Genomic DNA, 142,965 nt, shown 5'->3' on the forward strand with positions numbered 1-142,965 from the left:
TGCCCTGCATTGGGCGCTATTTTCTGAGCGCGGCTGCCAACAAAGGCAAAGGCTTTTATTTAGAGATAAAGTGAGAGGATAGAGCTCCTGGCTCATGCCAGGAAGGGACAAGAGAGCCTACCACCATAACTTATTTAATCAGTTCCCTATTGACCAACATTCAGATTATGTCTCGTCTTTCATCATTACAAACTTTGCTGCAAGGAATATCTATAGGCTCATGTATTTTTGCACTAATATGAGTGTATCTGTTTGATGATGTCCTGGTGTTGCATGGATTGGCAAAGGGTATGTACATTTGAAATATTGGTATTTTCTAATTTCTTTACAAAGCATGTCCATTAATTTTATTCCTGTCAAATTTTCAATGTTTATGAAAACTACTGCTTCCTTCCCTACCCCAACACAGGGTAGTATCAAACTTAAATCTCTGCTACTCTGCTAGGTGAAAAGTAGTATAATATACTATCGATTTTACTTGAAGTTGACCAGTTTCTTGTATTCTTCATTTTTGTTTCTTCTGTGAACTGCCCATTTCTATTTTTTTGTTAATTGGCAAATGACAGCCCTTCATCTATTATATTTTTCCTAGTTGGTCATTTGTGTTTTGACTTTGGGCCACAGTAAGCTTTAGTTCTTACCTAGTCAGATTTATTGATCTTTTCCTGTATCATTTTTTCCCTCACATTTAAAAATTGGGATAAAGTTGATATACAATGTTGTTATTGGTTTCAGATGTACAACATAGTGACCCAATAATTATATACATTACTAGATGCTTGTCACTGTAAGTGTAATCCCTCCTCTTACCACACCAAGATATTACAGTATTATTGGTTATATTTTATATGTTGTACTTCCATTCCAATGACTAACTTATTTTACAATTTGCAGTTTGTACCTCTATGTCCCCTTCACCTATTCGCCCATTCTCACCCCTACCCTACGGTAACCAACAGTCTGTTGTCCATATTTATGGGCCTATTTCTTTCTTTGTTAGTTTTGGATTTTAGATTCCACATATAAGTGAAATTATATGGCTTTTGTCTTTCTCTGCATGGCTTATTTCACTTAGCATCACACCCTCTATGTTCATCCATGTTGTCCCAAATGGCAAGATTCACTTCTTTTTTTTGTGACTAATATTCCATTGTGTGTATGTACCACCTTTTCTTTACACATTCATCTGTCGATGGGCATTTGGGTTGCTTCCATATCTTGTTGTAAATAATGCTGCAATTAACATAGGTGTGCACATCTCTCTCTGAAGTAGTGATTTTATTTTCTTCATGTAAATTCCCAGAAGTGGAATTGCTGGGTGCTATGGTATTTTTATTTTTAGTTTTTTTGAGGAGCCTCCTATTGTTTTCCACAGTGGCTGCACCAATTTACATCCTGTATATCTTCCAAGTGTTTTGCTATTGTTTAGAAAGGGCTTAGAAATTAAAAAAAAAAAAATTCTCCTGTACTTTCGCCTTTTTTGGGAGAGGGGGCTATCATTTTAAATTCTTAAATCTTTGATCAAACTGGTACATGTACTTGCGTGTTCCTGTGCCGACAGGAGGCAGCTTTCTTCTTTTCCGTGCGACTAGCTAGTTATACCATCTTTATCACACAGTAAATCTCCTACACGTCTTAAACGATAGGCAGAGGAGAAAATAGAGTTAAGGAGAAATGGTAAAAGTTTTTCCGTAAAGATAATTTGGCCCCCGCGGGGAGAAAAGCCCTTCCAGGCCAGCTTCTTGGCCAGGGAACCTGGGGTCGCCAGCGGAACGCAGGTGTGCGAGAGCCGGGAGCGGACCGAGCCCGGCCACCAAGGACTGTACGGCAGCTGGGGAGCGTGTTGGCGGGGACACAGGGCCGCCAGCCGGCCGCCGCGATGCTCCCCTCCTTGCAGGAATCACTGGATGGGGATGAAAAGGAGCTAGAGAGCAGCGAGGAAGGTGGCTCCGCCGAGGAGCGGAGATTCGAGCCGCCGCCCAGCAGCCACTACTGTCTCTACAGCTATCGCGGAAGCAGGTGCAACGCTCGGCAGCCCCTGTGGCCCTGTCCCGCCCCCGCCTCCCATTTCTGGGCCTGAGGCCTGGCCGCTAGCAAACGGCGTCTTCTCTTCTCCCAGCTAAGGTCTCTCTGCCCGAAGGGCCCCCCTCCCCTCACGCTGATCTTCCGGGCCACCATCCTGGACTTCTCTGCCCGGTCCTTCCAAGTCTTTTCGCTCCAGCCGCCCCTGCCATCTTCTCAGCCCCTTACGGTCGCCGCCCCTGCCCTTTGCTTAGCGCAGTGCCTGACTCGCTCCATAATGTCAATTTCCATCCCCCATCCTTCCTGTCATTATCTCCCCTCTCTTCCATTTCCCTCACACATCCCCAGCCCCAGCCCCACCTTCTGGGTATTCTCTGTCCTTGATGCCTCTTTTTCCTCTCCCTGGCTGGGCAGACTTTCCTGGGGCTCTCTTGGCCCTGTAAAGTCTGTTTTTTTAGAGGATATTTCCTTTACTCCTCTGGATTTTTAATCTACTTAGGTGGCCTGGAGAGAGAAGGGGCTCTTGTCAGCCCTGTTTTATGGGTTTTCCCTGCCACAAGGATAGGCAATGGAGGACCCACGCGTCTCTACCTTGCAGTATTTAGTTGACTATTCGCCCCTTCCCGGCTTGCGGTGTGTGTGTTGTGGAGAGCCCATAACTGATAGCTGTATTGCTTTTGTGGCATGCAGACTGGCACAGCAGCGAGGGGACAGTGATGATGGAAGCCCAAGTGGCACAAATGCAGAAACCCCCTCTAGTGATGATTTCAGGTAAAAACAGTTTGACCATGACCCATGCATGTGCTTTTATCTTCCAGGCACCTCTGGCTGCAGGTGTCAGTGGGTGCCTATTTACACTTTGCTTTCTCTGAGTCAAATCACCAAGCCTACCTGTCCCCAAGGAGCCACACCTTGATTTCCTCATTAGTTCATTCCTTCAAGGCTGGGCAGCCCCAGTATTGATAGTGCCCCTGGTGAGAATTATTCTGAGTTTCTTTATTGAAACTCCAGTAAATATTCAGTATCATGTAGGTATCAAGAACTTTTAAATTCTTCCCGTTTCTCCTTTGAATATCCTTTCATAGCATACTCTGTTGCACACTAGAATGTAAACTCCATCATTGATGTCTACCTACCTAGAACCTTGAGTGGAACCTGGCCTAGAGTAGACATTTAACATATATTTAGTAAGTGAATGAATGAATGAACCTTTCAACTTGATGCAAAGTAGTGTATAAAACAGAAGCATTATGTTCACTGTATGGTGGATAATTTAAGGAATTTTTCAGATGTCATAATGTGGTTATACATAAATACATATGTATATGTGTATATATATATATACACACACACATATATATATATATACACATACACATTAAAGTCCTCATCTTTTAGAAATATCTAGTGATAAATTTATGGATGATGTCTGGGACTTGCTTCAAAGTAAATCTGGAAGGTGGGAAGGTATGGACATCATGGGGCCACAGATGAAACAAGATTGGCCATAGCTGATAATTGTTAGAACTGGGTGGTGGGTACATGTGGGTTCATTATACTATCCTTTCTACTTTTTATATGTTTTAAATTTTCCATAATATAAAGTAAAAGACCTTCAGAAATATTGGGTTCATATTCTCTAGTGGGAAGTTTGGTGATAGAAGACCGTTCTTTCTGCATATTCAAGTTATAGTTTCTGTTTATATTCTAACGTAAGTGAACCTGAAATTTTTATTTTGAGCTCATAAAATGATTGCTAATCTATGTTTATTCATGGGTAGTAGGTAGTTGGAGAACTGAGGAAAGGAGAAGAGGCATGAAATGGCAATGTAAGAGAGGAGTGAACCAAGAAACGTAGTAATAGCTGGGCAGCAGTAAGAGCCCACTTGAGGCTCATGATCAGTAATTTAAAATGAGATCCTACACTGGATGTGGGTTTTCGTCTAACCAGAGTCAACTGCAAAGGTGCAGGTATAGAGTAGGTGGAGAGCTGGACAAACCAGCGCTGAAGTTTTGCTAACCAGTACAGTAAGGCAAAAAAAAAAAAACAAAAAAACCAAAGGGGTTGAATGAAGATGTGCACAGGAGAGTAGTTATAATGATTGACTGGAATTTAAGCTGGGTAGGGAGGAGGAGAGTGCAGAGATGAGAATCTTGAGGGAATGGAAAAGAGGTAGGGTCACTGGATGGGGGAGCCCAGTGGAGTCATAATACTAGAGAATGAGCTGGAAAGATAGTATTTTAAACTCTTTGATGAGGTAGCTCACAGTTGGTGACATGCATTACTAAAGCTTCTCCAACAGTCATATAGCAGGCTTTTTCAAGTCCTTGAAAACACTCTAGCTTCAGTAATATTCTGATGGGGTGGGAATACAGTAGTCCACTGTTAAGGAACGTGTGTCTTCTGTTTGTCAAGCCTCTCCTTGGCGGATACTAATCTAGCACCGGAAGTGGAGCCGGAGCTGCGCAGTTTCATTGCTAAGCGTCTTTCTAAGGGAGCAGTCTTTGAAGGACTGGGTAATGTTGCATCTGTGGAGCTGAGGTAAGTGGAAAATATGCTGTGTCCTGAGTTTTTATTTCTAAGCTATATATGAGAAGTGATAAGAAACTCCAAAAAATCAGTTCCTATTGGACCTGCAAAGTTCATCTTTGTTCTCTGGCAGCCTGAGCCCATAAACATTTGTGGAATGGAATCAGTTGAATGGCAGAGACTCTGCCTCCGAAGTGTACTTATTTATATTTAGTCTTGAATTTCGAAGAGTACAAAACTAAAATTGTATACTTTACAGTCTGTAAAGTGCTTTCACGAACTTTTGACGCCATTCTTCCTGCAAAAGGATGATAGAGCAGATACTCTTATTTCCATTTGCAAATGAGGAAATAAACTCAGAGAAGTAAAGGTCACCAAGGCTGGTCACATCAAAAGAGTTTGGGCTGGTGCTGCTTTAGCTAAATCCCATAATGGTATATGTTCATGTTCCTCTGCTGTTAGGAGTAAGCCAAGAAGTCTGGGAGGTTCTGACCTAGTTGGCAATCTACCAGTATTGCCAGATGAAGATGACCAGGGTTCAGACTAGTCCACAAAATTAAATGCATGAGTTATCAAGATAATACATTTTACATTTTTCTTTCTTTTCTAGAATTCCTGGTTACCACATTGGTTGTTATTACTGTCTTTTCCAACAAGAAAAACTGCCTACTGAAACAGCAACAAAGGACCCTGAACATAACCCTTCAGAGTATGTGGTCTGTTTTTTAGGAGGATCTGAAAAAGGACTTGAGCTATATCCTTTCTGTGGTCTTTTTTGAGGCTCTCAGGAAGGAAAATGTGGGAAGGCAAGTGGAGGAGTATTACTACCAACCTTCAAACGCTTTTCTACCCCTTATGTATTTACTTGAATTTCATACCTTCATATGACCAGTTTATCTTGGCTTATTTTTATTTGTAGTTTGCATTATTTGAGAGATTTTTATTTCCTACTGGGAGATAAAAAACACTGTTTTGATTCATCCCTTATTGCTTCCTTAAGAATATACTTTCAGGCTTGAATTGGACAAATACATTCAAGGACTGAAAAATAACATGAACTGTGAGGTATGATGATGAATTTAATAGTTTTTATACTTGTCAAATGAAACAGGTGGACACAAAGATACCTAAATTGAAAAAATGTGCTACTTTTTGGGGTGTAGGAATGTGCTTGTTAAGGGAAGCAGGGAATATAGTCTTATAAGTGCTGTAAGTTCCACAAGACTTTCTGAGCCATGAAAAATTCATTAAATTCAATGGTATATGGTAATATGCCAAGTGAAGAAGAGCATGCTCTTTTCCAGCTTTCTGGGCACATATGATTTACATTCTGATGAGAACTAATGGTCAACGAAGTCTCTGGCACCAGAGACATGCTATGCAATGGTATGACTGTCTTTGAACTCACCATCAAAGATTTTTAGAACATTCATTTTTTGTTAATCTTTTATGAATTAGATATATCCATATTAATTTATCCATATCTTTATTAAAACTACACATTCAGCTTGTGACAATTGTTCAAGTCATAATTCTTATAAATTATTACCCATTAGATGTGGTAATAATTCCTTTTACTTGTCACGCACTTAGAAGGCACTGTAGGGAAGGAAAGGATAACATAGGAGTGAGCCAGGGGTGAATCTAGTAGCTACTTCCCCAGAATGGAGCGATTCCACTAGTCCCCAGACAGCAGCATAATCTAGAAGACCAGATGTGTTCATAGCAGCATGTCTAAAAGAAGTGGAATGGGCTTGAGTGCTTTGGTGAGTTAACTCGTATCCTTTCCTATTCACATTTTGAGTGTGAATGAACTGCCTACATTCCTTCGGTCATTCAGCAGGCACTTTGTAAGCTCATATGTGGACATTCCAGATACTGTACCAGGTGCTGGGGAGATGAGGATAAAGAGAGTATCTCCAGTGGGTCCACAGTGTAGTGGGGGAGATGGGTATGTGTCCACACCTCCCAATCAAGAAACAGCGTGGAACCCTATTAAGTTTCTTTAGTTTGATAATAATGCATGTCTTAGTGTGTTTTTAAGAAATTTAGGACAGAGGTAATCCCCAATCTGTCCCAACAAAGCCCAAGAAAGTTATATTACAACTCTTTTCTTTGAGCTGGTGGTGTCAAGAGTATAGTAAAGAAAATATTAAGTTCACTAGGGTGAAGGCAAATGACTTTCTTTCTTGATCTAGGAAAGGGGCCTGGAAAACCACATCAAGTCCTACCTGAGCAGCTGGTTTGAGGATGTTGTATGTCCAATCCAAAGGGTGGTTCTTCTCTTTCAGGAGAAGCTTACCTTTCTGCTACATGCCGTAAGTACTGCCCAAATAAAAGTATCTGAATCAAGAATCACTTTGGCAGAGTTTGGGCTCTTTAAAGACATTCTCTCTGAACATTAATCCCCCCTTCCCTGAATATTCATTCAAACTAAGTTTGCAGTCAGGATAGACCACAATCTATTTACTCAGATCTAGAGAGTTACATTACTAAGGTAGAATTGCAAATACTGAGTCTTCCTAATAGAATAAAACTATTAAAAATAATTACTTTTTGAGGTGATCTGAGAGAGATGTAATTTCCAAAATCATTTGAGAAGGAAAACAAAAATCCAAAGTGATTTTACCATTATAAAAATGTCCAGATTAAAAAAATGAAAAGTTCACTAAACTATCCAGACAATGGGGAAGGACTGAGTAAATGGCCAGATTTTTCATTTAAATATGTGGTGCGTAGATGCAGCCGAGACTGGATGGTCCCATGATACCAGAGTGGTAAAGCCAGGTTTCAATCTATGAGTGAGCAGCAGCTGAACAAGGCTCTGGAGAGCTCCGGGGCGGTGCCCTTCAAACATCAGCTAGTCGGTGGGGGGGGGGGGTTGTTGGGGAAGTTGATGTTTAGTCATGAGTAGCTGCTCTATAAAGAAAATTAGAATACATGTATCAGTTAGGCTTATTTTTCTCTTACAGGCTCTGAGTTATACTCCTGTTGAGGTTAAAGAATCAGATGAAAAAACAAAGAGAGACATTAACAGGTAAAAAAACAGTTTGGAAAAGAGAGAACCTTTTCTACTGCAAGCCTGACATTTACATTTTTAAAACCCCTTAGTGCAAAATGAATTTGCTTTCTCCCTCCCATCTTGCAATACTGTTTGGGTAAAGGACTTGTTTGTGTGGCAGGTTTCTGAGTGTCGCTAGTCTTCAAGGTCTTATTCAGGAAGGCACCATGACATCTTTGTGCATGGCCATGACGGAGGAGCAGCGTAAAGCTGTGATCATCGACTGCAGTAGCCCCCAGCCTCAGTTCTGCAATGCAGGTGAGCCACGATCTCTGAGGCAGCCTTCCCAGGGTTCTTGTAAGTCTCTGTTTTTGCACTAAGAGTAAATGATACAAACTTGTCCTTCCTGCCTCCTGCAGTTTTAGATGTTTATCTCAAACTCATCACAAACAATAGCAATTTTAAAAACATGGAATCATATCATGTTTTGCCTAGCAATTGCCTAGCAATTTCACTCCTAGGTATATGGAGAAACTCTTGCATGTGTATATAAAGAGACAAATACAAAAGTGTTCATAAAGGCATTGTTTGAAATAGCAAAGAATTAGAAGCAACTTAAATGCCTTATCAATAGGAAAATAGATAAACCGCTCTATTCACACAGTGGAATACTATAGCAGCAAACATGAATGGGCTAGTGCTACATGTCTCAGTATAGCTCACAAACATACCATTTAGTGAAACAGCAATTAAAGAAAAATACATTAAGTTTTAACATATGCAAAATAATACTATATAGGGTTTAGAGATTATAAAAGTATGTGTCAGAAGTTTAAAAAAAATACATGGTAATGATAATCCTTTCTGATGAGAAAGGAGGGGAATGTGATTGCGAAGAAGTATACAGAATCTTCAGCCTTTGTGGCATTTCTTAGCCAGGTGGTAAATATACTCTTTTTTAGACCTGTATAGAAGTCTTAAAAAATTCATTGTAAGCATTTTTATAAAGAATGAATATTACAATGTATAGAAATACCAAATCATTATGTTGTACACTTGAAGCTAGTAGGATATATGTCAGTTACACCACAATATAAAAATAAGTATATAAATAGGAGGAAAGAATAAATGTCTTACGCTTTGTAGGATTTCATTTTTATTTATTCAGTTTTTCTAAAATATAGGAAGTAATCGGTTTTGTGAGGATTGGATGCAGGCTTTTTTGAATGGTGCTGAAGGAGGTAACCCTTTTCTTTTTCGACAAATACTAGAGAACTTTAAACTAAAGGTAAGTAATTGACCGTGTGCCAAGTTCCACATAGAATTTTTGTTTGAACTTTAGTTAATACCAGGGACAGAAAAACAAATCTGCATTACAGTTGTGGTGACTAGAATGTCCTAGAAATCCTAGACTCCTCTGAAGGCATTTACTTTATATTTTTCAGTGGCTTCTGCATACTGCATATGTATCATTGCATTTCCAATTAACTGGGTTGAATACTTGCTTATATCTTAAGAGACATCAGTCTTGTAATTTGTGATGTATCTTAGGTGGAAAGCACAAAAAGGTGGGTTAGTGTCTAAGGGTTCAAAATTCTGGTGGGGAGGAGAGTTGTCACCTAACTGAGGAGGTTTTAAAAATATTTTTATGTAGGAGATTTTCTACTAAGGGCAAAGCATATTAGCAATAAAATGATGGAAATATTTAAATAAAAAGCCAACATTTCAGCAATATATGTTTAGTTCTCTGTTGGAGAGATATGTTTCAGGCTTCATGATTTTCTCACTAAACACATACTTAACTGGGTAATCTTGTTCTAGGCCATACAAGACACAAATAATTTGAAGAGATTTATCCGACAGGCAGAAATGAGTCATTATGCTTTGTTTAAATGTTACATGTTCCTAAAGAACTGTGGTAGTGGAGATATCCTTTTGAAGATTGTTAAAGTGGAACATGAAGAAATGCCTGAAGCCAAAAATGTGGTAGCCGTCCTCGAGGAATTTATGAAAGAAGCTCTTCCTCAAAGTTTTTGATCACATTTGGAAATAATTGTACTGTGAAGTTGTACATTTAAGCTTCTGCATTTGAAATTGCAATTTTTATAATTGTCATAGGATTGCTATTTAAGATTATTTGAAACATTCTAGATTTTTTCATTCTGTACTTTTCAAATTTTAAGTAGATGTAAAAGTCTGAGGAACATCTTCCCTGAATCCTGGATAGATGTGTGTGAGAATTGTGGAACTTTAGTATACTGCTGGTCCCATAAATTTTAGACTTGAGGGAGTTGTTGCTTAACAAACGTCAGAGGTGATCTTGTGGCTTCTCTGAGGAATTTGCTGCACTATTTAGCAACCTTTCCTCCCAGAAAAATCATAATACTTTTTTTTCAATGTAGTATAGCTTCTTTAAAAGAATGTACTCCTAGTCTTAGGACAGATTAACACCATGACACCATTTCAAAGATAAATCTGTGCATCCTGTGGGTGTTTGATAGATTTTTTTTGTCTGATTGATAATAGCATGGATGGTGAAGCAGCTTTTAAGTCAATATGCAAATAAATTGTAAGTTTTAAGAAATTAAATGAGCTTTAAAAATAAATGCATGAGCTTTAAGATAAAACATTATCTCTGATGGAAAATTATTACAGGAGTGGCCCCCATCTCTTTTCTTAATTTATTTGTTCACAGGTATTTGCCAAGGGCATGTATGTCCTTTTTTTCTTTTATATGAGAATGCTGGAGTTTTTAAACAGTGTTAAAAGAGAAACACATTTTTTAAAAAGTACATAAATTTTACAAGCAAACTGTAACATAAAAAAGGCAAACAGATTCTTCATAGTAGAGTTACTCATTGATTTTAGTTTCTTGTACATTTGTTACAAGCCTCATATTGTTTTACTCTGATCAATTGAAAGCACCCTCAGCTAAAGCCATTTATAATTCCCACGGAAGCCAATTGTAGCTGTATACACATGATTGCAGTCTGTTCTGCAGAGCTCTTTAATAAATCCATTTGATAATGATTTTTGTTTAGAAGATCAGAAGTCTTGTGTTCTCACTGCCCGCAGGATGCTCAGAGGAACTGAAGTCCATAAAAATCCTCTCCTAAAGTCATCCAAATCACATTAAGTGCTGAGTTTTAACTTTCAAAATGACTGACAATAGCCCTCTTCTTTCTCTTCTACAGAGGTCTAAGGACATGACTCACCAAGCCATTTCTTTTCTTTAATGAGAAATACAATTCAGGATCTTCATAAAGGCTTTCCTATGGTTTTATTTTATTTTATTTTATTTTTTTTTGCGGGGGAGAGTTGGGTTGGGGAACTCCTATTCATCTGTTGATGGATGTCCTGGGCTGGTCCTTGAAATTTCTTAGTATTTTTCTTTTCTTCTTTTTTTTTTATTAAGGTATTATTGATATACACTTTTATGAAGGTTTCGCATGAAAAAACAATATGGTTACTACATTCACCTCTATTATCGTGTCCCCCCCATACCCCATCAGTGTAGTAAGATGCCACAGAGTCACTATTTGCCTTCTCTGTGCTACACTGTCTTCTCCATGATCCCCCCCACACCATGTGTGCCAATCATAATACCCCTCAATCCCCTTCTCCCTCTCTCCCCTCCCCTTTCGTAACCACTAGTCCCTTCTTGGAGTCTGTGCGTCTGTTGCTATTTTGTTCCTTCAGTTTTGCTTCATTGTTATACTCCACAAATGAGGGAAATCGTTTGGTACTTGTCTTTCTCCGTCTGGCTCATTTCATTGAGCATAATATCCTCCAGCTCCATCCATGTTGTTGCAAATGGTAGGATTTGTTTCTTTCTTATAGCTGAATAGTATTCCATTGTGTATATGTACCACTTCTGTATCCATTCATCTACTGATGGACACTTAGGTTGCTTCCATATCTTGGCTATTGTAAATATTGCTGCAATAAACATAGGGGTGCATATGTCTTTTTGAATCTGAGAACTTGTATTCTTTCAGTAAATTCCTAGGAGTGGAATTCCCAGGTCAAATGCTATTTTTAGTTTTAGTTTTTTGAGGAACCTCCATATTGCTTTCCACAATGGTTGAATTAGGTTACATTCCCACCAGCAGTGTAGGAGAGTTTCCCTTTCCTATGGTTTTAAATTTAATGACCTGGATTATAGGCAGTGTAGAAAAAAAATCCAAGTAGCATTTTTAAAATAGCATTAAATTCAGAACTATGGGAAATAATTTAATGGCAGTACCCTTGAATCTGAGTTTTTCTAATGTACTTGGTTGCCCACTTAGAAATCATTTTTTAAAGTAAACATTAAGAAATTGACATTTTGAGTCTGAAAAATGTATTTTTCATTTTCAAATTCACATGTCATCAAGAGTCCATATTGCAAGTGGCATTTAAAAGGAAATGTATTACCTGCTTCAAGTCACTTAAGGATATAGTTAAGGTATAATTACATGTTCCTTATGTGTACTTTCATACGTATTTTTTGTAGTGTAGGCTCACTCCATTACACAGGTGTATACAATAGTCTTATTTTAATAGTCTGTGACAAACTGTGTATCACTACTGTACACAAGGAAAATGGTGACATGGAATTGAATATCTTGTTGGCCATGAAAAGAAACGCAAAGAGGTCATGACCAAAAACATGTACTGTATTTAAATCATAAGCTAAGATGTTCACTTTTAAAGTTTTAAGAATGGTTTGTTCAGGTGTGGAATACGTCTGTATTATTTGTGTGCTATATACACAGACAGGAAATGTGTGTCGTGTTTCAAAACTGGTCTCAGTTTATCTATAATTATATTTGGATTAATAATAATAAAACAACTTACCTTCTCACCAATGCAGTCATTTTTATTTAATGAGCTTAATTCTTATTAAGCCTGATATATTACAAGTTTATGGGGAAATTATACTTGTTATGCTACAGAATTTGTTGAAGAAAATCACATCACCTGTTGGAACACACCTTTCTGCTGCTTGCAGGAGGCATCAGGTAGGGTGTAAGAGCAATTTCCATCACAATGTTTTATTCATTATCCAGTTAAGTTACACCTGTAGAGCTCAGTGTCCTGTCACTTCCTTTCACTTTCATTCAGTGTTAACTATGACAGAATGCCTGTCCTTTACCAGAGGATCACTTATACCACATGCCAGGAAAGCCTGCAGGCTTCTCTAACCATGTGTTGTCTCAGTAATGGCAATCCCGTTGGCTTCAATGAAGTCTTTCCACCAGAAGGTCTAAGAGGGCAGCTCCAATTCCATAACTCCTAAACTTCTAAATATGCCTTTAGACTTTAAATCACTAAGTTGGCATAGAAGCTAGATTCTAGTGGGGGTGATAAGGAGCAGTAATGAGTTGGTTGCTGTGGATTTTCTTGTAAACTGCTTCTAGGAGGGCTGACAAAGAGGAGATCTGTTAAGTCAACACTGAGTGAATGTTCCAAGGTTCATTGCTGTGCCTGGTGGCACTAGGCCTAATGCAATGAGACTGGAGCTCCAAACACCCTGAGACCTACAAATTTAGTGTCCTTGAAGTCCCATACAAATATCTGAGAGCCAGGAGCACGCATTTTGGAAGCAGGCAGTCTTGGGTGTGAATCCAGCTGTACCACATACTTCCAGCAGTTAACTAAACTTCTCTAAGCCTTCTTCTCATATGTATATATGAGGATATTTATTCCAACCTCATACCAAGTAGCTGTGCAATTAAATAAGAATAATCTATTGAAAATGTCTAACCCAGTGCCTAGCACATAGTAGGTAAATTGTCTTTGTAATTACATTATTGATAAACATCTTATGTTGTTTTGAAAAATGAGAATCTGGTAGAAGGGAGGAACCATAAAAATGATGAGGAGAGTAACAGGGGGCCGAAGGCCAGGCCAAGCTGCTTTTGGCTGGCTGGGGAGCTTGCCTTTCTTTAAATGCCTCAGGCGACGGACCGATGGGTACACTGGTGCTCAGACAGAGCCCTGATTTTCCTTCTGGGGAAGCCAGTTTTCCACACTCCAAACAGAAGTGGGTTCTTTGACCTATAGCCTGAACTGTAAAGTTTGTTCTGGGATGACTTGAGTGCATTTAGAAGCATTTTTAAATGATACACAGGAAAACTGATGTGAAAGAACATTATGGGAAACAACTCCCATGCTGACTTTAAAAGGCTAGTTTAATCCTCAAAAGAAATTTAACAGTTACGAAAGGCAAAACTACACACACTGCTACTGGTTTAGAATAACTGGTGAAAACAATTCCCTCTCTCTCCGGCTTCATCCATTCAAAGCCCACTTGATTGTTAAACTTCCCAAGCACCAGACTTCACCTTCAACATTCAAGCCCGTCTTATTTTCCCCTTCTGCATGTGAGCTAACGATGCCCTTTTACCCTGAGAACATTCCTATCCCTTTCTCAAGATTGGGCTGTTGAAAGTCCCTAGAAAGACCTAAAGACTAGGCTATTGTGATAAAGAAGGAAATACCTAGATATTTTAAAGAAGATTCCCTCAATAATAACAGTCAAATTATTAATCCCTCATGGGGGTAGAGTGTAAGAGTGGGCGGAGGAGTCCGGGCACCCACCAGGACCTGCCACAGAGGTTCTTGACATAAAGCCACGAGTTTCCTTCTTCACAGGCCCCTCCGCCCTGCCACACTGTACACAAAATTGTCTGCCTGTGCATTTTTATGGGAAAAGAAATCATGGCTTTCATCGAGCACTCAAGAGTTCAGTAATTCAAGAAAGGTTAAGAACCACCAAGCCAGACACACTGGCGCCCAGCCCCGATGCCCTAATCTGTACTGTATAAACTGTAGACCCAGCACCACTGCCGTCTACCTGATCCCACCGCCCCAGCCCAGATCCGGAGGGAACAGGCTCCAATGCCAGCCCGTCAGGTCACTTCCTGAATAACCGATGGCTTAAAAAAAAAATCTTTAATGGAATCTGTGCTCAAATAATGTTACAACAAAAATATACAGAATGTACACAATACAAAAATACTTAGAAACAAACAGTGCAGCTTGGGTTTTGTTTTGTTTTCCACTTATTCAAGTCCTTGTGCTGGGGGAGTTCAGTGTCGGGCACTGTTTTTTAAGGCAGAGGAGTGTTGGCGCTTTCCAGTCAGTCCCAGGAGCGACACCAAGGATGCCAGGAAGGGGGTCCACTGCACTCAAGAATCTGCATTCTTTGCAAATGAAATTAGACTCTGGGGGAAGGTCTGGGCTGGGTGAGCAATGACTCCCTTAATCCTCGGGGCAAGAATGGTTCTTGTGGAAATTGAGAGTTCTGTTAGCTGGCAAAAACGCCTCATTAGGGAGCTTTTTCTAATTAAAAAATGAGTGATTAATGATGTCATTAAAGTGAAATTTCTCCTTTGAAGGTTTGTTTTCCTTTGCCCAGTTTCTGAGATTCCTCTTCTGTTTAACAAGCAGGCGAGTCTATGGCTGCTGTTTGGGGAATCTCCAGCTCTTAGTTTCTGTACCCTGAGGAGGAAAGGCTGGCCTCCGCAGCCTGGAGGTTCTGGGGACACTGGGATGAGGAAGGAGGGATTGGGGGGATGTGCTGCTGGCAGGGCGCTGGGTAAAGGGGTACAAAGGGGCCTGCTGAGGAGAAAGCGAGACACCAAAAACTAACCCTTTCTTACCAGACAGCTGTCTCTAGGCCTGGGTTGGAAACCTCACTTGTGTGAAGTGACTGTTGTCACAACTGGACGGCCCTGTTTGGGAGGTGGTCGGGAGAGGGTGGTGGAGGGGGTGCTGAGCAGCCGAAGACCTCTCGGGTTGCTCTTGGACACTCTGCTGACTGGAGCAGCTGCGGTTTGGCTCCCTGAGCATTTCCCAGGCCTCGGAGGACTGACTTAGCAGGTGGACGAAGGGGTTTCTGCCTCAAGTAGTCCTCGGTAACATGCTTCCTTTTGAAGCCCTGAATGAATGGGGTTCTTCTCTGAAGACTTTCTAGAGTCTTCTAGCACACAGTCTTCCTACCCCTGAGAGATCTTTCCTCCTCAGGCCTCCTTAGAAAAGGCAGGGCTGCCTCTCTGCTCCCTCCACCTGCAGTCCAGGACCCCCATGTGCCAGAAGTAATGTGGAGGGGAAGCCCTGCCCCTCACAGGGCACCAGCCTCTGCTCCTCTAGGAAGGGACAGCGCCCCTCAGGGTTAGGGTGGCTGCAGCCCATGGCTGAGGCCCCTCCTCCCTCCTTAGGCCCCAGTTCCAGCTCCGAGTCTCCCCTCCTGAGAAGCTGACTCTTCAGCTGCACCTTTCTCTCAGTAGGGCAGAGATTGGCTGGCAGGGTTGGGACCAGATGCCTCAGGGCGATGCAGCTGAGCCAAAGGTCTGGGCTGTGCCACCTCGGGCTGGTGGTCCTCAGCACAGCATTGGCACAAGTGCAGCATGAACTTAGGAGCCATATGTGGGGACCAGGACAATTTATGCAGCATTGGGCAAAGATGGGGAAGGACTTGGCATAGCCTGGGTCTCAGTGGGGGTGTTCCTGGGTAGGAAGACCCTGACCATTAACATGTGATCACTGGGGACAGGAAGCCACTGTGGCCCATGACCCCCACATGCCTGGCCTGGCCGACTTCAGACCTTGGTGCACATAAGGATTCCGACAGGCACATGGCTGGCAGGAGGCAGTTCCCACACTCCTGCCCTCACTCCTGCTTAGACCCAGTGCCTCTGGCTCCCAGGCTCGGGTTCTTCATCCTTCGGGGCTGTTGGTGGCTGAGAGTTCTGAGAGCAGTATAAAGGGCATGACATAGTTTGTCAGTGGCCATCCTCCCCGCACCATCCTCAGGGCCTGCACCAGCTTCTGCTAGAGGCCATTCCTTCAGCCTCGTTTTCCCACTTGTGACATGGAGGTGGGGATGGACTTGATAAGCTCCAAGTTCCCTTCTAGCTCCGAGCATCTAAGTCTATGCGCTGCCTCATCTCTGACCCCCAACCAAGCACCCAACAATTTTTTTCCACCTCAACTGGAATTCCTTTTACTGCAGCCTCCTGTCCTCCTGACTCAAATGGACACATGGCCTCCTTATTCCTGCCCCAGCCTCTCTGGCACCCCCAAAGCTCCTTCCCTCCTAAGGGAGCAGAACAGAATCTTTGGAGATATAAAGGCTACTCCACAGGGAAATAAGAGCAGAACTTGGCAAAGGTAAGGAGAACTTCACCACCCCAAGGGTCCCTAGAAGGGCCGGAGGTCTCCCTCCACTGCAGACAAGTCTCCTGTGGGGGAGCATTCTCAGGAGATGCCTGGAACGGGGGCAGATGGAGAGAAGGGATAAGGATCCCCAGAAGCCAGACCCTATACTTTTCAGCACCTTCCTCCTCTCAGGCAGGCCCCCCACCACACACCCCATGGCCCCTCGGGCTTCCTCTGCAGTCTCCACCCACCTTACACTGTCTTCCTGTCACAGGAGCATCTCTGCTAATGGAACCACCCTGTCAGAACGCTGCCTCCAGAACAAAAGGAGAGAGGCACAAAGTAGGGGCAGGGTGATGGAAGGGAAGGAAAAGCCTCTGCAAACAAAGCAGCCACGGGATGCTAGGGCCCTGGCATGGGATGCCTGCATTTGGGGACAGAGAAAGGTCCGAAGTTGGGACTGCACCTTTCCCAGGGCGGAGCTTTGGATGAGGTTTATTCCCCCTTGCTTGGATGTCTCTCGCTGGGTACCTCAGGACACGGGTAGGGCCTAGGTCACAGCATCTCCCTCCTCAGCCCACCCCGGGCACTAGAGGCCGCTCCCCAGTGCCCACCAGCAGGCACAGAAGGGCACCCTGGGCTCCCCCAGGCCAAAGCCAACATGCCCACCACCAGGCCTTCTTCCACGCCAGAGCTCCAGACCCAACGGCAGTAGAGGGAACATCTGTGGCTGTAACACTCTTTGGGCTGGATAAGGGCCTTCTTGATTACCACCCTCAGGCATTCCGTAAACTCACAGGGTCTCTCAGGGTGAAGGGTGAGGGAGAAGGCTGCGGCTCAACCTGTGATGAGGGAGGGGACCCCTGAACATCTGGGGCCGGGAGGACCACTCTCACCCCACCCTGGACCTCAGCCCTGGCTGGATGTCTTCAGAACAGTCTAGAAAAGCATCAACTCCTGCAGCAGGTGTCTTTCAGAAAAGAGTCACCACTGTCTGTCCAGACCTGAACACAGTAACACTGCTGCCCAGTACCGTCCTCTCCTCCCTGGCCTCACTGAGCTGGTGATGAAGAAAAGCAGGCACTGCTCCTTTCTGATGCTGCCTCTCCCTCCCCTCCCTGACCGGGCTTTCCAGCTCCTTAGGGGGGCGGCGGCAGCTTTAAGTCCAGCAGGGTGTAGGCAAAGATGTTCCAGAAGACAGCAAACAGCACAAAGACAGTGTACATGGCCACAAAAATCCACCACAGCGATTGGTCCTGCAGCCGCTGCTCGTAGTTCCTCAGGACCACCACGCCCAGGGTGATGCCCACAGCCACGCCGCCCAGGTGCGCCACGAAGCTCGGGTGGGGGCATGGAGGGTAGGCTGACGGGTGGAAGCGGAGCCACACGGCACGCCCAAACTCCATGCTCACTGCAAAGGGAGGAAGCGCAGCAAGTCAAAGGGGCGCCACTGGGCAGGGGCTGCGGGAGAGGCCTCACATCCAGCCACCCACCGGCCACCCACTAATTCATTCCCTACCCGTTAGGCCAAGCCCCTTATGTTCTAGAACCTGGAGACAGGGAGGGAAGATGGACAAACTCTGTTCTCCCAGGGCTGAGCGGCCCTGGCAGCCAACCAGCATATAATTACATACATAAGATAGTTTCAGTAAGAGAATTTCTATGGGGAAAATAGGTCATTTAAAATTAATGCTGGGCATAAGGAGTAGGACTCTTTAGTTTGGGGAATCAGGCAAGAGCTCCTGAAAGAGGTGACCTTGGAGCAGAGATGTGACTATCAATAGAAGACCTCAGAGGAGCCCCAGGCAGAGGGACCAGCTTAAGCAGAAGGTGAAAGGCCCCTGCACTCCTGCCTGTGGCCTGGAGTCCCGGGGACTCCATCTCCTCATCTATACACACCTCAGCCTCTGTGTACCAGGCTCCTGGTACATTAGTACACCTTCAATTTGTGCTAGCACTTTACAGTTTATAAAGTGCTTTCATGTATTATTTAAAAACCCTTAGGAAAACCCTCAGAACCAGTGTTTCTGTGGTTGGAAAGAAGGGTAAAGAAGGAATGGAAATGATTCCAACAAAGTGCCAGAATGTATCTCTTTAAAGGCCGACATCTTGTTCTCCAATCCATCCTTCTTGCATGAACTTCTTGGGTTGGCCAATCCAGTGGGCCACACTCTCCTGAAAGGATAGATGCTGGGAAACTGTGCCATTTCTACCTACCACCAAAGAATGCTGAGAGCAACGATTTTTATCTCCATTTCACAGATGAGGAAACCACAGCAAATTTGACAAACTGAGAGATAAATTTTGTTTTGAGAGAAATTTTGTACTTGTTCAGCTACTGTTCAATTAATCAGAGCACCTGCCTCCACCCTAACCACTCCAGGCCCATCAGCACCTCCAGGAATATTGATTCTCGCGAGGATTGCCTAACTCTGGCCTGGGCCCTGCAACTCCAAGGATGCCCGATAGATGGCGGACAAGGAGCAGCCAGGGACGGACACTGTGTCTGCCCCGACCCCTCCCCAGGCCACGGCGGCGCAACCTTCCTGCCCTTGTTTAGCAAGCCCTGGGTTCCACAAGGGAGGTTCAAAAGACATTGGTCTCCCTCTCCAAAGTAGCATTTTAGTTTTTATGATGCTTAGAGGGGAATTTGTTTTTAAACAGCAAGATTCATGCGTCTCTTCCCTTCTGCGCAGGCAAACAAACTCAGAGGCTGAGCAGACAGGGAAGCTATGCTCACCCCGGTCCTCCTCCCCACTACTAGCCCCCAACTGTTTTGGCTCAAAGAGCCTGTGGGTTTTAGAGCTGGAAGGTCCTCTCTGAGATTAGAGATCCCTCCAACCTCATTCAGAGAGCCCTGAAAGCTGTGGGGTATGGGAAGCAAGGGATGTGGATTCAAGTGAAGTCTACACAGGCCCCCCTTCCATCCGTGTTTGCTCTGGTTCAATCTCACTTCCCCAGAGACGCACAGGGAAGAGAGTCAAGGGGCTCCTGCCCAGCCTGGCTAAAGTATGGGATGTCAGAAGTGACATGAGATAGCTCTGAATTCTGGCTCCGCCATCTCCAGCTGGGTATCCTCGGCAAGGAACTTAATTCTCTGAGCCTCAAGTGCCTACCTGTAGATTAAGCCTACTAAAAAATACCCTCTTCCTAGTCATGTCCTGAAGACTAATGAGAAACTGTGTTCCTCTTCTCCTTTCCCACTTCCATTGCTTCTGTCTAGACTCTTCTCTCTTTCCAACTCAGATTGAGCCTCTTGGCCTCTGGTCTCAACTGCCCCTCACCACCCAACTCCTTCTCAATAGCCCAACTAGTCTCCTAAAACTCGAATCTGTCAGTAACTTACGTGTTTAAAGCCCTCCAGGGGCCTCCCAGTGTGCTCAGGATGAAGTGCAATTTTAATCTGCACATTTAAACCCCTTCATGATGTGACTCCTGTCATCTCTGGTCACAACCACACACAGTCCCAAGCCCCATAGGTCAGGTTTGCTAATGGACTACCTGGCCGTGGCCTTCCCCCACCCGTGTCTATGTTCACGCTGCATCTCTGCCCAAAATGCCCCCTCACACCTTGTCTATGTGGTGAACACAAATAGGTGTTTTGTATTTATCTCTGCATCCAGAACTGACCGCTCTCAACTGGGACCTCCCATTGACCCTGTTCACTGGGGTTCATGGATTGGTTACAGTTTGTGAACCTGCTGAACTGCAAGTCTGAGTGTGTGTGTGTGTGTGTGTGTGTGTGTGTGTGTGTGCATGCAAAAATGTGTGCCTATGTGCATTTTTCTGGGTAAAGGGTCTCCACCTTTCAACAGGAAATCTCAAAGGATTGACTCTATGACCCGAAAGGTTGTTACAGAGTTATTTTTCTTGATCTGGGTGCTGGTCATTGAGCTGGACACTTAGCCTCTGTGTACATTTCTGTTTGTATATTAAATGTCAGTAAAAAAGCTTGAGAAAGGCTATGAGGTAGCATAGCAGGCCAGGCTTCTCTCTTAACATTCCCACTTGGTTGCACAGAATTGACATGTCTCGCTGTATTTTCTTGACCACAAGCCCTGGGAAGGCAGGATTGTACTGTCTTTATATCCCCCTGCCTCATGCAAGGCTCCCTTGCTCCTACCCAGCCTGCCCCCAGTACTTACTGCAGATCAAGGCTACAGCCATCCTCAGCAGCTTGAACTGACATTTCATGCCTGACCAGTTCTAGGGAAAAAGGAGAGCTCCATTAGTTCCAGATGGACCACTCCTCTGCAGCTGTGCATCGCTGAAGAAAACCTGACATAAAAAAAAATAATCTCCATTAAGTCTTGAATGAGGGGGTGGTGGCTTAGTTGCAGCATGGCCGCAATCATACCAGAATGGCTTTGAGATTTTAGGCAACGGTAAGTTTATTACTGTCACAAAAGCCCATGATCTGCACCAACAGAGGAAGAAAATCTAGATCTAAGGAGGTGACAGTCTCTGTCTCTCTATATAGATAGACACAGCCTGAGTGTTGCATTAATTGTGGGTGCCACAGTTACAAAGGATGCAGGACAGCAAACCATGCCAAGTCAAGTGGAATCATGAGAGTGATGAAAAAAAAACCCCCAAAATCCTCACATGAGGAACAAACGAAGCAAATGAGTCAGGGTCAAGTTCATCATCATCAAGGATCAAGTGAGTAAAAACGAGGAAAGGGCACATTTGGTGTAGCCTGTAAGTAGAAGACTCAGTGGATGAAAACTTTGGAGAAAGATTTCTTTAAGGTCAGGGTAAGTTTTCATTCCTAATAAGCAGAGCTGTCCATAAAAGGAATGATCCGTTTGGGGCATCATGAATTTCCCATCATTGAGGGGTTCACACGGGCACTTTGCATCACTTGGAGAAGATGCTCTAGAGAATCTGGACATTGGAAAGGGGGTGGGCCTAATGGCCTTCAAACAAATCCCCCTTTCCCCTGAGAATCTGAACATTCTGAGCCTCCAAAGCAGATAAACAGAGGACAATTATTCACCTTACAAAAGGATTTTTCACTTTACAAAAGACTCCTCCACAGGGTTGCTTTGAGGAGCACTCCTGCAGTGCATTCAAAGCACTATTCCATTTACACAGATGCATGAACACACAGAAGCAAGCCTGGAATCTTCCTGGAACACATCAGCCCTAGGGTAGGAAGCAACTGGCCGCAGCCAGGGGCTTCAATTCCCTCCCACCCACCTACTCTGGATTCAGCTTGTGGGGCCTCATCTTGCACTCCTTTGATATTAGGCACACACGTTACACTTCTCAGAGGCCCTGAACACTGGCACATACAATAATGTCTATGGAAGCTTCAGTAGAGCAAGCAAGATGCAGGGAAACTGCCAAAAAGAGGGAGAAATCCTACGGCATTTGGCTTCTTGCCCATCACCTCTCTTTTCCCCATTATTCTTCACTAGCAAGCCCTTCTTCACAAAGGGTGAGGTAGGCAACACATGACCTCTCTTTAGGTGCGGGAGTATAGTCTCTGCTTGCTGACATGTTCTGTCTAAGAAGCAGATGGCAGGACCATGTTGTCACCTGCTGGTGTCTGCGCACAGAGGAGCCTCACTGGGACTCAGGGAACAAAAGGGGAGTTTCTCCATTGGATCTGGCAATCCAGTCTGAGCTAACCAGCAGTGGGCGGCCCCTCACCTCTTCTCTGGGCTGAAACCCTAGGATAGGCAGGTCCTTGGGAGTTGCCTGACGGACCATCTCTTCCCAAAGGTGACACCCACTGTCAAGCAGCCAAAAAAATGGCCCTCCAACCCCTGTGATAGGGAGTTCACAACCTCCCGGGGCAGCCCTGTGAAGGGACAACCATCACCAAAGGCTCTTCCCGCTCTTGTCCAGCCAGGTTTTGCCTCCCTGTGATGTCCACTCAGCGGTCTTAATTCTCCCTTAAAAGTGACACCCACTTCATAGCAGCATCATTCACAATATCCAAAAAGTAGAAGCAACCCAATGGAGAAACGAAATGTGGTATATCTATACAATGGAATATTATTCAGCCTTAAAAAGGAAGGAAATTCTGACACATACTCTAGGTTGAATGAACCTTGAAGACATTATGCTGTGTGAAATGAGTCAGTCACTAAAGGACAAATACTGCATGATTCTACTTACATGAAGTACCTAGAGTCAAATTCATAGAGATAAAAAGTAGAATGGTGGTTGCCAGGAGTTGGGGGAAGAGGGGAATGAAGAGTTAGTGCTTAATGGGTATGGAGTTTCAGTTTTGCAAGATACAAAGTTCTGTGGATGAGTAAATCCCCTTTGTACTACTGAATTGTATCCTTAAAAGTGATTAAGATGGCAAATTCTATGTTATGTAATTTTATGACAATTAAAAACAAAAGTGACAGTTCTAATATCTTTTTTTTTCATAAAAATCTTTGAATATCTTACCTGAAGACAGTATCTCTTTCACTGTGTTCTGAGTGATGATATTAGGCCAAGTAAGTCTAGAATATACTGGCTAGCTCTTCTTCAGCTGGGGTCCATGCCCCTTGGGGCCCTATGCAGGGTCTATCCTAGCATATTCCATATTTTTGATCTGGCAAGACCATCAGTGGGATGGCTCAGAAGTCTTTTTTCTTTTAGTGTTCTTACTTGTAAATTTGAGATAACAATAGTGTCTATCTCAATGACCTACTCACCCGGCTGTCATAAAGGTGAAATGAATTAATGCAGATGATGCATTAACAACACTGCCTGGCATGTGGTGTCACCGAAGGGTCGGATATTAGTCTCTGGATCCGAGGCAAAGACAGTGAGTTTGTCCTGCGCGGAGGCTTTAAAGCTTCTGAACTCAGTGACCTTGGAGGGAGCTAAGGGGCTCCAGTTCTGCCAAAGCTCTCTCCAACCAGCTTCACCTACAATACCTGCCTGGCCCCTGCAGGCACTGGAGTCTGCCTGGCTGATCCTGTCACACCCTCTGCCCTGCATTTCAGGGAAGAAGAAACTTGAGCTTCCAGGAGGGCTGGTTCAAGGTCACAGTGAGTTAGGGAAAGATGGATAGGGTTCCTGGTCCAGGGCTCTGTCCACCCACACTGTGAGACAGGGTCACATCCTGTCTGTCCCTGCTGGCTGTCCCCGCTGCCCCCAGAGCTGGACAAGCATTGGTAAATAACTAGTCTCCCAGCAACTGAGGGGTTAAACTACAAAGTCACCACTTCCCACCAGCTGCCTCATTTTCCCGATAAAATGAGCACAGGGAAACAACAGGAGAAACGGAAAAAAAAAAACACGGGTCAGCCAGCACGGCTGTGGCTGTAAATGTTGAAAGGCCTTTGGGCCCCTGGGGAATGCAAACCTCTTGCAGGCCCTTTAATTTCACTCTCTCCCAGGGCCTCTGTTGGGTGAGAGGCTAACTCACCCATAGCAAACGAGGCAGTAACCAGTCCCGTGGCTTCTTGCTCCCCCAACCAGTTAAGAGCTCAGATGCTGAAATGCAGGAGGGAGACGCCATTCCAGTATAGCTTTCCATATCCCCGTATCCCTCGGGAGAAACAGCTTCTTGTCAAATGACTTAAACAAAACCCAACTCGGGAAACAGGAAAGGAGGACACAGATAAATTAGGGAGTCATCATTTGTCCTTCCAAAGGGCTTCTACCTAATAAAGTGAACCTTACAACATAGAGATCACACTTGTGTCTTCTACACAATAATCATTCCTTGCACTTGAACGATATGGTTCAATTTGTGAATATTCAGATCTCAGACATTTTCAGGAAATACCTAACCCTGGAGCAAAGTGGAAGTATCTTGTATATTTTAAAAGGGAACTCTGGCCCATGGGCAATGAAGTAAATTATTTAATTGTGTGTGTCTTTATACTGCTAGGGTCTAAAATACACAAAGTTGTGATTGTAGGTCATTTATGCCATCTAGATCTTCTGTTGAAATATTTTCTGAATTTAACCCCTGGATATAAACTGCAAGCTTTTTGAAACTCAAAAGTGTTTCTGTGAAAAGTAAGACATACTTTCACTTAAGGCAGAATTTCTCATTCAAACAGATAGTCCTGGGAACAGAAGTGTTAAACATTTTCTATGTCATATCTCAGGCAAAAAGGACACATTCTCTAATTGTTCTCTGTACAGATAACAGGAAGATAAAAAATTACATGTCTACAAATATACAGAGACACACACACATACACAGCCAGGATCTCTCACAGCTGTATAGTGATTTGTCACGTGGAGAGCATTTTCACATCCATCTCCCTCATGTTGTTCTCACAACTACCTCGTGGAGAAGGGCTCACAGATGAGGGAACTCAGGCCCTGGGAAGTGAGGGATCTCAGGGCTATTAGGATGGCAACACTAGTCCTCAAACCCAGATTTCCTGACTGTAAAATCCATGCTTTTCTCCTTTCTGTTACAAGGTGTTTTATTCTGTACACACATACACAGACCAAGCCTTCATTTTGGAATTAAAAACAATAGTGTGTTTATTAGGTTGAACCACATGAAAATGCCAATGTTCAAATGCTTCTGGCCCAGAGGAATGGCAATTTCATATGGTTTCTCTTAATGCATCTCTGAATTGCTGGGCACTGAGTTGATCTGGGTAAAAAGGGCCTCTTGATGAGAGGAAACCAATCTTTCTAATGAAAAAATGAGTCCTTTTCACTGTCAAGCCCCAAACAGCATAACATACTCTGGGAACTGCAAGCTCCCAGTTGACTGGGGAAAGCCGAGTCCTTCTGGAAGGGCACTGGGCTCTCAGATGGGGCTGATCATCCACCACAGGCCATGGGCTACTTGCCAGAGAGAAGTGGAAACTGGAATACAACTGCTTTCCTACCTCCCTCCTCAACCCCCATGCCCCACCCCATGGCTCTTGTATGTGTGTGTGGGGGCGGGGTCTGCCCTCGCCGTGGGAACTTCTGGGCCATCAGGGCTGTTTCCCATGCCTTGGGGAAGGGGTGGGAACAGGGCATCCTTAGGAAGTTCTGTTTGTTTCTTCCTTCCCAAGTCCTCTTACTGGTGCTTGTTCATCCCCTTATATACATACACATCTGTGGAGGGGGGGGCGGAGAGGGAGGGGAGTGGTGGGCATTTCCTTCCCCTACAGAAAGGAATTGGGGCAGGGGGAGGGGGGAGTGGAGGAGGTAGAATTCGGAGGAAAAGCTGTGTCTGGGGAAAGCCCCGGCACTGATACAGGATGACCCATTTAAAAGGGCCATGTGAGGCAGCCCCGTGCTCCCAGGTTCTCAACAGACTTGGCTGCGCATGTGCACGTGTGTAAACAACCGTGCACAGACACCCTTGCACACTCCCACAGGCTTTTCCACACCTGCTGCACCTCTCCAAGCACTTGCTTGAAGTTGTCAAAATGAAGGCAGGCAGCAGTCAGTGTCTGTCCATCCCTGTCCATCCCCTCTCTCCCTTTGCATCCCTCTCTCCTCCTCAGGTTCTCTCTCTAGGTACCAAAGGGATTTTGGTGAAAAGAAAACAGCAAGGCAGGTGACAGGGGCAGCAAAAAAGAAGAAATGGGAGAATTTAGGAACTCCAAAACTTGTAACAACAGTCACACACCTGCCACGTGAGTGAAGATAGTGATGGAGGAAGGAGGCGAGCAGGAAGACCCCAAAGGCAAGCCGTGCCTTTCTGGATACTGTTCACTCATGCGTTCCTCCCTTCACCACAGCTTTGTGGGCACCATCCACCCATGTCTAGCCCTATGCCAGGCGCTGGGGACAAGTCAGACTGGGCCCTGCCTGGAGGCTCCCAGGCCAGCAGGGCCAGTTGGCAGTTAAGCCAGGCACCGCCTGTGACTCCTTCAGGCTCCGAACGTCAGACTGCCTCTAAAACAAGGGCTTTGGCCTCCTCTGAGACTGTCAGACAGATTCCAGTTTCCTGAAAACTCTGTCTCTATTCTGGGTCTGCCCTGGCCTCGTCTATGAGGAACAGGAATTAAGTTAACATATATACCAAATGGTTCTGTTCACTTTAACCCATCACGTATCATATTTCACAGATGTAAAAACGGAGGCACAAAGCAGCAAACTAATTTGCCCAAGGTCACTCTGTGGGAAATGGGGAGTGGGATTCAGCCTGAGAACAACACCTGGACAGTTGTCAGGAGAGGTGGGTTTGAGTCCTGATTTTGCCACAAACTTGATTGCGACTTTGGACAAATTGCTTTAACCTTGTAGAGGCTCCTTTCCTACTTGAGAATTTTGATGAGATCCCTTTACTTTTAACAATCTGTAACAGTAAACTACAATTATGTTGTGTGCTGGTGGTCAAGGATTTTAACCCTTTTTCAAGTCACCGAGTAGGAAAGAGGTGGGTAGGGAGATGGGCAAATCCCTAGGCGAAGCCCCGACTGAAGAACTAGGGCTCGTACACAGAAGGGCCCTGTCTGAAAACCCACAGAGAGTGAGGAGCGTTTGCGACTCTGTGAGGGGCAGGTCTGCCTGCTGTTCCTCAGCTGGAGAGTGGCCAAGGACCCAAAACCCAGCTCTGGTAGGTTAACACTGGGCCCCAGTGATGGCAGGGGAACCAAAAAAGGCACGTGGGAGAGGAGGCGCTCACCATCACGATGTTGGCCAGGTGCGCGGAGACGAGCGCATACACTCCTCCGGAGGAGCCCACGGCCGGCGCAGTCATGTCGGCCACAGACACGGCCAAGGAGCCTGGCAGAGAGAGCAGGGGGTCAAGAATGCTGCTGTTGGCTCCCATCCCAGCCCCAGGCCTGCGGTGTCACAGCTCCCGGGGTAACACCCCGGAGTGAAAGGCTTCATTTCTTCTTCCCTTGATCCCACTGTTGCCTTGGACCCTCCAGATGATTCCGTTTATGACAGAAAGAACCACTGGGTTCAAACCTCCTTTTACAGATGGGAAGCAAAACCTCAACAGAGGGAAGGACTCGTCTGCCTGCCAATCCAGCTGCTGCCTCAGTTGTGCTATCCCAGCATTCTGAGCAATAACAAAAATAGAAGCAGCAGTTATTGCAGAAACAGCCACCACTTACAGGGCACTGTGTGTCGGCCATTGGCCAAGCATTTTATGTATTCTCCCTTTTAACCCTCAAGACAACCTCTGAGGCAAGGGCCATTGCAGAGATGAGAAGACTGAGCCCAGAGTCAGCTGGTAGGGAGGGCTAGAACCAGGCTTTGAGTCCAGGTCCGCCTGACCCAAAGCCCACGTTCTTGGCCTCAACAGTAGCTACTCCCCCAAACTGGTACAGAGGTCAGCCTCCCCCCTCTACCATCACTCTCTCTGTTCAACAGCATCTAGAAACCTGCTTAACATCACCTCCAACCTTCCTCCAGCTGAGTGCAATCACAAAGGCCAACAGAATCTTCAGAGAGGGGCTTCTTTGGAGGAAAAATGTCCTTGCAAAGTCCCAGGGAAGAGAGAGATGATGTCATACCATCTGGGGGAGAGGATGGGTACAGACTCTTGGTCTGGGGAATGACAAACTTTTGTCCTGGGAGGGAAGCTGGGCAGAGAGGAGATGGCAAATGTATTATTCTGGTCTCACTTATGTGTGATCAATGCTTTGGCTTCCAGGGAAGGACACAGGAGACTAAAAATAACCAGGAGGTAGAGCCCAGGGCTCAGAGGATGAGAGGTGGCTGGCCTGGGTGAGTGTGCAGAAATCACCACTGGAAAATGCCTGCAGGCTCATGAGCCAATTAGCCGCTGCCTGGGTGGAGAGATGAGGGCAGGCAGGAAGCCAAGGTCGCAGGTCCTATAGCAGGGGAAGGTCCACCACGTAGGAGGCTGGTCCAGCCCAGGAATGGGAGCGCCTGACAACCCTGGGTGTGGAAAGCCCCTGGAACATCCTCCTTCTCTTCCTCACCCACCTGCCCCCATCACACCTCAAGGCTCGCTGCCATCCTTCAAGGAAGTGATCCCCACAACAGATTCTTGGGCTCAAGGGGGATGGAATCTCCCAGGAAAAAACAAACTGTCACGAACGGAGAACCCCCACGTCTTTCTCCCCATCCAGGGCAACTATAAATCTTTCTTCTTCCCTTTCATGCTTTCCCTCTGGCTTTAATTAGGTATTGATCTATTGTCAGATAACTTTCTTTTTTTTTTTTTTTTTTTTACTGCCTAGCCAAGGGGTCAGCCATATATAACAGAAAAAAAATCCCAGGGTGTCAAACAGGCAGCCAGTAGGATCTGCATGACAAAGGGTTCCCACGCTCTCCTGGCGGGCTGGCTAAGAAGGCTGCATTGCAGGGCTGCTGAGGGCTGGCTGCCTAACAGCTCCTCATTAATTACCCTTTGGACAGAGGAGCCCCAGCCTTCCCAGGCTGGCCTCTTGCCTCCGCACAGGTCCCTACAAACCAGCCCAGAGCCTGCTCCCCTCGCCTCCCCAGTGCGATCCACCAGGGGCAGAGAGGTGGGCAGGGAAGCCCCCAGGGTCCAGCCTCCGCACACTGACCTTTCCCTCACCCCACCCATGGACTGGAGTCCTGACCCCAGGGCCACAGGTCTGTCTGGGACTGTGGCAGGAGTATGGAATGGGGGCATGGCTGGCTAGTTGTGTGACCTTGGTCACAGGCTGTGAGTTCTTTGGGCTTCAGTTTTCACATCTGTGAAATGAGGATGTTTAAGGCTTTCTGACTTTTGAGCAGTGAAACCCTCTTTTCTAAAGAAAACCTTACCTATACCCCTACATCATGTCACAGAGCACAGAGACAGAGAGCCATTCTGACTGAATGTCACGGGGCTTGGGGAGAGAAGTTTGCCACCCACCGGAGGGGGTCTCAAGGGTTCCTTTCAGATCAGAAATTCAATTATCTGAGTCTTGGCCTAAGATCCAGAGTCTGAGGTTCAGATCTTATTTCTAGAATCTTGAAGGAAACTATCTGGATAGACCTGCCCCCATTTTGTGGCAGGAAGACTTCCCAAAAGTGACCGCAGATTAGACCTAGACTAGAGAGACCAAATACAGGTGCAGGAGAGATCAAATACAACCTTGGGCATGTGCGCATATCAGTACCATAATAAAGGCCATCCTGGGGCAGGAAGCCTGGGCCAGGCAGCTCGCCTAACAGATGACAGTTCAATAAGGCCAGTATGAATTCCATGGAGGTCATGGGAGCAGAGGACAGGGAGAGAGTAGCAAGCTGGAGTCACACAGCACACCTCTGCATAGTGCAGACCACAGGACTAGTTTTAGTCAGGGCTATGAATTTTCCAAAAACAATTCTGGGTTCATGCCAGCAAATGGATAAATTGGTGACTTTGCCATAATGCACAGTGTGATAATTTTAGCCCAGAAAATTTAAAGCAGGTGTTCTCCAACATCTCCCTTGGTCATTATAAAAAAAATCCAAATAAAAACTGGCAGAACACCTACCTTTAGGCAATGTAGCTTCATACATTTATTCTTTAATTTATTCTGCAAATATTTGTTGTTAGACATGTGCCAAGCCCTGCACTCGGCTCTGGGGATGCACACATGGCTTATAATCTGTATAATCTATAATAAAAGCTTGGTGGAGTATTTAAAGTACTGGTTTTTAAAGTACTTAAATTGTTAGCCATATAGTTGTTAGCCAGAAGTGAGAGATACATCAGCCTCGAGCAATGGGTAGAAGCACAGGGTCAAGGAAAGGTTTCCACCCCAGTTCTAGTACTTACTGGCTGAGCAAAATGGGCCAGTCATTTCACCTCTGAACTGCCTATAAAATGGGGGTGACAGTACCCACTTCATAAGACTCTGTGGTGAAAACAGCAGCTAACACTTGTGAACGCTTTCTCACATGTCTGTTCCACAGAGGTTAGCTATCATCATTACAAAATGTGACAGCCTTGAATATGGAATACTTCCATGGGGCAAGAATTAAAGAGCAGGGCCTGATGTCTTTTAAGACCTCCCTTGGTTTCTGACAATAAATTGTTATCTACACAAAGGAAAAGGCCTTTTGGTTCTTGTAACACAGGGTAGTGGTTTAGCACACAGCTTTTGGGGTCAGACAGCCTGGGTGTGAGCCCAGCTCACACCAGCTCCACTACTTACAACGATGTCTTCTTGGGCAAGTCATTTAAGCTGTCTAAGACTCGGTCTGTATCTGTAACAGGTGGAGAGCAATAGTACCTGCCTCATGGGGCTGCTGGGGAGATGAAATACAAATCAGGCACTTGATATTATTGACTTGGTAGTCAAGGTCTGGCTTTCTGTGAATGGACCCCCTCTTTAAGGAGAGATGCACGCTGAGCAGAGAGGAAGGAAGGGGTGCAGGCAGATCAATCAACTCAATCCTAGAGATCAATGATATAACATATGGTGACCAAAGTGATCTCTGGTCTGAATCAATGACTCAGAGAGAACGGTACGTGTCATTTATGTTACCAAAGAGCCCCACACCCTCATGTTTAGCTGGAGAGCCACGCCTTCTGTCTGTGCACTGTCCCACTCTGCACTGGTGTCACTGGGAACTGATGCCTGCACTGTCTCCCCTGCTGGGTGGTGTCTAGTTTTGGTGAGGCCTGAGCTATTCTGAATCTTAGTTCTGTCTTCTCGGTTATTAGCACTCCCATCTAATTGACTACTAACAGCAAGTGTTTTGAGTGTCTTTCCTGTTCCTCGCCATTAACCATCTGGGTCTCTGGGTATCTAGGTATGGAAAATAGGGCTATAAATTCCCAGATGTCAAGACTTAAGGGTGCATGGGTGGCTGAATAAGTCTGGCACACAGAGATGCTCATTAGACCTTTGTTCAAGGATGTGGAAGGTGCTGGACTCTGGGAGAAGCTCTTGTGGGTGCTGTCCAAGGTGGCCAAGTTTTAACTCAGCACTGAGATGCACTGCAGGTGGTGCTGGGACAGCCTCCCAGGCTGAGGGTTCACGAACTAGCAGACCAGCCTTGTATGGGTGGGGTGTGGCCCTTCTATATTCCATTCCTGAGGTCACTTAAGCTACTCCCAGGGTCCCTGCCTGCCTGTTGTTTACAAGGTCAATGCTGCTTGCTGTCCTGATGACAACTTTAATGCCACTCAGAAAGGATTAAGATCTTACTTAAACATACACACAAAGCTCCCTTGGGCACAGCTGTCGAGGTGAAGAGCTGAGGCGGCAAACCTTGTTAAAAAAAAAAAAAGCCAGCAATAAGGTTGGAAACATCAAGAGGGAGATCCTCTGCTCAGAAACCCGGTTGGTGCAGACTTTTCCTGCAGAAATCTGCTTTGCTCTCCCTAGCTCAGCCCAGCCTACCTCCCCTCCCACTGGAGAGAGGGAGGTGGAAGTCATGCTGGCCAGTATCCTCAAGGCCATTATCACCTGCCATGGGAGCTGAGTCATCCAGGGCCCCAGACTCCTCCAGCTGGCATGAACACTCACTACCTCCTAGACCAACTCCTGTCAGCAGTAGGTCAATCAAAAGGACAGTGACCAGCCTGGGCAGAGGCAAGATCTCCCTCTGGGTACAGATGCTGGACTGGCAGAGGAGGTGCCTGGCTTTACCCACACCTTGGATGTCCCTACAGAGATCTCATTGTGCTCTTGCATGGTTTACACAGCACTGTCATTACATTTGTCACTTCACTCCACCCTCTTAACACCTTACAGGCAATCTTATTAGATCCCGCTTAAAGCTAAATGGGGCCAAGAGAGGTTAAGGAATTTCCCCAAGCTCGCACAGCTACAACGCGGCGGTGTAAAAATGGAAACTCTGGTGGTCTGCCTGTTCCAAACGCTGTGCTCTCCTCCTTTTGCCGTTACCCGTCTCCTGTCTAGGTGCAGCCCCCTTTCCAGCCTCCCTGGGGAAGTGGGGCGGTAACCTTCATCAGGAGCCTTGGTGATGAGAGCACTGTGTCCCCCGGAAATGTGGGGCTTGCCCCTCCATGAGGTCTCCCAGCCACCCTGAGGAGATTTACCCCTGCGGACATGGGCCCACCTGCCTACCTGCCACAACGCCAGCCACATAGACAAGCCCAATGCGGGTCGCTCCATGGACCATCTCCAAGGGCACCCCCACCAGGAGCTGCAGCACCACATTGAGTCCCAGGTGTTCTATCCTGTACAGAAAGACCACACTTCACTCATTCATTCAACCAACACTGTATGACAAGATGCTGGGGATCCAGCGGTGAAGAAGCCCCTGCACCTGCCTTTGAGCTCATGGTTTAGGGTAGGATGGGGTGTGGGCCAACAGTTACAGTCAGACATGTCATCTTGGAAAAAGTATTCCTTCCATACCTTCCCTGCCCCTGGAACAGGGGCACAGGTGTAGTGGTGACTGACAGTATCTATACTTGCCACAGTGAGCAGGGCTGACACAGTCAAGATCCAGAAACTCCGCCAATTGACACATATGAGAATCCAAGGCTCAGAGAGGGCCACTGACTGGGTTAAAGTCACACAGCTGGTTAGTGTCCAGGTGGGACGACAGCCCAGGTCTCTAATGAGCAGAATCTGCTCCATTCACCAGCCATTTTTGTATTTGTCAGAGCTACTGATATTTAAAGAGGAAGATGTTGGCAAAACAAGTGTAGGCATTTGGGACATCCCTTAGGACTTAAGAGTTCAAAGTCGAACCTAAAATCTCATCAGGGAGGCTTCTCCTTGCTGATGTGAGGAGGGACCCATTTTACCACTAACCATCTAGAGCTGGACTTTCTTACCCTGTGAATACCTTCCTTTTTACACAATCATATATCTGAGACCAGATCATCTTGCTAAATGGTATCTAGTCAAGTATGTATGTTACTAGAAGAGACCACAATATTACTATCACATCAATGTGTGCTTTTAAGTTCACACAGCACTTTAACATCCATCACCTCATTTAAACTAGCCTACAGAAGCTGGACAGCTCCCTGAGGATGTTTAGGTTACAGGGTGCATGAGCTCATATGGAGGGGTCTGGACCCTGGCCTGGCTCACAGCCCTGCTCCTGTCTGCAGGGCTTTGCCTGGAAGTCAAATGCTGTGCCACATGGAGCCCACATGGGCACCTGTTTCCCCAGGCAGGCACCTGTGAGGCAGCTCAGAAAGATCAGACTCTGTCCCAAATTCCCACCATGCCTGGAATCGTCTAGCCTTCACAGACTGTGCCAGCTTAAGGATTCCGGATTCGAAGTGTTAGACAAATGCACTGTAAAGGAGCTTTGGGCTGCATCAGACTCATCATCAGAGAAACCTCAGAGGTTTTCTGGTCCTGTCTCCTTGGTTTACAGCCTAGATCCTGAACCTAGACGAGGCCCAGGGAGGGGAACACAGGGCTTCTGTCTCCTAACCCGAGCTCTTTGTTTTCTACCACAGTGACTTCTGAATTCGCTGGTCCAATGTGTCCTTGAGTAGCAGATCATCTTGCTGGGCTCACCCCAGATGCTGGCCAGCTGTTCCTATTTCCCATTTATTGCAGCACCAGCCAAGAGCCTCTCCCTCAAAATCACAGACCTGGAGAACCCTCTCAGGACTGTCCCTGGCAGGCATTGCCCCTTCAGAAACAGGCCAGAGAAAGGCCTGAGGCCACCCACCTAGGTGCCCTGTCTTCTGTGGCCTCTTGGCATTAAGCTCCCAGAGGCAGGCAATGGACAAGGAGGTTTTGTCCATTCTCCTTCCTCATGCTGGGGAATCAGCAAAGGCCAGAGGGCAGTCCTGGAATAAGGCAGTAGTTCCAGTCCATGTGCAGCCACAGGCCTGTGTGGCCTGGGCAGGGAAGTCCTCCACTTCCTTTTGGCTCCAGATCTGGCCTCATGAGAACACCACGCAGGACATGCCTACGTCCCTCTGCTCTTTAGTCTCGTGAGATCAAAACCTGGGACATAGTGGGCAAGGCAACAGCTTGTGCTAATGTCCCCTCTGACTCAGAGTGGAGACAGCCATTAGTAACCATCAAGATGTCTCCTCACCCCAAAACCTCCTCCCCGGGAGGTGTGGCCAATTAGGGGTTGGCATTTGCGCCACTTTAAAGGCTCAGCAGGAAAGGAAGGCCACAATGGGGTTCCCTCTTGGCCATAATGGGTCTGTAGAGGAATAAGGATGATGGAGCCACGGGGGCCAGAGTGATCCTCTTCCTATGTCCAGCCCCATGGACAAGCACTCCCAGGGCTTTTTAGTGAGTTCCTTTGCTTCTCTTGCTGGAGAGGCTACAAAAGACACCACAGAAGTCTGGTGTACAGAGATTCTGCTTTCCCAATTCTGTGCTTCTGTTAGCTAAAGACAGTCTCCAGTCAAGATCATGCTATTCAAGGGCTTTAGACCTAGTAGGTACTTATCATGGGGGAGGAGGCACCCATGAGAACTGATTGCACTCTAGCCCCCAAAGAGGCACATGGCCATATAAACAGAAACTTTAAGTATTGACAGACTTCCTTGAAAAGACTCTCAGCATATATGGAGACTACCTTGGGAGGAAGGTGGTTTCAGTAAATCTGTCTTTTATTTCATTTATGGGGGCACTCACCACACACACACATAATCTGTGGACAATGAACCTGGTAACTGACCCGATTTCTCTCTTTGCTTTGGCCACTAGGAAGCTCAAGAGTAAATTTGTAACCTACCTCTACCAAGTACATAGAATCACATGCTGTGTGTGTTTGTGCTGATCTCACTGGGGGCTTTCAGGATTTTCCTTCCTCTATTTTCCCTACCCATAAATTCTCAATAATTAACTTACTGATTTTGGTATTAGATGACTTTCAAGGAGCCACCTCAAATTCTGTGTCTAGGTAGATAAAAATAAACTAACACATATATTTCAGTCCAGGTTATCTGGACTACTTATTTTTCTATAAGGACTCTTGACAGAGTGGAATAAGACAGGCACTCACCCGGCATGCATGAAGATGTAGGTCAGGTAGCGCCAAGCTTGTGCTCGGAGCTGTGGGTGGTAAACCAGTGAGTTCTTCAGGTATCGTGGGTGGGTTACCTGCAGCACAAATTGATCAAGCGACACTCCATTGTAGAGGAAAAAGGCAATCTGGAGGAAAGTACAAAATGGAGAGGGCCTGTTACTAGGTACAAAACTTGCCCAGAATCCCTCTTGTGCTGACCTTTGGAAGATCTTTGCAGTGAATGAGGGACACTCCTATGGCCAGGGCTCAGCCTAGCTTTCAACCATCTCTTACCCCACTTCTGTTTGATTATTTTGTGCTAACTGTTCACAAAATGGTTACATGGTCCCCACCCTCCCTACTAAGCAGGAAGGGCTTGGAGGATTTTACACTTTAATTCCAGTAATAACTCACATCCCCATTTGGGAGGATGATGCAATTCCACATAAGTTGCTTTTTTTTAAAATTGTGGGAAAATACACATAATATGAAAGTTACCATGGTAATCAGTTTTAAGCATACAGCTCAGTGGCATTAAGTACATTCACATTGTTCTGAAACCATCACCACTGTCCAGCCACAGAAGTCTTTGCATCTTTGCAAAGCTAAAACTCTATACCTGTTCAATACTAACTTCCCACTCTCCTTTCCCTCAGTCCCTGGCAACCTCCCCTCTACTTTCTGTCTCTATGAATTTGATTCTTCTAGGTATTTCATACAAGTGGACTCATACAGTGTCTGTCTTTTGGTGACAGGCTTATTTCACTTAGCATAATGTTCTCAAGATCCATGCATGTCAGCATTTCCTTCCTTTTTAAGGCTGAATAATATTCTGCTGTATTTATACCACACATTGCTTATCCATTCATCCATTAATGGAGACACTGGTTGTTTCTACTTTTTAGCTATTGTGAACAATGCTATTCACATGGATGTACAAATATCTTTTTGAGTCCCTGCTTTCAGTTCTTTTGGATATATACCCAGAAGTACAATTGCTGGATCATATGGTAATTTTATGTTTAATTTTCTGAGGGACCACCATACTGCTTCCCATAGTGGCTGCACCACTTTACATTCCTACTAAAGGTGCGCAAGCACTCCAGTTTCTCTGCATCCCCAAGTACACTCCACATAAGTTGTTTTGCAGATGACTGAAGCACACTTGTTTAAGCCCCAGAAGGGTATTTAACCATTTTTTTTTCTGGAGCTCTTTCTAAAAGGCATCATCCATGTCCCTGTGTTCTTAATCAGGGTTTATGCATAGTCTTTTAAGGATGCCTCAGTAATTGATCTGGGTTATAGGAGTGAGGTCTTTTCCAGCAATTGAGAGGTTTACATTCTTATACTAAATGGCCCCAAATTCTTGTGTTTCTTTAAGACTCAGGTCTGCTTTTAAATTTTCTTTTGTCTTCTCCCATACTGCCAGGTTGCCAGCAGGTTGTTAACTAGGTTCTGCACCCAGGTTCTTACTTCTCATTGCTGGCTGGTTGTGGACCCCTTCTAGTAGCTTGCTACCACGGCCCTTCTATTTTCTGTTATGGAATCAGGAAACCAGCTTACTAGAACTGTACATAAAATAAAAGTCTTAGGCTTTGAAACAGTTATATCAGCATTTTCTTCTAGATTGGCGGTTGTGTTCACATAGCTGAGGTTTCTGGAGATCTGAAGCCTATCTGGCTCCTCTGGATGGCCCTGGACAAATTATTTGAATTCTCTGGTCATTGGTTTCCTCATCTGGAAAATGGGGATATCACTGTCTGAACTTCCAGGGTGGTCAGAGGTTTGAAAGTGGGAAAGTACATGAAGAGCCAGTAGGATGTCCAGCCTGCACTCAGCGAACACAGCTGTATTTAGCGTCAGGTTAAGACCCCCAGGGCCAAGCCTGGGAATGGCTCAGGAACATGGCATTTAGAGTCCCCTGGGCTCTCTGGGGAGCTGTTCTGTCCACCTAACACAATGTGGGTGGCCAGAAGCAAACACAGCTTCCAAGGCAGCTCATTATTACTGGTCTTCAAATAGAATTTAATAAATAGACCAACACAGTAAGCATTTGGAGAACAAGTCCTAGAATATCTCAGAAAAATCACTATTACAACATGTACTCAGATGAAGCCTAACAACAAACAAGGAGCTCTCTGGTCTGCAGTCCAGCTGAAAAAGAAGGATGCTGTGAAGCTTTAACGATCCTGCCATTTGATTTGGCAGGAACTTTACAAGAACATATGCAGGGGTGGTAATTAGGCCCATGGCTCTGGAAGAGAAACAGTGGAGATTACAAAATGCCAAAGGGAAGCCAAGCTTCCATCCAGGAGCTGGGCTTGGGGGGCCCACAGGTTCTTAGGCTGAACAGCCCAAAGAATTCAGAGTTCCTCATGCAGGGGCACTGATTCAGCAAGTGGTACCTTTGGGTTCTGTTGCATAAGCAGGAGACTTTGAGAATAATAAGTGCTGATGATTCCCTAAGCGGTGAATGTGCTTTCCAAACAGTTAAGTCCACATTTTTGTGTTCATAAACACTCCCTCCCCTGTGTGTTTGGGTGATGCTCCGGTGTTCAGAAAGTACCACCAGCCACTCTCACTCAAACCACAGTGGTCCTTTGGGAGAAGGGGGGTGGGCCTGGTTATTCCTCCTCTATAGGGGGAGGATGCAGTCCCAGGGGAGCAAATGACTTGTCCATGTTACTCACTCAGGGAGGAACTGAAATAAATTGGTTTTAAAGAGTTAGCCTAGCTTAACTTCCCAACCCAACGAACTTTCTACATTGCTTTCTTGGTATTGTTTTGGTGCAGGTGCTCATATGCAGATTTTGCTGCAGTGAATGTGGCTGGAAATAATTATTTCTGGGATATCCTTGTGGTCCAGGGGTTGTTGCAACATTTGTATACCCTGTGCCAGGGCCTGCCTGGCAATGACTATTGCTATTTGACCCTCAGCCGTTGCCTTACGATCCTCCCCCATGATCTCAGATATCCTCTTGGTCCCCCACTCGCTAAGGCTGAGCAGCCCCTTCCCCACCCATGTCCTTGCCTCCAGCAGTGTCACTGTGATCATGAACCAGGGTGGCGGGCAGCAGGTGTAACTGTCGTAGTACCACTTGCGGTCAATCTCCCGGGGCAGGGTCTCGTAGGCCACATGGCGGATCAGTCGCTGCGACAGGTTCAGCCCTTTCTCCTCCAGCAGGGCCTTGCTGGAGAGCCTGCGGTTCCCCTGCAGGATGGCCTGGCGGAAGCTGTTGGACCGCTTGTTGCTCATCTGAACAGGAAACAGGGTGAGGGAGAGGGTCAGAGCCGGGGTCTCAGGGGAGCCCAACCGATTACCCAGCCAGCACGTTCCTCAGACCAACCAAGCTTAATTCCACCTCCTCTTTTCTTTTATAAATAGTTAATAAGAAGCATTATTCCCTGAGCTCTCATGTGTCAAGAGTTGTATTATTCTAAGCACTTCACGTTTTTTGGCTCATTTGATACAACTGGTCTACCTGTCAGATAAGGACTATGAATATCCCCATTCTGCTAGATAAGGAAACCAAAGCACAGAGTTTTAGAAACCCTTCAAGCTCAAACCCACTTAAGCACCAGAGCCTGTGTTCATATTCACTATCCCTTCTTTTCATCTACCCACCCACCAACCATGCTGTCACAATATACCAAGCAACTACTAAGTATCAGGCATATCGCCAGACACAGGAGTACAGTGGTGCTCAAGACAGATAAGTAATCTGCAATTGTGGTTCAGTGTGAAGGCTGCTGTGGGAGCATTACAGGAGGGAGCCTGACCTGGCTCCAGGTGGTCAGGGAGGGCTTCCTGGAGGACGTGGCATCTAAGTGAAAACTGAAGGATGAGTAAGGAGTTTGTGTCCTCAGACACACTAGCTAGGGAAGAGGGCTGCAGCCCTTGGTTAGACAGGTGAGTAGCAGAGAGGTCCTAGAACCAGAACCCAAAGCTCTGCCTGTGGAAGGCCACCACTCCAGAGGGCCTTCAAAGGACTTCTAATGTTTAGTGAGCCAGGAACTGGTCATAGAGCCCTGCCTGAGGACTGACCTTACTCTCAGCAGCCTGAGGCTGTCCTGACACAAACTCACTAGTTAGCCTGATTCCCAGAAACCAGAGGCAGCCTTGCTGACTTCCAGCCTCCCACTGCCTCCCACCTGCCCTCCACAATGACACTCCATGACCTTCTTATGGGGAGACATCCTAGAGATACAGCTCTCCCAACCCCAGGGGCCACAGCCCTGCCTGGGTGGCTGTTCCATGGGCGCTGGGGTGGGACTAGGTGAACCAGGCCAGAACAAGGCACAGGAGGTGTGAAGCCCCATCAGGGTGAAGATAGCTGGGGGAGGTCTGTGTTCAGACCAGGCCAGGCAGAAGGAGCCTCCATCTGCAGAGCCCCTTCCCCACTCCTGGGTTCTGCCACCTCTCACCTTCAAAATCCAGCTTAAGCTTACCCCCTCCAGCAGGCCTTCCCAGATGAACTCCTTCTAATCATTCTAACTAGGATAACTCAATCTCATCCCCTCCATGCCTACAAAGCTTGGATCTGGTTCTCCTTAGCAGCTCAGGAGTTCTGTAAATACAGGCAGGGCTTGGGGCTCCATGTACACCTCAAGCCCAAGACATGACCATGCTGTCAAGTTATTTTGCAGCCACTCTTACCATCCTTTCTCCCAATCCCCAGGTGTGCGCCGCACACTTACAAACATGCACATAGCCCATGGTTGGGACAGGCCCAGCATGAGCACAGGAGAAGCATGTACACACACACACACTCACCATTCACCTGCACCTTTGCTGTGCCTAGAACTGTGCTGGGCACAGTAGTATCCATGGTCGTAGGCCTCATGGAGCTTACAAGGAGAGACAGGGGTGTAAACAGCAGCACAAGAGTGTGTTGCCTTAAGTATTTGGTGCATAGTGTTATCCCTCGTGTTACAAGGGTGAGGACTAAGGCTCGGAGAGGGTAACTAATTCTCTCAAGGACTCACAGATCATAAGTCACAGGATCAGGATTCAATCCAGATCTGTGTGAGCTGCGAGTCCACGTTAGCCCATGTGGTGTTTCTATGCTAATTAGATAAGGAAGCCTCTTCTTCCAGGTGGATGCACCCATACCCTCACTCTGCCTGAGCCAGAACAGGTCATGCTGCAAACATGTGGCACTGGGGCTGTGTGATGAGGCCATGTAGACTCAAACCCACGGCCTGGTCTTTGGTGGCCCTGCTGGGCTCCAAGTCACGGCTCATCTCCACTGCCCAGCCTATGAATCCCGACTGTCCCCACATGCCCATTTAGCTCAGCTCTGCACCCCGCTTCCTGTGTCCACTCTGAACATCTCTCCTCTAAGCCACAATCTTCCAGTGGTGTGGGCGCAGAGCACTCACCAGGTTGACAAAATCCTGGTAGCAGATCTGTCCATCAGCATGGCTGTCAGCGAGAGCCAGGAGCACCTCCCTTTTGTGTGGGTCCAGCTTGGAGCTGTGGCTCTCCAGCAGGCTCCGGAACTTGCCTGTGCTGATGTAGCCTGTGTTCCCAGGGTCAAACTGAAGGAGAAGCAGACAGCATCGGGGTCAGTAGATCGGCACCCCTCAGCTCTGCCCCATCTCCACCATCATTCACCACCTCTGTCCCCAGCCCTCTGCCGACAGAGGCCTGGGCAGTGCCTGGAATGTTTCCAAGGCTCCCATGGGGCATGGAAAACCACTGAAAACCCTAGAAGGCCCTGGGACCTTTGAGATCACCCAACCTAACCTTCTCATGCATGGTTAAGGACACAGGCTCAGAGAGGTTAACTCCCTCCTCTCTGCTCAAGAGGAAAGCAGGATGGAAAGGCGATGAGAAGAGGAAGATGAGGAACTTCTGCGGCCTGGGCTGGAGGGACTCCAGTGGGGAATGTGTGGGGCCATGGGAGCAGGACGCACAGCCTTGCGAATACCTCAGCATCCACCTCTTCTCATGCCTACACTTATACACGTCCCATTCCATGTACCCAGGGCTGGGCAGGGCTCCCCAAAGATACTGTGCTCGGCTGTGTTTGCCTTTGACCCTGTGCCCTTTTGCCCCCTGCAGCTTTGCACACAGGGGTCCTCCTGCCTAGGATTCCCTTTCCCCCTCATCTCCGTGGGAGGCTCCAACTCACCCTTCCTAGCTTCTTAGATGCCTTGTCTCTGGGAAGGCTCCCTCAGGCACAGTCTGTCCTCACTGCTGCCCCTGCACTTGGGAGAGACCTCCGACCTCCATCCATGCTGGTCTAATTGTCTGCTTCTGCCTCCTCACTGGACTGCTTGCTTCCCGATAGTTGGCATCTCAACTTATCCCCCATGCTTAGCGCAAAGCCCAGCATAATCAGCAATCGATAAAGATTTGTTGGGTGAACAAACAGTGGATGTTTGGATGAAGAGATGGGTTCCGACTTTCCAGGGACAGTCTATCAGTTCAGTTAGAATGGGATCTTACTCATCTCTCTCAGAGAAGCCGTTTCTTCCTGTCCCTCCACCAAAGCCCATCTCTCCTCACAGAGCCACCAGAGCACACATCCTGCTAGAAAATGACACTGTCTCTCATGGATGCCGAGAACTTTCTTGTCCACAGAGTGCATCTCCACGTGAATCCACTGCACCTAGAGATACTGCGGAGGGTTGCTGCAATTTTAAGACCCAGACATTGCAGATGTCCGCATGTGCAAACCACGTTTTCCCCTTTTCTAGAACAGGTCAGCGAAGACTATTTTAGGAAGGCTGATTCTGTGTGCAGTGCCTCTAAGACAGTCCAAGAGAAACAACCAAGAGCCCCAAGTCATAGGTCACTACAGTTCTCAGAACTCAATGAGAGGACATCTCTGGTGAGACCTATTTAAAAATCTGTATGTGGCCCCACCCTCAACCCTACATATCAGGTTTCAGGGTATTTGGTTTACATCCTTGAGTATTTCAGGAAACTCACCTACTCCTTACTCCTATAAAGATCTTTAAGGATAAAAACACCTAATACTTGCTAAGTATTTTCATGGGGCCAAATACAGTTCTAAGCACTTTATGCATATGATTTCTTTGAACTTCTACAACAATCTTATGAAGCAAGTCCTATTATTATCTCTGTTTTATAGATGAGCAAATAGAGGCACAGGAAAATGGGCACAGAGAAGTTACATGACTGCCTGGCAGGCGTGGTCCACGATTCCACACTAAGGCAGCCTGGTGCTGCCTCTACACCACTGCTGGTTGCCACCTATCTTCAGCTTCCAGGGGTTGCTCTGCTGCTCAGAAACAAAATCTAAGGATCAAAGAGGTGAGTGTGGGCCTGAGAAAGGAGAGGGCTCTAGGAGTCTCAGGAGCCCACTCTAAACAGATGTTTAAAGCAGGAAAGAGCCTCAAATAGCAACAGTTCTGACCTCCTTATTGCTTAGATAGGAAAGTAAAGGCTGGAGAAGCAAAGGGGCAGGGCAGCCAGGGAGGGTCTCCTTTTCTGGTGCCTGGGACCCTTTGCATGCCCGGAGGTTGGCACAGGCCATGGGGACTCACCAGCCTGGCCCCACCGGTGCTGAGTGGGCTGATGGGGAGTAGGGGAGGGGAAGGGGTTGAAGCAGCAGCCTTGAGTCCTCAGAAAGGCCATATTCCAACCCCCATCTCCCTACCCTGTGAGCACTGCAGGGGGCTGTGGTCTGCTGCACAGCCTGGAGTTTGTCCTGCTTGCTGGGGGAGGAAGGAAGCCCAATGACCTTGTATTCACTTGGAGCAGGAATGCCAATCCCTCCCAGGGGCTGCCTCGGAGGCTTGGGAGGGCAGCGGGGTGAGGGGCTGGGATCAAGCAAGGCCCCTCTCCCTTATTCCTGCTCCAGACAAAGAACCACCTGCTCCCCGGCTCTCCCTCCCACTCCAGGGCTCCCTGCTGTTGCCCTAGTGACAGGGGCTGCCCTGTGGCTCCTTGAGCTCCCACCCCCCACCATGGCCCGCCAGTCCTGCCCCAAGCATATTATAGGCTCCAGACTGCAGAGAAAGAGCTGGAATCAGGCCGAGCCTCTCTTCTCTGCCAAAACTCTACCTTTCGTGCCAGGGCCAGACAAGCCAGACAGGCCAGACAATGGGGGGTCATCTCTACCCTAGTAATGAGGCCTCAGGGAGGAAGGAAGGTGACTGGAGAAGGGAGAGGAGGGGAAGGGCAGCTGCCTGGGCTCCACAAATGTGCACAGGACACCTTCTAGCCCCTACCCCCAACAACCGGGAAGAGGAGGACAAGAGCAGAGGCTGACAGTGGGCAGGGGCCATGGGGGCAGGTGGAGGCAGAGAGAGGGAGACAAAGGGAGCAAAAAGCACACAGCGAGCCAGGGAGAGGAGGCACCAGACGGCACAGAGAAGTAGGTTCCACTGCCCCAGCAGAAAGCCAAGAGTTTCTAAGGAAGACTGAAAGGAGCAGGGCAAAATCCCATTCTTGTTTGGGCCACTAACCAGTTTGTATACTTTAGGGTAAACATCTGGAGCCATAATTGCCTCATCTATGAGCAGGGCTGGCATCCCCTCAGGCTGTGGTGGGTTGAAGCCAATGCAGGGCACTCACTCTTCAGGGTTGCATGGGCTCAGTGTCTGGTTAAACAGGCATTACCCCATTGTGGGGGGGTTGGCTGACCCCCCACCCGGGGCACGCTTCCTGCCTTTGGGCCTCCTTTAAGGCCACCTGTGGGGGATGAGGTCAGACTAGTACTGTGGTTTGGAGTTTTGGGGGAAACAAACTCTACCAGGGCAATTCCCTTGTTAATAATGTGCTGAAGCCCCCAAACTCCCCATCCCAGGTGCCCCATGCCCTGGATTCACTCACTTTGGGCAGAGGGGCACTCTCGGGTTGAGATCGGGTTGGGTGGGTTCAGGCAGGCTGACTGGGGCTGATCTGGGGGCAATGGGAGGAATGCACTGTGAACAGGCAGGGGCCCTGGGGGAGCCAGCAGTTGGGGAGCAACCCTGCATCTGCCTTCTGAATAGGCCCAGCACGGTGGAGGGAGGAGCAGGCCAAGTCCGAGTGGAGGCTGGCGGCACACGGAGGAGAAAGGCACAAAGTGAGGAGTGACTCCAACAGCACCCGCCCACCTGCCTCAGCCTTGAAAAGAGCTGCCAGGGGCTCCGAGGACGGCTAATCCTGGCAGCACCCAGGGCACGGGCCCCTTAATTCTCGAGGTCGTTTTTCCCAGCCTGGGGCCCCACGCACTCTGATATGTATCACATCTGTCACCCTGGGTGCTTTCCTGGCACACTTATGACCTAGGCTGGGAAAAGCACCCCTCAAATTCTCTCTGTGTTGTTGCCACCCAGAGCTCCGTACCCTCTCTGGGGCAAGAAGAGGGGGAGAGTTCCAGAAGGAACCCTGCTCTCAGCAGCTGTGCCATCTTGGGCAAATCATTAACCATACTGCCTCAGTTTCTCTGGCAATCATGTGGTAGGAACTCTCCCTTTTCAGGGAAATGTCAGGGGGTTCATCCCCACCCCTGCACTTATAAGCGCACCATATATAAATGGGGATCAGGGAAGAGAAATCCGCAACCCATGAAGGCAGCTGATCTGCTCTTTTACATCCTCTCTCTGTCAAAGGGCTGATGGGAAATTCAGGGTCAGAATGAGGCAGCTCACATGGGACGTGAGGTCTGTGCTGTCAGAGAGACCTGGGGACAATGGGGGCGGGGCAGCAGGTTAGAGAATCATAATGCATGGTACAGGAGAGCTGAAAGACATCTCCATGGTTTTCAAACTGCTCTGCAGAGTTCTCGGGGCAGTGAGACCTCTAAGGCCAGAGGGGGTGGGGAGGTCTATGTATTGGCCCTCTGCATACTACCCAGCTGGACACCACCACAATATGGGCTGCATATGGAGAATGCCTGCTAGGCATCAGGCACCACCTCACTGAAACCACTGTTCACGCTGTGTGCTGGTTTGCCTGGGACGGTCCTGGTTGATCCCAGATGTCTGAATGTGATTATCTACAGTAGCCTTTTCACCCTCCAAATGGCCCTGATTTGGATGATAAGAAATAGAGTCCCCCCACTTAAACCTCACAACAACCGTATGAGGAAGACACTCTCATGAGGTCTGATTTGTGAGGGAGAAACACTAGGTGCGGAGAGCCCTGCTGACCCACTGGAGCGGCCAGTGTTGGGGCAGTGGATTCCCATCCAGGGTGGGGGCCCAGAGCCTGTACTCGCCCAGCACTAAGATGTTGCTGCTAAAGAGAGTTTGAGAGACCCCGGTCCAATCCTCTCATTCAGTCCTTTAACAAATATTTACTAAGGATCAACTATGTGTCAGACCTCACACTCATTTTACGGATGGGGAACCAGTGCAAAAAGATGGGACTGGTTCAGAGTTCCCATGGGAGTTGGCTGCCCCAGCTTTGCTCTTGTTTTTCTCTGTCCTGCCCTGTGTATGCAATATATAGCCCCAGGCTCAGGGCTTCCCAATGTGTGTTTTGTGAAACACCAGGCCCAAGACAGAGCATGACATAAGGGTTCTGTGGTCCCATAAATTTGGGAAACCCACTTGGAAGGGCATGATGCATAAAAACCATATTAAGGGCTTGTAAGGTCTTTTTTTGGAGAAACCTGTCTGATTTTGTTCAGCCCAGCATTTCCCAAACTTACTGGATCTCTGATTATAGCTTTTTTCACAGTAACACTCTACAGAACTCTCTTTGGGAGTCCACAGTAGAGTCATTTTTCCCTTTGGTGAAACCCATCCCTCGTCAGGTGGTCCCCAACCTGTCTTTCGCCTCTGTCTCCTAACGGCATGGGCCCTCAAGTAGCTGTCACTTTGTCTGGAGTCCTCCAGTGATCCAGGCCCCAGCTAGAGGGTTGAGGGAGATGTCAGGCCCCAGGAGAGACTGAGGGGTCAGCGACTGGCCTAATGGTTCCCTGAGCTGAGCTCTTAGGGAACACCCTGCAGGAGCTGGGAATCTGCCTGCTCAGCACCCAGGACAGCGGCACCACCTCTACCCACCAAGCTACAGGCTAGCAAGCCGGGCCAAGGCTTCAGAATTTACCCGGCAGCAGTGAAGCATAAGAGAAAGAAGAAAGGAACACATCTATTTTATATCTATTATGTAATGTATGATTTGTACAAACTGCACTTCCACGACAATTACACATCTGGTCCCTGCTCTCAGCACTTGACTTCCCTTCCCTGTTCCAGAAGTACCAGCTCTCTCTCCCTGATCTAGCTGAAAGACATCTCCATGGCTCAGGACCTCAGTGAGGGGTGTGGGCACTTTCAAGGACCCCAAAGGTAGCACCCTGGTGCCATTCTGGTGAAGACCTCCCAGGGCTGGAAGGTTAGGTCCTGGAATCTAAGGAAGGCTCCCATCCCAGTCCCACTGTCCCCTCTCTGTCCACCAAGAGAGAATAAGCCTGTAACACACATGGGGTGCATGTAGGGGCAGGGGAAGTTGTGGGCAGCCGCCCCTCCCCACTTGGGGAGGACTAGGGCTCATCTGCTGGTTCCTTACATCATTACCCGGCTTCTGAGCAGAGTGGAATTAATGAGGCTGCCCAGGGGCTCATGGCTCAGGAGTGCTGTCCCTACCCAGCAGCCAGAGCCCACCAGGGAATTTGGGCCCATTCATGGATATTTACAGCTCCATAAATTAGTTCCAGGCCTGCAGATGCTGAGGTCAGGAGGTGAGGTTATGGGAGCAGCAGCTTTCTCTTCCAGTTCCCCTTCCAAATGAGGGTGCTAATTCTCCCCACAGGGAAAAACCACCTCACACCACTTCCCTGGCTTTCCCTCTGACTCTGAAATACCCATTTTCACAAATATTTTGTTACTTTTATTCTCATATCACCCTAGAGTAAGAGTGATTAGTTCTACTTAACAGATATGGAAACTGAGGTATACACAGATAAATGACTCGCCCAGAGGCACTCCCAGTGAGTAGAACAGGACACCACCCGGTCTGCTCCAAGCCAGGGCTAGGAGATGTGCAAAGACCTCAAACCTCCCTGGGAAAGAGAGAGACCAGTTCCCGAAAACCAGGCTCTGACCCCTCCTGTTCTCGGTCTCCTGACATGGATGCATGAGGGGGCCCTTGTGCTCCCCTGGGATTTGCTAGGCCAGGCCTCTGACAGCTGGAGAAGCTGCAGTGACCCAGGCTTTCCAGCTGTATTACTTCTGTTCTTTCAGCTGCCACAACGGGAGTCTGGAGCAAAGCAGCTCACCTCTCTCGGGGCTTCTCCCCGAAGCTCCACACCTGACTCTTAGGCATTCCCCCCCCTCCCCATGCATCAGACTGAACTCCACGATCTGAGGTTGGCATGCTGATTAGGGAGCCAGAAAACCCATCCCTCAGAAGAGAAGCAGGTATTCTGGCCTGAATCCAGCTGAGCCTCTGAACAATTGACTTGTCCCCAGAAAACTACCAGTTCTCTCCACACCTGGGCTGTGAGGGAGGGGTGGGGGTCATCTCTTTCTACCAGACACTGTCCTTCTTCACCCAAGGTTAGAACCTCCTGGAAGACCCTGCTTCCCTCGCTTCAGACTCCCCCACCCTCTACAAGGAAAGCCGTAGAGGTACCCAGACTCTAGGGAACAGCTGGGGGCTGTGACTCAGAAGCAGGCCCCTGGGTGCCCGGGAGCAGACGTAACACCTATGCCGATCCATCCAGGCCCAGCCATCATGGCTGCCTGGGCGCCCAGGGTGAGTCAGTCATACAGGCAGGAGTCCTAGGCAGTGAGGGCTGGGGGGAATGCTGCGGGCAGGGAGAGGCGGAGTGGGTATGAGCAGGGAAGGGGGTCTGACATCTTCCCATCCCTCTCCCTTCAGCCTAAACCCATTTCCTCCTTCTGCTTCTCCTGGAAGCCACCAAAGGGGCCCTTAGGTTCCCCAGAAAATAGAGGGCACCCAGGGAGGAGGGGACTGGGAGAAGGGCGGGCAGGATAAAGGGCCACCAAACTCTTTATCTCTGCCCTTTTCAGAGTCCACTCAGAGGCCTTGTGTACACAGACACATATGACCCCCTCTGCGGTGGGTCCCTATTAGCTCTGTGTCTTTGGCCAAGTCCTACCCCCTGGGGCCTCAGTTTTCTCCTCTGTCAAGAGCAAATGACACCACTCACCTCACAGGTCTGTTGAGAGATCACAACAAGATGAGGATGGATGTGCACACATTGGACACTCAATATTTGCTCTCTCAAAGAAATATTTACTGACTCAAACCTGTACCTTGCTTCAAAAAAGCTGGTAGGACAGAGGTGGCGGCTACTGCTAGCTGTTCGCAACACAAGACACTATTCCCCTAACACAGAACACTGCCCTGGGCCCAATCTCCCCGGCGACCACCAGGACCTGCCAAATTGGAGCACCAGACAGAGGAGGCCCCCGCCCGGCTCCGGTCGCCTGGTGACCAGATGCCACATTCCCACCTTTGCCCTCAGCCATGGTGCAGAAGGGAAATGCTTGTTCAGGCATCAACACTCTTCCAGGCAGCTTTTGTCCAAAACCTCTCTCCTTTCTCTGTGGGAAGTATGGGGAAAGTGTGTTTTTCCAGCTCCTGCCCTGAAGAAGTTAGTTTGATATGGTGGAAGGATCCCCAGATTGGACACTTTGATTCAAGACCTAGAACTACTACATGTCAGAGGGCCTGCTACATAACTACCTCATTAGGCCCCATGACACCCCTGAGGGCAGCTGACACATGAGAAAACAGGCCTGGAGGGTTACCTGACTTGCCTTTACTGCTAGAAGCAGAACTGGGACTGGACCAGATGTGTGTCCTCTCCACTGCCTTGGTCACCAGGTGCTGAGTGAATGGAAGTCAGCAAGGCCTGGTGGCAGGAACATAGGCCGAAGAGGGAGCAGAGCTGGACCTACTGCACAGAGTGGCCTCAGGTTGCTGACCTGTTTCCTCATTTGCAAAATGAGCAGACTGGACAAGACGGTTCCACTGACCTTCTAATAATCCATGGTCTTTAAGGTGGGAGCAGCCCCAGGAGAACAACGTAAGTGAGGCAGACCCCGCTCAGGGTCTGCTCTTGGAGAGGACATTGGAACCAAGACAACACATGCAGACCTGTCGTTCGACTTGTCATTCTCTCAAACATGTGTGTACGTGTTATGTGTCAGCCAGGCAGCACACAATCTCAGATCCCCTGGCCCCACTGCACAACCACTCTCAGGTGCATTTCCAGGAGTGGCTGGTCAGGGATAAAAGAGGTAATTCAACCTGACTGCCCAGGTCACTGGGGCAGCAGCAGGGTAGAGATGCTGGTTTTGTGGTGGAAGGAAGTCCACAGGCTCAAGGGCCCAGGAGGCCACCTGATAGGGAGCAGGAGGTGTAGAGCTTGGGCAAGGGTTCCAGTCAAGCCCATGACTTTGTCCTGCCCTGGGAACCCCTCTGCTAGTTAATCATGTGTTCCAGGGGCCACCACAAATGTCCCTGTTTCCGGGGCAAGAGTTTTCTCTGTGGCTTCGCACTATTCAGCAGTCTCATCTGAGCCTGTTTTCAGCTCCCAGAACCCCCTTAAACCAGCTTTGAAGAGAAGTGCAAATGATGTGGACTTAAGGGTCTGGCCAAGGGAAGACACCCAGGCTGAAGGAGGACACTTGGGTAAAGCAAGCAGAAAAATCCTCTGGGCTCAGAAGTGGCTCTCCTTCCAGGAGCCCAGATTGGGAAGGAGCTGGTTTAGAGAGGCTGCTGCCTTCCCTGTGGGGGCCTTGTGCTTCTTCCAGCAAATTCTGATCCCCAGTCAAGAGACAGTTGCTGCATATCCACTGGTATTAGACATCTCAGAGTTTTCACTTCCATTAAATTCCCACAATTGTCTCTGGAGTTAGAGATTACATTCTTATTTTTACAGATGAAGACATTGAGGCTCAGAGAGCTAATGTCACTTGACCCCGGTCACCAGTTGGTAAGGCTTAACTGTAGGTCTATCTCACTCCAAATCCAGAGTTCTGCCCCAACAGCCCACCTAAGCTGCCCCATGTTCTGGTTGTAGCATGTTTATCATTCCAGCGGGATATGAAGACTTGTCCACTTTTCTTCTGGGAAACTAGAAAACAGAGTTCTTTTTGGGGTCTGGGAAATGCATGCTCCCAGTGGAAGGGGTAAAAAGAGACACAGTCAAGCTACTTTCAGTTCTTCCTTTTTGCTCTTGCTCATTTGAGCTCAAAAGCAACTGTGCTTTATTGACTTAGTAGAACTCATTAAACATTTGCAAATCTTGAAGGCATTTTTAAGGGTGAACCTGGAAATGGTTTTCTCATCCTAGAAGCTCTATATGGATTAAGAGGGCTCCAGTCCCACACCTGCTACTGACCCACTATTTGACCTTGGATCCTTGATGCCCTGGAGTTCAGGAAGAGACTGAGACTAAGATGATCAAAGCATAGTCAGAAAAAGAGGAGCCTGTCGGAAACCTATGGAATATAAGGCAATAACTAAAGAGTGCATAACCAGGGCAAAATCACAAATACCCGTGGAATAGATCAGAAATCGAAATAAATCCAACCACATATAAAAACTTAACAAATTTCTCAAACAATGCATAAAGGAAGAGTTTCTTAATAAATGCTGCTGGCATGACTGGATAGGAATAAGGTCCAGACGGAGTAAAGGGTTAGGTGATTCCTTTTGAAATCATAGAAAAAAATGGTAGGAAATAGAAGAACATATTTATGAGACCTGAAGAGGAATGAAAACTATCTCAGGTCTGAAGCAAGAGAAGGAATCATAAAAGAAGAGCCCCAAAGATTCAACAATAGGAAAATAAGACATTTTTTTTACCATATTATACTGTAACAACAGATAAATACTTATGGTGATTCAAAAATTGATATTTAGGAAAACCATTAAGATCCCAACAATATGAACAGACAATTCCCTCAAGTAGAGGTTCATATAGGAAGCATGGAACCTCTGGGGATAGAAGAGATGCTCTTCAGGTTCCCCACCTGCTCTAACTTCTGGGGCCCATGGGGAGAACTGGAGAGGGGTGAGGAGGGACGCACGCTACCCCCTCCCTGAGCAGCCCAGGCAAATGCGCAGGATGCTGGTGGGGCTGGACAAACTCCAAAGGGCCTGGGGTCATGTGTTTTCTTCACCTCCAACTCTCACATAGGGCATCCTGGGCATTTAGTTGAGGGGTGACCAGAGGACCAAAAGCCCAAGGTCACGGCTTCTAGTCCTTGGGGTTTAATTAGCTTCATGCTGGGTCAAAAAAACACATTCTACCTTATGTGCTGAAGAACCGGACAGCATACAGGGACTGGTCCAGTTCCATTCCTAACACCTGGAAAAAAACAGTCCCAGCAGATCCCAGTTTGAAATTAGGTGACCACCAGTGTTCCCTTGACCAAGGGAGGGCAGGAGGACTGAATGGGGCCGGCCTCCCAACCTGCCAACCACTGGAAGGTGAACACATCAGCTAGCAGGAGCCCTCATGGGTGTTGTGTGAATCCCACTCCATCGCCAGCTTGCCCTGTCAGGGCTCTTTCTGTATGCGGTGAGAGGCAGCCTACCTACAGCCACCAGCCACACACTCTTTCCTAAGCGCATGCACCAAGTTCACCCGACACCAAACCCTTCCTGTCAGGAGGCCCAGCTTTCTGAACAGCTGAGCACCCTGAAGCTGTTTGTCCATTTGTGGAGCTTCATATTTATTCTTCATTTAGCCCTGTCAGGGGAGTGGTCATGGGATGGCTTCACAAAGTAGGGACGGAACGCAGAGGGACTGGGTATCTGCCAGAGGCTGGGCCCTGCTCCTGAGCAGCTCTCTTTAAACACAAAGCACCAGGAAGAAAGACAACAGAAATAGACTTCTAATGCCAAGGGACTGGGGTAGACCCAAGGCAGAACTTACCATGAGAAATAGTTGTCCAGACTGCATTTTGGGAATTTCTTTCCTAGAATTAATTTTGTCTGTCTGGAGTGGTTTCTGGGTGGGCCTTCTCAGAAGCAGGGGATAATGCTCTTTGTGACACCCAGAACCTCCCTCCACCGGGAGAAGTTAGATTTCATAGGCCACCTACTAATAATATTAGGTGCTACACGTTCCCTCTGTGCCCCTGAGTTTCAAGTTCTTCCTACTTAAAGTTTGCTTCCATTCACCCAAATAGTGTGTTTTAAAATGTAAACATACAGGGACAGGCAAAGGAAATCAGCCAAATGAGAAAGACACAGAGAAAAAAGAACGATACACTTTGTTCTAGGTTCTGATTCTAAATCTGGTGGGAGGTGTGAAGGACTGGCAGCCTGCTGGTCGTGGTGTCAGTGGCAGCAGGAGGCTCCCCCTGCCTCAGGGCAGCAAGCCAGCTGCTGATATACTCTTAGGAGCCAGAGGGAGAGTGGGTGGCACTCGGAAGCCAAGGCATAGATGCACTACCCGACTGGGACAGGAGCCAGTGGACGCTCCGCAAACCACAGCCAGACTTCATGTGCTGGGGATAATGTCCCCAAGCCCCCATGGCCAGGTCTGCCATGTCTTTCAAGTTGTAATTCCAAGTCTTTGGTTCCACTTGGGCATTTGCATTCAGCTGGCTCCACCAGTTGAACTTGTCTGAAGCCAAAGTTGTCATTTTTGCCAACCCCCGACCCTCACTCTGACCTTTCCTTGTCCTAGTTCAGAACCTCAAAATGATACGTGGTTCACCTCATCTATTCAGGTCCAGAAAGACCTTCCAGTTCCCATCGCCATGCGCCTCTTCCTTTCCGTTCTTACTGTCAGTTTCCCAGTCAAGGCACCTGCGTCCATTTGCTGCAGCATGCTCCCTATTGGTCTCTCTCATGCAGGCAATCCTTCTCACCCCCATCCCACCATTACACAGGATCTTCCCAAAGCATTGCTTGGATCCTATAACAAATCTGCTAAAAAAAACTTTCAAAGGCTTTCCCTGACTACAACAGGATAAGGTCTGATCCAGGTTACTTTTTCAGCTTTATCTCTGCAACCCAACACATGCCCAACCAGACTGGTCTCTTAAAGTTGTACCATCTTCAGAGTCAGTCATTCTCACTTGCAGGGCCACTGTGTTCACTATTCCCCCACAACACTCCTCCTCTCCTTTTGCATCACAAAAAGGAAGAGGGAAAGGAAATACACAACATCACTCAACATGAGTACCAAGCAAAGAAGAAAACCATTTCCTTGCTGAAGGTCAAATGTCTATCTTCCAGGTCTAGAGCTGGCATTCCCAACTCCATTCCCCACATTGCAAACAATACTTCCCCAGAACTCCCCATCCCTGCCACAAAATTAGAGTAGACAGCTTCCAAAAGAGCCCATAGTATGAGTCACCCTCCAAGGATGGCAGAGATGGCAAAGATCTTTGATGGTGGAGGTAGAAAAGGAGAAGGGATGTTAATTTAAGCCCTACCCCCACCTCCCCAGACCCAACTGCAATCCCCTGGCATATAGAGAATGCCCCAGGCTCCTGTACATATTGTCCAGTTTCTACAAGGTGTAAACCCACCTTTCTGAAGTAGGATAGGGAGGAGGAAGGAGGGAAAGATCTCTCAGGGGAACCCACCGCCTACTCCTGAAACCTGGGGAGCAGTGGCGACAGCGCCGCTCAACCTCAGTGTTGCACTAAGCCACGCCCCCACCCAACGTCACCATCTCAGGAGTGAAGAGCTAGGGAAGCCCACGCAAGCAGGGAGACTGATTGTGGGAAAGGCTGGAAGGAAGTGGGGAGATTTAACTGCTCACATACCTGATCAAAGAGGACTTTCCAGTGCTGGTAGAGAGGGAGGCCATGCAGGACAGGAGGAAGAGGAGAGAAAGAAACACACATCACCAAGGACTCTGCAGCCCCTTGATGTTTCTGACATAGCCTCCAAGCTGCTGCCCAGGTTCAGGGACCCACCACGATAGACCAGGGAAAATCTGAGAAGAGGTCCCCGAATGAGTCTGCACAGAGTAAAGGGAAGGAACTCAGGGTGGGGAGGCAGGTGGAGTGTCCCCCTTTTGGAGACAGGAAGGCAGAGGGACGAGCAGAAGAAGGGTAATTCTCAACAATTACTCAATAAAGGCATCCAACTCTGTCCAAATGCCTCTAATAACTTCCGCTGCCAAAAAATTATGTCCATGTCTACTCTCAGGCCTGGGAATGCACTATTCCATCAGACTTGCTGCAGTGGTCTCACTCTGCTGGGGCCAGCGACCCCTCCTAAGGAAACTCACCCTCTGCATAAGCACTAACATTTTGCCTGCATTTTTTTTTCTGGGTGGGGTGGCGGGGTCCCCGAATACGGTGAAATTCACCCAGTCTCCTCCAAGGCTAAGCCTGAGTGGTAAGAACAGGAGATTCCATCGGGGCTTTGGGGCCAGAAGCAAGTGAGAGGTTTAACCACAGGGAGCCAAAGAGGAGGGAAGATGTTCAGCTCCCTGGGGCACATTCAGACTTCTGGTCTCAGGTTTGGAAGGTTGGAAGGCGGCTTCACTTCCCTTTCCCCACCCTGCAGGAGGGACGGGGTAGGGCAGAGCGGTTGCCCAGTTTTTTCACCTGTTTGCAGATTAACCCCGGGAGGGAGAAGCTTAGGAAACTCCAGTTCCCAGGACTCCCCAGTGCGGGCTCTGGGGATGGCTCCCGGGACCGGAGGGAGGGAGGCTGGAGCAGCAGATGGCAAGGAAGCCCTCTGAGGCAGCCCCTCCCCACCCTCGCCCAGGGGACCGTCGCTGGCACCGTCTCGGTCCGAGACTCCTGAGCCCCCTTCTGGGAGCAAAACCTCTCCAGCACTCCTTCCCTCTCTCTTCCGGCTGGGTTCAGGACTGGGGCCAGCTTGAATTTCAGTGAGTGTCGCGACAGGGCAGGTGCCCGGCAGGAGATAATCCAGGAGGGAAGAAGGGGGCGGCCTGACCAGTCAGCGCTGCCGCGTTCCGGGGACCCTGCGGCGCCCGCTCCTTCCCAGGCTCTGGGAGCCCGCAGGTCGCGAGGGGAGGGGAGGGGATGGAGTCAGTGCTGTGACGCGGCCGCCTCTGCGGGAAAACGCCGTGTCCTGGGCACTGCACCAGCCGCGGGGAGGGGGCTCCGGCGACCGACGGGGCCCCAGCGCGGCGGTGGGGATTGGGTCCCGCAGGGAAGCCGTGGGAGCCCGAGGTAGGGGATGGCGTGCGCACTTTAGGGGGAGCCTGGTCCCTCCGCCCCCTCCCACCCGCGGGGACCCGGCCAATCCGGGGCGCTCCCGCATCCCCTTGAACCCTGCAAGTTGCCTCGCGGGGGAGAAACGGGGACAGCTCCCCTCTAAGGGCCCCCCAGAAAGTTTGCCTGGGCGGGGGAGGGGCACTCACGTCCTCCGGCGCCACGGGCGGCTGCTCCTCAGCCTCGGGTTCCAGCTCCTCGATACGCTCCGCCTCGGCGTTGGCGGCCACTGCGGGGCCCGGGCTGGGGTGCTCGCCCATGCCGAAGCGGGGTCCAGGGACGCCGGGTGGCTGCAGGGCTCGTCCCGGGGCGCCGGGCTAACTTTGCGCCGCGCCGGCGGCGCAGCTCCGGGAGCTCTGTGCGCGCCGCGCCGCCTCCGCGCCAGCCCCGCCGCCCGCGCCCGCCCCCATGGCTCCGGCCCCCGCGCCCTGCCTTGCCACCCTGGTCCCACCCGGCCCCTCCGCCGCTAAACTTCTCGGCGCTTGCGGCCCCGCCGCCTTCCGCCTCCGTCCCGGGCCCCACTCCCGGCTGCGAGGCGAGGGCGCCCTTGGGCCGGCTCCGGCCCCGTGGCTCCCCGCGCTCCCTCCCGCTTCCCGCGCCCCCGCTCTGCGCCCGAGTCTCCTCCTCCCCGCGAACTCCTCGGGGGCGGTGCGCGCGCGCGGGGGCGGGGCTGCTCCCGGGGCCTGCGTCCCCCTGCTCTCGCCCTGGGCGCCACCACCCGGGCCAATTCGGTCAGAGCGGCGAGGCCCGGGGACGGATGGGAGAGCTGCGGCGGGGTTAGCGGGAAGTGGGCTGCGCGGTCGCCGGCCCCATCACCACCAGCCTCCACCCCGGGCCCGGGTTTGACTTACGCACTGGGCCGAGGGCTGTAGTGCCCACTTCCCGAGACCTATCGGGTTAATGGTCACTTGGAGAGAGGGCAGAGGCGTGAAGGAGGCAGGGACAAGGTTTTCACTAAGTTGGCAACGTCGGGGTTACCTGGGAGTGAACTGGGTGGGATGCTGAGAGGACAGCATCCGCCCCCCCCACTTTTCCATCTCTCTTGACTTCGATCTCAGATTCTGGGGCGTCTCACTAGGCCTAGTAATTTAGGTTTGGGAGAAGTCCGATAGGGGAGTCCTGAACCCCAAACCGTAAATCTTGCCCTCCCTGCATCCAGAGCTGTATGAAAGAGCCCTGGCTTCATTTGACCAGGTTGACAAAGGTAAGCTCAGGGAAGTGCCCCAAGTGGAAGAGGGGAGGTGAAGAAACTAAAGCAAGTAGGAATGAAATTAGAGCAAAGGAATAGAGAATCTTTTCAAGAAAAAAAAAAAATGGTGCTGTTTCCCTGTAAGAAAGGCCTGCCAGGTGAGATGTGTCCCAGAAGCACAGGCTCCACCTGTTAAGTGGCACCAGTGGCCAGCTGGGATAGTGCCTGCCTGCCTCAAGAGGCTCAGGGACTCACTCCTGGTGATATCTCACAGGCAGTCCCTAGCCTGCACCAAGGTGGTACCTTTCCACACTCTTCCTCTTCCCACCAGCCACCCAGCCACCCACCCACTCACTGGCCTTTGCTCCTCTCTTTCCCTCTCAGAACGGGAGCCTCTTTCCAGTCATGAAGTCTGCAATTAGGAATAATGCAAACACAACCCCAGGCCCAGGATCCAACCTGTGACCATCTCACCTGACAATGACTGTCCCTCTTAAACAGAAGAGGAAATTAACTACATTCTAATTAGGTGAGTTTGCTACAGACACCAATTTTCATTTCCGTTTCAGGAAGTGTGATCATTTCAACTATTTTTGTTTCTCACCACCCTCCCCCAATCCCTACTCTACTAACAAGTCAAAATCCTGGCAAGATTTCCTTGTAAATAAAAGTGTCTGCATAGGGTGTGATTTTGAAAACAGCATTCAGAGGACAGAAGAGAGGCTGACTTCTTTATGGAAAGAAGCCCAGAAGGACAAGAGGCAGGATGGGGCCCTGAAACGTCAGTGTCCCTGCCTCCTCCCATCCCCCTCATATCATTTACCTATGTGACCTGCATGGGTGCTGGCTGTATTACATCTCTGGGACTGAAGAAGTGAGCCAGGATGCATGGTTGGAGGGGACTGGAGATGGAGAAGGGCTCAGAGCAGGGTTTGCCACTCTGCCAAGACGCTGAGCAGTCCTGGGCAATATCCCAGTTGCCTTTTGATTTCTGCCTCTTCTCCAGGTCAGGGACAGGTCTTATCAACATATCCAGCTCTATTAGCCCTCAAGTGGAAGGGATCTTGGCAAGCTCAGCTCAATTTCCTGAACATGTACTGAGCTCCTACTAAGTGCCAGTGACAGAACTTTGGGAATACAGAGATAGATAAGATCCAGACTCTGACCTCCAGAAACTTTAATTTGGGGTAATAGCCAGGGAAGTCCAGGGTTTATAGAAACACAAAGGAGGGAGGTCCTTTTTGGTCCAAGAAGGTTTCCCAAAGGAAATGCCCCCAGAACCAAGCAAAGCAGGAAAGCTGATGGGGAGGCATTCCAGGCAGAGGGAACAGCATGGGCAAAGTCTGGGCATGAAGCAGTGGGGTAGGAGAGGGGAACTACAAGCAATTTGGCGTGGCTGGAAATTAGAGCAGTGTGCTCAATGTGAAGAGCCCAGCCCAGAGGGGAGGGTTTGAAGTTTCATGAGAAAGGCTTGGACTTTACCTAAAGACAGTGGGAGCCATGGAAGGATTGTGAGCATGAGAGTAATATTTTCAAAGATCCCTCTGGTGTGGAAGATAGGAGGGAGGTTGGTCTGAGCATAGGGAGATAGGAGGGACTGTCCAAGAAGAGGTCATGAGGGCAGTAGCAGTTAGAATAAAGGGGAGAGGGCAGGTCTGAGCAGTATCCAGAAGGGTATCATGTTCCTCTTTCTGCCTAAGAACATTTCATCCCACTTTGGCAGACAGTGTTCCCAAAACTCTCCTAGGAAAGCATCCCTAACCTTTAGCAGAAGCCTCCTTCAGGACATTGCATCCCTTTCCCAGGCCCCTGCTGGAAAGAGAACACCATCTTGACTTAGAGACAGCTGTGACATCCAACATCCTCCATAAACCTGAGGCCACACTCTCACTTTTGCCTTCAGTGTTGCTAGCCCATTCCACCCTGAGCCCCAGAGGAATCTGCAGATAGGTGCAACCCACTCCCCAGCGGGCAGGGAGACATGGGGATTGGGGCCCAAGGCCTGAAACCTCTGAGGGATGGGAATGGCCAGTCTATCTGTTAGCTTTTGTTCCACTCTGACCTAAGACAGTATGCATGCTGGCACATTCTGTGCCCTATTGGACACAGAGGAGAGGATGGGCATGGTGCTTACTCACTTTCACTGAACAGCTACCATGGCCAGGCACCTGTAGATGCTTTGGGGTGACTGTACACAGGCCCTGCCCTCAGAGAACCACAGGTCAAGTGGGAAAGGACAGCAAACACGAGGTGAATGCATTTATACCCTGCTCTTCATTCTGTAAGCACTCCACACCCATGACCTCTTTTAAAGTGTCTAACCAGGCACCCTAAGTCAATGCAGAACAGGATAAGAGCCTGGGAGAGAGCAGTCTGAACTCCAAAAGTCAAACTCAGTTAGTTCAGAGGGCAGTGAGATAAGCCTTGAAAGATGTGGCAGCTTTGGGGTAGAAAGGGGAGGGGTTTCTGGGTGGAGGGACCCACTGCAGCAAAGGCACAGAGAAAGGAACACCACCAACTGTAATGGGAGCACTTCGGTAGGTGAGCACAGAGTGGGCATGGCCAGGTAGGTGAGAACCATGTTGAAAAGGTCCTTTAGTGCCAATCTGAGGAGGCTGGACCTTGCTCAGTGGGTAACAGAGAAGCGGTGCTGGCTTCTAACTGGAGCGGCATTTTAGAAAGATTAGGTTGGCAGCAGCTCAAGAGTGCAATTCAACTAACGTGGTGAGAGTGTCCATTATTTGCCAGACCCTGGCCAAGGTGCTGAGAATACAAAAAATAAGACCCAGACCCTGCCCTCCTGGGAGAAAATTAGATAATCCTTTAATTACAGCCCAGAGGGAGGAGGGAGGAAGGAGGAAGGAGGAAGGAGGAAGGCAGAGGGAAGAGCTGTTGCAGGACTGAGTCTTGAGGATGCACCTACCAGGAGAGGGAGGAGTGTTTTAAGGAGCCAATGTTCTGAACCTAGGGGGCTACAGCGCCAGGCTCCCACGGGTGAACCAGGAAAGCCAAGAAGACCTGCTGAGAGAGGGAGGCTGAGTGAGGGAAGCCGTGGAGTTTGTTTGTGGATAATGTGAGCTAATGAGAAGCCAGGGAAGAAACATTAAGGGCTGTAATTACCTCTCAAAGCAAATGACAGTGTCGAGCAGGGGGCGCTAAATGTGGGTGATTTTTCTTCAGAACCTCTTCTGTTTGGGCCTCTTTTTCAACAAGAGTTTCCCATTCTGATGTCCCCCCAGCCTGGCCCACATCCTTCAAGGCCCTTTTTCTTCCTAAAGCAAACCTAAACTGATCCTTACAGCTCCTCTCTCCATGTGCAGCTCCAATCTTCTGAGAAACCTGCAAACAGCCCTGAGCTGCTGCCGTTTGCCTACCTGAGATGAAGACATGAGTTATTTTTGACTGAGATCCAAGTTCCAGCCTTGAATTCTTTTGTCTTCCAGGAATCCCCCAGTCATGTTTGAAGTCTGCAAGTCCAAACAGCAGACACAGCTCAGAGAGGAGACCGCCACTTATCCAACCACCCTCCATCCCCAGCTCCAGAATTCTTCCCTTATTGCCCGCTGTCTTTCAGATCAAACAGCACAACACCACTAAACGAATTTTTCCCCTTTCGTCTCTTCCTTTCTCACTGCAGGGCCCCCAAGTTTCCAAGTAACTTAAATCATTACTGAAAGATGTCTAGGTTCACAGACACCAACCCCGTTCAAAGAGAGCCATGGGCACCCAAAAGGGAAGCTCACAAAGGCACAGAGGAAACATTCCCAGGTCCAAGGTTTAGCCAACCACCTACTCAGGGAAACGATCAGCTGCTTTGCTGGGTCTCATCTTCCTCTCGGCCATCTTCTTGGGGCTTGTCTGTCCCTGGGGTTCTGTTTCTGGATTCTCTCTGGGCCTCCAGTACTCTATGTGACTTTTGGTAATACTAAAGGTAGGTCCCCTCTCCTCAGTGCACAGCCAGTTCAGTTGTGCCTCTCTAATGAAGGCTTCTCCCCCAGGAAGGCTTTCCCCAGCTCTGGAGCCCCAACAGACCACTCCCTCCTCTGAGTCACTTTTTTCTTTTGACCTTGCATTATCTCATCTAAGTTTTATTTTTCCTTACATGAGAATGTATATTCCTTGAAGGGGAAGATATGGCTCATTCAGTTTTGCATCCATCACAGCCTGCAACACTGAACACCATAGGAGCTGAACAAACGTCGGTTTAATGAGAAACGGAGTGTCTCTCTTGCTATGACACCAAGTCTAATTGCATAGTTATTACTTTCAGCCCCCAACAAAAAACAAGCTTTATTTTATGGAGAAAAGATTCTCCTGCATAATAAAAATGCAGTTCTGTGCCTGCTGCCTTTCTTTCAAAGCACTTCCATATTTTTCATTCCATTGCATCCTCAAAAAACCAGCCTTTTCTGAGGTAAGCAGAACAGGGCAGTTGCCTCCATTTTACAAATGGGCCCAGAAGCAGCTTAATTTCCCATTTCTTTCACCAAATTTCCTGTTTTCAGAGTGAAAGACAAAGCCCCTGATGTGGTGAGTGCCGTTGGTCCTGGCCCCTGCCTGCAGGAACTTTCTCCCAGGGCAACTGGGCAGGGCCCCCATGGGGTGCCCAAGTGGGGCTTGTCCTAATGTGGGCTGGTAAGAGCAGAGGCTCTGGGGGATGTCTCTGGCTTTAGAGCAAAAGCCATTGGTCTGTTTATCTGCTTTGATTTCCTTAAGGTTCACGTATAATCAGTGTCCCGTGGGAGGAGGAATGGTTGGCTTTCATTCACCACTGCACAGCGCCAGGCATGGGGTATTCAACAAATACCCTTGTGCAGACAGAAAGGAACAGTGAATCTGGGAGGGCCATGGCAAACCTTTCCCTTGGAGTGTACTCCCCATGAGGGCAAGAACTTGGTTTGGTTCACTTATAGCAGTATCTTCAACTTCTAGAACAATGCCTTGAACATAGAAGGTCACAAAAAGTATTTGCTCAATGAACAAAGTCTGTCCTATTTTACTACTCCAGGCCTAGGGAAGGCCTCCCAGAGGTCAGAATTTCCAGAAAGTCTGCCCAGCATCTGGCCTCATAGGACTTCCTCAGCCTCTTCCGGAGAAGAATGTTGATTAATCTGGCCCCTCCTCCAGCAAGGGGTTATGGTGAAGAATGTCTTTATTCACTGCTGCACAGGGCCAGGCATGGGGCCATGAGGCAGGCTTTCTGATGATGAGGACGAAGCAGAGGCAGAGTCCTGGAGCTCCATATCCAGCATGGCGAGAGGCCACAGCACTAGGGAGACAGTCCTGAACACCAACGTGGCAGCAGGAGCTGCCCCGGAATGCGGGGCAGAGTAGTGAGACAGTAGACACTCAAATCTGTTTCCTCCACTCTCAGCCACACAGTCCAAGTGAGGCTGTGTGAGGCCTTCCCAGTGCACGTTGTAAATACCATCTGTCACAGTGCCTGCCCAGATGCGGCCTTCCTCCCTGGAAGGGGGGCATTCTTTATTATCCCTGCACAACGCACCCTACCTAAATGCTGTGCCACCAAGAGAGGGAAAGAAAACGCTGGAAGAGTCGAGGACTCCTGCGACCTGCCTCTCATCAGGAGCTGGTTAAGAGGGCTTGGCCATCATCTGTCTGGGGAGGAGCTTAATGCTCAACTGTCCTGGGAATTACCAGGCTGACATTTTCATCCTCGTTCTGCCACCAGCTTGCTGTGTGGCCTTGGATAAAGCACCTCGACCCTGTGAACCTCCATTTTCTCATCTGTAAATTCAGAGGTCAGACTAGATGACCTGTGACCTCTCTTCCAGCTCTAAAATTCAGTTGGTACCACTAGAACCCTTCTTGCTCCTAAGGCTTGCCCAGAAATCTATGCGTTTCCTATTAGCCCTTCCACCCAGGCTGGACAGGGAAGTAAGAGGTCAGGATGTGATTCCTTAGTGCTTGCAAGAAGGTCCAAAGGTCAGTGGACCACGGTTCTTGTCCCAGCTCTGTCCCTATTTAGCCATGTAACTGGGGAAGGCATAGTTTCCTAGACTCAGTTTTGTCTGTTGTGAAACAAGTGGGTGGGACTAGACTTCAGTAGGAGAATCCATCTCTAAATCTCATGATCTCTGATTTTCCTTTCCAAAACACTGTCAATAAAATCTTTGCACACTGAGGCTCCAAACACATAGATGAATGAGACATAGTCTCTGCCCCCAATCAGTTCTAAGACAGCTGAGAAGACAGGCTAAAAAAACCCTATCACATTGTACCTGTAGAGATATATGCAAACCACGTGGTGGTGGAAAGGGGGTCCAAGGAGGTAATGCTGGAGCTGAGTCTTAAAAGACCAAGAGGAATTTGCTTGGTGGATGAGGCCTGATGCGTTCAAGATGGAGGGAACTGCATGTACGAAGGCAGAAAGGTGTGAATCTGCATAGAAACTGCCTGCTTGTTGTTAAGTGATCATGACATTCTGGGAGTCTGCACAGACTGCTTTTGCTCTTACCCTTCTGGAACAATCCAGTACTCCCTGGATGGGGGGTGAGGGGACTTATGGTTGGTGGCTCAGCTTGGCTGCCCTGTCGATGAAGCACATCACCAGGGAGATGAGAGACTGACCAGAGTCTCCCCTCCATCTCCTGCCTTTATATGTTCTTTGAATTAGAATCAGTGAAGCAGGCTGGAAATGGGGGGCTGGTTCAAGTGGCCTCAGGGTGACCCACAATTCTCCAGCCTTGCACACCATCAGGCTGGGTCAGAGGAGGAAAGTGGCTTTGTGCAAAATTGGGCCCAGCAGCTGGCTGGCGTGGCTAGTTCAGGTTTGTGGCCTCCCGTGTGTGGCCAGAGCATGTGATCTGTCCTACAGCTGTGGCAGCCTGTTGTGGCTCCTCTAGGAGTTGTCCAAGTCCTCTGCAGAGAGATGGAGGTAACCTGTCCCTTCTCTGTGAAGGATGTCCTGCAAGGGAAATGTGGCCCCCACATCTCAATCTGGGTGCTGCAGCTCTGGTCTGCAGCTCACATGCCTGCTATGCATACTCCAGGATACACAGAACAGCCAAAAGGCGACATCCAAAACATCCGTCAGCTGTGAGCAGCCTCACAGGCTGCCAGTCAGGGAGTTAACCAGCTCAGGAAAAGCCTATGAAGCCTCAGTGAGCACTCCACTGGCTTGGCTTGCTGCAATAATTCATATCCACCAAAAAGGGGCTGCAAGTCAGGGAAATACCTGAAACACTGAAGGAACAGGGATGTTGGACAGAGGGTTCCTGGGGCGCAACTGTATTTGCAGAGGGAGTTCCTTTCATCAGAGAGCAAAGGCGCTGGCTGACAGCTCATTCATTATCCTAGGGTTCCTTCGGAGGAGGGGGTTGGCTTGCAGCACACCCATGCTCTCCTCTCTTCCCAGAGCCCTGAAGCTGAGATTGCCTGAGGCAGTGGCATTTGGGATTGGGTCTCTTCAGGCACTCTGTCTCTTTAGACACCTGCCACTTGTATCTTCTTTCCCAGCTTAAGCCAGTAAATCCATTCTCCCAACTGCCAGCTGTCATTCTCTCTCCTTAGGATAACTGACCACATTTATTCAATTACACAGCTTGAGCTCTTATGATGGGAGATCTTGGTTGTGTGGCCAGGGCTGAATATGAGGCAATGGGGACGAGGCTGGGGGTGGGTTTGAAAATACGAACAACTGGAAGGGCACTTGAAACTATTTGCTACATTAGCACAGAATTTTTCAAGAACCCACTGCTTTTGTCTGATAATGCATGTGTCCACCTTTGTCTTCCTCCAAGAAACTACAGATTGGGGGCAGTAGGGGCTCTGTCCGCCTTGGCTTTGCTGCGTATCCCAGGTGGATTGGTGGTCACAGCCTGAATCACACAGATGCTCCCAAAAACCTTGGTCATAGGGCAGACCAAGTGAGGGCGAGTGGACAGGCAACAAAAGGCATCACTCCTGCGGAGCCCCAGTGACGCCCTATTACAAGTGCCCCCTGGCCTTCCCTGCAGAAGGACATCATGGACACCAAAGACAGCAGGCTGGGCATTGTGAGGGTGCCTGCTTATTAGGGGACCTGTGCTCATTTGTCCATTTGTTGTAACTTCTGTGACCTCCATAAGGACCAGATGCCTTTGTAATTGCCTCACTGTATCTTCTAGTACTACGCTGTTGGCGTGGTATCTAGGAGATTAGTGGAAAATATACATATTACTTATACAGACCTCCATTTGCATCTGGTAGGATAACCTTCAGCAAGTTAGCTCGCTTAGGCTCTCAGACTCAGTTTCCTGTGGCTTAAAGGCGGCCAGTATGACACTTGTTGCTAGGATGTAGGTGAAAGGACAGGATAGTGCCAGGCACAGAGTAGCTCTTAGTAAGCATCAGCTCCCTCCCTTTCCCCCCAGATACTCAATACATGGTGCTGAATAAATGAATAAATTATTTCAGAGATGAATACAGCTTGGCATATTTCTTGGTTATATTCACATTCCAAAAAGCCCATATATCGCAGTTGTTTAAAAAGAAAAAAAATCCAACACCAAGTAACCAAATTTGCAGTTTATACCAGGAGGCAGCCACCCACCCTGTGGAGGGGAAGTCATTTTTGAACAGATGGATAAGTACCTCTGCTTACTTTTAAAAGAAAAATACAAAGAGATTACCTTGGGAAACAAGACCAAAGGACTCTGTGTTTGACCTCTTTCATTTCTCCCCTTCACAAAAGAGACACACAGTTGGTGGCTAATAAATGCACCCCAAAGGCCTACCCTTCCACCATGCCTGGGAGTTGCAAGACTGGCTGGGAACCACATGAAGTCCTGGAGCCACAGTGTCCTCTAGTGGAAAAGAACAGCCATAACACCCCTCAGAGTTGACAAGACACAAAGCCACGCTTTAGGACAGGCAAGTTCCCTAAAGTACCCTGGATCAGCCCCATAGGGCAGACCTCCATGTCTTCGTGACTTGGAAATAACAAACAAACCATACGTTCTCCAGAAAATAGTTGTCTGAATATACTTCTCAGCAACAGCCACTGCAACAACATTTGTTCTTTAAAATTCATTAGGCATCGATTAACGGAGTCTAGGCAATGATTCTAGGCTGCTAACATCACAAAAAGGAACCAGAAATTCACTGCCTCTGATGGAAGCACACTGCACCACCTATGAAGGATTTTTGCCACCTGAGTCTGATCAAGTCTCTAACTCTCATCACCAACTTATAGGAAACAGATTGGTAGCTAATGAATTAATAAATTTATGGAGGAGTATGTTGAATGACACCACAGGGTTGTGATCAGAAAAATCCAGACCATGTAAAACTCTACAGGCCAAATGACCTGATTTCTTCAGCAATAAATTGCAAAGGAGAGAGGGGAAAAGATGAACCATTTGGGGGATCCTGATTTAAACAAAACGAAAAAAAAAAACACAAAAACTTGCTTAAACAATCAGGAAAATCTGAATACTGTATATTTTATCTTAAGAAATTTTTCTTTTTTAAAAGATGGTATTGGAGTTGTTGGTATCCCTATATTTGATGCTGAAATGTTTTCAGATGAATGATGTGCTGTTTGGGATTTTCAAGACTGGCTGTGTTGATAATTATTGAAGCTGGATGATGGGTGCATGACAATTCATTATACTATTTGCTTTACTTTTGTTTACATTTGAATATTTTCATAATTAAATATAAGAAAAATTGCTACTAGGAAAGTTTCAACCTTGACTGTCCTCAATAAAGGCCACAGATGACTCCTTGAGCAGCTTTATTCTGTTGCTTCTATGCAAAAAACAGGAGCCCACTATCTGACAACTTGTGTTGGAAGGATATTAGATTGTTTCACCTAGCACATTTGAGAACTATGATCAGAATCAGCAGAACTGCTATACTTATGGCTGCACCATTTGAATGAATTCCTATTCCTTTATTTGCTCCTGGACAGCTGGGTGGAAAGAGGCCAAGAACAAGTGGACAGATCTTCCAAGGGCCCACTTTGACAAATGCTCTGACTCAAGGGAGCCAGTTGCTCCCATGTTCCCTCCAATCTCCAAATTACCTGCACACTCTCTCTCCTTAGCGATAACTCTTGACCCACAACTTCCCATCAAAAGGCACTGGACATCAGAGCCCCAGCAGCTGTCAAGGTGGATTCAGCACCTCCTGCCTTCTCTAACCCTCACTCTCTCCACTGCCACCAGCTTACATAAACACAGCTGTATCAGCAGCCGCCAGCTGCCAACTCTCCTAGAAGATATTCGGCATTTTTCCTATTTTGGCTAAAAATAAGTCCAGGGCTCTCATGGGCATCTGCAGGTGGTGTGTTCACTGCCAGGCTGGGGTTTTCTTAGGATGCTCTAACTCAGAAACATGGAATTGCTTGTACCAAGTCCATGGCAGGAGCTCTGCTCATTCTTTGAGGTAACAGTCATAAGCAAAATCAAAGCCAAAAGGAGCCTAAGGCCTATCCTTTAAAGTATTTGCTACCTGGGTACTAACCTCAATCATGCCATCTGAAAGAGGACATTGGTCCAAGACCCAAGCCTACTCCTTAGCTGGGTCTGTTATTGGTTATTCAAATTCCTTTAGCCAGAGTTCTGTTACATCTATAATGGGGATGATAGTAATACTGTAACTCTTGGTTATGAGAATTAAATGATATGTGAAAAGGTCTTTGGAAACCATTGTATAAAATGTACTAATCCCCCCTTTTTTATTAAATTCTCCCACCCACCCCCTTGCTCCAAAAGACTCTAGTTTACGCATTGACTCAACAGATACATGAGTATTTGCTATGTGCCAGGAGCTGAGAATAAAGCAGTGAACAAAACAGACAAAAACTCTACCCGCAAAGACCCTCAAAGTGTTGGAGAGACTAACAATGAACAAAATCAGTTATATAAGAGCATAGCATGTAAAATGGTGATAAGAACTATAGAGAAAAATAAAGCAAGGATTCAGGATAGGAAGTGCCTGTATATAAAATGCCTGTATAGACTGAAGTTTTAAACAGGGCACAAGGGAAGACATGATTAAGAGGGTTACATTTGAGTAAGACCCTGAAGGAGGTAAGGAATAAGACATGTGGATATATGGGACATAAGCATTTCTAGCAGTTAAAAGCAAATGCAAAGGCCCTGGGGTGGAAGCATAACTCATATATTCCAGGTATAGAATGATATCAGAGTAGATGAAGAGGAGTGAGGGTATGAGATAAAATCAGAGAGATAATGGACAAAGTCAGATTAAGTCATGATGGGCCTTGTTGGTCATTTTTAAAACTATGGCTTTTTATCGAATAAGATGAGAAGCCACTGAAAAGTTCTGAACTAAGAAGTAGCATGTTACATTTTTATAGGATCCCTGGCTGTTAGGTTTAGAAAAGCCTGAAGATAGGCAAAGGGGGAAACAGGGAAGTTTTGAAGATATAAAAAACACCCAAACTGAATTTCTAAAGATAAAAAATACAATGTCTAGATGAGCAATACACTGGATAGGACTAACAGAAGGAAAAAACAATTTGTGAACTTGAAAATACAGTAATAAGAGCTATCATCAATGAAATACAGAATGGAAAGAAAGGCTAAAAACTTTAATAGAGTATATCAGTGAGCAGTGGGATAATATCAAGCAACCTAATATGTTATATATTAATATAGTACTAATATATTATACACACACATACATATGCATATACATATATGTTTGAAGTCCCAGGAAAAGTGGAGAGCAGAAAAAATGTTTGAAGGAATAACGGACAAAATCATCTTAAATTTGATGAAAACTCACAGATAACAAGAACTTCAATGAACTCAAGTGCAAGAAATATGAAGAAAAATACACATAGGCACATCCTAATCAAATTGATTAAAACCAGTGATAAAGAGAAAATCATAAAAGCAGCCTGAGGAAAAAGATATATTACATACACAGAAACAAAGATAAGATGACAGCAGATTTATCATCACAAACAATGCAATTCAGAAGACAGTAGAGCAAGATCTCTAAAATGCTGAAAGAAAACAAAACAAAACTGTGACCCCAGAATTCTTTACCCAGTAAAAATATATTTTTAAAATGAAGATAAAATAAAGACATTTCATACATATAAAAGCTGAAAGAAATCATCACTAGCAGACCTGCACTATTGGAAATGTTTAAAAGAAGATCTTCAGAAAGAAGGAAAATGCATCAAATAGAAATCTGCTCTATACAAAAGAACAAAGTACACCAGAAATAATAAATGGGGACTTAGGTATGTGTCCTTTTTCCTATTTAAATGTTTTTAAGAGGTAATTAATCTCTTAGAGCAAAAATAATAACACTGAATCATGAGGTTTATAACATGTGACAACAACCCTAAGGCCAGGATGGGAGAAATGGATATATACAGTTGTAAGGTTCTTATGTAATATGTAAAGTGGTATAATACCACTGTGAAGGTAGATGGAGATAAGCTAAAGACGTATTTTATAAACCCTAAAGCAGCCACTAATAAAGCAAAGAGTTATTGTTAGATTGGATAAAGAACTAGGACCCAATTAGATGCTGTCTACAAGAAACTTACTGTAAATATAAAGATAGGTTTAAAGGCAAATGTCAATTCAACACAGTTATTTTTCCAGATAATTGAAGGGGAGGGAATATCTGTTAAATAATTCCATGAGGTCAGCATTACCCTGACACCAAAACCAGAAAAAGGCGTAAGAAAATTATGCACCAATATCCTTCGTGAACAAAGATCCAAATGTTCTTGAAATTTTGGCAAATCAACCCTAACACATATGAAAAGGATAATATAGCATGACCAAATGGAGTTAATCCCAGGAATGTAAAGTTGATTTAAATTTGAAAATCAATGTAGTTTACCATATTAACAGACAAAAGAAAAGGAAAAATGATAATTGCAATAGATACAGAAAATCATCTGAAAAGTCAACATGTATTCATAAAAACTCTTGGGTGATTGCTGTATTTATCACTAAAGGTGGGCAAAGGGGGAGGCAGGGAGGCCAGTTAGAAGTCTATTCCAATAATACCAGCTGGAGAAAGACCAAGGTAATAATCTAATCATGGAAGTGGTGAGAAGTGGTTAGGGTCTGGTTATTCTGAAGGTAGTACAAATAGAATTTGCTAATGGGATGGGGAGTAAGAGAAGAAAGAAGCCAGGAAAGATGGCTCTAGGATTTTTGATCTGAGCAAGTGGAAGGATAAAGCTGCTGTTAATAGTGATGGGGGAAAAAAAATAGTGATGGGGAAGATAGTGGGAGCAACCAGTTTTGGTGGGACAGACCAAAAGTTTGATTTTGGACATGTTAAGTTTGAGATGTATATTCAAAACCCTCATTAAGATATCTAGTAGGCAACAGCCACATAAATCCATAGATAAAGAGAGAGATCACATCTGGGGTGCAAATTTGGGAGTCAGCATATAGTTTCAGTGTTTAAATTCAGGACAGCAGACAAAATCACCAGAAGTCTGAGAAAAAAATAGAAAAAAAACTGTCAAGGATTCAGACCTGGGGCTGTCTGTTATTAACAGATCTAATAGAGGAGGAGAATCCAGGAAAGGAGACTGGGAAAGAATGGCCAGCAAGGCAGAAAGGAAACCAGGAGAGTGTGGGAGCCAAGAAAAGAGGGTTTCATGAAGGAAAAAAATGTGTCAAATGCTACTGATGAGTATAAGAAGACAATATAAAAAAAGAGCAGTTCCTGTGTGGTGATCTCCAATAGGTTCTTCACAATGGTATAAAGGTCATATCAAAGTGTGAGCAAAGGGTTTGTTTGTGTTTATACAGAGGATCAAAGCCTAATTTGGCTACACAGAAAACGAATTAAGATACGATATGAAGAAGAACTTCCAACATCAACATCCTCTGGAAGAGTCATTCAACAAAGATCCTAGTGCTGCTGCAGTTGTAGCTGCAGTCATGCCCCCGGTTCCTGGACTTGCCATTGGAATGAAGAAGAAGATATCTAAGCTGGCCTGTGCATACAGTAAAACAAATTTGACTGGATCTATACTGTCAGAACTCAACCAAGAATTAGGAGAAGTGCAAGTTGCAGTGCTCCAAAATCGTGCGACTATAGACTATCTACTGTTAAAAGAACACATGGGATGTGAACAGTTCCCAGGAATGTGTTGTTTTAATTTGTCTGATTTTTCTCAAACTATTCAAATTCAGTTAGACAATATCCATCATATCATTGATAAGTTTTCACAAATACCTAGGGTACCTAACTGGTTTTCTTGGTTTCACAGGATATGGCTGGTAATTGTAGGTCTGCTTTTGTTATGCAGCTGTATTCCTATTATGTTAATGTATGTGCGCAATTGAATTAGTAGTTTAAAACCTATACATGCTTATGTTACTCTACAAAAAGATATGTCAAAGAAATAAAAAAAAAAAGAAGACTATAGAACTGACCATTGCATTTGGAAATGTGGAGATCATTGGAAATCTTGGCAAGGACAGTTTCAGCAGTTGTGGAGGCAAAAAGCCTGATTAGAGTGGGATGAAGACAAACCAGGAACACCAATCCTTCACAAACTCTTTAAAAAAACAGTAGAGGAGGGGACACTTCCCAATCTATTCTGTGAGGTTAATATCACTCTGATACCAAAACCAGAGACATCACAAGAAAAGCTACCCAACAATATCCCTTATGCTATAGATGCAAACATCCTCAACAAAATAATAGCAAACTGAACCTACAAATAAACAAAAAGGGCTTTTGAGTCCTTTTTATATTCCACCATGACCAAATGGGATTTATCCCAGGAGTGCAAGATTGGTTCAGTATACAAAAAATCAATGTAATACATCATACTAATGAATAAAGGATAAAATCCAAATGTTTATTTTAATAGATACAGAAAAAGCACTTGAAAAACCCAGCACCCTTTTGTGATGAAAACATTCTATAAACTAGAAATAGAAGGGAATTTACTTAGTCTGATAAAGACACCAACGAAAAATCCATAGCTAACATACTTAATACTGAAAAGATGGAATGTTTTCCCCCAAGGCCATGAACAAGACAAAGAATCCTGCTTCCTATTCAACACTGTACTGGAGGTCTAGCCAGGGAAATTAAGAAAGAAAAATAAATGCAAGGCGTCCAGATTGTAAAGGAAGAAGGAAAACTGTACACAGATGACATTATCTTCTGTACAAAAAATCCTAAGGAACACACACATACCAAAGAAAACTATTAGAGATAACAGTTGCTAGATACAAAATTAATACACAAAAATCAAGTTTATTTCTATCCACTAGCAATGTACAATCTGAAAAGACATTAAGAAAACAATTCCATTTACCATAGCATCAAAAAGAATAAAATACTTGGGAGTAAATTTAACCAAGGAGGTAAAAGACTTGTACCCTAAGAACTACAAAACACTGTTAAAGAAACTAAGGAAGACATAAATAAATGCAAAGACATCCCAGCTCATTGATTAGAAGACTTTGTATTGTTTAGATGGCAATACCCCCCAAACTAACGTACAGATTCAGTGCAATCCCCACCCAAATCCCTGCTGGCTTTTTTTTTTTTTTTTTTTTTTGCAGAAACTTACAAGCTGACCCTAGAATTCATATGGAAACACAAGGGACCTAGAATAGCCAAAACAATCTTGGAATAAAAAAAAAAGAACAAAGTTGAAGGACTCAAAACTTCCAGGTTTCAAAACTTACTATAAAGCTACAATAATAAAGACTGTGGTACTGGCATAAGGATAAATATATAGACCACCAGAATAGAACTGAGAAATAAAACCTTACATTTTTGGCCAATTGATTTTTGACAAGGGTGCCAAGATTATTCAATAGGAAAAGGGTATTCTTTTCAACAAATGGTGCTGGGACAACTCAATCCACATGCAAGATAATGTAATTGGCCCCTTCACTTACATAATATACAAGATTAACTCAAAATTGACCAAAGACCTAAGTGTTAGAGCTAAAACTCTGAGAAGAAAACAAACATGTAAATCTTGATGACTTTGGGATAGGCAACAGGTTCTTCCATATGATACCAAAAGCATAAGCAAAAAAAAAAAAGAAAAGAAAAATAGAAATGGGAGCTCTTTTAAATTAAAAACTCATGGGCTTCAAAGGTCACTATCAAGAAAATGAAAAGGCAACTCACATGATGTGAGAAAATATTTGCAAATCACACCTGATGAGGGAACTAGTATTCAGAATATATAACAAACTCTTATAACTTAACAATAAAGATAACTTAGTTTTTAAGTGGGCAAAGATTTGAATAGACATTTCTTAAATGAGGACATACAAATAAACCAATAAGCTCATGAAAAGATGTTCAACATCACTAGTCATTAGGGAAATGCAAATCAAAACCACAAGAACATACTACTTTACATTTACCAGGATGGCTATCATAAAAAAGATAGATAACAACAAGAGTCCATGGTGGAAAAGAATGGTGGGAATGTGAAAACATTGCAGCCACTGTGGAAAACAGTCTGGCAAATACTCAAAATGTTAAACATGAGTTACCCTATGACCCAGCAATTCTACTTGTAGGTATATACTCAAGAAAACTGAAAAGATATGTCCACCCAAAAACTTATACACAAATGTTCACAGCAGCCTTATCCCAAATAACCCAAAGGTGGAAACAACCCAAAAATCCATCAATGGAAGAAGATAAACAAAATGTGATACAGCCATGCAATGGAATATTATACAGCCATAAAAAGGAATGAAGTACTGATACCTGTTATAACATGGATAAACCTTGAAAACATGCTAAGGGAAAGAAGCCAGACACAAAAGGCCATATATTGTATGATTCCATATATATAAAAGATCAGAACAGGCAACTTCATAGAGACAGAAAGTAGATGAGTATTTGTCAGGGGCTGGGTGAGGGGAGTAATGGCTAATGTGTATAGGATTTCTTTTCAGGGTGATGAAATGTTCTCAAATTAGATAGTAGTGATGGTTTCACAACTTTGTAGATATATTAAATACCACTGAATTTTACACTTTAGACAAGTGAATTTTATGGTGGGTGAACTAAATCTCAAGGCTTAAAGATGCAGAACAGGAGGAGACATTGGAGAAACTTTCAAGCAATGCTGCTGTAAAGGGGACAAGAAGATAATTTTTTCAGATGGCAGAAATAACAATACATTTGTATATCAAGACCCTGGAGCGGGGAAAAAACAGGTTGACGATGCTGAAGGAAGGAGGCCTGGAGTGGGGGTGTGGAGGGAGGAAGAGAGACAAAGAGAATTGCTGGAGGATGTAAGTGAGGGATTGGAATCAGTACTTAAAGAACAGGGTTGCCTTGTGGGCAGTTTATCTGTAGTGACAGGAGAGAATGTAAAACAGATCAGGACAAATGTGGGTGGGTGGATATATGTGGTGTGGGGACTCAAGGAAGTCTCTTCCAAGTGTCCTCCTTCAGAGAGCACAGTCTATTTTCCATGAACATCATGCTAATAGCCTCCTGTTTTAACACATGCATTCAGAGAAAGCAAACTTGCTTCAAAGAAAATGAGCAAGCAAACCAACCCACAAATATCATCTAACCTAGTAGCTTTAAAAAATTCATTGCACCTGAAACTTGACATTCTTTTACTCTTTTTTCAACAATGTTATTTGTTATTTTAACCCATTTCTAAAAATTAAATTTTATTATTGAAGTGTAACATTTGCACAAATAAAATTCAGGAAGTACAGAAAGCAAATCTCTCTCCTACTTCCTTCCCCAGTCCTCCTCCAGACCAGTTTATTGTATTTTTCCAAACAACACAAAATCTCTGTATATGAAAGCATGTATGTTTATCCCTTGTTGATTTTTTTAAAACTACAAATGGCATCCATACCTTTTCACTGTTCTGCATCTTGCTATTTTCACTGAATGTATATCCTGGAGATTGTTTCATATCAGTACATAGAGCACTGACTCATTCTTTTTGGTAACTACTATGATGTGTTTTAAAGTACGTACATAAACTCTTTGATATTCTTTCAAGAGACAGAGCTTGATTTCCTTCCCCTTAAGTGTGGGCTGGACTAAGTGACTTACTTCTAAAGAACAGATATGACAGAATCCATGTGTGTCCTCTAAGACATGAAAGACAATGTAACTACCACTTTGTTCTCCATCTCTTGGATCACTTGCTCTGGGGCGACACGAGCTGCCAAGTCACTCAAGCCCTATGGGGAGAGGCCCATGTGGTTTGAAACAAAGGCTTCCTGCCAACAGCCATGTGAGTGAGCCACCTTGGAAAGAGAACCTCAAGCCCTAGTCAAGCCTTCAGAGGACTACAGCCTGGGTTGGCATTTTGGCTGCAACCTAATTAGAGAAGCTGAACCACAACCACCCAACTAAACTGCGCAAATTTCTGACCCACCAAAACTGTGAGATAACACATAAACGTGTTTAAGACAAATGTGCCCTCTTCCACCATCCCATTTCAATATGAAAAGTCCCTGGCCAGACATAAAGCATATCACGAAGATAAAGTATAATGCTTTCTTGTCCTATTTGTCTCTACTGCCTCTCTAGGGATGATCAGAGTGTCCATCTGAATTTACTCTGACCACATTGCTCGGCAGTAAGAGAGTGACACATGGGGCATTGAACTACGTCTGTGCTGGCCCATCTCATGTGGTCTCAAGTGAGAAGTTGGTATTTTCTCAGGCGAGAAGTTGGTGCTTCCACCGGCAATTCCCTAGGTCAGTGCAACAGCCATATAATTTTAAGTCTTTTAAAATGTTTCCACTTTGTTCAGAAAGTGAAGTCAGCTAAGAACCAAATCTGGCTCTCTGGGCTTCCCTGTCTCTGTTCCTGACCTAGGCAGGCCTCCCCCACAGTGTAGAGATAGCCTGTTCACTGCACTCTGAGGATGAAGATGTTAAAAAAAAAAAAAAAAGAAACTAGTCTTTTCCCTGGAGGGGGAAAGCAGCTAAGAGCATTCAGATATTTTGAGATGAAACTGTTACCATGGGGATGTTTCCATATCTTCCCCTTAATAATGATGGGAAACAAGGGACAGTACAGTTCTGAGAATTCTAGAAATAAAGGGAACAAGGGAAGGAAAATGGAGCTGGATGAACAAGTCCCCAAGAAAGGGCTGATTAGTTCAGTCAAAACCCTGTCCTGGCTGCATTCTAGGGGAATGTGGGGAGTTGGTAGATCAGCAGTTTTCTCCAAGGGTCAGGGTTCCCAGCTGGGCTGGAGGAGGGTGATCCTGAGGTGGGGTGGAGGGTGATTCTTCAGCATTGCTGGTAAGGGGCGAAGTTGCTCTTTCCTTCTGGGGTTCTCTGTGGTGGGTAGGAAGTGGAAGGACAACTGGAGGCCTAACACATTCTGATGCTTCTAAATACTTCTCCATTTCTGTCCTGTCAAGAGGTCAAAGTGCTTGAAGATCCCTCTGTCCCCAGGGCCTTGGGCTTCACTCACCTTGTAACCCAGAATTCCCTATGCTGTACTGCCCTCTGCAAGGGCTCAGGAATCATTTTTCCCCAAGAAGAGACCACTACCTTTCCCTCTGTCCCACACTACCCACTGCTTGGCCCCCCAACTCTCTGTCAGCTGGGTTCCTCTTTCTCCAGGACCTTGAGAAGTCAAACGACAAATGATCATTGATGAGCAAAACAGGTTATGTTTTGTAATGGGCATTTTACCCATCTGTTACAACTCCATGCCCCTCAGAAAGATTTGTTGCCTCTTTTGTCATTTCTATTTTTTAAGAAGGGGCACCCTAATCGAGCCATCCTGCCTACAAAATGAATGGGAATCCAACCTGCTCTCTAGGAATTTCAGAACTCATAGTGATGAGCGGGTGGGTAAAGACAGGCAAATTCGATGCTCTTTTTGTAAGCCCCCTTACATATCACATAAGAGGAAAGAAATAGGTACCGCCCCTGACACACATCCCTGCACATGTGAACTGACCTTAGTTAGGCAAGATGGGATGACAGTGGGTCACTTGCTCATGTAGATCCTTTTCTGTCAATTCGCCCAGACCTAGGTTTGCCTGGCATGTCAGAATCAATGTTTTTGGTTCTTGAAATCTCCCGTTAAAGTACCATGTTAAGTAGCACACTTGAACTGTTTCTTAGAAGTGGTAGGTGGAGGTTAATCCTTACAGGAATGCAGCTTAAAGACCAGAAACCATACACGGTTGGGTGAACCATAGTCTTCCTTCTCTAAGAAGTACTCATGAAGCAACATAAAGAGTTGTCCCTGTCTCTCACACCATCCAGAGTCACACTTTTTCTGTTCTAAAATTTATGACTTGCAAAGAGAAAATCAGTTTAAACATTTTACTTAGCAGAAATATAAGCTTATCAGAGAGAGTGCAGCAGGGAGCTCTAAAGATAGGTGGCTCCACTTGTACAGAGAAAGCAGCCAAAGAGACACCCATAGGCAAGCTTCCTAGGCGGGCTTCCCAGGTCTCTTGGTTTTGAGATCTCCAAAGTCCTGGCCACAGAAGGAAGGCTCTCTCTGGCAGGTGACATGTCTCTCTTACTTCTTTCTCACTGGCCTTGGGGCAAGCAGAGCTTCTTCATTTGGGCTTTTAAGGTCACTCTCAGTAAATAGTAACCCTCACTCCAAAAATAAATCCTAAAATATGGCAGAATCCTGACTATAATGTTAAATGCTATTCTCTGCACCTGGCTTATATAATCTGGTATATGTTTCAGCTGCCACTTACACCTAACAGAAGAATACAGTTTTCATGCTGCTTTAGATGAATACCTATTCTGTTCCAAGTTCATTATCACACAGTATATTTTTCAAATTCAGCTACTACTTTGACATTTTTTTATAGAAGTACTTCTAAATTTTTACATACCATGCTGAAGGAAATTCCTTTAAAGAGGTGATTGCTAAATGAATTCACGGGACTACATCAAACTAAAAAGTTTCAGTACGGCAAAGGACACCATCAACAGAACAAAAAGGCATCCTACAGTATGGGAGAATAAATTTGTAAATAACATATCCGACAAGGGGTTAACATCCAAAATATATAAAGAACTCACATGCCTCAACACCCAAAAAGCAAATAACCCGATTAACAAATGGGCAGAGGATATGAAAAGACAGTTCTCCAAAGAAGAAATTCATATGGCAACAGACACATGAAAAGATGCTCCACATCACTAATCATGAGGGAAATGCAAATTAAAACCACAATGAGATATCACCTCACACCAGTAAGGATGGCCAGCATTGAAAAGACTAAGAACAACAAATGCTGACGAGGATATGGAGAAAGGGGAACCCTCCTACACTGCTGGTGGGAATGTAAGATAGCTCAACCATTGTGGAAAGCAATATGGAGGTTCCTCAAAAAACTAAAAATAGAAATACCATTTGACCCCAGAATCTCACTCTTTGGAATATATGCAAAGAATATAACTTCTCAGATTCAAAAAGACATATGCACCCCTATGTTTATCGCAGCACTTTTTACAATAGCCAAGATATGGAAGCAGCCTAAGTGTCCATTAGTAGATGAATGGATAAATAAGATGTGGTACATATACATGATGGAATACTATTTAGCCATAAGAAAGAAACAAATCCTACCATTTGCAACAACATGGATGGAGCTGGAGGACATTATGCTCAGTGAAATAAGCCAGGCGGAGAAATACAAGTGCCAAATGATTTCCCTCATTTGCGGAGTGTAGCAACAAAGCAAAACTGAAGGAACAAAGTAGCAGCAGACTCATATCAGAGACTCCAAGAAGGAACTAGTGGTTACCAAAGGGGAGGGGTGTGGGAGGGAGAGTGGGGAGGGAGGGAGAAGGGGACTGAGGGTACTATGTTTAGTAGACATGGTGTGGGGGATCACAGGGAAAACTAGCATAGAGAAGGCACATAGTGGATCTGTGGCATCTTGCTGCACTGATGAACAGTGACTGCACTGGGGTATGGGTGGGGACTTGATAATATGGGTAAATGTAGTAACCACATCGTTTTTTTATGTGAAACCTTCATAAGAGTGTATATCAATAATACCTTAATAAAAAAAAAGAAATGATTGCTGATCTCCAGCCCCAGAATTATAATAAGGCACACAGGCACTTGAACTCCTTCAGTACAAGTGAAACTCAATACTTTTTAACGATTGCTCAGGGTCCAAGTTAAATACAACCTCCTCCATGAAGCTTTTGGAGAGCTCCTCTATTCGAGAAAATTCCCCCTTTGCTTGATTGCACTTGATATTTTCTCTTATCGTTCTTACCATTTTTCTACCTGTGATGATATATTTATTACCTCTTGGAAAATAAAAATCTTCCAATACAGCACCCTCCCCCACCATAACTATTTCATTATTATTTCAGAACACCCAGCCCAGTACTTTATACACAGAAGCCTCCAAATACATGTTTTATGAATGAATGAATGAATGAATGACAAAGCAGTATGAAATCCCTCCTGATAAAACTAACAGTAGCAGTGGGAGATTGTTGAGCTCAAGCCAAGGAGCCTACTCGACCAGACGACTTGAAGAAAAGCTCCAACTTCAGTTCTGAGGCTTATGACCACTAGATCTGAATCACCCAAGTCCCTGCCACTCTGCAGTTGATTTTGAAGAGGTCTCTCCTGACAGCGCAACTGTCAGAACCATCTCAACAGGAAGCATTTGGGTTTCCCTTAGGTTTTCTCCTCACTTGGCCCAGAAAGTTGCACTGACTTCCATAGAGTTTAAGACAAACAGCCTGAAGTTCATTTATTTGCCTGTTTATTTGCTCCTTCAAAAAGTATTTATTGAACACTGACTATGTGCCCACTATTGTTCTAGACTCTGAGTACACACAGTGGTGATGAAGACACCTTGGCATTGACCTTGGTGATGATTTTTTGGATCTGATTCCGAATGTGAAGGTAACAAAAGCAACGATAAACAAGTGGGACAACATCAAACTAAAAAACTTCTGCACAGCAAAGGACATAACTAACAAAATGAAAAGGCAACCTACTGAAAGGAGAAAATATTTGCAAATCATTTATCTGACAGGGGATTAATATCCAAAATATATAAAGAGGTCGTACAACTCAATAGCAAAAAAGCAAACGATCTGATTAACAAATGGGCAAAGATGTGAATAAACATTTTCCCAAAGACATACAGATAGCCAATAGGTACATGAAAAGATGCTCAGCATCACTAGTCACCAGGGAAATGCAAATCAAAACCACAGTGAGATACTTCTGCACACCCACTAGGATAGTGGTTATCAAAATGGGAGATGATGGTTTAGTGTTTGTAGGGTTGTGGAAAAATTGGAACCCTCATACATTGCTTGTGGGAATGTAAAATGGTGCAGCCATTGTGGAAAGACGTTTGATAGTTTCTCAAAAAGTTAAATACTGAGTTACATATGCCCTAGCAGTTCCTCTCCTAGGTATATATACAAGATAATCGAACATACATCCACACAAAAACTTGTGCATGAATGTTCATAGCAGCATTGCAACCAAAAGTGGGAACAACCCAAATGTCTATTAATCAATGAATGGATAAATAAGAGTTAGTGTATCTATGCAATAGGATATTATTTGGCAGTAAGAAGGAATGATATAACATGGATGATCTCTGAAGACAAAACAAGTGAAGGAAGCCAGACACAAAGGCCACATGACTGTATGATTCCATTTCTATGAAATGTCCAGAATAGGCAAATCCATAGAGACAGAAAGTAGATGAGTGTTTGCCAGGGGCTAGGGGAGAGGGGACAAGGGAGTGACTGCTAAGGGATACATGTTTCCTTCTGGAGCAATGGAAATATTTTCATATTGGATAGGGGTGATGGTTGTACAATTCTGTGAATATAAGAAAACCCACTGAACTGTATACTTTAAATGAATGAATTTTATGCTATGTAACTTATGTCTCATTAAAGCTGTTATAAAAAATGATCATGTAAATTTTCAAAGAACATTAGCAAGAACTGTTTGGACTAAAATAAAAATAAACAGTAAAATATCCATAATCCTGTCACCTAAAAATTCAAACCATTTTTTCTGCATTCTTCTCTAGCCCTTTACAAACACTTAGGTTAAGTCTGACATGCTTATATTATGATAGAACTGTCTTTATATTTCCAAAGGACTTTATGTATATTTTATAACTTCCTCATTTAACAAACATTTATTGGTACTTATAAGTGCCGGGAACCATGCCTAATGTTAAGGACTCAAGGATGATAAAAACCTAGTCCTGCCTCAAAGTGCTGTAGATGAGGAAGTAGTATTTTCATCTAACGGATGAGGAAATTGAAGCTCAGAGAGGTCAAGCGAAATGTCTGAGGTGATCCAGCTGTTGACTGACAAAGCTGAGACTAAACTGAGGTCTCTGACTGCCAGGCCTGGGATCTTTCTTAATGCAGACCGTGCTACTGTTTTATGCGTGTATTTATTGTTTTCAAGCAGTATTTATTGCCTTTTAGCTTATTCTGCCTCTGTAGAATCTTGGTCATGTAAATAAGGTGGAAAGCCTCACCCCCGTTCCTGATGGATTACCCAAGCTCCTGTAGCTCTATCTATGATGGAGCCAATGTTTCAACACAAAATTTACATGGCTATTGTTCACTTAAGTTCGGTTAAAAAAAAAAAAACCACACAAACATCTTTGCAAAAAATAACAGCAGTACCTCTGTGTGATGTAACTGGGTGGTTCTTCTGTTTTCTTTATACTTTATCTTTATTTCCTATAATTAGAAAATGTGCTAGTTTACTATATAAGCACATGCATTCACGTATACACACATGTGGATGCACACATATTTGGTGACAGGCAGAGTTACGTTCCAGGAGTTGCCATAGATCTTCTAAAGGCCCGTGTTCTGTCTGGCACAGCCTAGGTCATCAAGAAGAAGCTAGTGGGAACTGTGAAGTCGTTGCACAAGCAGTATGTGTCCTTGGACACAATGGTCACTAATGTATACGGAGATGCTAACACCATGTGCCGCGCCTTGGAGGCCATATTTATCCATGGCCTGCATACCAAGCACATCCAAGCCGAGGCTGGGGGGAAGAGGAAAAAAGTACTCCTAGAAGCCTCTGCCTCAGCCTGTTGTCTAATCCCTCCTGAAAGCTGTCACCCACAAGGGAGGTCAGCTGGGGAGGCCTTGCTTTGGGGAGGAGTTTCAGAGTGGGACCTGGGGCTCTTCCTCTCCAGCACTGAGGAAAGTGGTCAGAGATGCACTGCGCTCTAGAGTAGACGGCCGAGGTAGGGCCAGTGTTAGACCAAGTCTCATGAGCTGCTTGGGCCTCAGGCAACAGCCTGGGCTGCTTCAAGCCCCTGGACTGGTTGCCTTTAGCAGGAGTGGCCTTTTTACCATGCTGTGGCAGAGTTAGGTGTTTGCAGCAGAGGTTAAGTGGCCTGCAAAGCCTAAAATCTTCATTATCTGGCCCTTTATCAAAGAAGTTTGTTGACCCTGCCTTAGAATGTTTGAACATCTATGCTGAATATTATACTCAAAATATTTTTTAAAGAGTAGAATGCAGGTTGAACATCTGAATATTTACCCTGAGACACCTATCTTTGTGGCCCTGCCCCTAACTGCCTGGGCTTGGAGCAAAGAGCTGGCACTGTGCCTTGAGGGCTATTGTCTGCCACCCTCAGCCCCAGGGTGCTTGTCAGCCTCTGTTTCCCTTGCCATGCCTGCTATCACTGCCCTATCTCAGGTTCTCCCTTCACTCCTGGGTGACAATGGCTTTCTAGTCACTCCTCATATTTTATTCTGTCTTTCCTTAGGTCAGTCAGCTCGTCAGCATGTCCTGAGCTTATGCTTACGCTCATGCTAATGGGAGCTCAGTCACGGAGTCCTGTACAGCACGGTTTGCATCCCCATGGAGGAGACATGTGGGGTCCTGTGGAAGTCAGAGGAGGGTCATTTACAGCAGACCGAGGCATTTAGGAACTGAGTTTGGTACACGTGGGGTCTGATCTTATCCAGAGCCACCCACCCTGAAGTCTGCATAACTATGTCACGTTGCTTCCCTGTACGAAACTCTGTAGCCCCTAGGCTCCCAAATGCTAGGGTGAGGTCTGATTCACTAGGTTGGGGCCACAGAATCTGTATCTTAACCATGTTCCCCAGGTGATTCTGATGCACAGCCAGATGTGGGGACTGTGCCCCACTTTGCCTCACCAGTTTGTTACTCAAGACCCTGCATTACCTGGCTTTGCAACCAAATCACCCATGCCTCCTCCTGTGTTGTGATTGGAGCATTCAACACTCCTGTTACAGGTCTGTTGCTTTCCTACCCTTTATGCCTTTTTTCTGCCAATCTCTTCTGTCTAGAAGGTTCTCCTTTCATCTTTACCTCTTGAAATCCCTAAAGGCACAGGTGAGATACTGCCCTATTGAGGGCATTTTTCTTACTCCAACCCAGAAATGATTGCCCAGCCGCCACCCCAGCTCTACTGACAGAGCTTACCTCAGTGTGGCCTGGAAAGGCAGTTACCTGGACTGAGGGCGGGGACCATGTCTTTACTGTGTGTTCGCAGCTCTGAGGGCCTTACGCTCAGCAAACATGTCCTGGATGAACAGATGATGTCTGGAGCCCAATGGGGTAGTTGTAATGAAAATGGCAATTATCCTTCATGATACCAACCTCAAAAAGTTGGGGATTATAGCTTAATATTTCTTAATTCTAAATGAGAACACTATTATCCAAGAATTTTTCATATTTGTATATATTTGTAGTTATTATTGGCTCTTGCTAACCAGTGGATAAAATGACATCTCAGTGATTTGAAGGCCTTCCTTTAAACAAGTCTGTTCTCCCCATTCCCAGACACATCATCTAGGAACTGGAGCACCCGATCGTCAGCACGGGTGTGGGCCCCTGCGGGGCCTGGCTGCGGCTGGCCCTAAACGACAGCCTGATGGAGGGCTACCTGAAACTGCTCCTCCAGGAGCAGGCCAGCTGTGGGAGTACTGTCAGCCCACCGCCCTGCTTCAGGACACCGAGGAAGGTGAGTTCCTCCTCAGCTTCCTGCAGAGACTGACCTCTTTGGTCTTTCAAACTCTCCTACAAGTCCGTCATCTTAAATGAGAGGACACTTACCCCACTGCTCTCTCTGGGCTTTGTCCTCTCTCTGAGCTCGACCCCCTCACTGCCTCTGGGATGGAAGTACAGGAGAAGGGGTCCCTGGATTCAGTTTCCCATTCCTCAGGCTTGAGGACATCGAAGTCCAGCACTCAGGCCACAAGATCTGGCAGAACAAGAAACTCACTGCCTCATCCCTCAGCCCGGACACGGCCAGCTCATCCCAGCTGTCTTGCAGCCTAAACTCTGACAGCTGCCAACTCCAAGAGAATGGCTCCCAGAGTCCAGACTATTCCGAGAATCCCATGTCCTATGACTCAGACCTGGGGGCAGCAAATGCTGTGAATTCAGGCTCATCTCCACAGGAGTGAGTACCCTCCCCCACTCCTTTCCTCTCATCTCCCTTCCTTCTTTCTTCTCTTCCTCTTTCTCTCCCTTCCTTCCTGTAGATGGGATTGCCTGTCCCTGAGCACTGACCTTTGTAAGGGAATAAGACAAAGGGGACATCCTTTCTCTTCCTCAGGGAGTGAAATTGCTGGCCCCTGTAACTGGAGGCAACATGGGGGCAGTGAGAGAATGGATCCAGACAGGGCTCAGAGCTGGTTCAAGTTAATCTCTGTGAGACTCAGTGTAAATATTGCCATCTTCATCTGGAGGGAAGGAAGCTAATAGTTCAGAGCTGTAGTTACAACTTCCAAAAAGTACAATGAAGCATAATGCATAAGGGTGACCTGTGACCATACAGAGACCTCCTGGAAGACTCAAACCCTGAAGGGTGCCTGGGGAGGTGGTAGGCAAATGAATGAGGCCACATGAGTGTGGTGGAGGGAGCCTGGGCGGAGCCTTCTCCATGCGGGATTTTTAACATTAATTTTTGAACAGATAACCTATTTCTATGGTTAAAAAAAGTCTAAAATGTGTACAGTTAAAAAGTCTTGGGGGGCGGAGCCAAGATGGCGGCGTGAGTAGAGCAGTGGAAATCTCCTCCCAAAAACACATAGAGCTATGAAAATATAACAAAGAAAAATCTTCCTAAAATAGAGACCACAGGACACAGGACAACATCCAGACCACATCCACACCTGCAAGAACCCAGCGCCTTGTGAAGGGGGTAAGATACAAGCCCCAGCCCGGCGGGACCCGAGCGCCCCTCCCCCCGGCTCCCGGCGGGTGGAGAGAAACCAGAGCGGTTTTTTTTTTTTTTTTTTTTTTGGCGAGCGCTTTTTGGAAGCCTTAGAGGGACGGGCCCCCGTTGCTGGGGAGGCAGGGTGGCGGGACCGGTGAGGAGGTGCCTGGGAACGGCGCCGGAGGACAAAGAATATCCCGCGTTTCTCCCTGCGAGACCTGGGGGCGGGTGCCTGAGACCGGTGCCTGAGGACGGAGGAGGTCGCGCGTTTTTCCCCTTTTTTTTTTTTTTTTCTCTTTTTGGCGAGCGCTTTTTGGAAGCCTTGAAGGGACGGGGACCCCAGTGCTAGGGAGGCACGGTGGCGGGACTGGTGAGCGGGTGGCTGGGACTGGCGCCTGAGGACAAAGAATATCCCCCGTTTTTCCCTGCGGGACCGGTGGGCGGGTGCCTGAGACCGGCACTTGAGGGCAGAGGAAATCGCGCGTTTTTCCCCTTTTTTTTTCTCTTTTCTGCGAGTGCTTTTTGGAAGCCTAAAAGGGACAGGGACCCCGGTGCTAGGGAGGCAGGGCGGCGGGACTGGTGAGCGGGTGCCTGGGACCGGCACCTGAGGACAAAGAATATCCCGCATTTTTCCCTGTGGGACCGGTGGGTGGGTGCCTGAGACCAGCACCTGAGGACGGAAGAAATCGCGCGTTTTTCCCCTTTTTTTTCTCTCTTTTTGCCGAGTGCTTTTTGGAAGCCTTGAAGGGACAGGGACCCCGGTGCTAGGGAGGCAGGGTGGCGGGACTGGTGAGCGGGTGCGTGGGACCAGTGCCTGAGGACAAAGAATATTGAGCGTTCCTTCCCTGTGGGACTGGTGGGTGGGTGCTTTTTGGAAGCCTTGAAAGGACAGGGACCCTGGTGCTAGGGAGACAGGGCAGCAGGACCAGTGAGCGGGTGCCTGGGACCGGCACCTGAGGACAAAAAAAAAAAAAAAAAAAAATCGCTTGTTTTTTCCTTTTTTTTTTCCTTTTTTTTTTTCTCTTTGTTTCTGTTCCCTCTCTCATTGTTGCTGCTGTTGTTTTGGTTTGGAGAGTGCTTTTTGGAAATCTTAAAGGGGCAGGACAGGTCACTTAGACCAGAAGCAGGGAATCTGGGGATCTCTGGGCACTCTAACCCCCTGGGCAGCAGGGAGCACAGAGGCCCCTTACGGAGATAAATAGTCTCCTGGCTGCTCCCCCTCCAACGGGGCTCCACCATTTTGGAGGGACAGCCCCAGCCAGGCCAAGCCCACAGCAACAGTGGAGATAAACCCCAAAGCAACTGGGCAGGAAGCAGAAGCCCTGTCTGCGCACAGCTTCCCAGCACAAGCCACTAGAGGTCGCTATTCTCCCAGGAAAAGGCTACAAACCAACAAGAAGGGAAGCTCTTCCAGCGGTCACGTGTACCAGCTCTGCAAACTATCTTTATCACCATGAAAAGGCAAAACTACAGGCAGACAAAGATCACAGAGACAACACCTGAGAAGGAGACAGACCTAACTAGTCTTCCTGAAAAAGAATTCAAAATAAAAATCATGAACATGCTGACAGAGATGCAGAAAAAAATGCAAGAGCAATGGGATGAGATGCAGAGAAAAATGCAAGAGCAGTGGGATGAAGTCCGGAAGGAGATCACAGATGTCAGGAAAGAGATCACAGAAGTGAAACAATCCCTGGAAGGATTTATAAGCAGAATGGATAAGATGCAAGAGGCCATTGAAGGAATAGAAGCCAGAGAACAGGAACGTATAGAAGCTGACATAGAGAGAGATAAAAGGATCTCCAGGAATGAAACAACACTAAGAGAAATATGTGACCAATACAAAAGGAAAAACATTCGTATTATAGGGATACCAGAAGAGGAAGAAAGAGGAAAAGGGATAGAAAGGGTCTTTGAAGAAATAATTGCTGAAAACTTCCCCAAACTGGGGGAGGAAATAATCGAACAGACCATGGAATTATACAGAACCCCCAACAGAAAGGATCCAAGGAGGACAACACCAAGACACATAATAATTAAAATGGCAAGGATCAAGGACAAGGAAAGAGTTTTAAAGGCAGCTAGAGAGAAAAAGGTCACCTATAAAGGAAAACCAATCAGGCTAACATCAGACTTCTCAACAGAAACCCTACAGGCCAGAAGAGAATGGCATGATATACTTAATGCAATGAAACAGAAGGGCCTTGAACCAAGGATACTGTATCCAGCACGACTATCATTTAAATATGATGGTGGGATCAAACAATTCCCAGACAAGCAAAAGCTGAGGGAATTTGCTTCCCACAAACCACCTCTACAGGGCATCCTACAGGGACTGCTCTAGATGGGAGCACCCCTAAAAAGAGCACAGAACAAAACACACAACATATGAAGAATGGAGGAGGAGGAATAAGAAGGGAGAGAAGAAAAGACTCTCCAGACAGTGTATATAACAGCTCAATAAGCGAGCTAAGTTAGGCAGTAAGATACTAAAGAAGCTAACCTTGAACCTTTGGTAAACACGAATCTAAAGCCTGCAATGGCAATAAGTACATATCTTTCAATAGTCACCCTAAATGTAAATGGACTTAATGCACCAATCAAAAGACATAGAGTAATAGAATGGATAAAAAAGCAAGACCCATCTATATGCTGCTTACAAGAAACTCACCTTAAACCCAAAGATAAGCATAGACTAAAAGTCAAGGGATGGAAAAACATATTTCAGGCAAACAACAGTGAGAAGAAAGCAGGGGTTGCAGTACTAATATCAGACAAAATAGACTTCAAAACAAAGAAAGTAACAAGAGATAAAGAAGGCCACTACATAATGATAAAGGGCTTAGTCCAACAAGAGGATATAACCATTCTAAATATATATGCACCCAATACAGGAGCACCAGCATATGTGAAGCAAATACTAACAGAACTAAAGAGGGAAATAGACTGCAATGCATTCATTGTAGGAGACTTCAACACACCACTCACCCCAAAGGATAGATCCACCGGGCAGAAAATAAGTAAAGACACACAGGCACTGAACAACACACTAGAACAGATGGACCTAATAGACATCTATAGAACTTTACATCCAAAAGCAACAGGATATACATTCTTCTCAAGTGCACATGGAACATTCTCCAGAATAGACCACATACTAGCTCACAAAAAGAGCCTCAGTAAATTCCACAATATTGAAATTCTACCAACCAATTTTTCAGACCACAAAGGTATGAAAGTAGAAATAAATTCTACAAAGAAAACAAAAAGGCTCACAAACACATGGAGGCTTAACAACATGCTACTAAATAATCAATGGATCAATGAACAAATCAAAATAGAGATCAAGGAATATATAGAAACAAATGACAACAACAACACTAAGCCCCAACTTCTGTGGGATGCAGCGAAAGCAGTCTTAAGAGGAAAGTATATAGCAATCCAGGCACACTTGAAGAAGGAAGAACAATCCCAAATGAATAGTCTAACATCACAACTATTAAAACTGGAAAAAGAAGAGCAAATGAGGCCTAAAGTCAGCAGGAGGGACATAATAAAGATCAGAGAAGAAATAAACAAAATTGAGAAGAATAAAACAATAGCAAAAATCAACGAAACCAAGAGCTGGTTCTTTGAGAAAATAAACAAAATAGATAAGCCTCTAGCCCAACTTATTAAGAGAAAAAGAGAGTCAACACAAATCAACATAATCAGAAATGAGAATGGAAAAATCACTACAGACTCCACAGAAATACAAAGAATTATTAAAGACTACTATGAAAACCTATATGCCAACAAGCTGGAAAACCTAGAAGAAATGGACAACTTCCTAGAAAAATACAACCTCCCAAGACTGACCAAGGAAGAAACACAAAAGTTAAACAAACCAATTACAAGCAAAGAAATTGAAACAGTAATCAAAAAACTACCCAAGAACAAAACCCCGGGGCCGGACGGATTTACCTCGGAATTTTATCAGACACACAGAGAAGACATAATACCCATTCTCCTTAAAGTGCTCCACAAAATAGAAGAAGAGGGAATACTCCCAAACTCATTCTATGAAGCCAACATCACCCTAATACCAAAACCAGGAAAAGACCCCACCAAAAAAGAAAATTACAGACCAATATCCCTGATGAATGTAGATGCAAAAATACTCAATAAAATATTAGCAAACAGAATTCAACAGTATATCAAAAGGATCATACACCATGACCAAGTGGGGTTCATCCCAGGGATGCAAGGATGGTACAACATTCGAAAATCCATCAACATCATCCACCACATCAACAAAAAGAAAGACAAAAACCACATGATCATCTCCATAGATGCTGAAAAAGCATTTGACAAAATTCAACATCCATTCATGATAAAAACTCTCAGCAAAATGGGAATAGAGGGCAAGTACCTCAACATAATAAAGGCCATATATGATAAACCCACAGCCAGCATTATACTGAACAGCGAGAAGCTGAAAGCATTTCCACTGAGATCGGGAACCAGACAGGGATGCCCACTCTCCCCACTGTTATTTAACATAGTACTGGAGGTCCTAGCCACGGCAATCAGACAAAACAAAGAAATACAAGGAATCCAGATTGGTAAAGAAGAAGTTAAACTGTCACTATTTGCAGATGATATGATACTGTACATAAAAAACCCTAAAGACTCCACTCCAAAACTACTAGAACTGATATCGGAATACAGCAAAGTTGCAGGATACAAAATCAACACACAGAAATCTGTAGCTTTCCTATACACTAACAACGAATCAATAGAAAGAGAAATCAGGAAAACAATTCCATTCACCATTGCATCAAAAAGAATAAAATACCTAGGAATAAACCTAACCAAGGAAGTGAAAGACTTATACTCTGAAAACTACAAGTCACTCTTAAGAGAAATTAAAGGGGACACTAATAAATGGAAACTCATCCCATGCTCATGGCTAGGAAGAATTAATATCGTCAAAATGGCCATCCTGCCCAAAGCAATATACAGATTTGATGCAATCCCTCTCAAATTACCAGCAACATTCTTCAATGAATTGGAACAAATAATTCAAAAATTCATATGGAAACACCAAAGACCCCGAATAGCCAAAGCAATCCTGAAAAAGAAGAATAAAGTAGGGGGGATCTCACTCCCCAACTTCAAGCTCTACTACAAAGCCATAGTAATCAAGACAATTTGGTACTGGCACAAGAACAGAGCCACAGACCAGTGGAACAGATTAGAGACCCCAGAAATTAACCCAAACATATATGGTCAATTAATATTTGATAAAGGAGCCATGGACATACAATGGCCAAATGACAGTCTCTTCAACAGATGGTGCTGGCAAAACTGGACAGCTACATGTAGGAGAATGAAACTGGACCATTGTCTAACCCCATATACAAAGGTACACTCAAAATGGATCAAAGACCTGAATGTAAGTCACGAAACCATTAAACTCTTGGAAAAAAACATAGGCAAAAACCTCTTAGATATAAACATGAGTGATCTCTTCTTGAACATATCTCCCCGGGCAAGGAAAACAACAGCAAAAATGAGCAAGTGGGACTACATTAAGCTGAAAAGCTTCTGTACAGCGAAAGACACCATCAATAGAACAAAAAGGAACCCTACAGTATGGGAGAATATATTTGAAAATGACAGATCTGATAAAGGCTTGACGTCCAGAATATATAAAGAGCTCACACGCCTCAACAAACAAAAAACAAATAACCCAATTAAAAAATGGGCAGAGGAACTGAACAGACAGTTCTCCAAAAAAGAAATACAGATGGCCAAGAGACACATGAAAAGATGCTCCACATCGCTAATTATCAGAGAAATGCAAATTAAAACTACAATGAGGTATCACCTCACACCAGTAAGGATAGCTGCCATCCAAAAGACAAACAACAACAAATGTTGGCGAGGCTGTGGAGAAAGGGGAACCCTCCTACACTGCTGGTGGGAATGTAAATTAGTTCAACCATTGTGGAAAGCAGTATGGAGGTGCATCAAAATGCTCAAAACAGACCTACCATTTGACCCAGGAATTCCACTCCTAGGAATTTACCCTAAGAACGCAGCAATCAAGTTTGAGAAAGACAGATGCACTCCTATGTTTATCGCAGCACTATTTACAATAGCCAAGAATTGGAAGCAACCTAAATGTCCATCTGTAGATGAATGGATAAAGAAGATGTGGTACATATACACAATGGAATACTACTCAGCCATAAGAAGTGGAAAAATCCAACCATTTGCAGCAACATGGATGGAGCTGGAGAGTATTATGCTCAGTGAAATAAGCCAAGCGGAGAAAGAGAAATACCAAATGATTTCACTCATCTGAGGAGTATAGGAACAAAGGAAAAACTGAAGGAACAAAACAGCAGCAGAATTACAGAACCCAAAAATGGACTAACAGGTACCAAAGGGAAAGGAACTGGGGAGGATGGGTGGGCAGGGAGGGATAAGGGGGGGGAAGAATAAGGGGGGTATTAAGATTAGCATGCATGGGGGGGAGGGAGAAAGGGGAGGGTGGGCTGCACAACACAGAGAGGACAAGTAGTGACTCTACCACATTTTGCTAAGCTGATGGACAGTAACCGTAATGTGGTTGTTAGGGGGGACCTGATATAGGGGAGAGCATAGTAAACATAGTATTCTTCAGGTAAGTGTAGATTAAAAATTTAAAAAAAAAAAAGAAAGAAAGAAAGAAAAGGGGGATTACTCCTTAACAGGATAAAACCATTGGTAAATCAAAGATCAACGCATGCTTTAAATATCCTTAATGTTGATCACTTAAAGGGTGTCAGATGATCAGCTATGGAGGTACTCTTTTCTGATAATATTCCTTTCTCTTAATTAAAAAAAAAAAAAAAAAGCAGTTACTGTGTGCTGACCTCCAATGAGTTCTGCACAGTGGTATAGAGGGCATGTCAAAGTGTGGGCAAAGGGTCTGTTTGTTTCTATGCAGAAGATCAAGGCCTAGCTTGGATACCCAGAAAATGAACTAAGATACGATATGAGGAGGAGCTTCCGGCATCAGCACTCTCTGGAGGACTCGTGCCGGGGGATGATCATCAAAAAGCCTCCACAGGGATCCGGACGATGCTGCAGTTGTGGCTGCATCCAGCCCACCGTCTCCTGGACTTGCCATAAGAAGGAGGAGGGAGATATCTAGGCTGGCATGTGCATACAGTGAGACAACGAATTTGACTGGATCTGTACTGTTGGAACTCAACCAGGAGTTGGGAGGGGTGCAAGTTGTAGCACCCCAAAATCTCATGACTATAGACTATCTATGGTTAAAAGAACATATGGGATGTGAACAGATCCCAGAAATGGGCTGCTTTAATTTGTCTGATGGTTCAAGTACAGTTGGACAATATCCATCATATCATAGATAAATTTTCACAAATGCCTAGGGTGCCTAAATGGTTTTCTTGGCTTCACTGGAGATGGCTGGTAATTATAGATTTGCTTTGTTTATGTCACCGTATTCCTATTATGTTAATATGTGTGTGCAAATTAGTTAGTAGTTTAAAACCTATACATACTTAAGGTACTATACAAGAAGATATGTCAAAGAAATAATCAATCCTCCCAAGTTTCCTTCATATGCTACATCTATAGCTTTTCTTCTTCCTTCCTAATTACAAACCTTAAATAGAATTCGTGCCTCATATCGAATTTACCGAGTATCATAATTCCTCCAGGTGGTAAAGATACCTCGAGACAAGTGCTGGGCATAGAAGCCACAGGGCATAAATCTGCAAAGAAGTAAAAAGCTAACCTTTGCAAACAATATGGCTTCTCTCTCACTTACCAACTTTACATTTCCCTGTATGGCCCCGGAAGATGACTGGTTAGCCAGAGACGGGTAAGATTCCTCAAGGGAGGAACAACCTAAGACAGGCACAGTCGCAGGGGGGCCATCAGGTGAGAATTTGGGGATCAACAGAGGTGAGGCTCAGAACCTCACCCCCCCTGCTTTGAGAGAAATCTTCTGCATCCGTGGATGTCTTGCTGCCCTTGTCTAGCCTGGATTAATACTTAGTCCATAGGCACACACCTGATCATCTGATCATCTATATTTGCCTTCTTAAAGCACTAAACTATGTTTTCTACCTTTATCTTGCATCTACCTACCACTTCAGCATTTTATTAAAAATAAAAATAATAATAATAATAGGAGAAATGTGGGATCAACATATAAATCAAGTACAAAAATCAAATGAATATTCATATTTGACCTGATGGTTTATAGGTCATATTGCATGATCAAAACCGAAAGTTTCTGTGATGAATGCCCTTGTACTGTTCACCATGTAAGAATTTATTCACTCTGTAAGAATTCGTTCACCATGTAAGAACTTGTTCGTTATGCTTCAGAAGATTGGAGACTGACGAGAATTAGGCTTGAGATGGATTAATGATTGTACATTGAGCATTGACCCCCCTATACTGAATTTTATTGTTGTTAACAACCATTTGATCAATAAATATGAGAGATGCCCTCTCAAAAAAAAAAAAAAAAAAAGTCTTTCCCACCCCATAACCATAATTATTAATTTCTTACATATTCTTTCAGTGTTTGTAAATGCAACTACAACAAATATGAATTTAGAGATTGTTTAAATGTCTGTATTTCTTATTCCCCTTTCCCACCAAGGCTAGTATCACTGCACTATTCCACACTGCATATTGGAGAAGCTTTTCATATCAGAGCTGCTTCATTTTGTTTTTCTATTGCATATTTTTCCATTGTATTAACATACCATTTCACTAATTAGCCCTGTACTTAATACACATTGGAGTTTAGTTTCTGTAAATAACCTTGTGTACTTGGTCTTTTAGTTCTATGTTCAAGTATCTGTGTTCAATAAATTCCCCAAAACAAAATTGCTGAGCCAAAGGATAAATTAATCTGAAATTTTCAGATAATTGCCTACTTACACTCCATAAGTAATGTACATGTGTCCTCTCAGCCTTGTCAACAGAAAATATTATCAAACTTCTGGATATTTGTTTATTTTAGTAGATAAAAAATGGTAACCTTTTATTAATCACTTCTTTATCTGGACCCATGTTCCATCAGCCTATGTTGAGGTTGAGGACCTTCTTTGCTACTCCTGTTGCCCTCCCCCTGCCCCAGTCCAGGTCTTTACAGGGGTCCCACCTAGTAGGGGAATAACACCAGGATTGGTGGTGCTATAGCCTGGCTTGGAGCAGGTCTAGTTTTAAGCCCCATTCCATCACTTACAAGTCCAGCAGTGTCAGGTAGATTGCTGACTCTTTCTGAGGTTCTGTTTCTCTAAAATGGGATTCTCTTGGAGGGCCATTTGAGAATTACATCACATGCCTGGTAGTGAGCTTCATGCATAAGAACTTCTGGTAGGCCCCAGAAACAGCTTCTGAGCACTGAGCCTCTCTAACAGACCTATAAATGGCATATGGAAGAATCTCAATATGTTGGAAAGGAGCAGTCTCTGCCCCAGAGATGGCTAGGCTCGTGGGGTGACTTCAGCTCATTCACTCGTTTTAGCCCCTCGTTGTTGCTCCGTCCTCCCATATACCAGCCACCCTTCTCTTTGTCATGTGTCTTGCCTTTATCTTTTGTGAGTCTTGTGCTTGGAAAGTTCAAGCTTAAGGTCGTTGTGTCAGTGACCGTTCACCCTATTTGGGCTGTTTGACTGTTATGGGGAACTCAAGGGAAGAGGATCAGGATGTTCAGACCAGCACTGCACAGTGATTGAGAAGTCTGCAAACTCTAAACATACAGACACACATGTAGCCCCATCAATCCTCAGGGCTGGGCTTGAAGTTACTCTTAGAACATCCACAGAGACCACCATTTCTTGGAGTGTGTGTTTTAAGGGTAAAGACTGTCACCAACATGTGAGAGTTAAGTTATTTTTATTGTAGTACTTAAATGTGTCTTAAAATGAGGCATAAGTATCTTGTGCTTATAAGTCTTACAACGATAAAATCAAAACATCTACAAATTCCAAATGAAATGTATTGATTTAATGTTTTATGGAAACCAAATTGCAGTTTTCCTTGTGAATAGAGGACTGACTGCCCTTAATAGCTTCTTTTGTGTTTGTTGGGTCTGAATTATAATTATTACCAAGAAGCCTAGGTTCAGGCCAGTGGTTAAGAAGGAGGATATGGAGAAAGATGGTGGCATGAGAAGTGAAGCAGAACCCTCCTGCCAAAACCACATATAACATGAAAATACAGCAAATACAACTAATCCTGAATGAGCAACCTGAAGATTGCAACAGACTGCTTACATCTGGGGAAAAGAGAAGACCTCACAGAAAAGGGTGAAGTAGCAAAACTGGATCCGGCAGGACCCAAGCCCTCCCCTCAACACAAGCTCACAGGTAGGAGGAAGAGAAATGGAGTGGGGAAGGAGTAGAAGCCCAGGACTGCTAAACACCCACCCCTAGAGATCTGCTCTGGGAGCACAAACTAACATTACATAGTGCTCTGGATATTAGAGGGGTTGGAAAGCAAAGACACGAGGAAGACTCAGAGAGACTTCAGCAGCTTGAGAATAGGTACCCACAAGCGGCTGTTCCGGGACAAAAGAAAGGCAGGCACTTTGAAAAACTTCCCAACAGTGAGAGGGCTGCTAAAGGGGCAAGGATTACATAGAGCATACTGCTCAAGAAAGGAAAGGTGAACAAAATCATCCTGGCACACTCAGAGTAGCAGGTTGGGAACTTTCAAGAGCTTGAGACGCTCCATTCCCCTGGCTGACAACGCAGCCCCAAGGTACTGCCCTGCAATACACAAACTGCAGCTCCTTCCTCTCAGCAAGCACCAGTCTGCTGTCCCTGCCATCATGCCAGGCCAGCCAGAGGGTGGCCCCACCTATGGCAGCTACAGGGGCATAACGCAGAGGCTCCTTCCTCTCAGCAAGCACCAGTCTGCTGCCCCTGCCATCATGCCAGGCCAGCCAGAGGGTGGCCCTGCCTATGGCAGCTACAGGGGCATAACGCAGAGGCTCCTCCATGCACACTTGGCCCACTAGACCTGGAAGTTGAGGCAGGCACCGCAGCTTGGAAGCAGGAAAGAGCTCTTTCCTCCCATTAGATGCTGGTGCCATAAGCCTGGACCCCCGCCATCGATCCAAGTGCAGGGCAGCCCCACAGAGTAGAGCTTCTGGGCACCAGAGGGCACTGCCTACACAAAGTTATTATTCCATAGTAATCATTAGAAATATAAAACAGTATAAGAATATTGTACAAACCAGAATCCCTCAAACACCAGAAAGAGGGCTAAGTGAAACTGAAATCACCGATCTTCTTGATAAAGATTTCAAAATAAAAGTCATAAACATGCTCACATAACTACAGAAAATATTCAAGATCTCAAGGATGACTTCAAAAAAGAGACAAACTTTGAAAGATTCAGTATCTGAAATGAAACATACAATGGAGGGATTTAAAAGAAGATAGAGGAGATGGTAAATTAAACAGAAATAAGAGAACAGGAAAACAAAGAAGCAGAGGCATGGAGGAAAAAAAGCATCTCTAGGAATGAAAGACTAATAAGAGAACTGTGTGACTATTACAAATGGAACAATATTCACATTATAGGGGTACCAGAAGAAGAGAGAAAAAGGCAGAGAAAGTGGCTTTGAGGAAATAACTGTGGAAAAACTCGCCCAATCTGGGGAAGGAATTAGTCTCTCAGATTGTGGAAGTGCAGATATATCTCAACACAAGAGACCCAGGGAAGACAACTCGAAGACATATAATAACTAAAATGGCAAAGATCAAGGACAAGGACAGAATATTAAAAGCAGCCAGAGAGAGAAAAAGATCACAAACAAAGGAAAGCCCATCAGGCTATCATCAGACTTCTTAGCAAAAACATTACAGGCCATAAGGGAGTTACATGATACATGCAATGCAATGAAACAGAAGGGCCTGCAACCAAGAATACTCTACCTGGAAATATTATCATTTAAATTTGAAGTAGAGATTAAACAATTTCCAGATAAGCAAGAGTTGAAGGAATTTACCTCCCACAAACCATCTTTACAATGTATTTGAAAGGGACTGCTCTAGATGAAAGTGCTCCTAAGGCTAAATAGCTGTCAACAGAGAAAATAAAACCACAGTAAAGGAAGTAGAACAATTAATTACTAAGAAAATGCAAAAGTAAATCAACTGCCCACAAAGGTGAGTCAAGGGATATATAAAGAGTACATAATATGACACACCTAATATATAAACAGTGGAGTAGGAAGAAAAATAATGGAGAAATAAAAAAAAAAGAACCTTTAGATTGTATTTGAAATAGCATAACATGGGACTTAAGTTAGACTGTTAGATAGTAAGGAAGCTGCCCTAAACCTTTAGTAACCATGAATTTAAAGCCTGCAATGGCAATAAGTACATATCTTTCAATAATCACCCTAAATGTAAATGGACTGAATGTACCAATCAAAAGACACAGACTTAAAGAATGGATAAAAATACAAGACCCATCTATATGCTGCCTACAAGAGACTCACTTGAAACCCAAAGACATACACAGACTAAAAGTGAAGGGATGGAAAAAGATATTTCATGCAAATAACAGGGAATAAAAAGCAGGAATTGCAGTACTTGTATCAAACAAAATAGATTTCAAAACAAAGAAAGTAACAAGAGACAAAGAACATCACATAATGACAAAATGGTCAGTAGAACAAGAGGATATAACCATTATAAATGTCTTTGCACCCAACATAGCAGCACCTAAAGATGTGAAACAAATACTAACAGAATTAAAGGGGGAAAGAGAATGCAATGCATTCATTTTAGAGGAGACTTCAACACACCACCCACTCCAAAGGACAGATCAAAAGGACAAAAAGTAAGTAAGGAGAGAGAACCATACTGGGCCACAAAAAGAGCCTCAGTAAATTTAAAAGATTGAAACTGTGCCAACCAATTTCTCCTGTCACAAAGGTATGAAACTAGAAATAAATTGTGCAAAGAAAACAAAAAAGCCCACAAACACATGGAGGCTTAACCACATGTTCCTAAATAGTCAGTGGATCAATGACCAAATTAAAACAGAGATCAGGCAGTATGTGGAGACAAATGAAAATAACAGCTCACCACCCCAACTTCTGTGAGACGCAGCAAAGGCAGTTGTAAGAGGAAAGTACATAGAAATACAGGCCTATCTCAAGAAAAAAGAACAATCTGAAATGAGCAGTCTAAACTCACAATTAATGAAACTAGGAAAAGAGGAATGGAGGCCCAAAGTCAGTAGAAAAAGGGACATAATAAAGATCAGAGCAGAAACAAATACGTCTAGAGAAGAATAAAATAATAGAAAGAATCAATGAAACCAGGAGCTTGTTCTTTGAGAAAATAGACCAAATAGATAAACCCCTAGCCAGACTTATCAAGAAAAAAAGAGTCTACGCAAAAACAGAATCAGAAATGAGGAAGGAAAAAAATCACTACAGACACCACAGAAATACAAAGAATTGTTAGAAAACATTATGAAGAATTATATGCTAACAAATTGGATAACCTAGAAGAAATGGACAACTTTCTAGAAAAATACAACCTTCCAAGGCTGACTCAGGGAGAAACCGAACATCTGAACAGATGAATTACCAGCAATAAAATTGAATTGGTAATCAAAACACTATCTAAGAACAAAAGTCCTGGACCAGATGGCTTCACTGCTGAATTTTGTCAAACATTTAGAGAAGACCTAATACCCATCCTCCTTAAAGTTTTCCAAAAAGTATAAGAGGAGGGAATACTTCCAAAGTCATTCTATGAGGCCAGTAACACTGAAACAAAAAACCAGGCAAAGACACCATAAAAAAAGAAAACTACAGACCAATATCCCTGATGAACATAGATGCAAAAAACACTCAACAAAATAGTAGCAGACCGAATTCAAAAATATATCAACATCATATATGACATCAACAAAAAGGACAAAAATCACATGACCATCTCCATAGATTATGAAAAAGCACTTGACAAAAATCAACATTCATTCATGATAAAAACTCTCAGCAAAATGGGTATAGAGGGCAAGTACCTGAATATAATAAAGGCCATATATGACAAACCCACAGCCAACATCCCACTTAAAAGTGAAAAGCTGAAAGCTTTTCCTCTAAGATTGGGAATAATACAAGGATGTCCACTTTCCCTACTTTTATTCAACATAGAACTTGAGGTCCTAGTCACAGCAATCAGACAACACAAAGAAATAAAAGTCATCCAGATTGGTAAGGAAGAAATTAAACTATCACTGTTTGCAGATGATATGATATTGTACATAAAAAACCCTAAAGAATCCACTCCCAAACTACTAGAATAACTGAATTCAGCAAAGTTTCAGGATACAAAATTAACACATAGAAATCTGTGGCATTCCTATATACTAATGATGAACTAGCAGAAAGAGAAATCAGGAAAACAATTGCATCCAAAAGAATAAAAACCTAGAAATAAACCTAAGCAAGGAGGTGAAAGACCTATACCCGGAAAACTACAAGACACCCATGAGAGAAATTAAAGAAGACACTAATAAATGGAAATACACCCCAAGCTCATGGATAGAAAGAATTAATATTGTCAAACTGGCCATCCTGCCTAAAGCAATCTACAGATTCAATGCAATCCCTATCAAAATACCAACAGTATTCTTTTACGAACTAGAACAAATAGTTCTAAAATTCATATGGAACCACAAAAGACACCAAACAGCCAAAGCAACGCTGAGATGGAAGAATAAAGCTGGGGGGATTATGTTCCACAACTTCAAGTTCTACTACAAAGCCACAGTAATCAAACATTTTGGTACTGGCACAAGAACAGACCCATAGACCAATGGAACAGCATAGAGAGCCCAGATATAAACCCACACATACACGGCCAATTTGTAAATGATAAAGGAGCCATGGACATACAGTGGGGAAATGACAGCCTCTTCAACAGCTGGTGTTGGCAAAACTGGACAGCTACATGTAAGAGAATGACACTGGATTACTGTCTAACTCCATACACAAAAGTAAGCTGAAAATGAATAAAAAACCTGAATATAAGTCATGAAAGCATAAAACTCTTAAAAGAAAATGTAGGATGGGTAGGAGGGGAGGGATGTGGGGGTGGAAAGAAAGGGGTATTATGATTAGTATGTATAATTAGCATGTAGGGGGAGCTTGGGGAGGGCTGTGCAACACAGGGAAGACAAGTAGTGATTTTACGCTGATGGACAGTGACTGTGATGGGGTGTGTGGGGTTGCTTGGTGAAGGGGGGAGCCTAGTAAACATAATGTTCTTCATGTAATTGTAGATTAATGATAACAAAATTTAAAAAAAAAGAAAATGTAGGCAAAAATCTCTTGAATATAAACACAAGCAACTTTTTTCCTGAACACATATCCTTGGGCAAGGAAATAAAAACAAAAATGAACAAACAGGACTACGTCAAACTAAAAAGCTTCTGTACAGCAAAGGATACCATCAGTAGAACAAAAAGGCATCCTACAGTATGGGAGAATATATTCATAAATGACATATCTGATAAGGGGTTAATATCCAAAATATATAAAGAGCTCACATGCCTCAACACCCAAAAAAGCAAATAACCCGATTAAAAAATGGGCAGAGGACAGTAATCAAGACAATTTTGTACTGGCACAAGAACAGACCCATAGACCAATGCAACAGACTAGAGAGCCCTGAAAACCCAACCATATATGGTCAATTAATATATGATAAAGGAGCCATGGACATACAATGGGGAAATGAAAGCCTCTTCCACAGCTGGTGTTGGCAAAACTGGACAGCTACATGCAAGAGAATGAAACCGGATTATTGTTTAACTCCATACACAAAAGTAAACTCGAAATGGATTAAAGACTTGAATGTTAGTCATGAAATCATAAAACTCAAGACAACATAGGCAAACATCTCATAAGCATGAGCAACTTCTTCCTGAACCCATCTCCTCAAGAAAGGGAAACAAAAGCAAAAATGAATTCATGGGACTACATCAAACTAAAAAGTTTTGTATGTCAGATATGTCATTTATGAATATATTCTCCCATACTGTAGGATGCCTTTTTGTTCTACTGATGGTTGATGAAGGACATCATCAACAAAACAAAAAGGCATCCTACAGTATGGGAGAATTATTTGTAAATGACATATCCAACAAGGGGTTAACATCCAAAATATATAAAGAACTTACACACCTCAACACCCAAAAAGCAAATAACCCAATTAACAAATGGGCAGAGGATATGACGAGACAGTTCTCCAAAGAAGAAATTCAGATGGCCAACAGACACATGAGAAGATGCTCCACATCACTAATCATGAGGGAAATGCAAATTAAAACCACAATGAGATATCACCTCACACCAGTAAGGATGGCCAGCATCGAAAAGACTAAGAACAACAAATGCTGGCAAGGATATGGAGAAAGGGGAATCCTCCTACACTGCTGGTGGGAATGTAAGCTAGTTCAACCACTGTGGAAAGCAACATGGAGGTTCCTCAAAAAACTAAAAATAGAAATACCATTTGACCCCAGAATCTCACTCTTTGGAATATACGCAAAGAATATAACTTCTCAGATTCAAAAAGACATATGCACCCCTATGTTTATTGCAGCACTTTTTACAATAGCCAAGATATGGAAGCAACCTAAGTGTCCATTAGTAGATGAATGGATAAAGAAGATGTGGTACATATATACAATGGAATACTATTCAGCCATAAGAAACAAATCTTACCATTTGCAACAACATGGATGGAGCTGGAGGACATTATGCTTAGTGAAATAAGCCAGGCAGAGAAAGACAAGTGCCAAATGATTTCCCTCATTTGTGGAGTATAACAATGAAGCAAAACTGAAGGAACAAAATGGCAGCAGACTCACAGACTCCAAGAATGAACTAGTGGTTACCAAAGGGAAGAGGTGCAGGAGGGTGGTTGGGGAGGGAGGGAGAAGGGGACTGAGGGGTATTATGTTTAGTACACATGGTGTGGGGGATCATGAGAACAGTGTATCACAGAGAAGGGACATAGTGGATCTCTGGCAACTTGCTGCACTGATGGACAGTGACTGCATTGGAGTATGGGCGGGGACTTGATAATATGAGTAAATGTAGTAACCACATTGTTTTTTCATGTGAAACCTTCATAAGAATGTGTATCAATCATACCTTAATAAAAAAATTTTAAAAAATGGGCAGAGGATCTGAACAGATACTTCTCCAAAGAAGAAATTCAGATGGCCAACAGGCACATGAAAAGATGCTCCACATTGCTAATCATCAGGGAAGTGCAAATTAAAACCACAGTGAGATATCACCTCATACCAGTTAGGATGGTCAAAATCCAAAAGACAAGCAACAACAAATGCTGGTGAGGATGCAGAGAAAGGGAAGCCTTCCTACATTGCTGGTGGGAATGTAAATTAGTTCAACCATTATGGAAAGCAATATGGAGGTTCCTCAGAAAACTAAAAATAGAAATACCATTTGACCCAGGAATTCTACTCCTAGGAATTTACTCAAAGAAAACAAGATCCCTGATTCAAAAAAAGACATATGTATCCCTATGTTTATCACCACACTATTTGCAATAGCCAGGATGTGGAAGCAACCTAAGCGTCCATCAGTAGACAAATGGATAAAGTCGAAGTGGTACATATATAGAATTGAATATTATTCTGCCATAAAAAACAAAGAAGTCCTGTCATTTGCAACAACATGGATGGAGCTAGAGGGTATTATGCTCAGTGAAATTAGCCTGGTGGAGAAGGACAAGTAACAAATGATTTCCCTCATTTGCGGAGTATAACAACAAAGCAAAACTGAAGGAACAAAAGAGCAGCAGACTAACAGACTCCAAGAAGGGACTAGCATTTACCAGAGGGAAGTAGTTGGGGAGGGAGAGAGAAGGGGCTTAAGGGGCACTATGATTAACAATCACAATATAAGTAGGTCATGGGGAAGGCACTACAGATCAGAGAAAACAAGCTGTGACTCTATAGCATCTTACTAAGTTAACAGTGACTGCAATGGGGGGCTGAGGACTTAATAATACGGGTGAATGTTGAAACCACCATGTTGTTCATGCAAAACCTTTGTAAGGTTGTGTATCAATGATACTTTAATAAAAAAAATACTACTGAAATATGTTAACCATCACCTGCATCTTCAGCAAGTTGTAATCCTTTTGCTGGTGGAGGTCTTTGCCATCATTGATGGCTGCAGACTGATCAGGGTGGTAGTTGCTAAAGGCTGGGATGGCTGTTGGAATTTTTTAAAGTAAGATAGCAATGAAGTTTCCTGCATTGATGGACTTTTCCTTTCATGAACAATTTCTCTGTAGCACGAGATGTTGTTTGCCTTTTACCCACAGAACTTATTTCAAAATTCAGATCAATCCTCCTAAAACCTGACATTGCTTTATCAAGTATGTTTACTTAATATTCTAAATTCTTTGTTGTCTGTCAAGTAAGTTAATGTAATATTCTAAATTCTTTGTTGCCATTTCAACAATCTTCACAGCATCTTCACCAGAAGTAACAGATTCCAACTCAAGAAAACACTTTCTTTGCTCATCCATAAGAGGCAACTCCTCACCCTTTAAAGTTTTATCATAAGATTACAGCAATTCAAATATAATAATAATGAAAAAGTGTTAAGTATTGCAAGAATTGTCAAAACGTGACAGAGAAATGAAATCAGAAAATGCTGTTGGAAAAATGGCACCGACAGACTTGCTTGACGCACGGCTGCCACAAACCTTCAGTTTGTAGAACATGCAATATCTGTGAAGTGCAATAAAAGCAGTATGCCTGTAGAAAGATATACTACATACATGGATTAGAAGACTCAATATTGTTAAGTGTTCTCAACCTACAGATTCAATGTGATTTCTATCAAAATTCCAATTGCATTTCTGCAGAAATGGATCAAATTCATATGGAATGGCAAAGGCCATGGATAGACAAAACAATCTTGAGAAGAAACCAAATTGGAGGACTCAGAAGTCTCAATTTCAAGACATATCATCAAGCTACAGTGATGAAAACAATGTAATACTGGCATAAAAACAGACATAATGTAAGGGGTTCCCAGGGAGGGCAGTATAGCACAGAGAGGACAAGTAGTAACTCTATAGCATCTTACTACAGTGATGGACAGTGACTGCAATGGGGCATGGGGAGAGTTCAACATCAACAGAATAGAGCCCAGAAATGAACACACACATATATGGCCAACTAACTTTCAACAAGGACACCAAGCCCATTCAATGGGGAAAAAATAGTCTTTTCAATAAATAGTGCTGGGACAAGGAAAAGATTACTGAACTCATTTCTGCCAATGTACTATTTACATATTTTTCATGCTAATGAAACACCTCCAAAGGTCCTTGGTTAGTTATATTTTGGGAGTCTGAGCCATACCTTTGAGTGTTCTGAAAGGAAATCTGAAAGGAGATAAACTTGTGCTATAGCTCTACATAGTCATGACAACGAAATAGTAAATAAGAGAAAGAATATTTTCAAGAGTGAAATCCTCTAATGCTTTTGGTGCTCTGAAAAAAGTAACAAAAAAATCTTAAATTAGTTTTACCTGTTTTGATAGACTAATGAATATAGGAAAACAGTACCTTTGAATAATACTTCAATTGAAAGATAAAATTGCATCAAAATTATTATAAACGATTATTTCATAATTCCTAACCTCTTATTTTCACCTACTACACCATTTCCTTACATAGTAGATTATCTAGAAACTGTACACATACACAAGTAGAGTTTTCATGCCTTCCTTTTCCTATTTCCAGTTATTGGCCTCCATTGAATAGATGTAACATAATGGAATTTCTCTTGCTTTTTTCACAGGCCTACAAATTAAGAGTTAAAAGGAAAACTGTTCAAAAGAAGCTTCTTTTCAATATTTTTCCCCTTTTACTAATTTTCCATTATACTAATGCTACAGTAATTTGATACTTAAGTAGAAACAATTATATAAAATTCCTTCCTTAGACTGGATTTTTAAAAATAATCAGTTTGCACATATTTCAGACAGAAGCAGTTATAAACTATTGCACTTTAAAATGTACTTGAGTTTTAACATTAAGAAAAAAACAATTATAGAAAGCAGTGCCTACCACAAATATACATTTAAAAATGTTCATTTTAACCAAAAAATAACAGCTTAATTACACACCAATCATTAAAAAATTTACATCCAAATGCTACACCTACAATATTTACAGTAAGATTTTGAGATACTATACAATACACATTGTGACATGGGTGATTTTAAGGACTTTCAGTAGATATACTGGTCATTAAAAAGTTGAAGGACACCTAGCACTCCCATGAAAATAAAACTATCCAGCTGACTGCAATGAAAGGGAATACAGACATCTTATGAGAAGTGTAATGTTTTTAAAAACTTCTACAGAAGAGGATAAGGACTACACATCCAAAAAATAAAATAAAACAAAGCAAAACAAAAAAGAACACTCAAACTAGAAACCATTTACTTTTATAAGTAATTGAAAGAAGAACTTGAATACTAATTACCTTAAACTTTTTTTAATTAAACATTTTATTTTTACCTAACAAGTACAAAAAAATTTCCCAAACACTGTAACAATACAATGAACATAGTCATGCAGTCAATGACATACTACTCAGAGCCCCCTAAAGTCAATCAGCTTAATGTTCCAAAATTTCCAGACATGGTTTTTTCAAAGCTACCTCTGTTTTTTGAAATGTTTTATAAATGCAAATATACTCCCTAAGGCAACAGACATGGCTGACCCACCCTGCCTCCAAATATATATTTGAATCAACTGATGCTGGGATTAGGAAGAAGGTGTGCCTATAAGGCCATGATTAAGGATTTCTTGGTGTTTTAGGCCTCTGTTAATGGAACCCTTTCTTATTATATGCAAATCTAATATCAAACACTTGACTTTCAAATACATTCTCAGGAATTAATTATATAATAAAGTAGAAAACTGCCTGTATTTCCCTAATGACCACATTACAATGTTGGAAGAGAAACATTTGTTAATGTCAAAATAATTCTATCAATTTATCAAGATAGGGTACTGAAGTAACACAAGAGGTAAATTCACTTCACACACATACACAATTAAGAGCACAAAAAATGCCTTCTTGGATTCCTGACTGTAGATCCACTGCACAATACTCTCTTACATAAAGTGTTATAAGCCCACCCATCAGGGGAACATTTTATTTTACCATAGTTGTGTCTCTCCAACACCTGGTGCACCACAAATTTCTGTTGTTTTGGTTAAGGGTACTCCACCCCCAAGAATATTACCTAGTGCTGAACAGAAGGTAATTATGAAGCTCTGAGTATGCTCCTGCTCAAGAAGTTCCAGTGCTGTACACTTCTTGCCTGACTCAGCCAAACCAGCGTATCTTGGTTTCTTTGTGACACATTCTCTTATTATTTGCAGAGTTTTCTAAGGTTTCCTTTTTAGATATACCAACTTCTGAGAGTAAAAGAAGAAAAAAGAAAAATAAACCCTGATTTTAGAGATTAGAAAGTCTAACATGCTATTATTGGGTTATCTTCATTAATTTTACTTTTTAGATAACAAGAGTGATGCCAAGAGCAGAGAACATAAAAATGTAACATTCCATTACCTGTTTAATCTTTCAAGTCAATAAAGGCACTTATCTTTCTCTTAGTCTTTGATTATTTACAAGTTTTATTACCTCAGAAACAGAAGGCAGAAATGTAAACTTCTTACATTCCAGGGTACCTGTAAGAGTATCTCAGGAAAGAGAAATAAAAATTTAATAGCAGTCAGTCCTTTTACTATCCCTTTTGGTCTTATGAAGCCATAATTATTTTGCTTTCATAAGGTATACAAACCATTTTTCAGAAGAGAATGAAAATGGCCTCTACCTACCTAAAACAAGATGTAACTTTAAGAAGTGCATGTGCATGTACTATTCATTATACTTATCATGGAAACACCAGCAGGAAAAATTCATGTGTCATTCCAAACTATTTAACGAAGACAATTATTTGATGCACATTTTTTTCATGATCTGAAGGAACCCTGCTGGAGACCAGGCATTTAGGTTCCATTCATTTATTCAACAAACGCTTATTGAGCACCTGCTAGATACCAGGCAGGGTTCCAAATTCCAGAGCATGCAATGTAAACCAGACACATATGGGGCCTGCATCACAGAGCCATGTGACTGGACAAGCCTCCTGCCCTTCTTGGCCTTTAATTCCATACCTTTAAATTACACTGGCTGAACTACATTATCTCCAAGGATCTTCCCAGGTGAATCATTCTGTGCCTCTCCTTGATGGTTTTTTTTTTAAACTACGGTATCATTGATATACAATCTCATGAAGATTTCACATGAAAAACTTTGTGGTTTCAACCTCCCCCCACACCCTGCCACCTACCTATATTGTGAGTGCTAATTTTAATGCCCTTTGATCCCCTTCTCCCTCCCTACGCCTTCCCTTTTGTAACTGCTAGTCCCTTCTTGGAGTCTGTGAGTCTGCTGCTGTTTTGTTCCTTTGCTTTTGCCTTGCTGTTATACTCCACAAGTAAGTGAAATCATTTGGTACTTGTCTTTCTCCGCCTGGCTTATTTCACTGAATTAATGCACAAACATTTTAAACAACACACTTATGCCTCCTCAACTACACATTTAATTCCTACCTGACAATATGACCTGAGAAGAAAAAATGGCAGTACAAAACAAGCTGCTAATGAAAGAAATAATGGTGAGGATGGTATCATTTATGAGTTTGATATATCAGTACTTGATATGATCAGAATGTGAACTACAGATTTGGTGTTGACAAGACAATAATGGTAATAAGAAAATGAAAATCCTATACAGTTTAAGAGAACGACTAGAGTGGGACTACATGGGTTTGTAAATCCTGAGTGCACCCCTTACTATGTAGTCACCTTGTAGGGAAAGTTACTTTTTCTGCTTCAGATTTTTTCTTCTAGAAAAACAGAATGAGACACTAAATGTTAAAAGGCTTGGTAGAATACAGGGCCATCCAAAATCCTCAGTAACTTAGCTATTCTTATCATGCAGATTCTCTCATTTCTGTAAAACAAACTTATTAAAAGAAAAACGGTCCATCAAACTTTGGAGGTCATAGAGTGCAGCGTAAGATTTGAAACAAATAGTTAACATTAGTTCTAAAACATTTATTCTTGAGAAAATAAGGTGAGTTGAAACCTTATTTTCCACTGGTAAGGGTAATGACTTAAAATTCTGTACTTACTAGCACAGGTCTGGGCAAAGCATAGTGGAATGTGCTGAGACTGACCGCAGATAGCTTTATTTATTTAATACCTAAGGAGGGGGTGGTTCTCATCTACCTATATACTCACTCTACTGTTCTGAAATGTGAAGTTAGGCGTTTTTTTCAGTGAATTACATAAAGGAAGCGTTGTTGTCTTTCTACTGCTTTCTCCAGGCTCTGGAAACTCTCCCTTTCTCACCTTTAGTATCAAGCCCTGCATTTCTCACATTTAACCCTGCTCCTTGGATTCTGGAATAGTTGAAGTTAGGCAGGCTGTCTGGGTCCCACTCGTGGCTCCACAGCTTCCTAGCCCCGTCATCACGGAAAGTTACTTAACCTACCCAGAGCATCAGTTCCTTTCATCTACAAGTTGGACATACTAATCCACTTTAAGGGGATTCCTTTGATTATAAATGAGATAATTCTCATATCATTCTACAGGCACTGATAAAGCAATTAGTAAATGCTTTGAGAACCACAACTGCAACCATTTAAACCCTGTTTATGTGGAGTCGAGGAACCCTTTCACAGTGTAAACGCAGCGGCAGGCGGCCGCGGAATCGAGAGGAGCCTGGAGGAGGGAGGAGGGAGACGGAGGCGGCCCAGACGGCGGGCACAACGCCTCAGCTTGCCATCGGGGGTCGTCACCTTTGCTGAGCTCGGAGGGTTTCACCTCTAGGAGTTCCTCAGCTGTCCAGAAGCTGGCAGACACCTGCTTCACCCGCACTGTTCTAGACAAGGGGAAACTCACTAAATCCCGCGGCACTTCAAAGCTGGAGGTCTGCGTGCTCTGCCGCGTCCTTTACGTCTGACGTAGCGGAAGGGGCGGGGCCGCGGGGGCCGCTGCTGTGCGGAGTAATGCCCCATTTTCCCACGCCCACACCGCGGTATTCGTTTTTCTCCCATATCTCATTGGAGTTTCCCCATCAAAAGTACATCCTGGCAGTAAAAGATGGTTGCAGACCGCAGGATGGAGAGTCAGGCCGTACAGTGCACATTTCCTCACCTCAGCCTTAGACCGATGGTGGAAATTAAAGGCTTGTTAATATGAACGATCTCCCCGAGAGGGAGTAACGTACGCACAGTGGCCAGCTGCGGGTTTTGAGTATGGATCAGTCATATAAGCATTAACCCGCATCCTCCTTATAGGGTTGCGGGATCCGCTCTTCTCGTCAGCGGTTCTCCTCGCCTTTCCCGCCCTTGCGCGGGATTTGCGCCAGCCTCCCCTCGCCCCTTCTCCTTTTCCTCCCCCTTCCCCTCTCCCATCCCCGCTCCCCTCCCTTCTCCTTCGCCTCTCCCACCTCGCCCGGCACCCAGGGGCGCGCGGAACGCTCGGCGCCCAATCTCCACAGCCACCCGCGCCTTCCAGCGAGTCCAGACTGGAGCTTGATGGTTTCTGAGACGGTTAGTTCTCAACGGCCCGCCGAGCTTAAGAAGTACCGGAGAAGGTGAGCAAGTAATGTCCCCATAGTGGGCTGGGTATGGGTCCCCCGGTCCTGATAGCTGGTAGTTGGGCTGCGCAAGAGCTCTTGCTCTGATGCAGACTTAAGAAGAGGCAGCTTCTAAAATAGAGAACGTTGGGGGAACTGAGAGGCGGTTTGGAAGGTGGTTTACAATGTCTTTCCTCGCCTAAGTGAATGTGGATTTCTTTTGTGGAATAACTCATTCCCTACTTTTGGCGACCATTCTTACCCTTGATTTTCTTCCTAGCGTAAAGGAATTCCCTGAATATTGCAAACCAGAGCCCTTTAAGTACGTAAGATCTAAGGAAGGAAACACGTTGAGCACTGTAGCAAATGCCACACATTTCAAATGCTCACAACCGTGCCATAAGGAATAAATAAGGACATAGAAGCTCAGAGCACAGGTTTCTTGAAGCCCAGCTTAAACCCTTGTACTCTTTTCTACCGCGAACTACCTCCAAATTGAGAGACCCTTTTAGTGTGGCGGGTGGGGAGTTGAATTCTAGAAGTGTTTGTCCCCCATTTGGTAGGTAAAGGAAAATCTGGCAGGACTGGTCAAAATGTGGTTTATCCGCCGCTCAGTATACTGCTTTAGCTTCGAGTATAATCCACTCTGGGCACACAGTAGGCATTATCTAAATGTCTGCAGGAAGAGTGAGTTTAGCTTTCTGCTTATAAAACAGGCAGGGGCAGAAGAAGAGACGGTGTTAACATATTCAGGAATAGCTCCTCAATTAGTTTGGTCAAACTCAGTGGAATCCGTGGTGTTTAGAATTTTGTTTCATTGGCAGTGGAGAGTTAAAGTTAATTCTGTTTGTAGCTATATAATTATGTGTTACTCATAACTTAACTCTCACCCATGAGTTGCCGATAATTATGGTGTTCATCATTGTTCTTAAGATTTCTTTAATGCAGTTTGCTCTATAGTTAGGCTTTCAAACTGGGATCCAGGTTTAGGAAACCAGGCTCCAGGAGCTCAACAAAGCTGTGGGATTTTTATGGAAGGTGCACCTTCCTATAGTGACAAGCTCTTGAAAATGTTTTTTTTTTAGAGAGAAGAATTGAATGACTTAATTAGTAAGCCATTTAAAAATGTTTTCCATTAAATAAGCATTAATTTATTGTAGTGTGTGGGACCCTGCCTCCATTTTGTGTCCGCCATCTTGAATAGCTGTGTCCCCTACATGACCCCTGCCTCCATTTTGTGTCTTCCATTCTGAATAACTATGTCCCTCCATTTTGTTTTGTGTCCCCCATTTTGAGTTTCCCGCTCAAGCCACGCCGGTTCCCGTGGAAACCTTGCCCAGCAACCCTCCTCAGCCAATCAGCTATGGTCACAATAAACCGCCCCCCCCTTGGAAAGCCCCTACCTGTTATTTTGCTACAGTATAAAAGCCAAAAGGGAACTTTGTTCAGGGTTTCAGACCGAGTCCTGTGTTTTGACGGGCCACTGAGACCCTAGTTTGAACTAGCAATAAAGACCTGTTTTGCTTTTCCATCTTGCGACTAAGGCGGCTCCACACGGGGACTCAAGGAAACGGGGCACAACAAGAGGAAATTGCAAACAATAAAAATTTTCAGATATATTTAAGACTTTGAAGAAAGATCTAGTTGAGACTGGATACTTCAATAGTGTCCCAAAGCCTCCTTGGAATATGTTTTTATTTTCCTTTACAATTTGAGGTTACTTGAAAAGGTTTGAGAAGTACTGTGGGCAAATAAGCATGAGCTTTGGAGTCATACAAATTTGGTTCTGTGTCACATCTCTGGAAAGTACCAACTGTGAGACTTTCAGCAAGTTTCTCAGTGTCCTCACCTGCAAGTAAAAGGTAGTAATGGTCGAAGTGGGACACACTCCACCTTCATGATACGTAGTCTTGCATTGCATAGTGATCCATGTTTCTGCTCCTAGCCTGCTTTTTTTTCCCTTTCCTGTCTAAGTTAAAGCTTACCAAGCCTTGTTTATCATCTTTTTTTGCTGAAATAGCATTCCAGCTCTCTCTGCCCTGCTTAAGCATATTGATTAATGTATGTCCACTTACAGTTGCTCCTAGTTCAATAATTTGGAGTCTAAATATCCCTTATTAAGCCCTACTTTTTGGCATGGGTTGAAGGGATAGAGAGGGTTTGGGATGAATTAGGGAGTATACAGTTGATGTCTTTCTGTTAAATTTGGAAAACGTCTATTTATAGTTGGATTTACAAAGAAAATTGAAGGAAACATAATGGTAGTTTAAATGTGTCATTTACCCAAACCTCTGTTTGAAATTGTTTGGTCTTTTAACACTCAAGCCTTAGTAGATTAGGTAGAATATTTGAAAATTTGGTCGCTACACAGAGTAGATATTCTAAATGTTGATTTACTGTTTACTAGAGAAGGAATGGGAAAACTTGAAATGAGAGAAATGTCAAAGTAATGACAGCTAGGCAGATAGGACCTTTTGGGGTATGTGTGTGGGCACTTTTAGGGTACCTCATAGTCCTGTTTTCATTTTCAGCATCGCAGGTTCAGAAATCTGAACTTTTCCAGTATCATTGGAGGACTCGTGTCCTCAGTGTTGTTCCCTAATCAAACTCACAAGAAGAACCAGGACTCGGATCCAAAGCATGCATGTCTGCTCTTCAGGGCTCCTTTCTAGGAAGGCTTCATCCCTGGGAAAGCACATCATTTGGTGACAGGCAGGTCCCAGCATTTGGGAGACAGGTAGCTGTACGGAGAGTGTTTTCATCTCCTGGAGTTCTCTGACCCTCAGGAGTACTCACCTCTGCTCAGCAGAACATTCTTCCTGTAGAATGAGTTTAAAGAAGACAAATTTCTTCACTTTGGCTCTGTCTTTACCTTCATCTTTTGTTTTTGTTTTTTTTTTCACCAGATATTTGTTTAAATTTCAGTCCCGAGGACATACCTTTGTCTGAGATTGAGCATCGTCTTGTTTCTTTTCTGTTTTGGGAGTCCATCAGATACTCAGCAAGGTCACAGGCATTCCTTTGCGTAGGAGACTGATGATGGTACAGGCTTTTCTTTTTTCAGGCTGCTTATCTCACTTACTTTGTTTTTATCTGTTTAACTTTCTAAAGGAATCATCACAAGAAATTTGGACATTTTACTGAGAACTCTCAGTCTACAACATTCAAGCAGCTTTCATTAGCTGGAGGAATCTGGACCTGAGATAGGTAAATTAATTTTTCATTTCTTTTTGATAATTTTGTTTATTAGAATTTTTTTATTATATAAATATATTTAAATAAATATTTTACTTATTATTTTGAATAGGCAATGCAAGGTATATAATAAGTATAAAATTCAGAAGTTGTAGAAACAGGTAAAAAGTACCTGTTTTCACCTTTGGTCACAGACAATTTCTTCTGTGTGGTCAATTACAGTTAAACAGTTTCTTTAGGGCTTTCCAGAGATATTCTATATAAGCATAAGTGTCTATGTGTAATTTTTTAACACAAATTATAGCATCTATATACTTATCTATATACTTACTATTTTGAATATTTTTCATTTAACAGTGTTAGCTTGGATGTGATTTGTAAAATATGAGTACATATAGCGCTCCCCTCTTTTTAAAATGTAATTATATTGTATGCATGTTTTATAATTTATCTCATTAGTGCAATAAAATTGAAAGTCATTTAGATTGATTGTATCCCCATATAGTGATCTATTTATGCACCATTACCATAATGTTTTAATTGTTGTAGCTTTATAATATGTTTTCAGAACTTTCTGGACTATTCATGTTTATTTTTCCTTATTATATTTAACTTTGGAATCAGCATGTCAAGTTCCAAAAACCTATTGATAGCTTAATTGGCAATGTGTTTAGTTTACGGACTAATTTATATCTTTAAGATGTGTGCTTTCCTTCCCAAAAATATGGTATGCCTTTCCATTTAAGTCTTCTTTTAAGTTCTTAGAAAAGTCATTAAAAAAATATCTTTACATGGATCTTGCTCATTTCTTAAATTTATTACTTTGCATTTTATTTTAAAAATAAATTTCTGATTTTGCTTTGGGACGTTTGGGACATTCTCAGACTTTTAGATAAGTTGAATTGATAGTACAAAGAACTTTTATTTTCTTGAAAAATTCGCCTTCATGCCCCATCACATCTTAATCTTTAGGTGTATATTTCCTAAAAAGACTGTTTCCTACATAACTACACTATATCCATCAAAATCAAGAAGTTAACATTGATAATATTACTGTCATCTCTTTAGACCCTTTACATTTTACCTTTTGTTACAATAATATTCTTTGTAACAGGAATATCTAGTCTAGAATGATATTTGAATGATACCTTGTGTTTCTTGTTTTCCTCTTCTAAGCATTCTTTAGTCTCAAAGAGTCCCTATTTTTCTCTTGATTTTCATAATATTGACTGACACGAAGATTAACAGACCAGTTACAGATTCTCACAAATTTTTCTTTGTCTGATGTTTCTTCATGGTTAGATTCTTTTATCATCTTTGGCAGTAATATCACAAAGGCAATGCTGTAACCTTTTCATTATCTTACACTATTTCATTTTGTTCTATTATTGGTCATGTTCACTTTGATTACTTGATTAAGGCAGAGTCTTCTATGTTTCTCTGCTCTAAATAAAGGTATTGAAGTACTCTTTGTTTCTAATGTTATGTAAACATTTTGTTCTTTATCAAACTTGCAAGTTATTTATTTTTATCAATTTGGATTTATGGTTTCTTATTTTATTCAGTGAGTTATAGTCTGTTATTATTACTTACATTGATGCTCAAATTATCATAGTTTTGGCCTCTGGGAGCCCTTCATGCTGGATTCTGTGCCCTTTTGACATCTCCTGTAATTCTTTGTTACTCTGTTCCTTTCAGGCACAGTGAGATATCTAGGCTCATCTTGAACTTTCCCTACCCCAAATATTTAGAAGCCGAGATCTAGGTGCTTATTGATATTAGGATGTTGCTCCTATGCCCTCTCAGTGAACAGAGCTAGAGAGTATGTATATGTTCAGATGTACATTTATATGTGTGTGTTTATATACTTTTCTGTGAACACATACTTACACATATGTACACAAAGAATTATATAACATACACCAATGTTGAACCATTCTTGCATTCCTGGAATAACCTTTTCATCATTGCTTATTATTTTAAAGTCCTTTTAGATTTTACTTGCTCATTTTTAAAGGAATTTTCATCAGTAGTTTGAAATTTTTCTTCAGTTTTCTTAGGCCATTTGTCAAGTTTTATTACCCATTTTAGGCTTGCTTCTTAACAGATTTTAAAGCTTGCTATATTTTTCTTTCTCATGCTCAGGAACAGCTTAATAACGTTGGATAATGTTTCTTAAAAATTGAGCATAATTCTGTGAAGCCATCTGGTCTTGGTGCTGCAGAATTCTTAATTTACTGGGTTTGTGGTTTGTTTTTTTTGTGGTAGCTGGAGAACCTAGCAGAGAGGTCAGTTATATTTGGGGCCTGGGTCTGGAGATAGTAAACGTGCAATCAGTTCATTGTACCTACTTGCTGTCTGACTTTAGGAAAGTGATTTCCATTTCTGAGTCTTAGTTTCATCATCTCTCAAATGGAAATAATCACTGCTGGTTAATTTTACAGAAAACTTTTAACAATGAAAGTGAAGTATGTTAAAGCCCAGTAAAGAACCAAGCAAATGCAAGGCCTTTTTTTTTAAGGTTCATTTTAATAAGATGTTGGTATTCAAAGAGTTGTCAATGAAGATAGCTCTCAGTATTGCATTGTTGAAGGAGTTTGTGCATATGGACCGTGCCTCCCCCTAAAATTCCAGGCAAACGGAAATATTTGTTTTGCTATTAACAATAAAGAAAAATAATGAATCAAAATATGGCCTAGATAATTTATTTTCATGAACATTAGTGAGGCTTTGGTCTTGTATTTATGAAAACTTATTTTATTATCAATGAGAATTGGGGAACATTATGTATGATTTTCCTTTGTGCTTATATTGTGATTGTATTTGTTATAATTTGCTTAAATATTTGAGATTTTGAGGAAAATTAAATTCATCTAGTAGACATTAAAAATACTTTTATATCTGTTTGCATGTCAAGGATGCCGTGTATTGATACAAAGATTAAGAGATTAAATGATCAACAAACACCTGTGCAAGGCACTGTGTCAGACATTGCATATGAGATGGGCATACAGCAAGCTTGGTCTTTTGGAGAGGTAGTTAGCAAAAAACATCAAGTTGTCACGATTCTTCAGTATTATTCCTTGCATTCAGTTAATAGTAAAACAAGCAAGGACTATCAAATTTTTGTCTGATGTTTTCCAATATAGCTAATAAGGCTTATACAAATATGAATATTTAAGAATAATTTCAAAGTTTGCATCTAAATTGCACTTAAATTTACTTTCCGAATATTTCAAATTTGAGGTATTTTTTGTTTGAAACTGCAAATGAATAATTTACATGGCCTCCTGTGAGTTCTGATAGGATTAAATAATTCGGGTAATCTCAGATATGAAAGGAACTCAGGCACCATGTGGCCTGACTCCTGGGGCTGGCGGCTGTTGCAGTCTGAATCAGTGAGGGGTCACCAGCTGGCCAGCCTGCCTGCTGCAGGTGCTGGGATGCCCGGTAGGCTACATGGGGTGGTGGTAGCCAAGAAACTCCAGCAGGGGTCTTGGGTACAGAGCATCGGGAGCTGGTAGACTCAGGTAGCTCTTACCCGACCCAGGGTGCCAGGAAGCATTTCCTTCTTCCCAGGTCTCCGGAGGGAAACAATGCAAACCGAGCAAGCATTTAAATGGAACTCCTAATATGTGAAATACATTTTAGAAACTGTTGGAACTGAATTCTTTGGCTGCTTTGTGTATTCTTTCAGCTCTGCTGCATAATAATAGGGTTTAAGAAAGCGAATCAGGTTTGTAAATTAATAGTGATAGGAGAACAATCCTTTTTTTTTTATTCAAGCAAAAATATTTGCTGGCATTGCGTAGTTTTTAGGGCCCAGATTTTTGTGTAATTTTGCATTTTTTCTAAAAATTAGAATTAACTGAAGTTTAAAAAAGAACCCTCAAATTTATTGAAAACTTGAAACTTTCTCTTATTCCTTTGTGTAAAGGTCACAAATCTCTAATCTGATGCAATGTTAAGTTTGCATGTTTCAAATTATTTTTACATTCTTTATAACTTTTAAAGCATTTTTGTTCCATGCTTGGATGTTTTCTTGGTAATGTGGATTAGGGATTACTTTTGGCTGCAAATTAAAAATAGTGGGTTTGGAAGAAGAGTCCAGCAATAAAGAAAATATTGGTTATTTTAAATTAGTATTTTCTATTCCTAAAAAAGAAACTGAATGCAAGTGATCACTCTGTCCTGTGATCGTTATTTATCAAGAACTTTTCTATTACATGTAGTATCCATATTACTTTAGAATTTATTTTTTACTTTCTTCCAAAAAAGGATTTAGCACTGTCTGCATTCATACTTTTTTTCTTTGTCTTCTTGTACCTTAGACAACTTGAATCATAAATCTGACATCACATTTTCTTATATTGCAAATGAGAAATTGCTTTTATTAAACACTACACATTACATTCTAGATAAACAGGTTTCTTATTAGGAATTACTAGTGTTTGTAAACTTTTTCTACTTGCCATTAATGATGGCATTTATATCAAGATTTCCTCCCAGATCAAAGGGTATTTGTAGGATGCCTAGCTCATATAGCTAAAAAACATTTTTATCCCAACATGCGAATGATTTTCTACACAAATTACCTTTTAATGCTGAAATCATTGTTGATGTTACAGGTAGTCATTATTTAAAAGTTATTTTACACACTTGAGATTATTTAATCTATATATTTGTAGGTATCTATAGTTGTGTTATTGAATGTGTAGTATAGTAAGACCAAAGGGAGGAGACTTAAGCAAATAATTTCCTTTTTAAGTGCTTAAATACAAATATATAACCCAACCATGGACTTTTTAATTAAAATAATGTCACAAAATACAATTAAAAAACAGTCTAAAGCCCTCTGTTGGGGTGGTTATTGGGCATACAGGCCTGTTTTGTTTTCAGTACTTTCAATATACAAAAATATGGAATTGCCAAAATTAGAAACTAAGAATAACTTGTATTACAGAAGGATTTTTTATGTGAAAGAATACTTTCAGCATAGAAATTAAATTTCTTGGTTTAATTTAAAGTATATTTCAGTTCTCTAGGTATTTAAAAAAATAAATCACTTGTGTTGATTGTTTCATCATTTTAAAAAAAGGCTTTATGTAATGCTGGAGGCATGCAAATGACATGGTACAGTCCTATGAATTCACCCAGATGCAGCACTGAGTCTCTTCCTCCTGTCCCATCTATCCTCCCTTGGTAGTCATGATTTTTGAGTTCAGTATTCCCTTTTAAAAAGATGAATTTATTTTATATACATTTATCTGTAAATAACAGATTAATTTCTTTTTTTAGATTTGTAAAAACAGACATATGCTTTGAATAGTCTAAGATTTAACTTTCTGAGGTCCATTTGTATTGTTTGGAGTAGCTGTGGTTTGTTAATTTTCTCTGCTGAATAATATTCCACTGGGTGAATATACTTACTTATTGATTCTCCTGTAGATTGATATTTGAATTGTTCTCAGTTGTTAGCTATTACACAAATGCTGTTGTGAACATTATTTTACATGTTTGTTATTGAGCATACACTAGAGTTTCTCTAGGCCCTAGAGCAGGGTTTTGAACCTCTGTACTCCTAACACTTAGGGCTGGCTAATTCTTTGTTGTGGACGCTTTCCTCCACAGGTTGTTGGGCAACCTTGTAGGTTGTTAAGCAGCATCCCTGGTCTATAACCACTAGGTGCCACTAGCACTCCTCCAGCTGTGACAAACCAAAATGACTCCAGACATTGTCTGTGTCCTTAAGGGGAGGGGACAAAACCCTTTGTTGAGAACCATGAACAATTTTAAATTATCTTAAAATTGTCATACACATGGGGCTTTTAAATTTATTTTTAAATTTGTAGTCTAAAATTTTCTGTTTTAGTAAATATGTATCCCACATAAATAAAAACTTTTATTATGGATTCCTCAGTAATTTTTAAAAGCATAAAAGGGGTACTGAGAGTGGAGAGCCTGAGAATGCTGCTTGGGTTTCCAGTGAGGCACTCTCTCTCCCTTCCTCTCTCTTACATATAACACTGGGACCATGAGGACTTAGAGAACATTTAGTTCACTGGTAACCAGATTTTCAAATTTGAAAAAATAAGTTGTACTGACACAGGCTTGTCAACTTGTAATTTTCTAAAATAAAAATTATCAAAGAAAACTTACCGTCTATTGTTACTATCAAAAATACCAACAAAGCAGCAAGAGTATTCTCTAAGAATAAAAGGTGGAACTTTATGAAAAATCAGAGCACTTTCTTTCCTGGTTTTCAGTGCACTGATGGAACCACAGCTCACCAGTGTTTAAGAACACTGAACTAGTTTAATTTCCAAAGTTTATGGGTGTGGGTAAAATTGTAATATTTCTACAATATCTCACCTGGCTTTAGTGCATTCTCAGGGGTGGAGAGAAGTATGGCTTTAGTCTATCTGCATAACAATAGGCAGTTTTCAGGGGTGAAGAAAAGTTAAATCTCTGTATTAATGGATAATTACCTGGACCTCTGAGGGATTATCTGGGCCTGAGAGGTTAAGAGAAGGGCTGGTTGGCTTCTGCTGGAGCAGGAGAGAGAAATGGCCCGGGACTGCAGTTTGTAAGCAATAAATGGGTTTTAAACTTTATTTCTCCCTTTGACATATTTTGGTTTTAGAGGTATTTTGCCCCAGGATTTCCTCTCCCCGGACTTAAAACGGGTTACTGTTATTAAAGATGAAGTGTGTAGGGGAGGTCACACCGCTGAGTATTGATGAAGCCACAGCTCAACCCACTTTTGTGGCTATGATTATCTAGTCCAGTGGTTCTAAATTATTTTTGAATCATGTGTGATAATTTTCTTGAGAGTGATGGGAACTGTAGATCCTCACCTTGGAAGAAAAACACTGGACAAGAGCATTAGGACTAAAAAGAGTACTGAACTACAGATGAGACCATGAAAAACCTATGGTAATAAATTTGAATAGACAGTTTTTCAGAAAAATATATTATTTAAGAGAATTGGTTCTGTAATTAAATGCCTTACCACAAAGAAAATAATAGGTTCAGATGGTTTTACTGGCTAGTTTTACAAAGTATTTAATAATTCTTAATTCTAACCCCTCACAAAGTCAGTTTCCCTCTTTCAGGAACACTTCCCAGCTAATTTTTTAAGTTAGCAAGTCTTCATATCAGCATCAGAAAAGGATAGTGTGAATAAGGAACATAACAAGCTAGCCTCACTTTTAAAGCTAGGATATGAAGCCTTACAAATAGTATTAGCACAGATAATTCCAAAGTGTGCAGTTTTTATAATACATCATCATCAGGTTGCGGGCATTCTAGTAGTACAGGTTGATTCAACATTAGAATCATATTTAATCATAATAACAAATAAGGGAGAAAACCTCATCATAACATTAAAAAAGCATTTGATAAAATCCAACATCTATTTATGATTTAAAAGCAAAACAAAATCCAGAGCAACTTTCTAGAGAAAAGAATAGAACAGAACTCTTCTAACCTGCTAAAGGGTACCTATACACAGTAAACATTCTGAAGAGAAAAGGTTAGAGCATTCCCTTTATAATAAGACATTCCACTGTTACTACTTCTCTTTAGCTCTAGGATGTCCTAGACAGGTCAGTAATATGAGAAAGAGAAAATTTGTGAAGGAAACTGTAAAGGAGGGCAGAGAGCATCAAGAGTCAGGAAAGAGGACTGATAATGTTTAACCTAGCTGCCTGGAGCAGGGGCCACCAGTTTTGAGTAAACTACCCAAGGCTAAGCTTAGAAATGCACCTGCTTTAAGTTAGATAACTAGAAGTGGGCAACAGCCTGGGGGCGTAACCCATGATAAGTCACGTAGACATGCTTGAATGCAAGAGATAACAACGGAAGCGGTTAGGCAACTAACGCGTTCCCTAAAAGGTTACAATGCTTCCCATTGGTTACAATATAGAGTGTGTTTTAAAATTATTGGTTGTAGAAATGCGCGGGCTTCGGTGTAACGACTGTGAAAATCCTATATAAGCAATACCTAAAGTTGCCTGGGGGTCGGCAGCTCGGACCCGGCCTGCGTGTCAGGGGAGGTGCTGTCGACCCCAGCTTGCTGGCTGAATAAACTCTTTGCTTGTACTTACATCTCCATGCCTGTGTGCTTTGTTCTCTTGGGAAATTCCTGGGTTCCTGGACCCTAACATTTGGGGGCTCGTCCGGGATCCGTGCGGCTTCCCTGAGAACAAAGGACGGCTGGAGGCAAGGTCTAATTGTCCGGACGGGGCAGTGCAATTCGAGGGTCGCCCCCTCGTGTCTGCATAAATCCATTATAAAGCGGGAGTCGCCATCCTGTGTATGGTCTCGGGTTAGTGACCCCAAGTGAGAGAGTCCGGGTTGGTAGTCCCTGCCCCCAGGTTAGCGACCCTAGGTGAAGCCCAGGTAACCAATCCTGGCCCTAAGGTCCGAGTGACTCGGCCTTAGGAAGGCAAGTCCGATCGGCAGAAAACTGGCGCCTGAGGAGGAAAAGATCAAGCTCGTCACCCTGCGGCGGTCCGAGTGGACGCCTTTCGGGAGAATTATGAGAGTTTTTGAGGATCCTGAAAGTGGTGAGTGTGGTGCGCACCAGAGTGAGAGAAGGACCGGTCCGAATGAGTGCGATCAGATGTGGTGTGTGTGCTTGGTGTTATCATTGATTGTTTTATTGTGTTTTGGTCTGGTTTTTATTTTTTTATGCGCTTCTCATTTTAAGTTTCCTTGTTCTAAGGCTCTCCTGCTCTCTCCGTTCCTCCTTTCTGCCACTACATCATTCCCCACGGGCACGGGTCGGGCAATTAAGAGCCATTAGGGCGCCCGCTGCTAGAAGACTCCCATGACAGGATAAGGGGGTCACAGCCGCAAATCCAAGATAAATTCGCGTCCCCTGCAGAAGAAAAAAACTGTGCAACGACAGGCACCCGTTCACAAGCACATACAACAGTCATCTTGTTTGAAGTGGCATCTTCATCCTTCGCCTTTGTCTCCCTCATATTCTTTTTCTTCTTCTTTTTCACTATGGGTCAGACTCAGGCTACTCCTAAGAGTCTGATCCTTTCCCATTTCCTGGAGGTCAAGAAACAGGCCTTAAATATGAGCCTGGGCATCAAGAAGGGTAAGCTTGACACCTTTTGCGCAGTCGAGTGGCCTTCCTTCGGAGTAGGCTGGCCGACCCAGGGGTCTCTTTCCCTGGACCTTATTGGCAAAGTCAAAACCATTATCTCCCGACCAGACCCTGAGGGCCATCATGACCAACTCCCGTATATCTTGGTCTGGGAAAATCTAGCCGAGAACCCTCCATCTTGGCTGAGGCCCTTTTTGGTGGGGAAACCTCATACTGACCCACTAAAGACCTCCATCCTAGTTGCTCAGGAAAAATTAGAGCCCTCTGATCGCAGGGCCAGAAATCCTGTGCGCCCGAGCGCGCCGCCTGTCCTCCCCGACAGTTCTCCTCTCTACCCCCTTCTGCCGATTGAGCAGCCACCCCCATATGCGGAGGAGAGGGGTGAAGCTGCCGGGAGAATAGAAAACGAGGCTGGGGAACCCAGTAGGAACCAGGCGGCCGCAGCTTCCCCAGACTCTTCAGCAGGGGGAGGCAGGAGGCCGGAAAGAGCTTCCCCACACTCCCCTGCCCTGGCCCCACGCTGGGCGCCAGGTAGAACAGGAGGAATGCAATTAAGGCCTCGGGGGGCCAGGGAACAAGAAGGGGAAGCTCCCTCCTCCACCTCAGAAGGAGCAGTGCCGGTTCTGCCTGTGCGTGCCATCGGTACAGGCATCGCTCAACAATATCAATACTGGCCCTTTTCATCTAGTGACCTCTATAATTGGAGGACTCAGAACCCTTCCTTCTCAGAGGACCCCAAGTGTCTTATAGGTCTAGTGGAGTCCATTATGTTTACCCATCGTCCCACATGGGATGACTGCCAGCAATTGCTCCGCACTCTCTTCACGATGGAAGAGCAAGAGCATATCCTCAATGAGGCCAGGAAGAATGTCCTCGGAGAGAATGGAAGACCCACTATCCTCCAGCCCATCATCGACGAGGCGTTCCCACTTATGTACCCGGATTGGGACTTCGGGACTGCAGAAGGTAGGGAGCGTCTCCGGGTCTACCATGAGACTCTGATGATTGGTCGCCGGGCGGCCGCCAGACAGCCCACTAACCTGGCTAAGGTAGAAACTATTGTTCAGGGGGAAATGGAAAGCCCAGCTGCATATCTGGAAAGGCTGTTTGACGCTTACAGGCAGTACACCCCCATAAACCCGGAAGCAGAGGAACACAGATCAGCTGTAGTCCTCTCATTCATCAACCAGGCAGCCCCCGATATCCGAGAAAACTCCACAAGCGGGAGGACCTGGGGGAGATCTCTATTAGAGAACTGCTACAGCAGGCAGAGAAGGTCTTCAATGCTAGGGAAACTCCGGAGGATAGAGAAGAAAGGCTGAGGAAAGAGAAATGGGTAATGCAGGAGAAAAATAGGAAGGAAGACAGAGAATTTCAGAAGAGAGAGAACAAGAAGCAGAGGGAGGAGATGGCCAGGATATTCCTGGCCGGGGTGAAGGAGGGCCCTAGGCCACCTCAAGGAACAGGACCTCGCCAATCCCGACTAGGATGAGATCAATGCACCCTGTGTAAGAGATATGGACATTGGAAGAGAGAGTGCCCCCAAAGGAGGGAACAAGGAGGAGGGAACCCTGTTAAAGACCCTGCACCTAGGAGAGGAGGATTGATGGGGACGGGGCTCGGCACCCCTCCCCGAGTCCTGGGTAACCCTGTGCGTGGAGGGGACTCCCATTGGGTTCATGGTAGATACTGGGGCACAATATTCAGTTCTTAACCAGGCCCACGGTCCCCTGAACCCAGGATGCACAAGTATAGTCCAGGGAGCGACAGGGTCCAAGAAATGTGCCTGGACCACTAGCAGAAAAGTGGACCTAGGAAGGCATCAGGTCTCTCACTCATTTCTGGTTGTACCTGAGAGCCCTGCACCGTTGTTAGGTAGAGACTTACTAACCAAGGTTAGGGCGCGCATTCATTTTGAACCCGAAGGGATAACAATCATGGACAAAGAAGGGCAGCCCCTACAACCGGTGCATGTGTTAACTCTGTTCCTGGCCGACGAACATCGTCTGTTTCAGGCGGATTAAGAAAAGGGGGGCCAGGGAGAAATGGACTCTTGGTTACAGAGGTTCCCTTCCACATGGGCTGAGACAAGAGGAATTGGTCTAGCTAAACACCTATCCCCGGTCGTTGTTCAACTCAAAGCCGAGGCTCTACCCATCCGGGTCTGGCAATATCCAATGCCGGAAGAGGCTAGGAAAGGGATAGCACCTCATATCCATAGACTATTGGAGACAGGAATCCTTAAAACCTGCCAATCTGCATGGAATACGCCCCTGCTTCCAGTGAGGAAGCCTGGCAGTAGAGATTACAGACCAGTGCAGGACTTGTGGAAAGTCAATGAGAGGGTAGAAGACATCCATCCTACAGTGCCCAACCCTTACACCCTACTCAGCCACCTGCCACCCACGCATGTGTGGTATACTACTCTGGACCTGAAAGACGCCTTCTTTAGTATCCCACTCTCTGAAGTTAGTCAGCCTTTGTTTGCCTTTGAGTGGCAAGGCTCAGGAGGGGGAAGAAAAGGGCAGCTTACCTGGACTAGGCTACCACAGGGCTTCAAGAACTCTCCCACCTTATTCAATGAAGCCTTAAGCCAGGACCTGGAGCTTTTTCGCAGAAGCCACCCGCGTGTGACACTGCTACAGTATGTAGATGACCTGTTGCTGGCCACGGAAACCCGTGAAGAGTGCGAAGAAGCCATGGGGAACTTGCTGGCTGAACTGGGCGAACTGGAATATCGAGCCAGCGCCAGGAAAGCCCACATCTGTCAGAGGTCAGTAGTCTACTTGGGGTACAAAATATCTAATGGGGCCAGGTGGCTAACGCAGGCTATGAAACAAACTATCCTGACTATCCCCGTCCCCTCCTCACCCCGGGGAGTGAGGGAATTTCTTGGCTCAGCCGGGTTTTGCAGGCTCTGGATTCCAGTGTACGCAGAAATAGCCCGACCGCTATATGAAGCGACCAAAGAAGGCCCGGGCTGGCAATGGACTCAGGAACAACAAGAGGCTTTTGACAGACTAAAAGAAGCTATCCTCCGGGCCCCCGCCCTATCTCTGCCAGACCCAGAAAAACCCTTTATCCTGTTTATAGATGTAAAGAAGGGAGTGGCTAAAGGAGTCCTGGCTCAGTAGCTGGGCCCATGGAAAAAATCTGTGGCCTGTTTGTCCAAGCGGCTAGACCCAGTGGCCTCCGGCTGGCCACCTTGTCTGCGTATCCTAGCAGCTATCGCTCTACTGGTAAAGGAGGCAGACAAGCTGACTTTTGGCCAGAACCTGAGAGTAACAGCCCCACATACCGTAGAGGGGATCCTCAAGCATCCTCCAGGAAAATGGATGACGAACGCAAGACTCACCCACTACAAGGGCTCCTACTAGATTCTCCACGAATCACCTTCTCTGACCCAGTAACCCTAAATCCTGCCACCCTTCTGCCGGCCCCAGATCCGACGACCCCCATCCATGACTGTAGAGACATCCTTTCCGAAATTATCCAGGTGCGAGCAGACCTGAAAGACACACTGTTACCACGCTGTGAGCTGATTTGGTATACAGATGGGAGCAGTTTTGTGCAGGAGGGGGTCAGGAGAGCAGGGGCAGCAGTAGTAACCCACGAAGGGGAAGTTGTCTGGAGCGCAGCTCTGCCCCCGGCACCTCAGCACAGAAGGCAGAACTTATTGCTCTCACTGAGGCCCTGGAAAGAGCAGAAGGCAAGCGGGCCAACATTTACACAGACAGCAGATATGCGTTTGGCACTGTCCATGTCCACGGTGCCATCTACCGAGAGGATTCCGTTCTGCGGAAGGGAAGGGACTGAGGAATCTGCAAGAAGTCCAAAGACTACTAGCTGCTGTAGAAAAACCCAAAGCGGTAGCAGTTATACATGTACCAGGCCACCAATCAAAGAAGACACCTGAGGCCATCGGCAACAACCATGCTGATGGGGAAGCTAAGAGGGCAGCCCTCTCGGACTCCCTTGTACTTGCAGCCCTCGAAACACCCATACCTGAACTGCCCGCCTTGCCACCCAAACCTGAGTATTCCTCCCCCAGGATCTTGAGTGGATTAAGAAAAAAGTCTCGGGGAAAGTGTTTGGGGACGGAAATTGGAGTAGGGACCAAGAAGGTAGGTTGATCCTGCCAGAAGCATTGGGGCAGTACATGCTTGCTAATCTGCACAAGTCCACCCATCTAGGCTGGAAAAAGCTGCTCAGCCTTTTCCAGTCTGCGCAGTTGGTGTTTCCCCACCAGAATGAGGCAGCTTGTCAGATCACGAAAGAATGCAGTAGCTGTGCAATGCTAAGACCAGCCCCAAGAGGGCTGCACCCGGCAGGTACCCAGGAAAGGGGGAGGGCTCAAGGGAGGAACTGGGAAATAGACTTCACTGAAATAAAACCAGGGAAGTATGGATACAAGTATTTGCTGGTTATGGTAGATACTTTCTCTGGGTGGGTGGAGGCCTTTCCAACCAAGCATGAGACTAGCCAGGTAGTAGCAAAAAGATTAATTGAGGAAATCATCCCCAGATATGGGGTCCCTGAAGCAATAGGTTCCGATAATGGCCCGGCTTTAGTTAGCAAAGTCCTGCAAGGACTAGCCCTAGCTTTGGGAGTAGATTGGAAGTTGCATTGTGCTTATAACCCACAAAGCTCTGGGCAAGTAGAAAGAATGAATCGGACCCTGAAGGAGACCCTTTCTAAATTGCTATTGGAGACTGGCGGGGACTGGGTGACCCTCCTTCCCTTAGCTATCTTCCGCGCTCGGAACTCCCCCTATGTACATAGTTTAACTCCATTTGAGATAATGTACGGGGCCCCTCCACCCATAACCCGGCGAGTGCAGCTTCCCGGTGCAGAGGACCCGTCCCCTGACTATCTGAAGGTGTTGCAAGCTGTTGCTAAAGTGCAGCAGGAAATCTGGCCCCTGATGAGAGCGTATTACGAGGGCGGGAAAATTCCGAGCCTGGAACATGCTATAGTCCCAGGGGATATGGTGTGGGTCAAGAGACACCAAGTGAGGACTCTCGAGCCCAGGTGGAAGGGACCTTATGTTGTATCGTTTACCACCCCCACTGCTCTCAAGGTTGATGGTATCGCTCCATGGGTGCACCACACCCACGTTCGGAAGGTCCTGAGGTGCAGCAGCATCCTGCGAATCCCCTGAAACTACACCTAAGCCAAAGATGAAAGGGATCCTGCTAGTAAGCTCCTTAGTATGGACCTTCACGGGAGCCACATCTGTGGAGATTAGAGGCACCAACCCCCATCAGCCTTATTGGCAGACATGGATCCTGATGGATGGACAAACTGGTAAAACCCTCAATGAAACCACACACACAGCCCCACTAAACACATGGTGGCCAGATTTATACTTCGACCTCAGGGAGCTTTTCGGACTAACGCGGGGGAGGGAACACAATTATCATGTTCTGCAAAAACAGGCACTTATTGACACTGCTCAAGGACGAGCACAAGGGTTTTGGGCCTGCCCAGGCAATCTAAGAAATAAGTGGAAAACCTGTGGGGGCCTAGAAAGTGTCTACTGCAAAAGCTGGAGTTGTGTAACCTCTAATGATGGGCCCCGGAAGTGGGTGGTCGGAAATCGAGATTTAGTTAAATTCACCCTCAGAGACCCTGACAACAGGGTACCCCAAGTGCGAGTGCAATTCAACCAAGAATGGGGTAAAAATGAAAAGTCCTGGATATTTGGGATAACTTGGGGTTTTCAGATTGACATGGGCCAGTTTGCCTGGGTCGGCCCTTACCCAAGTGGACTTTTAACCATTAAACTAGTTGTCCATACAAAAACAGCTCCTATAGGTCCAAATCAGGCATTAGCTCCCCCTGCCCCTACTAAAAACCCTAAACCCCAGAAACCCTCAATCCAGGACAAGAGCCTGGGCCAAAAAGTTGAGAAAATGTCAACCGGAACGCTTGCCCTCGAGCCCACAAGAAGACCGAGTCCATCGACCGCTGGGTTATGGGCCCAGCACGCTCCCTCCGGGTTAGATAATCCCATGTGGGAAATGGTGCTGGCAGTAGTAGAGACTCTTAACCACACCATTTCCTCCCTCACCGATCCCTGTTGGCTATGCTACCCAGGTTCACCCCCCCCCCCTTCTATGAAGCAATCGGGATAAATGGCTCCTACACTATCAATAACTCCCATCCCATTTACTGGGACGGGAAACCGTGGGGACTTACGATTGCTCAGGTCTCTATCGCTGGTACGTGTGTAGGCACAGTCCCGACGGCCCAGAGCCAGTTATGCTCCTCCTATAATAGCACCCCGTGGGAGCAGGGAAAGTGGATTATACCCTCCTCGGGTTGGTGGCTCTGTTCAAAGACAGGCCTCACCCCGGCCCTATCCACCTCTGTGTTCAATGCTAATAATGAGTTTTGTGTGCTTGTGGCCATTCTACCTCGCTTAATATATCATTCTCATGAATCACTCCTTTCCTTTTGGGAAGAAGTACCAAGCCCCCACCGGAGAAAGAGGGAGCCTGTTACTGCCCTGACCATTGGGGCCCTCTTCTCCCTAGGGATAGCAGGGGCAGGCACTGGAGTCGCAGCCCTTGTAACTTGGGAACAGGGGCTTACAGCCCTGAGGCTGGCAATCGATAGGGACCTAGAACAACTCCGACAGACAATGTCAGACCTGGAGCAATCCCTCACTTCCTTGTCAGAGGTGGTCCTACAAAACCAAAGAGGCCTGGACCTCCTGTTCTTAAGAGAAGGTGGGCTGTGCGCAGCCTTAAAGGAAGTGTGCTGTTTCTATGTAGATAAAACTGGTGCAGTCAGGGAGTCCCTGGCCAAGCTGAAAAAAGATCTAGAGAGGCGGCGTCAGGAATATGAAAGCAGCGAAGGCTGGTTTGAGTCTTGGTTCAAAAATAAGCCATGGTTTGCTACCCTCCTCTCGGCCGTTGCGGGGCCACTGGTCATCCTGCTGTTGTTGCTTACAATTGGTCTGTGCATAATAAACAGGCTGCTTAGGTTTGTACGGAAAAGGTTTGACACCGTCCAACTCCTGGTCCTTCGGCAAAAATATCAGGCCCTAGATACCGCTGCGGAAGATTTCTTAGTCTGATCAAGAAAAGGGGGGAAATGTAAAGGAGGGCAGAGGGCATCAAGAGTCAGGAGAGAGGACTAATAACGTTTAACCTGGCTGCCTGGAGCAGGGGCCACCCAGTTTTTGTATAAACTACCCGAGGCTAAGCTTAGAAATGCGCCTGCTTTAAGTTAGATAACTAGAAGTGGGCAACAGCCTGGGGGTGTAACCCGTGATAAGTCATGGTAGACATGCTTGAATGCAAGAGATAACGGAAGCGGTTAGGCAACTAACGCGTTCCCTAAAAGGTTACAATGCTTCCCATTGGTTACAATATAGAGTGTGTTTTTAAATTATTGGTTGTAGAAATGCGCGGGCTTCGGTGTAACGGCTGTGAAAATCCTATATAAGCAATACCTAAAGTTGCCCGGGGGTCGGCAGCTCGGACCCGGCCTGCGTGTCAGGGGAGGTGCTGTGGACCCCAGCTTGCTGGCTGAATAAAGACTTTGCTTGTACTTACATCTCCATGCCTGTGTGCTTTGTTCTCTCAGGAAATCCCTGGGTTCCTGGACCCTAACAGAAACAACAAAAAAAGTGCTATTCTCAGATAACTTTGGCATGATAGTCTAGATAGAATCATTAAAGAATCTATAGACAAATTGTTGGAAGCAGGAGATTATAATCAGGGTGGCTGGAAATGAGATCAGTTTAAAAATTAGTGACATTTTAATATGCCAACAACAAAAGAAAAAATACTTAGCTTAAAAAATATACAAAATGAGAAATGTATTTAAAACAAATAAATGTTCTGTTTAAATATTTAATGCTTAAACGTTAAAACAGAATGACTTTATTCTTCAAAAATGGCAATGTTTATTAAAGACAAAGAGAATACTGAAGAGACATGATAGCTACGTGCAATACCTAATCCCAGGTTGAATTCCCGACTGGAGGGAAAGAAACGCTATAACGTGTATTATTGGTCAGTTGACATAATTGTAACACAGAAATTAGATACAAGTATTGTATCTATGGCAAACATATTGGAGTTGACAACTCTACTGTCTCTATGTAAGGGAAGACCCTTGTTGGGAAATACACACTAATATTTTTATGGGTAAAGGGCCATGATTTATGCAACTTAAAAATGATTCAGGAAAAAAATATTGTGTCTGTGTATATGTAGGGAAAGAGAGACTACACAAATTGATAAAGCAAATGGAGGTAAAGCATTAATAGATGAACCTTGGTAAAGTGTATACATGCTTTTTTTTTCTATTCCTGCATTTTTTATGTAAATTTGAAATTATTTCCAAAGGAAAAGCTAAAAAAATACTACTACTAATAACAGTAAGTATAAGAATAAGCCCACAGTTTTGTATTTTTCTTTAACTCAAGTTTAACTCCCTCATTGATTTGACTTTCTCCTAAAGCAGGGTGGAGTGCTTGGCATCATGGAAGAGATAAAGGAAATAGCTATGTTTAGCCACGAGGATAGACTTTGAAAATTTTTGACCTTGTTAGTTTTATGCCCATATAATAAGACACAGAATGGTTCTCTCCAAAAGATGTTGAGTCATTCCTATTTGGTTAAAGATATAAATCACAAAGACAGACATAGGCATTTATTTTATTTCTATTTAAACGTTTACAATCATTTGTCTATCTTTTGTTGTAGGGCGAAACTTTTGAGTGAAGTTGGGAGTTCTACATTTCCTCTCTTGCTTAAACCACACCTGCAACACAGCATCTACCACTTTCAGTTTCAGTTTTGCAAAAGTAGAGCAAGAGTTAAGACACTTGAAGTAAGATACTTGAAGTAGTATGAGCCAGAATGTTAGATTTTACAAATCCCTGTTCCCCCTCACTGTTTACTGTTGCTGTTCTCACACTTCATTTGACATTGTTTTTTTTTAAATCATCTTATCTTTACTGTATCTTTTCAAATTCAGATTAAATTTTGTAGAAACAATAACATTGTTCACACTTCATCTATTTACATAATATTTAATTATTATATAATGGCACAACTGGCATAAACCATATTGGAAATAAACACTGTTGATTGCTAAGCTTGCAATTCACCTGGTACCTGGACATCATAGGCATAGCCCACTAGCCTTGTCTGTGTTGTGAGCAGCAGAGGTGTTTTTCAGAGGGTATCCCTTATCTGGTGAATTGGTTAAGCAGGATATTGAAAGTTTCTATGTAGTAGGTCAGTAGGAGTACGTACCTATGGGTGGCTGGCTTGTTTGTTAAATGGCTCAGTTAGTAGTTATGCTCAATACTACAAAATGAATTTTGAGTCATTCAAGTTATTCTCATTAAGATACACCAAGCAATTGATTAGGAAGGATTACTGGCAATGGCAAATAGGTACGAATAAAACCTTCATTTGATTCACATCTGGTATTTGTATACTAGGTTTCTTTTCCACTCACCATTGTTATCAGTTTATATTTGATAATTTTATCAGTTATGATGCAATTACAGATAATGGGTACTTCCTGGTTAACTTAAGCAGAAAAGGATTCGATACTGGAGCTGTTGAAGGTTGGAGAGTAGGCTCTTGGCTGGGTGTCCAGGGAAGTCTCCCAGAACACCACTGCTGGAGGGTCTGCTAAGGGAACTGCCATTTCTGCCACAAATAGAAAACTGAAGAATCAGGGTGCAGATCATAGCACCTTGGTTGAAATCTGGGGAGTAGGAAGTGGCTGTTGCATTTGTTCCATGAACACATCATCTTAGTTACCATCCAAAGATCAGGAATAGTGCCTAATAGAACTGTTGAGGGCTTAACTACTTCTGCTAGATCTGTTCCAGCAAAAATGCTTTATGGGTCTCCACTTCTGCTCTCACTCTGCCCAGCTTTGAATTCAAGTCTCTTCATATTGGAAGAATTTAAATCATATCTCGAATGCCTGTTGCAATATGAATTTCAGCTCTCTTCCGTCTCTTGAAGATGCAGACTCTTGAAGCACTTACCCTGTGACTTGCATTATATCTAGGGTTACTAAGGCTTGGTTTCTTCCCTTCTTTTTTCCCCCCCTCAAATCTCTCTTTGAGGTTATGCAGTCTCTTGACTCTATTTTTCTCTATTCTCTTCTTCCCTCTGTCATTCTCTGTTTATGCAGAAGGAAGACAGTGGCTGCTACAGCCCCTCATGGCTCCTTCGGGTCTCCAATCTGAGTTCCTGGGGGAGTGATTGAACTAGCTCAGGTCTATTGTAGTCTATGGGATTGGCTGCCTGGATTTATCACTGTAAGGGGGAGTAATTCTTAGAAGGGAAGGAGAATGGCTTCCATGGGCTTAGGGATTGGGGCTTTTTCTGACTGGTCTTGTTACACATGCTAAGGTGTAGTTGATTCTCATTACTTAGGGAAGTTATGTTCTAGAAAGTTACTGAGAATACTGAATCAGTGCATACTGAACCATTGTTCCTTGGGGAAATACAGGGTTAGATTCTTGTAAGTCTCTGATCACAATATTTTGGCAACTGATCAGTATATCACCTTGTTTTATGTGTATTGCTGTTTAAAGACACCTTATTCAATATGTGATTGTGGATTTATTAACATTGGACTAGTTCTAATAGCACTATAACTGATGCCTGAATGAAGTTGTGTAACGTATTTTTGTTATAAGGCACATCACGGCTTTCTTGCACATAGGTACTTATGTTTGGGGGCTGTTCTAAACAACCCAATCACCAATAAGGATCACAAAAATGCAAAAAATACTGGAACTAAATAGACTGCTATTTAGAACTAAAAAGGATACTTGTTTACAGTCTGAGGGTGAAACAAGGTAGAACAGTGCCTTGTTTGATCTCAGCTGAGCAGACATGCATGTTAGTTGCTTCAAATATTTCACCCTCTGCTCATGTCGGTGAATGACATACAAGTGCCACCTGTATTGATTTGGGGTTACAAATAAGTTTTAATAAGTAAGTGCATTCACAAATGGAAAATCCAGTAATAATGAGATTGTATGTATGGAGTGAGGGTGAGGAAACCATTAAAAAATGACAGTTAGTTGGTGGGGAGTATTGCCAGGAAAGGCTTCATAATGCAGTCCACCACGAGATAAATTCAGAAAGATGGATTCTGTCAGATAGCTGGCTGAGGAAAGGTCAAATAGCAGAGTAGTTATGAATATGGTGTTAGGATGTCAGATTTTTCATCCTCAGCTATTACTCTGGAACATTTGGTGTTTTAATCTTCATCATTGGTAATAGAGATAGTCATGGTCACTCTCCATGGAGTTACTATGAGCTTTAAATAAGAGTGCACATCAGTGGATTCCCAGATGTCTAGCTCACAGGAGGTGCTCAGCAGCATCATACATGGGACACATGTATCTGAATACAGTATAGCAAAGGAGGGAAATATCCTTGCCTTCTTGGGAACTTTGTTTAGAATGAAGCAAAGATTTCAAGTACTTTGGTTACAATGAAGCAAAGCTTTCAAGGCTAACGAGATCTTTGAGGTTGTGGGAGGAGGCAGGAGCTAGATTGTTGGAGGTACCTTCCATGCTGAAATGGTACTGAGCTATTCAAGGATTTAAAATAGAGATGGCATAAACAGTTTTGTGTTTAGAAAAATTTGTTCTGTGTATTTGTAGATGTATATAAGAGAACTGAGGGGTTTGACCTAAGGGTGAATTAAGTCAGCAAAGACTCTTGGAACAGTTTAGGAAAGGAAGGACCAAAGCTTGACTTAGGACAGCGTTGTTAAGAATGGAGACCGGAGAAAATATTAAAGATGTTCAGGAAGTCAAATAGACAACAGGTGTTGTCACAGAAGTGGGGAGAGAGTCAGGGCTCAGGATGGCTCCTGGCATTCTGATGTGGGCCTTGCAGTGGAGGACAGGGCTTGTGTAAGAGGTACTCTCCCTTCCTGTCTACACCTCCACCCTTTACCTTGGCAAAGGGTTGGATCCTGTTGCTCTTGTTCCACGGGCTCTGCTGTGCTCTGTGTTTCCATCTATTGCAGTACCTGTGTACTTAACTTCCTGTTGTGCTTGTAAGCTCTTTGAGGATGGGTGCTGGTCAGTGGTGACCACGGAAAGGCAAGCAAGATTGCGGGTGGATTGAATGAGACTGGGAAAGAGAAGCAGATTTTGAAGGAAAGGTTCCTTTTTATCCCTGTTAAGTTTTGGATTCAGTTTGTCTGTTGAGTTTGAGAATCATTCAAATGGCTATGCCTAGTAGGCACTTAGATTTACTGGACTTGGATTCAGGGGAGAGAGGTCCTTGTTGTCTATTTCTGAGGCATTCATAAGGACAGCTGAGGTCAGTGTAGGTAAAAATCTCTTATAGTGTCTGTGTCTGGTGGAAATTGCAGACAGCTATAGAAAGAACCTTGCAGTATACCAATAGTGATGGCTTTGGCCTAGGAGGGGCATAGAAAGGAGTTGCAGAGAGTGAAGTTCAGCAGAACAGAGTGATGGGGGGGATGGTGTAAGTCCTCCATCTGCGGAAGCAATGCCAGGAGAGGGCTTCTCCAGTGTTAAAGACTGCAGAGAGGTTTGTAAGAGGACTGAATTGAATTTGGCAGTTAGAAAGTCACTGGCAACCTTTTCCAAAGTGATTTGAATGCACTAGTAGATGGAGATGTCAGATTGCAGTGGGATTGAAAATTGAATAGATGACATGGACAAAATGAATGTGGGCTATTCTTTGTTGGGGATTTTCTGTGAGGGGTTTGGGAGAGAAGGCTGTAGCTGGGGACTGCCTAGGAGGGGACGTGGTATACAGGCAGCCTTAAAAATTATGTGGGAGAGATTTGCGCATATCTGTAGACAATGAGGAGGAAGCTAAAATAAATTAGATAATTTGACTAGTTTTTTTTTTTTTTTAAGCCAATGTCTGTGTGCTTACTATAGGCTGGCAATGTGCTAAACCCTTTTATAGTTAGCAGTTTATTGAATCCTCATCACAATGTTGTAGGGGAGGTGGTGTATTCCATTTTACTGGTGGGGAAAGAGAGGCCTAGTTTAAGTAACATTCTTGGAGTCTTGGAGGTGTCAAGGGGAAGGAGTGGCATGTAGCAGGGATTGGAATCCAGTTTTGTCCGGCTCAAAGGTCTGGTCTTCCCTTTTTACCTGACTGCCTCTGAAGTGAGTCCATCACAATTTCAAAGAAATATACCTAGTGATTCAGTTCAACTCCCATTGTGGTAGTAATTTTGAGTTAGATATTATTCTGCTTGGTTGAGATTACCACTGTGATGTTAATTTAGTTTAATTGCTAAAAAGCCCAGTAACTGTCATCTGTTACAGCAACATTTTATTTAGTCTAGTGCTTCTTCAATCTAAGTATATAGGCATGGATTAATTAATCAGCATAGTTGCTGGCCATTGTGCTGTTAGTAGTGAATGGAAACTTCATCCCAAGGGAAAAGGGTAATAGGGTTTCTAACAATTAGGTGGTTATTGTGTTGCATATGCTATGACTGAACAGAAGTCTGTCTTTCCCCTTACCCCCTTTTCCAATAATTGTCTGTTTAGTGAAATATGACTGTTGATAAAGGAACTCTGACATTCAGTCATTGAACTTTGCAAATTGAAAGTAATAGGGCAGACAGAAGAAATTATTTCTAAAATAAAATTTAGAAAATTTATTTTTGAGTATTGAATCTAAAAGACTCTTCTAATTTATGCCTTTTAAATGAGAACATTCTCAGGTTTGTAACACATCAGGGTGTTAATATATATGTAAAATAAATATAAAATGTATATATATATATATATACACATTAAAGACCATTTATTTCTAGTTGTGCAGTTGCTCTTTTAGTGTTATTTTTCCTACTTTGTTTCATTATTCCACTGCTTTTCTGTGCAAATACAAGCTGATCAGTAGTTAATGCATGTAGTTTTTATTCTTATGTTTATCATGTTTTTTATTCTGTAACAGTCCACCCCCACCCCCCATTCAGGATTTTGCATATTGCCTTCTTGTGGTGCTGTTTACTTTGTTCTTCTAGCCCTTGTATTTCCTGGCAACTGGAGGTTGGATTTAATGGCCCAGTTTAGATTGAGATTTACTTTTGTAGGTAAGAACAATTAATAGGTGGTGCCATGTGTGTTCCTCTCTCATCTGCTTATTCCACTGATAATGAGCCTAATTAGCTCCATTATAAAGTATCCTGTTAACTTGTTGTCCCAGGATTTTAGCATCCATTGATGATGTTTCCTTAGATTCTTTTTTTTTATTAGGGATTAAAAAAAAGATCATCATATAATTCTGTTATTTTTTTCTACATTTATTAGTTGGAATTTTTTTGTAAAGAAGAACTTTCCAGCATCAGTTCCTTGCTTACTCTAAAATACCATTTGTTCAGGGAAGGTAGGAAAGGACTTGATTCCTTCCCTTATAAATCTTTAGAGTAATATGTTGATGTATTCCAATGGTGATTGATGCTTTAAAAAAAAAGAAATTTTATAGGTTTATAGATGTAAAATATTTTGTAGTATATTTACCTCATTATGGACTCATGTTTTCTTGTTTTATTTAATTAACTATAGTCCATTACTGCTATTTATTTTGATGCTCAGTTTTCCCCAGATTTAGCCAGTGGAAGCCTGTTCAAGTTGGTTTTTATGTCCTTTTGACATGTTCCCCTTGTTTTTTGAAATTTTCTTCACTTTTTGGCATGAAAAGGTATTCCAGGCCTACCTTGTGCTTTTTCTTCCCTTGCCCCAGAATCAATCTGTTATCCAAGAAGCCTTGGTTCCTTTTGGTGGAGAATGGTATTTCGAAAGCAAGATTTGAGAGCTGAGTGTTATGTATTAAAAAATACTTCTGTATCCTAAAATATATCCCATTAATCCCATTAGGACTTACAGCCTAAATACTGTGATTCAAAGTTACTTTCCTTGTTTGCTTATGACACTGACTTACTATACAGTTAGATTAGTTTCTTTGCTTTTTTTTTTCTTTTTAATTTTGCTTTAAAATTATATAAATCATTTACATGATTACAGAGTTAAAACTATATATAGAGTTACATTCTCAGAAGTTTTGCTTCCTTCCCTCTCCCTTTTAGTACCATTTTTATTGGTTTGGTCTTGCTTCCTATACAAAAAGTTAATATTTGTTCAGCACTTTGTTGTTTTTTTTTTAAATTTAATAATATAATTTGGAAATCACTCTAGATCTGTACTTACAGATCTTCCTCATTCCTGTTATGTTGCCTGTACTCTGTTGTTGGAAATACCACACTAATTTGACTAGATGCCTATTGATGAACCCTTAAGGGAAGTATAAGAGATATAAGAAGGAAAACCAGGAAATGAGAGATGTAATTAAAATTTGACTCAGTGTGCTTTAAAAATTGATGCAAGGCTGAAGTTTCATACACCAGATGTTACATACTGTAAGATTGAGTGCTGGGAGGAAGTTGTAGGTTTGCAACTAGAATCAAGAACCTTGTAAGCATATCATGTAAGGAGGAGTGTTTCTCTTCTCTTGACCCACTGAAGTCTAGCTAGACCCAGGAAAGGAGTGGCATGCTGGGTGGAGCCAAGAGTGACTTAGGGCAATTTCGCTGGTTCCAACACCGCCTTCTGCATACTTACTTCTGAGGATATGGCAGCCTGGTGCTCTAGTATCTGCCAATCTTGCCAGATCTTTGGTGAATAAGAGAAGGGCAAGGCTTGCTCAGTTTGCCCAGGAGGATAACTTCTGCCTTCTCCCATCCACCAAGGTATTAGAAGGGTTTCATCAGGATTGTGAGTTGGCTAGTATAGATTGATGGAGAGAATTTATATATATATTTGGAGCACTTCTTCTCAGATACTTTCTCTAGAACCCAGCTTCAAATTTGTGCAGTTAAAACTTTTGCACGGATTCGTTCCTTATCTTGGTTTTTCTGTCCCAAAACCATCTCCATGACTCCCACCTTTACATTCCCACACCTGGTCTCTCAGACCAGTGGAGCAAGATGGAGAGGTGATCTCAGTGGGACCAAAAGGATTAAAGTAAAGCTACCTAGGCCTCTGGGAGAGGGATTGGCCAGGCTCTGGCAAAAGTGATCAATAGCTAAGGGATTTTCTTTGCTGTCTTGCATTCTAACTTAGGGCCCAAGGCCTGTGGGATCCTGGTATGACAGAAGAGGGCAGCCAGATATCCCTGTTGTGGTTCAGTCCCTTTTCTAACACAATCCCTGTTGTATCCCTGTTGTGGGTAATGTGGAGTTTTCAAGGTGGCCTTCTAAGTACCTTTTCCATCCATGTAAAGAACCAGTTGAGAAAGATGAAGGAGTCAGTTAAGTCAGAATATTATGAGCTTTACTATTGATAAAGTTGGGGTTAAAGAATGTAGGACTGTGTTCTTTCCCTCCAGTTTGGTTCTTGATGCTTGTATGCTTTTGCGAGGGCTTCCAAAACAAATTACCACAACCTTAGATGGCTTCAAATAAGAGGAATTTATTCTGTTATAGTTCTGGAGGCTAGAAGGCCAGAATCATGGTGTCAGCAGGGTCATGCTTTCTCTAAAGGATCTGGGACAAATCTGTTCTGTGCCTTTGCTTAGGTTTTTGTGTTTGCTGGCATTTCTTGACTTGCGGCCACATGATTCTAGTTGGCCTCCACCTCGACATGGTGCTTTTCCCTCTGTGTCTGTCTCTTCTTTTATAAGGTCACCAGTCCTAATGGACTAGGATCCACCCTAATTGGGCATGACCTTATTTTAACTTGATTACATCTGCAAAGAACCTTTTTGCAGCTAAGGTCACATTCACAGATATTGGGGATTAGGATTCATCATGTCTTTTGTGGGAAGACACAGCTCAATCCATAACAATGCCTGACTAAGGCACTCTGCAAAGCAGAAGCCTGCTTGGTTCACTGTGAGACCAAACTGCATGAGCTGCAGGGTTTGAACTGAAGGCTCAGACTTCCAGCTGTCTCAGGCAAGGCCTAAGCCCTGCCTCTGCTCAACTTCGCACATGGAAACTAGAGTAGAGCAGGGGAGCAGTACCTGCTCAGTGCAAGCCTTTACTACTCAGTTTCTTTTAAAATCTCTCCATAGGAAAGTTGGTGTGAGTGAGGATAGAGAGGATGGCCTCCAAGTTTTGGGTGAGTCCTAATGAGGAACCGTGGGGGAAGCTGGAGTAAGTCTTCTCTTGTAACACTAGCACAGTTGGTAATCGTGCCTTGCTTGGTTCATTTTCTTTCTAGCCTCATGGCTTATTTGCTTACCTGGTGAGTGCTGTATCTCCCAGAGGGCTGCACTTTATGGTAGATTCTAGGTGGTTCTTTTCAGAGGCAGTTTGCAGTGCACACTCTTCTGTGGCAGGCATTGCCAAAGAAACTAGTATTCCATGATCAGAGCCACCGGGTTTCACTCTTCTCACAGAAATTGCTTAAATAAGAGAACACAAGTCAGAAATATAGGTATACACAAGGAAAGCAACCATAGGATATAGATTTACATTTAGCAGGAAAGCATGAGCTTCAGTTTCTTTTTTTATTACCAGATAAAGATATATTATTGGAACAAGAATAGATGATTTTCCTTCATGATAAGGTAGAATTTTCAGACAAGAAGCTTGGGAGAATTATATAAATACGAGTTAATGCCAGACTTTTCTTCACTTAATAAAAAATCTTCAGCTCATTAAGAAAAAATTCTTAGGGTACTTAACTATAAATACGGCAAAAAACACTGAAGGCCAGCTCTGTAGAAGCAAAATAGCAGTTATCATGGCAGATATTGTCACTCACTTTGGGGACTCAGTTTCTAATGAGATGTATCATTAAAAAAAATACTATTGCATCATCCTCAGCTGAAAATCAGATATGTTTCTTCAGTCTTTCTCTGACTAGAAACATTATTGCAAGAATATTTTAAGTCTACTTTTCTACATGGATCAAAGAAATAAAGGTAAAAGAGAAGGCATGCAGCGTGATTAAGTTTAATAGATAAATGTGGATTAGGAAAAGCCAGGGAATAGAACATTTATAAACTATCTTTTAAGGGTAAAGAATATAAGTAGACAACCCAAAAGTGAAATTAAAATGGTTATTAATGTCGAAAAATGATAAACATCACAAGAAAGCAAAGAAATGAAACCTAACACCAGACTTTTTTGCCTGTTATTGACAAAGGTCTGGGTGGTAGGATTAATGTTAAATTTTATTTACTCATTATTTTTTAAAGTATCATTGCTGTACTAGCATCCCTGTGACCAACTTATATTGTGATTGCAAATTATTAACATTAAATTTTTAGATACTTCAACAGGTTTTAAATTTTATAATCATCATATATTAACTTTATAGATTGAATGAAAAAGGTCTAAAACATAAGCTAACTAGGTCTTTAGTATATGTACCTGGTTTGTAGGTAGAATTGGTTTTGTGTAATCAAGGGAGCAGTGCTGCTAGGAAGAGGCAGTTTATTTCACAGACCAGTTAGCAAACTAGGTCAAGGGCTGAGGCTTAATTCTGATTGTTCCTAATTTGCTGCATATTTTAGAAGTTTCATTACTTCATTTTCTTGTCAGAACTTTTCTGTCCTGTTTTTTAGACTAAAAGCCTTGATTCCTCTGTTTCTCTTGCTTCTATCAGGAAATTCCATTCTGACTATATCTATAATCTGACCACTTCTCAGTGCCCACCACTGATCTAAGTCATCATTTTGTTTGTCTGGATTGGTGCAAAGTGTCTCCATGCATCCAGCCTTGTCCTTTTTTTGCATACAATAGCCAGAATGATGAGGCAGCTCACTTCTCTGGGGTTACTGGAAAAATTAAATTAACAAATATAAAGTTTTGCACAGAAAAGGTACATAATAAATCTTTTCTTTCTCCATTTTAAGATATTCTATGTGTAGTGTTCAGCTGAATAAAGCCTTATTGCATACCTAGCCCAGCAGAAGGCTAATGCTGTGAGACATTTTTTTAAATGCCTACAGTTGTAAAGTGCCAAAGAAAAGTGCTTTTATGTAATTTATTTTATTTGACTTGATCATTACAGTAACCCTGTGAACACTTTACTTGGGTCCCCGTTTAAGATGAGCACAAGGAAAATTGGATCACAATGAAGTAAGAATAAATATTAAGTGCTAGTTTTATGTGGGATAACAAGTAACCAAGACAGTCTCTGCCCTCAGGGAGACTGTAATCAATCAATCAGTAATATTTTTGAGTATGTCTTGACTTGTGTTGCATTTCCAACTTGCATTGCTATCTAGATATCATAATGCTAAGGGTAGGAATGAGCTATTGCTGCCAGTATCTGTAGTTAAATTGCCTATTCATGAGACATTTTCATGCTGACTGGGGTGTTCTCTAGAGATGTGGGAGACAAGTAATATGAGTATTTCTGTTAGCGTTGAGTTTATTTTCTTTTAGCCTGAGAATATAGAACTTTAAAAAACTTTAAAAAAGAACTTTAAAAACCATGCCAAATAATGTAAAATATAGAACTTTAAACAACCTTGCATGTTTAAGTGCTTTGGGAATAGGAGAGAGAAGTGAGTTCTGTTTGCACTGGAAAGAACTCTGAGTCCAGGCTTAGCTTTAGAGATGGTTATGATAAAGCTTCAGGCGTCAGACATATATATTTGGAGTAGCAATATCAATTGCACAAGGCTTTATACATAGTAGGAGCTCAATATATATTTGCTATCTATCTTGAAACACTCCTCTCACTTCTGTGATGCCAGACTTCTGATTTCCTTCCTACCCATCTGGCTTTTTTGTCTCCCTTGCAAGCTCATCCCCCATAACCTGGGCAGGAAATGTCCCATAGCGGACATTTTGCTGATAGCTCTGTTCTCTTTTCTCCTCTCTTGTTCTCTTTCTCCCTCTCCCTTTTCCCCAAACCTATGCCTTTCTGTTATCTTCCTCACATTCACAGTTCAGTAACCATGTATATGCCAACAGTTCTTAAAATTTATATTTCTGTCTGTGACCTGTTCTGTGACTTCCAGGTGCAAATATCCCATTCTTTCTGGGTCAGCCTTGGAAGGTTGTATTTTTCTAGAAAGTTGTCCATTTCTTCTAGGTTATCCAGTTTTTTAGCGTGTAATTTTTCATAGTATTCTCTAATATTTTTTGTATTTCTGTGGTGTCTTTCTGTGTATATTCTGTGGTGTAGTGATTTTTCTGTTCTCATTTCTGATTCTATTTATGTGTGTAGACTCTCTTTTTTTCTTGATAAGTCTGGCTAGGGGTTATCTATTATGTTTATTTTCTCGAAGAACCAGCTCCTGCTTTCATTGATTCTATTGTTTTGTTCTCAATTTTATTTATTTCTGCTCTAATCCTTATTATGTCCCTCCTTCTGCTGACTTTAGGTCTCATGTGTTCATTTTTTTCTAGTTTCATTGATTGTGAGTTTAGAGTGTTCATATGCAATTGTTCTTTGTTCCTGAGGTAGGCCTGTATTGTAATATACTTCCCTCTTAGCACTGCCTTCACAGCATCCCACAGATTTTTGCATTGTTAAATTACTGTTGTCATTTGTCTCCATATATTGCTTGATCTCTGTTTTTATTTGGTCATTGATCCATTGGTTATTTAGGAGCATGTTGTTAAGCCTCCATGTGTTTGTAGGCTTTTTTGTTTTCTTTGAGTAATTTATTTCTAGTTTTATACCCTTGTGGTCTGAGAAGCTGGATGGTATAATTTCAATCTTTTTAAATTTACTGAGGCTCTTTTTGTGGCCTAGTATATGATCTATTCTTGAAAATGTTCCATGTGCACTTGAGAAGAATGTGTATCCTGCTGCTTTTGGGTGGAGAGTTCTGTAAATGTCTGTTAGGTCCATCTGTTCTAATGTGTTGTTCAATGCCTCTGTCCCCTTACTTATTTTCTGTCTGTTTGGTCTATCCATTGGAGTGAGTGAAGTGTTGAAGTCTCCTAGAATGAATGCATTGCATTCTAT

At 44.1% G+C, this 142,965-nt stretch overlaps 2 protein-coding genes and 1 long non-coding RNA gene across 9 annotated transcripts; 2 read left to right on the forward strand and 1 right to left on the reverse strand.

Annotated features, from left to right (window-relative positions):
- Window positions 1–1,645: 1,645 nt before the first annotated feature.
- On the forward strand, window positions 1,646–12,399 carry C4H17orf75 (chromosome 4 C17orf75 homolog). 4 transcript variants are annotated; one of them, XM_073235217.1, is made up of 10 exons: window positions 1,646–2,019; window positions 2,713–2,793; window positions 4,439–4,564; window positions 5,163–5,306; window positions 5,560–5,617; window positions 6,751–6,870; window positions 7,525–7,589; window positions 7,735–7,871; window positions 8,738–8,841; window positions 9,465–12,399. In XM_073235217.1, exons 1-10 carry the CDS (start codon window positions 1,880–1,882, stop codon window positions 9,588–9,590), a joined length of 1,101 nt encoding a protein of 366 aa, XP_073091318.1. In that variant the 5' UTR covers window positions 1,646–1,879; the 3' UTR covers window positions 9,591–12,399. The 4 variants fall into 4 exon arrangements, with proteins under 4 accessions (XP_073091318.1, XP_017511907.1, XP_017511905.1 ...); XM_017656418.3 differs by having other exon boundaries at window positions 1,650–2,019; window positions 10,748–12,399; XM_017656416.3 differs by having other exon boundaries at window positions 1,662–2,019; window positions 9,375–12,399.
- A 60-nt stretch (window positions 12,400–12,459) lies between these two features.
- Window positions 12,460–56,365, reverse strand: RHBDL3 (rhomboid like 3). 4 transcript variants are annotated; one of them, XM_017656414.3, is made up of 9 exons: window positions 55,715–56,365; window positions 54,138–54,161; window positions 40,845–41,003; window positions 38,494–38,718; window positions 35,460–35,608; window positions 32,585–32,697; window positions 27,253–27,353; window positions 20,846–20,906; window positions 17,709–18,111 (listed from the first exon to the last, which is right to left on the reverse strand). In XM_017656414.3, exons 1-9 carry the CDS (start codon window positions 55,823–55,825, stop codon window positions 17,840–17,842), a joined length of 1,215 nt encoding a protein of 404 aa, XP_017511903.1. In that variant the 5' UTR covers window positions 55,826–56,365; the 3' UTR covers window positions 17,709–17,839. The 4 variants fall into 4 exon arrangements, with proteins under 4 accessions (XP_036874556.2, XP_036874557.2, XP_017511903.1 ...); XM_037018661.2 differs by lacking the exon at window positions 27,253–27,353 and having other exon boundaries at window positions 12,460–18,111; XM_017656415.3 differs by lacking the exon at window positions 54,138–54,161.
- LOC108394704 (uncharacterized) lies at window positions 54,497–61,086 on the forward strand. Its single transcript, XR_001852493.3, has 3 exons — window positions 54,497–55,216; window positions 57,139–57,283; window positions 60,198–61,086. It is a non-coding gene; the product is annotated as an uncharacterized lncRNA (long non-coding RNA).
- Window positions 61,087–142,965: the final 81,879 nt, after the last annotated feature.

The sequence above is a fragment of the Manis javanica genome, chromosome 4 (genome assembly GCF_040802235.1).
Source record: "Manis javanica isolate MJ-LG chromosome 4, MJ_LKY, whole genome shotgun sequence".
NCBI classification, from domain to species: Eukaryota; Metazoa; Chordata; class Mammalia; order Pholidota; family Manidae; genus Manis; species Manis javanica.

Excerpts from the sequence above, each read along its gene's own strand:
- C4H17orf75 (XM_017656416.3), top strand. The coding sequence starts at position 1,880 with ATGCTCCCCTCCTTGCAGGAATCACTGGATGGGGATGAAAAGGAGCTA. Across the intron at positions 2,794-4,438 it reads CCCTCTAGTGATGATTTCAG|CCTCTCCTTGGCGGATACTA; the intron begins GTAAAAACAGTT and ends CTGTTTGTCAAG. Across the intron at positions 4,565-5,162 it reads GTTGCATCTGTGGAGCTGAG|AATTCCTGGTTACCACATTG; the intron begins GTAAGTGGAAAA and ends TTTCTTTTCTAG.
- RHBDL3 (XM_037018661.2), bottom strand. The coding sequence starts at position 55,825 with ATGGGCGAGCACCCCAGCCCGGGCCCCGCAGTGGCCGCCAACGCCGAG. Across the intron at positions 54,162-55,714 it reads CGCCCGTGGCGCCGGAGGAC|CACTGGAAAGTCCTCTTTGA; the intron begins GTGAGTGCCCCT and ends CCTCTCTACCAG. Across the intron at positions 18,112-20,845 it reads GGCTGTAGCCTTGATCTGCA|TGAGCATGGAGTTTGGGCGT; the intron begins GTAAGTACTGGG and ends CTCCCTTTGCAG.